General features: G+C 40.7%; 3 protein-coding genes across 6 annotated transcripts in view; 1 reads left to right on the top strand and 2 right to left on the bottom strand.

Annotated features, from left to right (window-relative positions):
* The window catches only part of ALDOB (aldolase, fructose-bisphosphate B), a 13,843-nt gene extending 1,342 nt beyond the window's left edge, over positions 1-12,501 (bottom strand). Inside the window, exons 1-8 of one of the 2 annotated variants that reach the window (XM_061163520.1) lie at positions 12,345-12,501; positions 7,517-7,638; positions 6,465-6,676; positions 5,382-5,436; positions 4,308-4,468; positions 3,330-3,413; positions 2,264-2,438; positions 1,646-1,845 (exon numbers count right to left, since the gene is read on the bottom strand). In XM_061163520.1, coding sequence (XP_061019503.1) covers positions 1,646-1,845; positions 2,264-2,438; positions 3,330-3,413; positions 4,308-4,468; positions 5,382-5,436; positions 6,465-6,676; positions 7,517-7,628 — 999 coding nt within the window. In that variant the 5' untranslated portion in view covers positions 7,629-7,638; positions 12,345-12,501. Of the gene's footprint in view, positions 1-1,645; positions 1,846-2,263; positions 2,439-3,329; positions 3,414-4,307; positions 4,469-5,381; positions 5,437-6,464; positions 6,677-7,516; positions 7,639-8,278; positions 8,299-12,344 lie in introns of those variants that run through there. The other variant, XM_061163519.1, reaches the window with a different exon arrangement.
* Positions 12,502-43,255: 30,754 nt separating this feature from the next.
* PGAP4 (post-GPI attachment to proteins GalNAc transferase 4) lies at positions 43,256-117,265 on the bottom strand. Of its 3 annotated transcripts, XM_061163528.1 has the most exons (6): positions 116,743-117,265; positions 108,918-109,040; positions 108,238-108,373; positions 47,312-51,938; positions 45,500-45,666; positions 43,256-44,601 (listed from the first exon to the last, which is right to left on the bottom strand). In XM_061163528.1, the coding sequence occupies exon 4, from the start codon at positions 51,859-51,861 to the stop codon at positions 50,650-50,652; it is 1,212 nt and encodes a 403-aa protein (XP_061019511.1). In that variant the 5' UTR covers positions 51,862-51,938; positions 108,238-108,373; positions 108,918-109,040; positions 116,743-117,265; the 3' UTR covers positions 43,256-44,601; positions 45,500-45,666; positions 47,312-50,649. The 3 variants fall into 3 exon arrangements, with proteins under 3 accessions (XP_061019511.1, XP_061019512.1, XP_061019510.1); XM_061163529.1 differs by lacking the exons at positions 108,238-108,373; positions 108,918-109,040; positions 116,743-117,265 and adding an exon at positions 68,249-69,627; XM_061163527.1 differs by lacking the exons at positions 108,238-108,373; positions 108,918-109,040; positions 116,743-117,265 and adding an exon at positions 68,640-69,626.
* Positions 117,266-117,385: 120 nt separating this feature from the next.
* Positions 117,386-141,799, top strand: RNF20 (ring finger protein 20). The gene is made up of 20 exons (XM_061163518.1): positions 117,386-117,534; positions 118,609-118,763; positions 124,010-124,177; positions 124,297-124,444; positions 124,597-124,779; positions 127,562-127,680; positions 129,729-129,875; positions 130,028-130,105; positions 130,536-130,655; positions 131,777-131,956; positions 132,825-132,960; positions 133,276-133,397; positions 133,522-133,892; positions 135,085-135,202; positions 135,776-135,925; positions 138,467-138,679; positions 139,231-139,356; positions 139,526-139,666; positions 140,353-140,454; positions 140,703-141,799. Exons 2-20 carry the CDS (start codon positions 118,635-118,637, stop codon positions 140,877-140,879), a joined length of 2,928 nt encoding a protein of 975 aa, XP_061019501.1. The 5' UTR covers positions 117,386-117,534; positions 118,609-118,634; the 3' UTR covers positions 140,880-141,799.
* Positions 141,800-144,179: the final 2,380 nt, after the last annotated feature.

Here is a 144,179-nt window from a genome sequence, read left to right as displayed (position 1 = left end):
AGGTGATTTGGATGCATGCTCAAGCTTGAGAACCACTGTTCTAGATGACAAGCTTAGCATCCCTTCTTTTGTGTGGATAACCCTTACTTGCATAATCCCTTCATCATATTTGTTATATCTTCCCACCTCATCAGCCACACACCAGCAGAGCCACACCCATCATCATCAAAAGGTAAAGCTGCTGCTGCTGCTGCTGCTAAGTCGCTTCTGTCGTGTGTGACTTTGTGTGACCCCATAGACCGCAGCCCACCAGGCTCCCCGCCCCTGGGATTCTCCAGGCAAGAACACTGGAGTGGGTAGAAGGTAAAGCACCACCTCTAAAACCTCACACCTCTCTTCCACCTCTGAGATGATGTTTTTAGCTTCTCTGTAGCCTTCCTTTCCTTAGTGCCTTATCATCAAACTTTTGGCTACGCCTGATTCTTTGCCCAGGCTCCCCTCTCATCATCAGCAGCAAGCTGGATAAGGCTATCACTCAAATTTGTCCCATCTCCCTGTTAAACTCTGATTCTTCAACCCTGTTCTTTCACATTTAGCCTCACCTGAATCATCCTACATGCTTAAGAGAGCTGTCAGGAACATTCGGGATCTAGTTTAATGTACCAAACAAATTCATTTCAACTGCATCTTGCTTGATGCTTGGCCATAACCTCTGGTCAATTTCCTGGCAACCACTTCAACAACTATTCCAAGTTCCCCACTGTGAAGACCGAAATCTCCATTCCCTTATCACTTTCAATAGATGCTGTCACCTGTAATCAGTGATCAATCACTGCATCTCTCTACCTCTACAGACTTGATTCCAAACTCATTCTGTTTCTTTTTTGCTATCTCTTCCCTCCTTTCTAAAACCAGCTCTGCCACCTGTATTTAACATTTTGTCTCATGTAGCACTGTTTCCTCTAAGTCTCTGTCCTTTCCTGATCTTTAATCCCTCCTCTGGATCCTTCTGCTTTACATTTAAACATGCCAAGCTCTTTCCTATTTGGCTAAATTCTAAATCCCCTGAAGGCACTGGCTGTGTCTGCTTTGTTCACCCCAAGCCTTGGTTCATAGATACTCAAAAAGGAATGTTAGTAGTTGAATAAGACCCTTCTTTGTCCTCATTGTTCCTGGTAAACTTTCTGTGTCTTTTCCTGACAAGCATCTTGAATGGGTACCTTTTCTTTATTGAACCCATTTTGTTGAGGGTCACTGATATGCCCTTCGATGCCAGTATCTCCAAAGTCTTTTCCCATCTTTATTTTTAACCTCTTTGTAGGGTGCTGTTACTGACCCTTTGAAACTTCGTTCTGTTTGTTCCTAGAATCCTTAGTTCATCTTAATATATATTATCTGCTTGTCTTGGTGGCTTCTCCTCTTCGTCTTCCCAAAACGAAAAGTATCCCATGTTCATTCCTTGGCCCTCTCATTGTCCCTCTAAAGGGTCTCTGTGGAAATTGTCCTTCAATCTGCTAACATCAATTATACTCCCTGTGTGGAGAGTTCAAAACTCTCTCCAGCCTTGACTTTCCTACTAACCTCTAATGCCACAATTTCAAATGCCTGGTAGACACTCTCTGGAGTCCATCATGGCCTGAAGAAAGCAATGAGAGCCAGGTCCCAAGTATCCACTTGATTAAGTACATAAGAAGAAGTGTCTTACCAGGGCCCGCTTCATAAAGGCCTCCTGCGTTGCCTTCTTGTTTTCAGCCTTGCCACCCCATGCAGCCAGTGCACTGGCCTGCAGGGCCCGTCCGTAAGAGAAACTTAGCTTCCAGGGCTTTGGTAGAGGGCAGAGGTTGATAGCATTGAGGTTGAGAGTAGCATCCTCTTCACTCATGCCACCAGACAAAAAGCAGATGCCTGGAAGGAGAGAAGCCATTCCACTCCACTAATCCTGGCTGTGTACCCTGCTTGAGAAAGCAAGCAAGCAAGGAGCCTAAAAGAAATGTCATGTCTCAATCTTTTCCCCACTTGATTTGCATGGGACTAGGTTGGAGAGATTAGCTTGCCTTTGCTGAGGCTAGCTGGGCTGAGGAGAGAAGGGGTTTAGTAAATAAAAGGGCAGTGAAATGTCGAGGAAATCAATGGATTGTATGTATTTTGATGGACTCGGGATAGGTGGCATCATGGAGTTTGAGGGGGAAGTGTTGGCTACCTGTGAGATAGCAGAGATCTGTTTCACGGCTGGAAGGAGAGTCCAGACACATGCAGATGCTTCTGGCACTCCTTCAAAGAATGAGGACTAAGACCTCAAGTTAGAGAAGAAAGAGAATCTTACCGGGAACAGCTGCAGGAACAGTACGGTGGAGAGCTGTAACCGTGGCCATTGCCACCTGCTCTGGAGTATACTTCTTGGTGCAGGCGTGTCCAGCAGTCACCATGTTGGGCTTCAGCAGGGTGCCCTCCAGGTAAACATGGTGGTCATTCAGGGCCTTGTAGACAGCAGCCAGGACCTGAAGGACAAAAGATCCACACAGGGGAAACCCAGAGTCAGCCACAGAGGCACCTGACCATGGCGCTGCTACCCTGCAGGGAAGGAGGATGATGGAATTCCCACACGTTGCTTGGCTGAAGCTTCCCAACCAGCCCTCAGGGTGATGCCTGCAACCGCAGCCAAGCCAGCCTGTCCCTGCTGCCCCTCCCCTAACTGCTCACTGCATGGGCTACCGGATGGCTCTGCTTCCCAGAAGCCCCTCACTCCTTCCTTCCCATTACTCCCTTTGGTCCATTGAGTCTGCCTTGATTTAATTTGCTGGGGACATCCAAATCAGCCTCCATTCTCTATCCCCATAGAAGCTGAGTGATCATAAAAATATAAATTTTAGAGACAGGAGTGCTTTCAGAGCTCATTTCAGTCCACCTTATTTTGCAAGTGGAGAAACTGAGGACTCTCTTGCTTTCTTAGAGATGTACGAATTTAGAAATTCGTGTGTGTGCCATGCTTTTTGTCTGGTGGCATTCGCAGAATGTGGCGAATTTAGAAAGTCATATGTGAAAACATCACCTTCTAATTACATTTTCTCATGGAAGCCTCATCTTATTTTAAAATTTCTTAAACATAATGGAAATGAGGCCCCCAAAGATAATATGACTTGCCCCAGGTCCCACAACTGGCAACATGGGTGCTTAAACCCTAGTGTTGATAGTGCAGATCTTGTGCTTCTTTACAAGGAGTTTACCATGTGTCCCCGAAGTGGAAGGTTTGATAATACCTCCTTACTTTCTCAAAACTACATAATGATTCTAACTGTAGAATACTTTACCTGTAACAGCTGATACATAACAACTGTCACTTAAAAACAGATTTTGTAACCAGCATTGCAACCTTTATGTTTAAGACTTACCTTCTCAGTAACATACTGGCAGTGTTCCATGTCATGGCTGCCATCAGGAATTACCTCCGGTTCAACAATGGGCACCAGACCATTCTAAAGAGAAAGTGGAGGGGACAGAATGAAGCTCTGTCCACTGGGATCTTTTCCTTAAGATATTTAACATTCCAACTGGTACAGGGTGAAGCCCTTATGGAGAAATATCATATAAATGACTTAAAGTCAATGAAAATAAATTTAATGGGATATGTAGTGAGCATCTGTGGTTTAGCCAAAAAAGAACAGTGAGGGAAAAAAAGTTTTCCTGGAAATGGGGTACAGTAAATGCAAACTCTATTTCTGTATCTCATTCTAGAGACTACTCTACTACCTCAGAACCTATATGTCATCCTTTCAGGGCAGGCAAGCTTAAATCACCAGTAAAGGTGGCTCTTGTATGGGTTAATTAAGGAATTCAAGCAATGTTTTCAATTCTGATTGGGAAGCTCCAAGTGCCCACAATTCTGGTAATCCCAGCATTGTACCCACACAAGCAAATCAGACTTAAGTTGGATCCCAGAGGCATTTCGCAACAGGTTGAAAACTTTAGCATCAAGCTACCATCCTCCAACAAATTATTTGAATTGGAACCAGATCAAGGCTGTCACCCTTGAGCTAGGGATTAAGAGGATCATGTCCTTGGCCACGGTGGGGCATAGACATGCGAATGCCCTGACCTCAAGAGATGACTGCCATCAAGACTCAGCTTACAGTGCTTTGGTAGAAGGCCACACTTGATGATGTTTACCTTTTGGATTCATAGCTGACTTATGGAACCAAATCTTACTCTACCACACCTAGTATAAGTAGTAAAAAAAAAAAAAAAATGCCATCAGGATATAGTGGTGAGAGAAAAGGAAGGATCATGTATGGTTACAGTAAAATTAGACAGTTGGGCTTTGAAGAAAACTCTCGCCTACTATATTTGAGGCCAAGAGTAAGGACGAGCACCTGCTGACAGATGCTGGCATAGCGGGCGAGGGTGTTGGCGTTTTCCTGGATAGCAAGATGGGATGGACACTGGTTGTCAATCTTCAGCACAGCACGCCACTTCCCAAAGTCAGCACCATCTTTCTTATACTGAGCACAGCGTTCAGAAAGGCCATCAAGCCCTGAAAGTCATGAGAGAGAAAGGCTTCTTTGCATCCCTGACTGCTACTGATAAAGTGAAGGAGTTCCCCTTTTTCTTAGCATTCAGTCACAGAGCTTGAGGACCCAAAACATCCAGCAAAGAAATAAACATTCCAGTACCAAGTCAAAAGATCTGTGTTTAATAAATTTAATTTTGATATACATATTATATACTCTATAAGACGAGTAAAGGAAACTAATATTTTAGTACTTACTGTGTTCCAAAGCATGATTCGAACTATTTTGCACATCTTATTTCATTTAATAATCATAACAACTCTAATAGTTGTTATACTGTTACAACCTAATAGCCATATAACTCATAGTTGTATATTCATTTTACAGATTCAAAAACTGAGGCTCTGAGAGGTAAGGTAACTTCAAGTTTGAATAGCTAAAGAGAGACAGAGCTGAGATTTAGTCTGCTTGGCTAACCCAATGCTATGGTTTATACCTATCTCTTGGGCAGTAATAAACCTTGCAAAATTATCTAGTGAGTGATGGAAGCAGCATCCAGACCCAAGTGTGTCTGATCCCATAGCTTGGGATCTTTCCTCTTTACTGATGCTAGATTTTTCTAAAATAATATTCCCAAGTATAAAGTATCTTCTCTGTCCAGGGCACTGTGATAAGCATTTTATGTGCAGTGTCTACTTTAATCCCCACAACTATTCTGCAAAGTAGATATTGCTATCCCACTTTAATGGAGACTCAGAATATTTAAGTGACTAGCCTGAGGGCATACAGTTATTAAGTAGAGTAGCTAGGGCTGAAGAACAGGTGTGTGGCTCTAAAACTTGTGTGACATTCACAGTTTGCTTCCCCCCATCACTTCGCTTGTCTTCATTTCTGGTATATGCTGGCATGATTCATATCAGTGGGCAAAATCCTCACCTTGAACGGTGGTTTCTTTGTTTGTTCCTGCAAGCGGAGCAACTCCTTGGTCTAACTGTGAATATAAATAAGTAACAATTAGCAGGTGTCAGGTGTCCCTGGAAAATACAAGCAGAGCCCCTGGTGCTAAATAGTAGTTCTCATCTTTCACAAACCAAGGAGTTGAATTAGGAAGGTACATTAGTCATTGAGGGGACACCGTTCAGCCCACAGTAGAAGTGAAGTTATCTGGAAAGAACGGTTAAGCGTATCAACCCTAAGAGGGTGGAAAGTATGGGAAGCACAGGCCTGGAGTTTGAGGAGCAAGAAGTAATCTGATAGCACCTGAGATGAAGCGGTGCCTGTATAAGAGCCACTTCCTTTAAATGATTCATTCATTTACTCAAGAGACATTTATCGAGCACTGCACATATCAAGCCCTATGCTATTACAGGAGCTGAGAGGAATAGGGATGCAGCCTCCACTGTCAACATAACAGAGGCTAAGGGCATGAGCCCAAGAAGCAGCAGTCTGGGTTTGAACTGGCTCCAATTTTGCCTTGCTGTGGACAAATTATACTGCTCCCTGTAATTCTGTTTTCTTGCCTCATCTATAAAATAGGGATAATAATTGAGTCTATCTCTAGAGGTTGTGAGGAGGAGTAAATGAGCGCCTGGGGTTGTAAGCACTCAACAAATACGAATGATCACTCTTGAGAAGTTCATGACGTTTTGGAAGACCTAGTTACAGTAGAACAGTAAGTGTTTTAGTGGCAATAACTATCATGAACTAAATAATAATGGTGTGACAGGCACTGTTTTACAAGCTCACTTTTTTATAAGAACTTTGTGAGGAAGGTACTATTATTCCCATTTTAGAAATGAGAAAGTGGAGACACAAAGAGATTAAGTTCTTTGTAGGAAAATGGTTGAAAGAAGAAGGTACTGGAAAGGTCTAGAAGAGGATCTGTTTCTCAGTGGGATGGTGAGGATGGAAAGGAGTGAGAAGAGCAATTAGATGATGAGAGTGCTGCTCATGTTGGTCCTGTCCCAGCCTCTGTGTTATGAGTGTGGCTGTGGTGAGATGGGAGCGAGATGTATTCACCTTGATTCCCACCACGATCCCTTTTTCCTTGAGGATGTCTCTGAACAGCTTTCCCTGGCCGTCCTTCTGGTAGAGGGTCTCATGGAAGAGGATCACACCCCCAATGCTCTGGCTGACGGAGCCATCCACAGTGAAGAGGAGTTCGCGGAACTGCCGGCGGTTCTCTTCCGTGTTCTCCACCTTGATCCTTTGCAGGCGGTTCCCCATGGTGCCTACATGGGCGGGTGAAGGCAGCATAAGGAGCAGGCTGGTGCTTCCCTGCCAAACCCCTCCATACCAACCACTGATCCCCACCAGGATGGGCAGCAATGCTCTTTTTATTCAGATCTTCAGAGCTCCTGACAATCTCATGAACAGAGGAGCCTGGTGGACTGCAGTCCATGGGGTCCCAAAGAGTTGGGCATGACTGAGTGACTCAGAGCTCCTCTTTCTTTTTTTGTCTCCCCAGGAAAAGACTTAGCTACTGTCGTGATGCTGGTGAGGAAGCACATGTGCTGGGCGTGTCACCAAGGTATATGCCACCACTGGGTACAAATGGGGCTGCAAGGCCCTCAGGCCTCTTTAGCTCCCCTGGTCCAGCCCTGATCTGACCAGATGTATAGACAGTGGAAGGAGGGGTTAGGCAGGCTCTTGACTCCTCTGACTCCTGTCATTTTATCGGGGGGCCATCGAGGCCCTCCCTTATGCCATCCTGAGCTGCTCTCAGCCACAAGCTCTGCCCCATTCCTGATGCTGACACTTTGCTGCTCTCACCGCCCATCCTTGGCTGGCTTTACACTGACTTCTCATCTGCGGCAGAGGCCTCATCCTGCTTACTGAGTCCCTGGCCTTGCTACAGCTTGGATGTAGGTCTTGAGCCTGTTGACTTGGTTTTCAGAAATCTGCCTTCTGGAATGAGAAGACACAAAGGTCTGTGCTTACTGAGTCTTCTGTTCCCCCTCCTGTGTACATAAACCTTTATTTCCTCTGAGAGGAGAGAGCATGTGATCAAGGTGCCTTTGCTAAGTGGAGGATCAGGGGTATGTTTGTAGTGTGATGTTTCCTACACTCACCTACGGACTCATCTGCAGCCAGGATCCCCTTCCCATTGGCAACAATGCGCCGGGCAGTTTCTGAGAGTGCCTTCTTCTGTTCTGAAGTGAGGGCTGGAAACTGGTGGGCCATGGTGACAGGTCTGGAAAAGAGTGTAGGAGAGTTAGTTGTGAATAGAACTGTGGGTCTTTCACATGGATTCACGCCCAAGACAGCAGGTGTGCAGAAAAGCCCCATAGGCCCCTCTCTACAACTGGCTAAACAAATAAGGTCTGTTCTGTTTTGAAGCCTAAGTAGTTGCAAGTAGCCATAATGGATGAAGGTGGGATGCCAAATGTCAGGGTGATCCTAAACAGAAAGTCTTTCAGGAAATCACTGGCATGACTGATCTTAAAACTCAACCAACTAATGAGTCATCTGCTCAAATCTAACAAACAGGGGTCATGGCAGTAACTGATTGTCTCTCTATTCTCTGGATTCCTGGTGCCATCAGGGGTCCTGGCTGACTTTGATGCCAGGATAGTGAAGCTTTCTGCCTCTGTGGCCATTCCTCATACTCTGTTTGCCTGTAGTCCCACCAGAGTATTGTCTAGGCAGCAAGCTTGAGAGGAGAAACTGCCATTTGGCCTTGAATTTAACCTCCCTTCAGCTTTGGGACGTAGAGGGTGGAGTGCATCTCCTTTTTCTTATCTTCAACCACCTGTGAGACTATCTGGGGCAGACGGGGAGGATTTTTCCTAACCTCTGGGCTGGACGTTCCCATTAGCTCCAAGGATGCCAACCTCATGTGATGATTCCTGCTGCAGTAATTCTCAGCTTCACTGCTTTGGCAAGGACAGACTCTGGCTCAAAAATCCCCTACTCAAGCAACTTCTCAGTCGTGGTCATCTGAAGGGGATCATTGCTCCTGTTTGCTGCCACTTAGGGCTAGTCTTGAAAATGCAAAGTCACAGGATTCTCATCTTGGATGTTAGAATAGGTTGGATTATCAAAGAAAAAAATGGTAGTGAAGATTACCCTGTGGTCTTCTCCTTTCCCCAGTCTCCTGTCCCCTCATATACTCACACACAGGGTAGATGCCCTGTGCTTTCTGCTTCCTGGAAACTAAGGGACCCCTCAGTTCTCATTCCATCCATTCAACAATGAGATAACAAGGACAAGTATTATCTTCATTAATTAATGAACAAGCTAAGACTCGGAGAAGCTAACTGACTTATCCAAGGCCCCACCTAGGATGAGGCAGAGTCCCTCACCCAGTTGTCCTTCCCATGGCAAATCGATCTTGATATTTTGTGTCTGTTCAAAGCAAGCTGTCAGTATTCTACCCCCTGATAGAGAAGTCAGTGGTTACCGAACTAATTCCTGACAAGGTATAACTGATGCCACTCACTGTGGCTACTCTCACTTCAACACTTAACCCCAAGAATAGAACCACGATGCTGTCACTGGGGTACCAGGACAGGTTAGTGGGCAATAATCACAGAGAAGATAATTTTCCAAAGCCCTGTTTATATATTAGTTCCTAAATTGTAGTCAGGGACTGTTAGCTTTGGACCTGATCTCCAGATCTTCATGTCAGATTTAAGCCAACCTGAGGCTGGTGAACTTCAAGCCAAAGTACAAATTTTATCTCTCAGTTTAGATTTCTCCTCTAAAGTTTTCCCCTGTCATAAAGGAGTTGAAAAATACCAAAAAATAATGTTTCCTTAATAAAACAAAATAAAATGTAGCCCAATAATAGCAAATACTATTTATTGCCATGCACTCTGCTAATTGCTTTACATACACTATAAAGTGCACTCCTCACAATAATCTCAAGAGGAGCCAGGCTTCCCCCTTTTCCCCACCCTCTGCCATATAATAGATAAGGAAAGAATGTAAGATAGTTTAATTATTTGTCCAAGGACAAATAGCTAATGAGGCACATGGTGGGATAAGGAGGAATACTACTTCTTCCACGTAAACAGTGAGACTGAAGAAAGGAACTGGCCTTTGGGTGACTCTAATGTCCTTGGTGATTCCCCCCAGAGTACCGAAAATCCTTGAGCTATGTGTCACTAACCCCACACCACATTACCAATTCATAAATATCTGACACGTTTACGCAGAAGTAGATTGACAGACCTGGGTTCAAGGACCAGCTCTGCCTCCTTCTCACTAGGACCATGGGCAAATCGATAACTTCTCTGCATCTTAGCTTACTATGGGTTAAATGGCTGTAATGTCTGTTCTGGTTGTCTCACTGCCAGATGGATCACATGTGACCTGTAAGCAACCTACTTATTGTAGTTGCTTAGAATGTATTTGTGGAATCCATAATAAACATGAGGATGCTTTTTATAAGGCTTTATGAAAATGTCTGGAATCAGTATGTCTCACTTTTTTAATTAAAGAAAAATTCCCTGGGGGACTTCCATATTTCTGTTTACTACCAAGTGATTTTCTTCCGTCTGAGTGTGCTGACTCAACTTGAAAAAAAAAAAAAAACAGAAAAGGTCAAATCAAACCAATACTGTTTATGAGAAGTTAAACTTCTACAGAGGGATTAAAGTTCTGTACCACATCAGCACAAATATTGCTTCTCTGTTAATCATAAAACAGGGTCACAGGCTAATGTTCACCCCTGGATGAGAGGAGGCCAGCTGGAAGTGGGTAATGATAGAGAATGATTTCTCTGCTTACTGAGGTCTCATGCCAACTTTTTATTTTATTTTATTTTTTTTATGCCAACTTTTTAAAAAGTTTGATAGGAAGTTGTTTACATTATATGATTAAGAAAAAATAAAAGCAAGTTTCAGAAAAGTATGCAATACATACTGTCACTCTTTTTTAAATTAAACAAAAATGGTATGCACACATACTGTTTATGGGTCTATATAAGCAGAGAATAACCACACTGAGCTTACTCCTGGGGAATGAAATAGGGTGGGGTGACTCTCATAGTTCATTTTATGGTTTTTTTTTAATGTTTTATTTCTCAGTGAATAAGTTTATATATTACATTATTTACTAAACATAATATATTAACAGGTATAAGTGAAAGTGTTACTTGCTCAGTCATGTCTGACTTTTAGTGAACCCATGGGCTGAACCTCTGTCTGTGGAATTCTTCAGGCAAGAATACTATAGTGGGTTGCCATTCCCTTCTCTAGGGGATCTTCCTGACCCAGGGATCAAACCCGGGTCTCCTGCATTGCAGGCAGGTTCTTTACCATCTGGGCCGCCAGGGAAGCCCCATATTATCAGGTAACACATATGCAAATCTGGGAGAAGGTTGTGAGCACAAACATACATGAATAGAAGGTAACTACAGAAAACAGAGCTACAAGGGAACTCCGAGGGATCTGTATCAACCTTGCTAACTTTAGAGATGAGGAAATTCAGGCCCAGGAAGAATGTGTCTGATACCCCTTCTAAGTGGTGATGTTTTAGGACTGTAATTCACATTCTACTGGCTTATGACTTAGAATTCTTTTTCCAATCCTTCAGCAGAATAACAGATGAAACCCTGCAGTATAGTTTTTTCTGCTTTCTTTAAAGAGACTCTCTGAAAATATAATAACGTGTAAAATATCAATATTTAACTCCTGGAGAATATAAGGGTGTAGAGAATTCATTTGCTTCTCCATGTACAAGGCAGGTGGATTTTCAAGAAGACATGAGGGGCTTGTTCACTGGAAGCCCATGATTGTCAGGCACTGCATGTAGCACTTTCACATACAGATGCAGGAACAAGCCCACAGCTTTGTTATGTATTTGATTCCCTGGTGACAAGTCCAGTGAGACGCGCTAAAGCAGCCTGATCCCTGGTGCCTTTGAACACATGTAGAGCAGCTCAAAGAGACCCGAGTGTTGCTCTTTCCTCTAAACTGGCACCTAAACCAAAGGAACCCTAGACTTACAGCAACTACACTCTGTTCCCTAACCCAGCACCTCAGATCCAGCCTGGGCCTGGATTGTCTGCAGGTGAACCTGGCTTCAAGTGATGGTGGCAGCAGATCAGGAGCCCCTGCTGGATCCACATCAGCTAATGAAACTCTAGGTACCGATAATCTCCTAGACCCAGGGATGGAACCTGGGTCTCCTGCATTGCATGCAGATTCTTTACCATCTGAGTGACCAGGAAAGCCCCAACTATTTAAAGAGAAGTTTATTTTAAAAGGCAACATATCCTCACAACATGCCTATTCTTCAGATAGTAGAACAAATGTGGCAAAATACATCAGCAGCTTTTGATTTTAAATATCTTAAGCTGTAGGACTTTCATACATTTTCTATAGTAGAAAATGTTATAGAAAGTATCCACTAAGGGAAATGTTTGACAATTCATAATCAAAGGACGACTATGCTCTGTGATGCCTGTTCCGTTTTCTCATTTGAGCCGTGGGTGTAGACGAAGGGAAAAACAAGCCAAGAGTTCATTTCTATGACAAAGAAACTTCAGTGCAAGTACTAAGAGGTGTGGGAAGAGAATGTAGAAAATGACACAGGGAGATAGATATGTAAATAAATCATTAGAATAAGCAGTTGTTATGTAGGGAGCAGAAATGAGCAGGCATTTCAAAAACTAAGTAGAATCTAACCAAATAGGACTATTCACGCTGTTTTCCCTAAGCCAAAGACTCAAAAGAGCCCTCTTAGAGGGACTGCTGGTAACTCGATCGGTCTGGATCTACTAGGATGGGTAGAGAGGAAAACAATCGTTTCAACAGATCACCACGCTTTCAGCCACGATCACACTTTTCCTGAAAACAAAAGCCAACAAACGTTCCTGTCTGTGCTTAATACTGTCACTAACCTCTGACTCCCTGGTATTCTTCAGGTAGACAAAGGAGGCTCTTTACTTACAGTTTGAGAGAGGAGAGTCCTCTTAGATCTATCAGAAGCTGTGGATGAGGCAGCAGCTGCCAAATAGGATGAACCTTCGGCAACACCCAGTTTTTATAGACTTCTCACCCAAGTTGGTTTGCTTTTTTTTTTCTGTCTAACTTTTACCCTCTCCTTCCCACCTTGGCCTGGTAGAGAGGTGTTTAACCAGTAACTCTGATTGGCTCATAAACAGCCAATCCTTCTAATCATGCTCACACAACTTCTGTACTTAACAGTGTTAACCCTATAAGGGCCATCTGGAGACCTCGTAGTTCTCAGTCCAGATTCTCCATGTTACAAATGAGGAAACACGGATAAAAGATGAGGAGCAGTCATGCAGCGGTAGATGACTGGGCTCTGGAGTCCACCAAGGAAAACTGGGAAGCATGTTAGCTCAGCTCCAGCACTTACTACACACATGATCTTGGTCAAGGTTATTTTCACTTCTCTGAGCCCAAATTTCCTCCTCTGTAAAGTGGGATCTGAACTTCACAAGAGCATTAAGTGAGTTTGTAAAGTGCCTGCATACAGGAGACACTCAAAGATCCTTCCCAGCCCCTCAAACCAAGCTGGGCTCCCTGTTGCTTTTAATGTCAGAACACAATGTCTCTTTACTGTAGTCTCATTCTCTCTCAACCTTTATATTTTTGTCTTTAAAGTTGGTAAAAACTAGAATAAAACTCAAAGTGATTGATGTAAGCCATCAGCTCCCCTAGTTATAGCACTGTCTGAGGACTAGTTCATTCTACAGGGGTTTTTTTTTCTCTGAGCATTAAACCCAAATCTAATTCAAGAGAAAGCAAATAAAAACAATGTATGCTTCCTAAGGCAAATAATGAAAGAGGCAAAATTTGTGGGGAAATCTAAAAATAATGCAATGACCATAATCACAGGAAAGTATAATTCTCAGAAACATTCTTCTTTGAAATAACTCATAACATAGGAGGAAAAAACCCTCAAAACCAAAGTGCTCTATGGTATACAGTACAATACTATAGTGAGTGAAATATCAAAGAAGTGAGGGGAAAAGAAGCAAAGCCCTGGGTTTAGAGTTTAGGCTCAGACAGCTTCTAAAAGTGGAAAGTGTTACACATTGAATGTGACTATTGAAGGAAACTGAAATGTTTGAAACACAAATTTGAGGCTCATTTGTCTAGGGAAGTTTGGCCAAGGCCTGTCCTAAGGATAACCGAGGGTTAAACCAGGCAAAGTTCCCATCAGCTCTCCTGACTTCACCTGCCTCCCCAAGGCACACTTTCTGGTGCTCATTCAAACACCTGGTGCTTGACTTCTCAGACTAGGATGATTGATCTGGAGACATATGAAGTTTCATCAAATTTGACTTTTGTCAAAGGAGAAAGAAATAAGAGGTGGATGGTGATGAAAGAATAGAGAATGGGGTTAGTAATAGCTGTTGGGCATCAGAGCTGGGGTGGTCAGAACTGTGACTGGAACAATTTACCCACTGAGAAATTTATGGTAGAAATAATTTTCCACAGGCTACTAGTACTAATTATTTTTGCTGTAATAATGACAACAATAATAATAGCTCTTTTTTGAAGTTTTACGATGCACTTGATTCTTTTGATGTATGATCTCTAATCTAGCACCTCTCTGAGGAAAGGTTTATTAGCCCCACTTTCTGGACAAAGAAACTCTGGCTCAGAGAGGTTAAGTAACTTGCCTTAAGTCACAGGAAAGGTACATGGAGTACCTGTCTCACTCCAAGTCAGACAGAGCTGCTTACGTTTTGGTGACCTCAAACTGCAGAGATTCGCTCTCTCCCTCTCCACCTCCCATCAGTTTGTAACCTTGGACATTAAATCTGCATTAATCAGGGAAGAATTACTTGCGTTTGCAGACCAAGGTGGCCCTGATCTGCTGAGCATCGCTTCACGTGAACAGCAGACTGGCCAGGCATGCGGAGGTGCAAGAATTCATCTGTCCCTGGGTGGTGCCGCCCACTGCTGTTCCATGGCATCAGCATTTGGCCACCTCCATGGTCTGATGTGCAACTGAAGCTCAAAGTTCAGGAGAGCAAGAGTGACGCTTACTGGATCTTAAAGAACTAGCAACTCCTGAGCCACACAGTCTGCTTACAGTTTTTTTAAGTCTCTTAACTCAGTAAAATATTAAAATTGAGATGTCATGATATGTGAACTTGGAGGCTGTGGAACATTGTGGAATCTCCCAACCTTGTTAAGTCCTTTCACCATCTGTAAAATGAGCTGGTAATGCCTCCATCAGAAACTGATTATGAAGATGAATGAGATAGCATACAACTAGGAATTTAGTACTGTTATTTCACTAAATAACTGGATCTGAATGCATAATTCTGATTTAGAGGCCTCTGACTGCAGACTCTTCTCATAGGCAATAATAAGATGGCATCATTCCAGATCATTACTTTCAAGACCTCCAACAACTGCCTAATTTCTTTCACTCTTTGCCCCACTCTGGATACTTCTAGCCTGAATAGGATTTTACATGAGTTAAATGAGTTCGTGCATAGTATGAGGTATGGGTCTACAAACTTGCACATGCAAATAAATCTCATGTTTCTCAGCTTATACTCACTGTAGGATTAGTAATGTTACAGAAAAAGAGCTTTTGTAAAATGGGGCCAAATCTTCATAATGCAAGGAAGAACCAGGGATGGATCAACATGATTTTTTTTTTAATTTGTCTGGCCAGGTGTTAGTTGCAGCATGAGGGAACTTTAGCTGCAGCACTCAAACTCAGGTGCAGCATGTGGGATCCAGTTCCCTGACCGGGGATCAAACCTGGGCCCTTGCATTGGGAGTGCGAAGTCCCAGTCACTGGACCACCAGGGAAGTCCCTCGACATAATTTAAAACATCTTTCCTAATTTGTAGGACAGACATTTCCTTGTGTATTACAACCCGCTTTGGTGGCTGGGATGGTTTCAGGACCCTGAAAGCAGCAGTCACTATTTTGGTCACGGTGACAGGGCTAGTGTTACCTCAGCATAGTTCACAAAATTGTTATGGAGCTTCTGGGTGAAGAGCACTTTGTCTGCTAGAGGGGCTTTTTGTAGAGGATACACTTTTGTAGCAAATGTAAAATGAATAAGACTGGCCTGTTCTCAAGAAACTTATAATCTAAGAGGTGGGAGGAGTGGGTTGAGGTCAAAATCAAATCAAACCAAGTAGCAAGAAAATGTATATGAAAGTATCAAGAGATAGTTGCAGTGGTGGCTGTTACCGCAGTGTTCATGAAAGACTCTATAAAATACACGAATGAAAAGCCTAGACATTCTGGACTTTTACAAGTCATGTTCCATGTCAATTGACTCAGCCCATCAGACTGTAGAACCTATGTGGGTTGGGGCAGTGACACCTTGCCACTGTCTTCCCAGCAATCGGCACCATGCCTAAAGCACAGTAGGCACACACTCAATGTTTGTGTGTAAATGAATTAGTAAATATGAATCCTTTCCTATCAATGTCAGAAAAGTATAGAATAACTCTCTTTTAATTACTATCTCTGAGAACTTTGAAATCATTAAGGGGTAGAACATGACCATTACTTTCTTCGAAAACTATATTAGATTTTGAAAGTTCTTCTATCATTGTTTACTGGAATTTCACAGGCAACCAGGCTGCAGCTCCCCTTAAATGGTACACATGAACCACAGCCCTGTTTCCCCTTTTAAAAAATTGTGGTAAAACACATAATATAAAACATAGCATCTTAACCATTTTTAAGTGTTCAGTAGGAGAAGACCCTGATGCTGGGAGGGATTGGGGGCAGGAGGAGAAGGGGACGACAGAGGATGAGATGGCTGGATGGCATCACCGCCTTGATAGACATGGATTTGAGTAAACTCTGTGAGTCGGTGATGGACAGGGAGGCCTGGCGTGCTGTGATTCATGGGGTTGCAAAGAGTCAGACAGGACTGAGCCACTGAACTGAACTGAACTAAACTGAGTGCTCATTAATGTTCGATACATTCACACTGCTGTGCATCCAACCTATAGAACTCTTCTCATCTTACAAAACGAATACTTTGTATCCTTTAGACAACCATTCTCCACTTTTGCCTCTTCAGCCCCTGGAAACTATCTTTCTACCTCCTGGCTCTGAATTTGACTACTCCAGGTATCTTAGACAAGTGGAATGATTTAGTTTTGTATTTTTTTGACTGGCTTATTCACTTAGCATAATACCCTCAAGTTTCATCCATGTTGTAGCACACGTCAGATTTTCCTTCTTTTTAAAGGCTGCATAGGACTTCCCTGGTGGTTCAGTGGTTGATAGTCTGTCTGCCAATGCAGAGGATATGGGTTTAATCCCTGTTCCAGTAAGATTCCACATACCAAAAGGCAACTAACTCCATGTTCCACAATTACTGAAACCACGCGCCACAACTACTGAAGACCTGATGATCTAGAGTCCATGCTCTGTGACAAGAGAAGCCACTGCAAAGAGAAGCCCAGAAACTGCAATTATAGAGTAGCCCCTGCTCTCTGCAATTAGAGAAAGCCTGCACACAGTAACAAAGACCCAACACAGCCAAAAAAATTGTTTTTTTAATTTTTAAAGGCTGCGTAATATTCCAGTGTGTGTATACATATCATAGAACACATTTATAGATACAGATTATAAATATAGACATAGATAAGTATAGATATCACATTTTGCTATTCTATTCATTGGTCTCTGGACACTTGGGCTGCTTTCACCTTTTGGCTATTTTGAATAATGCTGCTATAAAAATGGGTGTGCACATATCTAAGATTGTGCTTTCAATTCTTTTATGGTAACTTTATTAATGTAACAACTTGATTGAAAGAGAATTCACATGCCATACAATTCACCTGTTTAAAGTGTACAATCCAATGATATTTGGTATATTCACAGAGTATTACAGGTCAGCTTATGAGAGGCATGTGGTAGGTTCTCAAAAAGATCAGAATCTGAGGGTATAAACTTAGAGCACCAGAATGAAGCCCAGGATTAAAAGCCATTGGGTGCAGCAGATGTGGGGATGGAAGAGTCAGGGAGCATCTTTCATTTTCTCATGTGGAATTTTCTCTGTATCATTATCATGCTTGAACTCTGTGTATTTTAGGAAGACTGGAGTACCTGTGTATGTTCATATATCCCAGATGAATAAATTTAAAGCAATCCAAATTCTAGGGTTTAGAATACCATTACCTGGAGATTAGAGAGTAAAACTGAAACTGAAATATGATTTTTTAAAAAAGTTTTCAGTTGTCTTGTCTGAAGAAGAGTGTTTGTGCAGTTAGGATGCTGTAGAGGCAGAGTGAGTTGGAAAGAATGGGCTGGAGAATTTCAGGACTGCTGAATAACCAGTACTTATCTGACAGGAATGTTCCTCTGTGGTCAGCAGTGACCACCAGTGTTACTTTTACCCAGTCCCTCATGGTGGGTTGTTTACTGCTTTGTCAGTGTTTTCTCTTGGTCTTTTGCTCAATCATCTCAAAGTCCATTTTTTCTCTCACTATCTAACCAGAATTATCAGTTACTTATGTCATCTATGACCTCCAACTTAGTATTTCTTTCACTCTTGCTTATCTCTTTAGTAATACCTGGTGGTCTAACTGCTCCCCTGACTAGCCGTGGGGCTGAAGGAAATCACGTTCTCCCAGTCCCCCTTCCCTGATGTGTAAAGTGGGTCTAGTGATACTATCCCTGTCTACCAACTTTACCATTCTGTTGCACTGATTGAACAATATCATCTAAATAAGTGCTTGGAATATCATAAAGCCTAATAGAATTACAAAGGGCAGTAAATCATGTCACTTCATGGAAGCAGACATTACACTGTTCTGCAGCATGTATACACACACACACACAGGAGAATCAGAAAACAAGGTTCTGGCCTTAGCTCTACCCTGAATAGATGAATAACATGGCCCAAGAAAGGGCACAGGCATTTGTTGAGCATTTACTTCTTACAGGACCTTTTCTAGGCACTTCAGGTAGAGCACTTCATTTACTCCCCACTACATCCATCACCAGGGTAGGCAGTGTTTTAGAGGAGGGAGTTGATCCTGTCTCTGGCTAAAGAGTTATTACACCATTAGTAAAGCATCAGGGAAAGGACTGAGATATAGATCTGTGACTCTAAAGTCATCCTGGGACCTTGAGCTCATGATCTGCACGGTGAAGGAGGGGGTTGCTTCTAGCTCTAATATTCTGAGGTCTTGTCCCCTGAAATTGCATGTGTCTTACACATACAGTTGTCCTAAAACAAAGGAAATGGTTTTAAACAGCAATATGAGAAACTTGAATAAGACCATAGAATGTTTTCTTTGGGGAAGTATTGTTGAAATGGGTTGTTTATTGACTAGAGTTTCTCAAAATACTGCTGTGTATGAAAGAAACTGGTTGGTTCTAACCCTTTGTCTCTTATTCCCCTGCTCTTTGGGTTTGTTTTATCCCACCTCAGCAGTCTTTCAGAATGAAAAGTGCCAGGCTGACCAGATCCAGTATCACATTTTGCGTAAAAGCTGAACAAAAGGCCCCGACACTGAGGAGCAGGCAGCCAACCAGCATATGCAGACGGCAGGCCAGTCAGTGGCTTAGTGGCCACCTCAGTGCCACCTACCCTCTCACAAAAAAGAAGAGGGTCACTGAGCCTCCCAGGTAATAAATCTAGTCACTTAGAAGCTCAACATTCTGCCTTTCTGAAGGTCCAGTCATACATTTTCTTGGCGAGTCAATATAATTTAGTCATTATGAATTTGAGCTCTGAAGTCAGCTAGAACTTGCACTGAATTTCACAGCTTCCTGGCTGTGTTACTTTGGGCAAGTTCTCTAACTTTGCTGAGCCTTGGTTTCCTCAGCAGCAAATGGATAATAAAACTTAGCCTACAACATTGTTGGAGGATTGGATTGAATAATGAACAAAAGGAGCTAAGTATAATGCCTAACAAAAATTAAGTACTGGATAAATAGCAGATATTGCTGTCAACATAATCATTCTTTCTCCTCCCCACATTCTCTAAATTCCCTTCTCTCTTTCTGTCACCAAAGAGGAGTTGTTCCAAAATTTTTGCTCCCACAGCACTCAATGTCATCATCTCCTGTGCCTTTCATCCTGAATTCTTCCTTCTCACTCGCACTCTCACAAATTTTCTGCATTTACTATGCAGAAAAATTAAGCTGGATGCTGAGTCCATCTCAAAAGTTGCATACCTACACCCATGAAGAGGTACCCTCTCAGAAAGTGGTAGAGAGCTGCAGATGAGGAATAACTTTTTTCACCCATTATGCAATGGAAAGAAGAATGACTTATCCATTGGAAAAGATGAAGAGAGGTTGAAACAAGGGAGAGGAACCTGAAGAAAATGGCAATATTATGTGTGGAAAGTATAATGGGGAATGAAGGAGACAAGACAAAAAGAGAAGGCTATGCACCCAGGCTTCCAGACTTAGAAGAGACTGGGTGGCAGGAAGGGTCCACCCTGCCAGGCAGGCAGAGAAGCTGACTTCATTAGCACTCCTGTGCTGCACCATTCACCATACATGACTGGCCTGCCTCGCGGCCACTGCATGCCTGTCCTCTGCAGCACAGCTGACTCTTAAACATGCTAGGACTCACTGGGCTGCCAACTGAAGGTGTAAATAATAGACTGGAACATGTTGTCTCCATGGCAGGGAGCCCAGGGAGGTTCTCATCCAATGACTGGAACCCCAGCAGAGGAGGCTGTGTGCGGAATGATCATGACCAGGCAGTGGATGCCCTGGTTTCCTTGTAGGGGGGAATAAGGGGAGTATTCACTCTTTTTAAAATCTGTTTCCTGCCCTGGGCCTACCCTCTTCTGTCTCTCATTTTATTGCCTCTCCTTTGGTCATTTGCCAAGTGAGAACAGAGATCTTTGATCCCAGGGATGACTGTTAAAGCTGTCACTTAAAAAACTAGGAAGAAAAAAGGCAGTCACTTATTACAAATAATTATATTCTAGAATGCCATGGTTAGAGAAAACACAAATTACCTCCTGCTAGTGCTCTTGTTCACATGTGTGGAGGTAAAGTTACCATTTTTCCCATGTCCTTTCCTCTCCCCAACCACTAAGGCACTTGTCTCTAGGGTCTTTTTTCCCTTATAACTTCTCCCATATCCATCTCAGACCTAAGAGGTTAGTTGCCTATAGTGGTTCTGCAAAAGAGAAGGTCCCTTTAGGATCTAGTAGGAAAGAGAAAGCAAGACCACAAATAGATATACATAACTCAGATCTCAGCTCTGTGCACTTTTTTTTTGGTGGTGGTGGTGGTGATGGGGGTGGGGGTGGGGTTTGTACTGCCCAGCATGCAGGACTAGTTCCCCAACCAGGGATTGAACTCTTGCCCCCTAGACTGGAAACACAGAGTTTTAACCATTGGTTGCCAGGGAAGTCCTTCTCCTTGCCTTTTTAGATCCACATATGCTTGGTTCAAACCTCCATTCTATAACCTCCAAAAAGCCCAATGCCTTCCTCCAATTTGAGGAAATTTCCCACGGGATCTCTTGGAAATTATTAAGGTCACTCTGGTTCAGAGCTTCTCCTTTCACTGATAGTTCAGCCAAGCACAGAAGTCATTCTTCCAGCCCCTGGATACCAGTTCTGTTCAAGCCTTGGCAACCCAGAAGGGAAATTCCACTCCTTCATTAGACTCCCATAAAAAAGCAAAAAAAGACACAGCGTTCACTAGCACAAAGTTCTTTGGTAATGTTAAAAGGTAAACTGAGGAATATTAAAAATGCGGGAATTTACTTGAGCAATGCCAACTGACTAGAAGCGCTCCGTAGAAGGAAGCTGGGTAACCACTTTTACAGAGAACAGGTGGAAGCCAAATAAGTTGTCTCACGGCCTCCTTGTTGAATTCATTTAACAGCAGACATCACTGAAGGCTTGTGGAAAGGGGAATTACATGGCGGCCACAGAACAATTTAAAATTGAGCGTTAGACATCCCTCGTTCTAAGAGCCTTCTGAAACACCCACCAGATGTGAGATGCTACAGTGTCCATTCACCCACCTCCCATGCTCCTCCCCACTTCTTTCCTCACAGACTGCCCTTGGAAGTGTGGATTGTTTCTACTCTACCAACTGAAGCAGCGCCCCCTCAGCTCACCTTGAAACATTGTATCTCCAAACAAATCCACTTGCGCTATCGACGCGCCATCTACTCCGCTCGTGAGGCGCGCTCAGGAGCCCCGGGACTTCCTCATATGGTGCACCTTCCTTAAGGAACCTTCCTTAAAACACCTTCCTTCACACAATTTTGAGTTCTCACTTAAGGCTATTCCAAGGGCGTGTGGTGTGGGGCACGAGACCGGCAAGCCCTTGCTGGCGAGTTCCAAGGAATGTTCTCTCTCTGAGAGAAGAACCGAAACAGCGCGTGCAGATCAGAGTTGGGTCTGTGCTGTCTCCAGCTCTGACACCGAACTTCCGGTGCGTGGCGCGGATGTGGGAACAACGTGGGCGCCGGGATGAGATGAGAAGCAATCTTTGCGGGGTCCCGTTCTCCCCTCCTCCGCCGCCGCCCTTTTTCCCTGTGACTGGCAGTGAAACAGAATCAGAAAACACCAGGTAAGAATTAACAAAGGACAAGCGTTCCTTTGGCTCCAGATGATGTAAATTCATTTTTCTTGAGCCAGACGTGACCAGGACAGATGGTGGTTCTGTGAGCTAATCATGCCAGGAAGAAAAGCAAGGGAAGATATGGATGATTCTGAACCTTAGGTTAGTTTTTTTTTTTTTTTTAAATAGACTTTCACCTCCTTTAAACTGGGTGTGAAAATTTGTCCACACATGGTTGACCTTCCTCCACATTTGCCTGTTAAACCCAGGAAGAGCAATATTTTAAGTTAGGTATGTATCAATGGAATTTTTCTCTTGGCCAAGTAGGGAGTCTAGCCAAATTAGAACTACATATCTATTAACATACAGACTGCACTCCAGGCACCTATTTAAGGGGCTTCCCAGGTGGTGCTAGTGGTAAAGAATCTGCCTGTCAATGCAAAAGAGGTAAGAGTTCTATCCCTGGGTAAGGAAGATCCCCTGGAGGAGGGTATAATAACCCACTCTGGGGGGCTACAGTGCGTGGGGTTGCAAAGAGTTCAACAGGATAAAGCGAGTTAGCATCCATTTAAAATGAACAAAACCATTTTTGTATATGCTTCCATACCTGTGGTTCTAGGCTGAGTAAAGATTGGGCTATTTAGGCCCACAGATTCCTCAGCTTTCACCAGGACCAGTGCCAGAGGCCAGCAGGGGCTGTGCTTCACATTCAAGAAGGACCTCAAATTTCCTTTACATGTTATCTCCACATGAGTTACATAACAGTTATTTCTTTGTATATGTGTCCAAAACATTAATTTGCTGAATGTATGTGTTCAAATTACACCACAGATTTGGTAACTCTAGCTTTGTCATTTCTACATTTTCAGTTTATGTACTGGAACCTTAAAATTATGGAAATAGCCTGGGCCACTGAGAGACAATATCCTACACCTACCTTGATTGTTTATATACACAATAAAGGAGTATAAACTTGGACTCAATTCCCCTAATTGTTTATCAAAAGATCACCTGAAAGAAATATTAGGAAGAGATTCTTTGACAAATATGTAGTCTATCTAGTTTGATGATATCAGAGGTACATTTCACACCCAGTCCTATACCTTTGCTTCTGGAGTTGTTCTGGGTAAACAGCATTAGTCTGCTTTCCATGTAATGCCATGTGACTTGCCTGAGGGCCATCATCAAAAATAGTTCTGTGTAACTCACTCTCTGGTTTTCGTCCAATAAAATCTCATCACAAACTGTGTTCATTATGAAGTTCAGACAGAAATTCTTGCCTGATCTGAGACCCTAAGAATATTTAGTTCTTCTCCTGAGTAATGAGTTTAATTTTATCTTATAATGTTCTGAAGTTGTTTAACTAGCCAGGTTTCCATTTCTCATTGTCTGGTAGTTCATTCACAGACACATTTTTGATCTACCCATACAAAGTGGTAGACCATTGTGGTTAGTTAAATCTAATTTGTTTACTACTTCTTTTCATTTTTATCTCTGGGCTTTTGTTTTTGGTATTAGTTTTTTTTTTTTTAATTTTGGTTTTTAATATTTTAGTTCTTAATCCAGGTGTATTTTATTTTTGTGAATGGCATGAGGCAGGTAAATTTACTATTTACCCCAAATAGTAAATTGTGAGCTGTGCATGTTCTTAAGTTGCAAATAACAGATTCTATTTGTCTTAACTTGAGTTGCAATAACAATAGCAATAGGTTGAATAGCTTAAATAGCAACAAACATTTTTCTCACAGTTCTGGAGGCTGAGAAGTCCAAGATAAAGGTAGAGCCAGGCAGATCCAAGGTCTGCAGAGGACCCACTTCCCGGCTTGCAGATGAGTATCTTCTCATTGCATTCTGACATGGCAGACAGCAGAGAGGTGAAACAAGCTCTCTCCTGTCTTTTTATAAAGGCATTGATCCTATTCACTGAAGGCTCTACCCTTGAGACCTAATCACCTCCCAGGGTCCCCACCTCCTAAGACTGTTACATTGAAGGTTAGGATTTCAACGTTTGGATTTTGGGTAATTCACAGACCTCTGAGAGAGCCAGAGAACTAGACTTTGTAGGCCACACAGTCTAGAACAAGACAAGCCTGGTCAATACATCAAGAAGAAATACGTGACCTCACCACAGGATAGTTCCGGCAAAAAACAAAACCAAACCAAAAAACAAGCAAATGAAAACCTTAAAAAAAAAAAAAAAAAGATTCAGTGGGACACTTGCAACTCTGACATGCTGCTCTGAAAAAGCAAACATTTTTGTCACCACACTTGCCAGATGGGTCTCCCTGAACATGCCCCTTCTACATCATAGTTCCTTTCTACCTCAGATGTCAGTGCTGGGAGGAGTAATAGAATTGAAGTCATATGCCTGATTTATGGATTCTCTCGGAAAAGCAGGACTTGCTTACGTTGTGAGACATGATTAGAATGTCAGAAGGGTATTCAAAAGATATCGGGCAGCCATAATGCAGAGTTCCACTACATTAATCAGTTATCTGAATACTGTCTCTAAAACAATTCAGCATTCTTTTGAAATACTGCCCATAAAACATTGATTAATATATAAATTGTAGATGCATCCGCAGCATTAACATACACACAAATGTATTATGCTTTCTATGTTTCCATTGATGCATTTTTATCTTGTACTACTCAACACTGTTTTAATTATTATAGCTTATGATACGTTTAAATATCTAAATGAATATGTCCCTACAATCTTCAAAGACTTCTTGCCTCTTCTTACCTTTTAATTTTCCAAACAAACTTTAGACTGGTTTCATGAAATCCTCAATTTGGCATCCTGATTGCAATTATACTAACATTATAAACAAATAGGGAAGTAATTGGTGGTTGTTAAAGTTTACCATAAAGAAAAGCAATATGCCAGTCCATTTACACCTTAATTTTTGTAATTCACTTAAATTTGAAGTTCTTTTGATAATTGGACCTTTGCGTTTCCTGTTCAGTTTATCCTAGGAGTTTTTGTTGTTTCTATCAGTGGAACATTTTCCATTATATTTTAACTTATTAATGGTGTTAGAAAATCTATATATTATAGAAAAGTTTTCTTTAGTAACTCACCTCCTTTTTGACATCCATAACTAGTTCTAATTGTTTTTCAGTTGATTGTCTTTCCTTGAAAAAAATCTAAAATAAGAGAAATTATATTGTACAGAAATAATTAACAGTTGTTATATTCATTTTCAGCTTTTTACTTTTACATTGGTTACAACTTACAGAAAAAGGCTAAAATTTTGTGGTAATAGTCTTATTATTTTTCATGGTAAAGTTATCAGTGTTTCATTAAGTGTAATGTTGCTTTTTTAGTTTGAGATATGAGATATTCATTCTTTAGAAAATTATATACTTAATATGCATTAAAATGATAAAGAGAGAAAAACAAATATTGTAAATTAACAGACATATATGGAATCTAGAAAAATGGTATGGATGAACCTATTTGCAGGGCGGGGATGGAGACGCAGAGATAGAGAATGGACTTAGGGACATAATGGGAGGAGAGGATGGGGCGAATTCAGAGACTAGCACTGACATACTGTACACTACTATGTATAAAAGAGATGGATAGTGGGAAGCTGGTGTACAACAGGGACCCCAACCTGGCTGCTCTGTGAGGACCGAAAGGGGTGGAGTGGGATGGAGGGAAGACTCAAGAGGGAGATAAATACATATAGTTGTGACTGATTCACCTTGTTGTAGGGCAGAAACTAACACAACATGGTAAAGCAAGTATCCTCCAAATTTAAAAAATGATAAAGAACACTGAAGCAGATGCTTTCAGCAGCCTCTGGCCACAGGGCATCTGCAGGAGGTGCTGCCTGGGATGGATTAGTGACAAAGTTGTCACAGGCAACTTTGCCTGAGTGGGCACGGAGTGCAGGTCCGGGTCTTGAGTTTGTGGTGGTAGAGGCTGTCGGTGAGCCTGGCGGAATCGGGGCGAAGGGGCAATAAAGAGGGGCAAAGCGTGCAGAGATCCGTCATTCCACAAGGAGCACGCTGACCCTGAGCGCGTCCTGGAGCCCGCGCAAAGCTGGCCGAGCGGCCACTAGGCGGCGCATGAGGATGCGGGGGGCCAGGCGCCGGCCCAGGATGGGGTGTTGGATTTCAGAGGCGGCAAGCGCCACCTCTTGCAGGACATCAGCAAATGGAGCCACTTGACTATTTGGCCTTGGAATCGAACGCATGTGGCCTTCTCAAGGGCAGAAAATATTTTCTTAATCAAATCTCAGATGGATGTGCAAGAAAAGAGGATGAGTAACCATATAATCCACGTGTCTCCAGGCAGCTTCCTAAAAAGTATAGTTCATGAAAGTGAGTGTTAGTCGCTCAGTCGTGTCCCACTGGGGTAACCATAATTCTAGGCACCAGCACAGTCAGCTGAATTAACCTTAGAAGTGCAATAAAATGTGTGACCATAGCAGAATATTACAGGTAAAGACAAATGCTGGGAGAGATCCTTGGATATAGATATAAAATATACATAGATTAAAATATAGATATGTACCATCTCATACTTCCAAAATAAACTGAAGATATGCAGGCACTTTTGAGTAACAGAAGAGTAGGGAGGTGTGGATATAGTCAATTATCTAACAAGACATTAACAAAATAAATGGAAAACCCCTTTGTACAAGTAAGATATTGAAGTGCCTCTGCACCACCCCCACCCCCATCTGATAGAAGGAAATTAAAAATCCTTTCCTGAAATAAGATAACTTCATTTTAGGCTCCAAGTTTTTTCCACACGTAGTGTTTCAAATACAATATCTAACACACCTTAAAAGATAAGCAGACAAGTGAACTGAAAATATTTTAACTAAATAATGGAAATAATTTATATTAAAGATTTTCAGAGGCAACTGAAGTAGCACATTTTTTTTACCTGAGGTACTTATACTAGAATAGCAGAAAGACTGAGCTAAAGTTAAAAAAAAAAAGAAGGAACCAGAATAAATCTCAAGAAAGGCTATGAGTAGAAACAAATAAAACAAATGACTTTCCTGATAGCTCAGACAGTAAAGAATCTACCTGCAATGCAGGAGACCCAGGTTCAATCCCTGGGTCAGGAAGATCCCCTGGAGAGGGGAATGGCAACCCACTCCAGTATTCTTGCCTCGAGAAGTCCATGGACTGAGGAGCCTGGTGGGCTACAGTCCATGGCATCCCAAAGAGTTGGACACAACTGAGTGACTAACACAGAAACAAATGAAACAAGATAAGCTTATTCTTTGAAAAGACAAATGACAGACCTTCTGCCGAGATGATTTATTTTGCCTTCTCCTTGTCTTCATCAAGGTTAAGAATTTTCAAAAGGGTAGGAAAAAGACAACAAGGATACCAAGAAACTTCTGGCCCACATATTTGAAAACCTAACTAAAGTGGACAATTACTGGAATGATAACAAAATTGACTCAAGAAGAAATAGACCAACACAATTCTGTAAAGCAATTATTCTTCAATTAAAAACAAATAAATTTGAAATTAAAAAAAGAAGAAATAGAAAGACCATTAAAGAAGTAGAAACTGAAGTTGCTCTTAGCACATGGAAAAAAATTCAAGGGCCACAGTTTTATTGATTTGTTTTAACCATGGAACAAACGCTTCTGGTTTTACTCAATACTATTCCAAACTGCAGAAAAAGTGGACACTTCCAACTTATTTATGAGACTCACAAGAGCCTGAAAGTAAAACCTAAAAAGATAGTATGAAAGAAAAATTACAGTTAGTGGGCATATGGTGGTGTGGTGTGGGTGCATGCTCAGTTGTGTTCAACTTTTTGCAACCCCATGGACTGTCGTCCACTAGGCTCCTCTTTCCATAGAATTTCCCAAGCAAGAATACTGGAGTGGGTTACCATTTCCTACCCCAGGGAATCTTCCCCACCCGGGGATTAAACCAATGTCTCTTAAGTCTCCTGCCTTGGCAGGCATGTTCTTTACCACTAGGACCACCTGGGAAGCCCTTAGTGAAAACATAGATGGAAAAATTCTACAGAATATCTTAGTCAGTTGAATACAGTAACTTATAATAGTGACTATGACATGGATTTATCACAGGGGTGCAAATGCACTTTATCATAAGAAGATACAATGATATAAGTAATTACATTATCAGATTATAGGGGGAAGTAATCATCTCATAGTGAAAAGGTGTTAGAAAAAACTGTGATTTTTAATCAAGAAAAGGAACTGTCTTTAACCTGATAAAAGTATCCATGGAAAACCTGTATCCTAGTTAATGGTGAAATATTAGAAGCATTTTGCTTAGAATAAGGAATAAGTCAAGGGTATCCAATATTACCATGTCTGTTCAACATTGCCCTAGCCAATGAAATAAATGGTTCAAGACAAGGAAGAGAATAAAAAGTATAAAGTTTAGAAATGAAGAAACAAAATTTTCATTATTTGTAGGTGATAAGATTATCTACCTGATGGAATAATTATTAGAATTAATCATAGTTTAGAAAAGTTGTGTGTGTGTCCTCAGTCACACAGTAGTGCCGGAATCTTCATGGCCCCATGGACTGTAACACGCCAGGCTCTTCTGCCCATGGAATTCTCCAGCAAGAATACTGGGGTGGGTTGCTATGCCCTCCTCCAGGGGATCTTCCTAACCCAGGGATCATACCTGTGTCTCTTGCATCTCCTGGATTGGCAAACAGATTCTTTACCACTAGTGCCACCTGGGAAGCCCTTAGGTACAAAATCAGTTTACAAAGATCGACTATCTTTTCAAATACATCACAAACAGAAAATATATCTTAATTTTGAAAAGCATCAAACAATATAAAATAGAAATAAACCTAACAAATAGGTAAGATCTCTATGGGAAAGTTAGAAAACTTTATAAATTAAAATGTTAAAACTTAAATATAATTCAAAATTTTATTTCCTAGCTACTCTAATCTCATTTTAAGTGCTTAGCAGCCACATGTGACTAGCTACAATATTGGGCCTTACAGTTATAAAAAACTAAGCAAGTTTAGCAAGTTTTAGTAGTTTGTTGCAGAGAGAAGTATGAAGTAGTGCTCAATATGACTTTCAAGCCTAAAAAATATATTATATATAATTATATTTAGTTAGAATTCTGTGAGGAAAAAGGACAATAAACATGTTCTGAACAATTACATGTATTTTTCTTTGAAGAATGATGTGTGCGTGCATGAGTGTTTGTCATGTCCAACTCTTTGCAACCCCTAAGGACTGTATCTTGCCAGGCACCTCTGTTCACAGAATTATCTAGGCAAGAATTATCTGGAGGGTTTTGCCATTTCCTCCTCCAGGGGATCTTCCACATTCACAGATCGAACCCCTGTCTCTTGTGTCACCTGCGTTGGCAGGCAGATTCTTTACCGCTGAGCCACCTGGAAAGCTTTAAAGAATGATGGTGAATATTTAATCATTATAGTATTTTAGATCCCTTTCTATGTATTTAAAACAGTGACCAATGCTAAAGCATTGGATATTATATCCTTTGGAACTCTTTAAATTGTATGTTAATGTAAAGTGCAAGAGTGTACATAGTTCCTGAAAATTATTTGTGGAAACACACAGGCACAATTTGAAGACAACTATCTTAAGAGTAACTATGAATTTTTCTTCAATGGATATATATATACATACACACACACACACACACACATATATATATAGACTTATCTTTCACAACATAAAAGCAAATATTGAATTATTACCCAAGTCTGATGCTTTTATAAAAATGATTTATTACTGTTGGTATAGTGTAGATTTTAAAATCATTAATTACTTTTGTATCTGGTGTATCCCTGGATTGCTCCAGGGTCCTATCAAGGTCCCAAAACCAAAAGCTATTAAAAATAATTCAGATTTATTCATGTTTCTCAAGGGACATTAATGAAGATCAGGCTTATAACTACAGCAACACTTCTTTAAATGTCCTTTCGTTTTTACCTTATACCCATGAGCTTTCAAGTCACAGTCACAAACTCTCCATCTTCACTCTCCTCCAAAGCTCTCCCACACACCTCTCGAGACAGAAACTTCTCTGACCCCCTTACCTTGGCTGTGTGTGCTCAGCTTGCAACTCCATGGACTGTAACTTGCCAAGCTCTTCTGTCCATGGAATATTCCTTGTGCCCCTCCACATTTCTTCCCCAAAGGAAACGGAAGTCAAAACTTCTGTTCTTGATCATCAGCTACAGGACTCTAGAAAATGGCTGGAGAACATAGGGGCTTTTTGCCTGTTTCTCAGTAATTCTTTACAGAATAGAGTGCTCTGAAAAATGTGGTTGTTTTCACAGTCTGGCTGGTTTTCTCGAAAAATCCTCATGGAGAGTTCTTTAAGAATAAATGTTCAACTTTATTACTGGACTGAAATTTTCTTGGTTATGCTGTAGAATCATTAAATATAATGATGTAATATATTGCCCTTAGGAAGGACACTCACACTTAGTATGAGACTGGGGGAGGGCGTTACATATATATGTCATGTTATTATTATATGTCCTCATAAGCGAATAAACTTGCCTTCTTGATGTACGTATTTATCTTATGATTCTAGTTAAAATGTCTCATTCTGAGAGACAAATCTGTCCTGAGTCTGTAAACAAAATCCAGTTTCTGATCCTGAGGGGTTGTGGTTCAAACATACGCTGGGAGAAATTTACTCTGTGAGGTCTGTGGTCTTGTTCCCTTAAACCCTGTGATAAACCCAGACATACCCATCTAGCTGAAAAAGTGCTTCTAAATAGTGTTGTCTGTAGAGTTGTGCATTTTGCTTTTCTCATGTACCATTGCATCTTGAGCATTTTCCTATAACATTGAATATTCTTTGAGAACACAATTTTAATGGGTGTTTAATTTTCCAGAATATAGATATGTCTTTATTTATTTAACCAATTTTTCTGCTTTGGAAATCTGGGTTGTTTCTAATTTATTTGCCATAATTATAAAAAGAGATGCAGTGAATATCCCTTTACTTAAAAGTTTTTTTTATACATTTCTGTTATTTCCTTAAGATGAATTCCTAGGACTGGAAATATTAGAATCAAACTGAATGAATACTGTGGTCAACTTCACATTGTTTCCAATACCCATTTTCCCCCTTCTTCTAAAATAATAGAGTATTAGTTGAGTAAAAGACTGCTGGGCTAAAGATATTTCCCAGTCAGCCTCATAGCTAGATGGGGCTGTATGACTAAGTTCTGGCTGATGGGATTTGAGTTTAGTGATGAAGGCCCATAAAAGAATTGTGCTTCCAGGACTTTCCTGGTGGTCCAGAGGCTAAGATTCCACATGCCCAATGCAGAGGGCTCGTCTGATACCTGGTTAGGGAACTAGATCCCACATACTGCAATTAAGATTTCCCATGCTGCAACTAAAGATCCTGCATGCCTCAATTAAGATCTAGTCCAGCCAAATAAATGGATAAATGTTAAGAAAGAAAGAAAGATTTGTGCTTCACTTTCCTGGTCTTTCTCCAGCTCTTCACGTGCTAGAAGATGAAAGACACTGAAGCAGCCAAATTGAACCCACAAGTGGAAGTCATGTGTTGAAGACAGCAGCAGGGCTGCCTACAATTTGTGGGGCCCAATGCAAAATGAAACTTCAAGCCTTCTTGTTCAAACAAAAAGGCGGGGGGATTGCCATTAAATGTAGTAAAATTTATAGTTTTTCCATGCTCGTCTTTCCATGCTCTCTCTTCCGGCATTTTTTTTTTTTTTTGCTATTTAGTTTTCTGCTAAGTAAACTTAAAACTTAGATCATTAACATGAATTTTACCATTCATTATATGTGCAATGTCCATTTATAAATGCAAATATAAGAACGTTTAACTCATGTGCAGAATCACCAAAGTTACATGATTTGCATTTTGTAATTCATGCAAGCATATATATCTCATTCTTATCAGAAGAGTATAAATGCTGCACAAAACTAATTTAAATGTTTTTGTTTCACTTCTTCATACATATTCTATCAACACTCTAACTTCAGGTTATTGATGAGTAAGGAAAGACTGAAAGGAAAAAAACTTTCCATTTCTTTCTAAGCTATCATTTTCAAGGTAAGTGACTTGTTAATACAGGGAAGTAATGCAACTAAGGAAAGATGTGATGAGGTTCCTTGTTTGTGTTTCTTAGAGTATCATTGTCTTCTTTCTGGATTAGTAGTAAGTTCTAGCTTACATGGAAAGCATGTCCTCCCAGGACTCCCAGGGCTGTCAGTCCCCTTTCTCACCTCCTTTCTTAGTCATCAGCATCACATACTTGTACTCACTTTGAGTTTCTCTGAACTCCCATGCACTGTGGGCCCACTGGAATTCTGGGTTCATGGAGCACTGCCAACAGGACATGCAAATAGAGTGCGGGAGTGGCAGACACGGACTGTGCATTCCTCTGCTCACTTGCATGTCCCACTGTTCCCCTGGACTTTACTTTTAAAACACAAGTTCAAAGATGAAATTAGGAAGACTTTCAAGATGGTAACAGCAGCCCATGAAACCAAGCTCTGGGCCCTTCTGAGCATGGGGCTCTGTGGAACTGCACAGATCAAAGAGTCATTAAGCCAGACCTGACTGCCCACCTGCTGGATGTTGAGACTGAAGTGCACTTCTACCCAGTTTAAGCTGTTGCATTTTGGGATCTCTTTGTTACACTTTGTACCCTGACTCCTGCAAACACTTTTAGTTCTCAAAAATATCCCCTCCTACAATCTGGGGACTATGTGCTATAATCAGTACTCTAAGTCATGCTTTTAATATTTTTGAAACTGGAATGAATCTTATAATAAGTATACTTTTAATATATTTATTTTACTTTTCCCCCATAAAAACATCATTAAAAGCTAGAGATTAAGTGTTTTATAATTGAGGACATCTTCAAATCAAAGAGAGAATATATGCATGTAACTCATTAATAGAACTTTAGATTCATAAAATATTTTAGCATTAAAGATCAGATGATCCAGAAGATTCTAAAGACAGTTTTTTCCCTTAAACTGGTCATTTTTTGAAAGAAGTCTTTAGAGAGACTATATATAGTTGTTGTTTAGTCGCTAAGTTGTGTCTGACCCTTTGCAACCCCATGGATTGCATCACACCAGGCTCCCCTGTCCTTCATTCTCTCCTGGAGTTTGTTCAAATCCATGTCCATTGAAACTATATATAGACAGATAAAAGTGCAGTGGGATGATAGGCAACCCAGAACATCCACCCCTCCTCTCTGCTGACCTACAGTAAAAGGAACCTTTAGAGAGCAGTCTGAAACATAATGAAAAGACACCAAGCCAATTCTTTCATCTTTTGCTGGTACAAAGCACTAAGCAAATCTTCTAAAAATAACGACTTTATTGAGATATAATTGACTTATAATAAACTTCACATTTGTAAAGTATAACAGCTGATGTCTTGACATATGATTACACCCATATGTTTTCACACATATGAAAACATCACTGCAATCAAGATATTGAATGTATATTTACATTACCCCTGAAAGTTAATTTTTTTAATTTTATAAGCCCCACCCCATCTCCAGGCAAAACTTACTTGCTTCCTGTCACTATTGAGATTAATTTGCATTTTCTAAAGTTTTACATAAATGGCATCATTCAATATGTACCAATTTTTTTTTTTGGTCTAGCTTCTTTCATTCAGCATAATTATTTTGAAGTTCATCCATATTCATCCTTTTCATTGCTGAATAGTATTCCATGTGCTGCGGATGGACATCTGAGTGGCTTCCGATTTTTAACTACTGCAAAATAAAGCTCTATAAATATTCATGTATAGGTCTTAAAGTAAATGTATGTTTTTCATTTTCCTTGGAATAAATACCTAGGAGTGGAATGGCTAGATCTGATCAAATAGTATGTATATATAACTTTTCAAGAAACTTCCCACTTGTTTTTTGAAATGACTGTAGCATTTTATATTCCCAACATAAGTGTATGAGAGGCTAGTTGTTCTGTGTCCTCACCAACACTTGGTGTAGTTATTTAAAAAAATTTTTAGCTATTCTATTGGGTGTATGACAGTATCTCATTGTAGTTTTAATTTGTATTTATCCAATGACTAATAATGTTGAGCATCTTTGTTGTGTTTGCCATCTTCTGTGGTGGGAGTACCTGTACCACCACTTATAAGTCTTTCAACTGTCTCAGTTTTTTTTTTTTTTTTCTTGTAAACTTACACTCTTTATAAAGTTTCTGCCATAATGAGAATGCTTTGAGGCAGTTTACACTCTGTCTATTCTAAAATTTTGTTGATAAAACTATTAAACAGCACTATTAGTTAGAAACAAAGAAGATCTGTGTTAACAGAGAACTATCCAAATGGGCTGATATTTATGGCATCCACAGAGATGATTCACACTTATTCAAGCTGGCAGAAGTGAAAGTGAGTGGGGGAAATGATGGCATAGAACTGGGAGAGAGTGGGAAAGGCTGAGAGGAATAGGCTAGGCAGGGCAAGACTGATTTTGCTCTATCCAAAGTCTCTACTCCCAAATGTGCCCCAAACTATTTATATCATGGTCAACTTTTTGCAGTCCTTCCCCCCGCCTCCCAATTGTTTTTTGGTTTTTTCTTTTTCATTATTATGGATGAACCTTTGTTCCTTTACAGCAAATATGTTAAGGAGATGGGAACCCTAGTTCAGCAGAGGTAACTAGCTACAGGCTATCCTTTGTGGTAAGGCTGCCAAGAATTTTCAACAGTGGGCCACTTGATCAGAAACCCATGTGTAAGCAAAAGAAAGTTTATCCATATGCCAGTGTTAACATATAGCAAGTTTTGTATTTAAAAAAAATGATTTCATACAAAAGCACAGTGATAAGCCTAGAGTTTGAACTTGTCTCTCTAGCAAGCAGGTAGGGTGAGGACACTGACCTAGACTATAGTTCTGAAGATAGTTTGTAATGGAGTGTAACGGGTGTGACTAGGGGTAAAGGACTGAAGGAGCCAGGCAGAGGTGGAAGTGAAGATAACAATCACGGTGAACAGGAGAGAAGGGCTAGTCATGTAAGACAGGAAGAGGAGATAGACAACTTTCAGCCAACTCTCCTGTTTCCACCTTGGCCTATAGGAGAGAGGGCACTTCTGCTGCTCCCATACCCTCTGTCTATCCTTCTGACTAGCTTCTTTCTGAGGGAGGAAGAATTCCACAAATGCGCAAAGCACAGGGCAATTACCAACCCATATTTAATGAGAGGATGGAGTCTCTAAGCTGGTGTTCCCTCGTCTGCAATTACAGTCCCCTATTTCAGTGTCTATTTCAGGGTCTGTCCATTCTCTCTTCTACACATGGGCTCTGCATCAATTGCCTCTGGTCTGTTCCAAACCTTTCCACCACCCCTGAGTGATGGAAATGATGGAAGCTTCTTTAGGATTCTAGGCCTAAACAGCATAATCTGATTGGGATCTCTGTACTGGGAGACAACTGGGTGCCTATCAGGTCATAAAGGTTATTTAGGGACTTTCCTGGTGGACCAGTGTTAAGGACCACTGTGGTTAAGGACTCCACTGCAGCGGAGTGCAGGCTCAATCCCTGGTCAGGGAACTAAGTTCCCACATGCCATGCAGCATGGCCAAAAAAGTGTTATTTTATTTTCCATTTGGTTATTGTTCTCATGGGCATATTCCTCAATTAGGAATTCCTGAAGAGGTTTGAGTGGTAGGATTTCAGCCCCTAAACTGTAACTGATATTTCCATAATTAATCCTCAAGAAAGTCCCCACCCAAGTGGGGCCCCAAAAAAGCAAAATAGTACCTGAGACAAAAGGACCACAACGAGGGTCAAGGTGACAGGGTAAATAAAGTGGAAAGAGACATGTTTATATATAACCGAATTATTTTGCTGTGTACCTGAAACTAACAGAACATTGTTAATCAACTATACTCCAACACAAAATAAAATAAAAAGTAATTTAACAGTAGAGGGGGGAAAAAAAAAGAAAATGGAAACAGGCTCCTTTGAGCTTCATCTGTGGGTAGAGAAGAGATTATCACTCAGCCATCCACCTACCTACCCACCCATCCATCCACTCATCAACACATTTCTGAGTTCTAGGCACCAAGCTGGGACATTACGATATATCAGCAAACAAGTTGAACACTGTCTGAGGGAGAATTAGGGGAAAAGGTGAGAGAATGTATGTGAATTTGTCATAAAAGAAAAAAAAAGTCAGAATGAGAGATCTCACAGCATTGCCCCCACAATCTTGGACTTGCTGAAGCTCCTGTAGAAAGAGAAATTATAACTAAACAGTGGAGCTTAAACTCATGAGCTCATTTTGGAGACTCTGGGAGTAGGAAGTACTGATTTGAGGATCAGGTGACAGAACAACATAGAACAGGAGAAGGGTCATTGTTTCCATGTTTTCCAAGAATCCAGCACTGACCTGTAAAGCAGATATTCCTAGCATTCACCAAAATCTCTTCTCTTCCCTTTTCTATATTGATATAGAAGACCTCTCTGCACTTTCTGGGCCTCTTGCAGTTGAGTGGCTCAGGCCATATGCAGTCTACAGCAGAGAAGACCTGTGAGTAGCCAGTCAACCCTTTATCTGGGGAGTATCCCTGTAAGCCTGCTTGGTTGATCAGAGAGGTTTCCTGCTCCTAATGGAGCAACTACAGGACTGTGAAGCCCTCAGTCTAAATCGCTAGGTTTCTATAAGTGAAATAGCTCCTCTAAAGCGTGCCCAGATCTTTATTAGATTTTGTGGTATTGAGAAATAAAACCCTTGTCATTGCAAGCCACTGACGGAGACATTGGCTTTTGTCCTTGCTATGCCAGTTTAGCCTCGCCTGGAAAACTGAGAGTTTGCTGAACACTAAGAAATAGTAACCTTAGCACAGGTATTGATGTTCTCAAAATGGTTATCATGAGCAGGGACAAGAGAGATGCCCTTCAGAGTTACTTGGTGGAGTCAGAATAAGAGAGAAAATACCAGACAGATGCTGTGATGATTGTGGTTAGCAAACTGCTTTGAGAACACATAGTTGTAAGCTTTCTCCTTGGAGATTCTCAGAAATATTTGAGTGAGATTTTTGAGGGGTGGAGAAGAGTGTGTCAACAAAGGAAACTATGCATTATTTGATATTAAATGACTATATTAGTGTCACCAGGTGAGACCTGGTGTCTCTAGGTATTAATTGACTGAGTTGTGGGATATCTTGTGTTGGAGAGGGTTTGCAATTCCAGTTCTAGCTGGCAGAGCTGACTGTGTTCTTTGTCCTCACTTCTTTCTTGCAGAGTAAACTCCCAAACTTTGTTCACATCACTAGAAATTCTGGGATCTCCCTGGGATTCATATTGGACTTAACTCCTAACTTCCAAGGATAATGAGTTTTCTTGGTAAACATAATTTGATTTCAATTTCATTGTTTTCTCTTGAAACTGAGTACAAACAGGAAAATATTTCTAATGCAGATGTATTAAGGTTTGCATGCCAAAGAAAGTTTTGGAAATTTATAACACAGTCCATATTGTGCATTAAAATGCATGTGACCACTTTACAAAATTGTGAATCTTGAAAAAAATTCAAAGCTCTTCATGTGCCCGAAATCAATAATTTCAGGACAGTTCAACAACAGATTGAAAGCATAGTTTTCAGTAGTCAATGGCTAATCCCCTTATCCAATTTGAGTTTAAATAATCTGTACTTCTTTGAAAGTAGCAACAACAATCTTCTTGTTCCCATGATGTTTCATATACAGTTGCTCAGGAAGAAAATGCAATCTTATGGGCCTCTAGGAAACGGAGAAGTTTCTCCAAGCCCTATAATGCCTTTAACTAATTAATCCTATAATTAATCCTGCAGCACTATATTTTTGAAAGGTTCCTATGACCTAACCATATGATTATATAGTTAAATAAATCTAATCTAAATAAATCTACATGTTGCTTTGATTTCTAAATACCATATAAAGTGGCACGATCAGGAAGAACACTAAACACTTTGATCACTTCCCCCCAGGGTCACTGTTCACATTTTGCCTATGAGCTATCCATAGAGATCTACTTCCTTGCTGTCAAAGATCTTTTCTTGTTTGGATGGTGAGTAGAGCCCTTCAGGTCAAGAAAGACAGGGCCTCACACAAGCCACAAGGGAATACATTGTGGTTGGGCTTTTCCCATTTATTTCCCTTTGCCTCTGATTGGTCTAGGAAAGGGCCTACGGCCCATATCTGGCAGATGAAACAAAAGGAGAGGTCAGTTGGGAGACTTCCTGTAATTGTTCTTCCTGGGAAAAACCCCCCACAGAAATTCACATGAAGAAAGCAATTTACCTCAGCCTTTCCTTTTTGCTTTGAATGTGGATTTGATATTAGCAGCTGCAATAACCATGAAGTGGCAAAAGGTGGCAGAACAAGACAGAGGAGAGTCTGGGTCCTTAATGACATCATTGCACTGCTGACTGACTTCTTAGGTGAGAAAATTTAACATCACTATTGCTTAAGGAAGGCCCTGGGAGACTCGATTCTGTTATTTGCTGCTAAATGCATCTTAATGCTACAACCATCGCAAGCTGAAACCAACCTGCAAAATTCACAACACAATTTCCAGATGTAAGTTAAAGAAAGTGAAAGTGAAGTGGCTCAACCTTGTCTGACTTTGTGACCCCCATGGACTGTAGCCTGCCAGACTCCTCTGCCCATGGGATTTTCCAGACAAGAATACTGGAGTGGGTTGCCATTCCCTTCTCCATGGGATCTTCCTGACCCAGGGATAGAACCTGGGTCTCCCAAAAATCACCCCAAACATCTAGAGAAGTAGAGTGATAATAGCATTTTTCCAGTTCATTTGAGCTGTCTGATCTTTGGCAAATAAAATCAGAATTTTCATTTGCAAACCAAACTTATTGTCAAGTGACTAGAAATTACTAGTGAATGCTTTCTAACTAGGAATTACATGTGCTGAAAACTCAGGTCTTTCTCTTATTGTTTTGTTATCCTGCTTTATTTATTCATATGGGGGAATCCTTGGAGGTAACGATTAGAGTTGTTGAAGAGTTATGAACCATGACTGTGAGTTAACAAATATTTTATTGTTTGTGAAAGAGCACTTTGATCAGCTAGACTTAGAGCCAGATTGACAACTTTGGCCAATATTGTTTCAATGTGAATCAACAGAAATTAATTTTAAAAGGAATGAGTGTTTCAGGCTTCAGATCCACATGAAACTGATGAGGACAAGCAGAAGAAATTTTTGGCCCTCAGTTAAATATTCTTCATAATTTAAAGAAGGGTGCTTACTCTCTTGTGGTGGGTGAGGAAGTCACCCACCTATGAGGGCAGAAAGCTCTAGGAGACTGGATCCAACATGCAGTTAGCTGTGGAGAAAACACGCATTGGAAAGAACAGACTTTGCAAAAGAGGCCCAAAGGCTACAAGCTTTGGCAAGGCAATGGCCTGTTGGTTTTCACCTTGAGAGACTGAGGACAATTGTGACCCTCATAGTCCTCTTATGTGAGGATCAACAAGCTTTTGCCACCAAGATGGGATAGTAAAACATTTGGGGTTAGGGTGTGAGGTTTTCTTTCTCTTTTTTTGGCTGCATGACATGTGAATCTTAGTTCCTGACCAGTGATGGAACTCATGCCCACTGCAGTGAAAGTGCAGAGTCTTAGCCACTGTACAGCTGGGGAGGTCCCTGGAGTGAGAGGTTTCCTTGATTCTTTTTTGAGTTGAGGGCAAGTTGCTGCCAACAAGGTGTGCCACCTCTGGGCAAGCAAAGTTCTTTCTTTGGAAGTCAATTTTATTCAGTTTCAGAAAAAAGACCTCACATGAATTTGGATTAAAAAATAGGATATCAAGAGACTTGTTTTCCTGGAAATGCAAGAAAAAGAAATAATCCTTCAAGGATAATTTTCTGAATCTTCCTCTTACATTAAAAGATATATATCTTTTCCCCACAGCACCTTCTCCAAGAGTCAACTCACCCTCCTTAAACTCCTCTTAGCTGGGACAAGCCAATTCCCTTCACCCACACCTCTCATTTTTTTCTGTAAATAAATGTTTATGTAAAACATTTCCTTTGTTAGTTGGAGACTTCTTTGGTGGACACGTTGTGCTCAGCAAAAGTGGTTGCAGAAGAGCCAAGGAAGTTGGAGTAACTTAGACCCCTGGCATTTTGGGGTGATTTATAGACAGTATCCTATAACCCCACCATCCTAGACTCACCTTACTATACTAGCTGCTCCCGTGGATGCCAAGGTCCTGAAAAGAAGAAAGCTCTCTTACTCACTCATCGTTGTGTCTCTAGCACTAGGCATAGTCCCTGTCACCCTGTAGGCACTCAATAAGTGCAAATTAATATGTGAAACATGACACTTGGTGTCTTTTTAAAAACAAAAATTACTTGTCTTAAAGGGCTCCTGAGATGCCATTCAGAATTTAATGTGTCTACCTTAGTGTGAGGACTAATGTTTAAGTGTGACAATAAGGGGCTAATTTGGCTGAAACAGTTCCTTTCTTCTATCGGCTGGTGTTAACTGGTATCTGGAATCAAGATTGCCTGGAGAAATATCAATAACCTCAGACATGCAGATGACACCACCCTTATGGAAGAAAGTGAAGAAGACCTAAAGAGCCTCTGGATGAAAGTGAAAAAGAAGAGTGAAAAAGTTGGCTTAAAACTCGACATTCACAAAAGTAAGATCATGGAATCTGGTTCCATCACTTCATGACAAATAGATGGGGAAACAATGGAAATGGTGAGAGACTATTTTTTTTGGGTTCCAAAATCCCTGCAGCCATGAAATTAAAAGATGTTTGTTCTTTGGAAAAAAAGCTATGACCAACCTAGACAGCATATTAAAAAGCAGAGACATAGGTTTTGGGTTGTTGTGTTTTCATTTTAATTCATTTCTAGTGCTAAGGGGAAGGTTCATAGCATTACAGGCTTACCTCAAGAAACAAGAAAAAAGTCAAAGAAATAACCTAACTCTACACCTAAAGCAACTAGAGAAGGAAGAAATGAAGAACCCCAGGGCTAGTAGAAGGAAAGAAATCTTAAAAATCAGGGCAGAAATAAATGCAAAAGAAACTAAAGAGACCATAACAAAAATCAACAAAGCTAAAAGCTGGTTTTTTGAAAAAATAAACGAAATTGACAAACTGTTAGCAAGACTCATTAAGAAACAAAGGGAGAAGAACCAAATTAACAAAATTAGAAATAAGAATGGAGAGATCACAACAGACAACACTGAAATACAAAGGATCATAAGAGACTACTACCAGTAGCTATATGCCAATAAAATGGACAACTTGGATGAAATGGACAAATTCTTAGAAAAGTATAAGTTTCCAAAACTGAACCAGAAAGAGAGAGAAGATCTTAACAGACCCATCACAAGCAAGGAAATCGAAACTGTAATCAGAAATCTTCCAGGAAACAAAAGCCCAGGACCAGATGGCTTCACAGCTGAATTCTACCAAAAATTTAGAGAAGAGCTAACACCTACCTTACTCAAACTCTTCCAGAAAATTGCAGAAGAAGGTAAACTTCCAAACTCATTCTATGAGGCCACCATCACCCTAATTCCAAAACCAGACAAAGATGCCACACACAAAAAAAGAAAACTACAGGCCAATATCTCTGATGAACATAGATGCAAAAATCCTTAACAAAATTCTAGCAAACAGAATCCAACAACATATTAAAAAAATCATACATCATGACCAAGTGGGCTTTACCCCAGGAATGCAAGGATTCTTTAATATTCACAAATCAATCAATGCAATACACCACATTAACAAATTGAAAGATAAAAACCATATGATTATCTCAATAGATGCAGAAAAAGCCTTTGACAAAATTCAACACTCATTTATGATTAAAACTCTCCAGAAAGCAGGAATAGAAGGAACATATCTCAACATAATAAAAGCTATATATGACAAACTCACAGCAAACATTACCCTCAATGGTGAAAAATTGAAAGCATTTCCCCTAAAATCAGGAACAAGACAAGGGTGCCCACTCTCACCACTACTATTCAACATAGTTTTGGAAGTTTTGGCCACAGCAATCAGAGCAGAAAAAGAAGTAAAAGGAATCCAGATAGGAAAAGAAGAAGTGAAACTCTCGCTGTTTGCAGATGACATGATCCTCTACATAGAAAACCCTAAAGACTCTACCAGAAAATCACTAGAGCTAATCAACAAATATAGTAAAGTTGCAGGATATAAAATTAACACACAGAAATCCCTTGTATTCCTATACACTAACAATGAGAAAACAGAAAGAGAAATTAAGGAAATAATACCATTCACCATTGCAACAAAAAGAATAAAATACTTAAGAGTATATCTACCTAAAGAAACAAAAGACCTATACATAGAAAACTATAAAACACTGATGAAAGAAATCAAAGAGGACACAAATAGATGGAGAAATATACCATGTTCATGGATTGGAAGAATCAATATTGTCAAAATGGCTATTCTACCCAAAGCAATCTATAGATTCAATGCACTCCCCATCAAGCTACCAATGGTATTTTTTACAGAACTAGAACAAATAATTTCACAATTTGTATGGAAATATAAAAAACCTTGAATAGCCAAAGAAATCTTGAGAAAGAAGAATGGAGCTGGAGGAATCAACCTGCCTGACTTCAGACTACACTACAAAGCCACAGTCATCAAGACAGTATGGTATTGGCACAAAGACAGAAATATAGATCAATGGAACAGAATAGAAAGCCCAGAGATAAATCCATGAACCTATGGACACCTTATCTTTGACAAAGGAGGCAAGGATATACAATGGAAAAAAGACAACCTCTTTAACAAGTGGTGCTGGGAAAACTGGTCAACCACTTGTAAAAGAATGAAACTAGAACACTTTCTAACACCATACACAAAAATAAACTCAAAATGGATTAAAGATCTAAATGTAAGACCAGAAACTATAAAACTCCTAGAGGAGAACATAGGCAAAACACTCTCCGACAGAAATCACAGCAGGATCCTCTATGACCCACCTCCCAGAATATTGGAAATAAAAGCAAAAATAAACAAACGGGACCTAATGAAACTTAAAAGCTTTTGCACTACAAAAGAAACTATAAGCAAGGTGAAAAGACAGCCCTCAGATTGGGAGAAAATAATAGCAAAAGAAGCAACAGACAAAGGATTAATCTCAAAAATATACAAGCAACTTCTGTAGCTCAATTTCAGAAAAATAAATGACCCAATCAAAAAAATGGGCCAAAGAACTAAACAGACATTTCTCCAAAGAAGACATACAGATGGCTAAGAAACACATGAAAAGATGCTCAACATCACTCATTATCAGAGAAATGCAAATCAAAACCACAATGAGGTACCATTACACGCCAGTCAGGATGGCTGCTATCCAAAAGTCTACAAGCAATAAATGCTGGAGAGGGTGTGGAGAAAAGGGAACCCTCTTACACTGTTGGTGGGAATGCAAACTAGTACAGCCACTATGGAAAACAGTGTGGAGATTTCTTAAGAAACTGGAAATAGAACTGCCATATGACCCAGCAATCCCACTTCTGGGCATACACACTGAGGAAACCAGCTCTGAAAGAGACATGTGCACCCCAATGTTCATTGCAGCACTATTTATAATAGCCAGGACATGGAAGCAACCTAGATGCCCATCAGCAGACAAATGGATAAGGAAGCTGTGGTACATATACACCATGGAATATTACTCAGTCATTAAAAAGAATTAATCTGAATCAGTTCTAATGAGATGGATGAAACTGGAGCCCATTATACAGAGTGAAATTAGCCAGAAAGATAAAGACCAATACAGTATACTAACACATATATATGGAATTTAGAAAGATGGTAACGATAACCCTCTATGCAAAACAGAAAAAGAGACGCAGATGTACAGAACAGACTTTTGGACTCTGTGGGAGAAGGCGAGGGGTGGGATGTTTCGAGAGAACAGCATTGAAACATGTATATTATCTTATCTAGGGTGAAACAGATCACCAGCCCAGGTTGGATGCATGAGATAAGTGCTCGGGCCTGGTGTACTGGGAAGACCCAGAGGGATCGGGTGGAGAGGGAGGTGGGAGGGGGGATCGGGATGGGGAATACATGTAAATCCATGGCTGATTCATGTCAATGTATGACAAAAACCACTACAATATTGTAAAGTAATTAGCCTCCAACTAATAAAAAAATAAATCGGAAAAAAAAAAAAGCAGAGACATTAATTTACCAACAAAGGTCTGTCTAGTTAAAGCTATGGTTTTTCCAGTAGTCAAGTGTGGATGTGAGAGTTGGACTGTAAAGAAAGCTGAATGCTGAAGAATTGATGCTTTTGAACAGTGGTGTTGGAGAAGAAGCTTGAGAGTCGCTTGGACTGCAAGGAGATCCAACCAGTCCATTTTAAAGGAAATCAGTCTTGAATATTCATTGGAAGGACTGATGCTGAAGCTGAAACTCCAATACTTTGACCATTTGATGCAAAGAACCAACTCACTGGAAAAGACACTGATGCTGGGAATGATTGAAGGAGAGAGAAGGGGACGACAGTGGATGAGATGGTTGGATTGCACCACCAACTTGATGGACATGAGTTTGAGTAGGCTCCGGGAGTTGGTGATGGACAGGGAAGCCTGGTGTGCTGCAGTCCATGGGATTGCAAAGAGTTGGACACAATTGAGTGACTGAATTGAACTGAACAGGCATCTGAAAAAAAAAAAACATGATTCTAACCTCTTCAAAGCTTTTTCTCTTTCAGATTCACGACTGTGTTTCTGCAGATTGGGGCATTTATGCTAATAGTTCAGCTAGACTGAAAAAGAAAAAAAGCTTGAGTCAACTGAATACTGCTAATATGATTTAAGCATTTATTAAGTTGGGGATAAACAGCTAAATTTAGATTAACTTATGATTAATATGTTTGGCGTAGCTCCTTATATAATAATACATGAAATACAATTTTGAATGTGAAGATACATACCATTGTTTAGTATCTTTTAAAATATGGTTGCTATTTCCTTTTCTTGTTCAAAAGAGGGAAAGCATTCCATGTGTATGTTACAGGAAGAAGATGTAATCCTACCGCTCCTTTATCACAAACCTCTCTGGAGGGGGAGCTAGACAGAAGCCAAGCTGGTTTTGTTGGTTATGTCTTCTGGTTGTGTATGTATTGCGGCTGGACAGGGGTTTGGTAAAGGACAAGAGTAACTGTCCAAACATGTTGCTAGAGAGAAATCTACACACACTTGTTGACTTCTGTTTCAGGTCTCCCAGTCACAACAATGCCAGGGTTTACATTTTTTTGTGGATAAAAGCAAATAGGAGTTAGACAAAATTCTTTGTCTAACATGTTGCCAGTGCACGAATTTTGCAGAGGACTCAACTTGTTCACATTTAAACAAAGCTACACCAACAGAACATAAAAAACACCCACGTTGTGTACCAGAAAAAAATGATCCTTAAAGTTTCCTGCTCCTCCTATCCAGCCTCTAGGGAAAGTTTATCTCTCTATTCTTGGTTTGTGTTAAGTCATATAATGCTTTGCCAAAGCCCACCCGTATCATGCAGAACTACGTGGTAAGACTTAAACCATCTCGCCACTTACTGAAAGAACTTGAGAAGAGTTCATTGGCACCAGGTGGTGATCTTTCCTTCATTCTCTTTCCAGCCTCTTGCCTATAAGTCCTAGAATATGTTGGAGAGTCACCATGGGTGGTGTGCATGTCTAGATGATTCCCATCGGTAATACCAGGAAGATGCAGCAGTTGACACCTGAAAGAGAAAACCCATCCCCCCCCTAAGAATAACACGTAGGGAGGACCCCCCCACAAACACACACAACCCCCAACACACACACTGAAGCCAAAACTCTAATAACAACAAAGGGAAAAGTAGCTATGTGGTGGTATAGAAAGTTCCTTCTTGCATTCGCCATTCTCTTTGCCTGGAATGCAAGTAGAAAATTTTTTCAGGAGTCAAAACTGTACATCACAACAATCCTCACTACCTGGATCCTCTTTGCTCCTCCCTAATTTTCTTCCCTAGTCCCATTTCTCTTCCTTTCAGTATTCTTCTTTTCTGTATGCATCTCCACTGTGGATCCTTTTCATCTTTTCTTCCCTTCCTTCCTTTCTTCCTTCCCCCACTACCCCAATTTCTCTCTCTCATTCACTTCCGACTATGTGTCAGGTATTGTTCTAGGTTCAAGGGATAGAGCAATGAATGAAACCTAGAAGACTCCTGATATTGTGGCACTTATATTCTGTAGCGGGGTGGGGAGAATGGAGTGGGGGAAAAGGCAAAATAATAAATTTCAGGAAACAACAAGAGCTTTGAAGGGAATCAAACTGCATAAAGCGATAGATGACCTGGGAATTGGGAAGGGATAAGAATGCTTTAGATGGGATGAAAAGTCTGTTGGGGGAGGAGGGTTTAAATTTTAATTGAGATCTGTATACAGGAAAGATTCGGCTAAGAGAAAAGCATTCCAGATAGACAGAATGGCAGTGCAAATTCCCTTTGTGGTAAGAACCAATGTAACAAGTCCAAGGAAGTGAAAGAGAGCAGGTGTGACTATAGCTTGGAGAAAGAGGATGGAAGTTTTGCAGGGACAGGTCACATCTGACCTGGAAGGTAATGTAGGGGTTTGTATTTTATTCTAAGTGTGATAGGAAGCCGGGTCCTAGCAAAGGGATGAATTATTTATCCAGAACACTATCCATTGTTTTGTCCCTTTGTATTCTCCATAGGCTAGCCCTATAAACATTTCATGACAGTGGGGCAGACATAGAGGACTTATTACATAAAGGAGTCTGGAACACACAGCAGGTGACAGATGTGAGAGCCTCTGCTTCACTCGACCTCCTGTCTACTTCACCCATCTCTCTGAGCTACCCTGTTCCTACATAAGTATGCCATCTGTCCTTCTTTTTGATAAATTAATCATATGCCTTTGGATTTTCATCTGGTTTTACCCCCTATTTGTTAACATAATACTTAAAAAAAATCACTCATCTATGTTTCTGCATAGATCATTAGGGAAAAGATCATGAAAATTTGTTAATTTTTTTTATGGTTGCCATGGGGGGAAGGATAGGGGGAAGGAATAATTAGGGAGTTTGGGATGATCATGTACACACTGCTATATTTAGAATGGATAACCAACAAGGACCTACTGTATAGCACAGGGAATTCTGCTCAATGTTATGGGCTAGCCTGGATGGGAGGGGAGTTTGGGAGAGAATGGATACATGCATATGTATGCCTGAATACCTTCCCTATTCATCTGAAACTATCACAACATTTTTAATCAGCTACACCCTAATACAGAATCAACAGGTTTTTTAGGGGAAAAAAAAAAGAAAATCTGTTAAATTTTAAAGCAGAATTCCACATTCATTGCAGATCGATGACTCACAACAATGCTGTAATCCAACTACTGGAAGCCATAGCACATCTCCATTGCAGTTATATTAAGTACTTTAAAATTACATCTCCAATCATCTTTCACATAGTCCCAAAGGTATTTCAAACAAAATCCAACCTAAAAAAGACAGTGTCAGTTAATGAACATTTCTCAGCAAATTCATGTGGTCGGGATAAAAATATCCAAATGGTTCGTGTGACTTTAAAATTACCCAATTTTGTATCATGTCACCGTAATTCAAAATGCATCATCGTATATATAAAAATCCCACAATAATCAAATCCAGTTAGAATGTCTCTTTACACAAATTAAGTTACCAGTTAAATAAATTCCCTCAAATGAGGACTGTATCCAAGGTAAATTAAATTAATCCTATCATTATATTCATCCTACTTGTATTCTCTAGTTGCACTGTAATATTCTCACTTTTTAAAAATTATGACAGTAGAAAAACACACACACACAATTCAAATGTTTCCATTTAAGAAATATAAGAAAATCAGTTATGAATTGTTAGGCAAACAGCCCATACTTTTTTTTTCTCCAGCCCATACTTTTGAATGGCTACCTTAGGACACCACAACAGTGTGAGTGTGTGGGTGGTTTTGATACTATTCACCATATCAGAAAAATCCAGCTATAGAAATGAGAGAAAACCAAGGCTTCTTAGGATGCCTCAGTGAAATGGTTCATTTATTTGAACTGATAAGTCTATGCAAATACGCTCAGTCACAATAGGGAGCTTCTTAGATCTGACAATAATTTAAATTCTGAAAAGTATGCAGGACTATTAGATACCTTCACCCTTCTGGTTAATTATGTCCATTGATACTGGAAGGGGACTTTAGTTTCTCCCTAGCCCCCTGCTTAGGATTAAATGAGAGACCTCAGCTTTGGTGTAAAGCTGTCAGCAGTCCTAATCCAAGACAATGTACACAATTTGGACTCTAGGAATGAGAGACAAAAGGAAGGGTGATCTAGAAAGCAGGTAGGGATAAAAGTGGGTAGGATTGTTACTTCTGCAGAAAATGTCCAAGGATGGCAGATTCTAGTTAAGATCAATGTAGGAAGATGTCTTAGTGTGTAGGTAGGAAAATAAGACAAGACAAAGATGACCTCAGCCATCAAGAAGGAAGGAGTCACAGGAAGGGATGTCTGTGTGCAGTAGACAATGGAATTAGAAAGAATAGAAATGAAAACCAGCAAAGATTCTGATCTAGGGATTAGCTAGCTTAAATATTCTATCATTTGACACAAACTTTCCACAAGGAGATCTAATCATTAATGCAATAAACTCAAATTAGTTCTAGGTTGGGGGTGGTTCTGTTCTCAGACATGAGGCTGAACCTGTTACTGGGGTGGGGTTGGAGGGATGAAAGGGTGGAATCTGAGCATCTCAGTAAGTCACCTAGCAGCTCTGGTCACTTTGGACATTCCCGGAGGATACATAACAGCTCACTATAACAACACAACACACACAGACACCTGTTTGTTCCCCAAGACCAACACCACAGTGAGTTTTTACCATCTTAGCTTACAGAGACATTATTTCATCCAGGTTACAGATTTCACAAAAGAGAATTTGACTACATAGATATTTATAAAATGAATGTGGTTGAGAAAAAAGTACAGGGGCTTGAAGTCAGAAAAGCTACTACATTCCAGTCCTCTCTGCTGCTGTTCAGCTGTGTGAAACTGAAGTCCTTTAACATCTCTGGGCCTCTTTGTTCATCTGTAAAGTGTGGTGATGAAGCCCTGTTACTCCCTTGATGTTCTCAAGCAGATTCCAAGACAGTAGCTCATTGTGAAAACTTAAAGCAAACAGAAGACGTGGCACTAAAACACAGCAGAGAGCTGCTTGAACTCTAATGTAATCACCCACCACCATAAGGACTCTGGCCACTGGCTTGCTAAGTATTGTCAAACGACATTTATTTGTAACTTTTGAGAAAAGTAATTTTCAGATGCTAGTCTTGGAATAGGCTCAACTGGAGTCTTAGATCATTTTCAGTTTGAATGAACAATTCTTATTTTGGGCTTGGGTTAGATGAAACTGAGCTGTATATCCTTCTAAAGTCACAAGGAAAAGTCAACCTTTATTCTAGTAGTGTTTGGTCAGGAACAGCTGCTCCATAGGTGTCAGCCCTATACCCCATCTCACACTTTAAATATCACTAATACCTTTATCCAAAATACACTTGAGTTTTATATGCTTATTATAGGAGAGAAAAGAGCTAATAGTCACCAAATGCCCTTTATGAGATAAGCACTTGCGAGTGTTTTACACATATTCTGTCATTTAATCCCCAAGGCAACTTAAAAGGGTAGATATCACTGTCCCCATTTTACAGGTGAGAAACCTGAGGCTCAGAGTGTTTATAACTTGCCTAAGTTCACACCACTAGGACATGACAGAGATTTGATACAAAAATTCAGGTCTTCTGACTTCAGTCCCTACTTTTTCCGCTGTAACATCATGCTATAGAAGAAAAAGAATGAGGGTGAATGATTAGCCAGCAAAGTTGGGAAAAAGGATATGCTATTAGTAAAGAGCTCACCCATTCTACATCATTCTGCAATGTCCAACTTTCAAAGAATCAGAATACGATAGAAATCTTCAACATTAAATTGAAAACTAAACATAAGCAATCTGACTTGATGATCCAGAAGGTGCTTTCAGATCTTGCTGTGCCTTAAAGTTCTCACAATCAAAATTGATTATCAGTGCGATACAGATGTGTGGAAAAGAAAATGCCAGGTAACAGTAGCCAGCTCATCTGCCTCCAAGATGCCAGGCACTATGCAGCTTTTATTATGTCATAGCAAGGAAACAAATAGAATCTATCAACATGGTCCTGCCTCTTGGGATATATATCCTAACTATATATCCATTCTTATGCCCAGTGAGAAAGAAGTCACTATAAGAGAATCTCACCTTTCATCATTCATATTCTACCTTTAAAATCCTAAACCAGTTGAACCACTGTGCACAATAATTTTGGCAGTCACAAACTCTGTCACGAAGCAGAATGAAAAACAGGAGAATATAAGTGGTATTTAAATGTCCATCATTGAGTGGGTCAGACTGCATGAGGCAACGTGGCTGTGTGGAGGGCGAGAGGTCTGGGCCCACAGTGAACAGCTTGCCTCTGCCTGAGGGTTACCCAAGCCGACGTTCTTGACTTGTATTTAATCTCGGCCATCCCAGTGCCTATATCCCTGGCAACCTGAAAACAATGAAATATCTGCAAGCAACCAGGTCCAAATAAAGAGCTCAACAGTTGAATCTCCAAGAAGTGGCCAGTTACAGAAAGGCATTTCTTGGCAGGCTAGAGCAGACTGGGGTGAAAGTTGTACCGAAGGCTGGAGAAGAGTCCGATGTGTTTCACGAGATTGGGCTCCACCACGTAGGCCCGTTCCCCCTTGGCCCTCAGCAGTGAGTACAGTGCCATGTCCTTGCCGAAGCCCTTGTGGCAGTAAACCTGGGACAGGTAGGTGAGGGTCCGGCGGGCCGCGGGGGCAGGGAAGAGCATCGCGGGCGTGCAGCACTGCGAGGCGGGGACCACGCTGTACAGTGAAGGGCTCAGCCGCCGCAGCTCCAGGAAGTAGTGCCGGCCCACCAGCTCCACCAGCCCCATGCTGTACACGGAGAAGAACAGCATGACGGGCCAGCTGAAGCCCGGGCGGCTGGCAAACCGCGTGTACATCCAGGTCAGTAACGGCCCCAGCAGCATGCCGACACCGACCCACTCCAGGATCCGCATGGGCTCCGGGTTGATGTAGTGCTGGAGCCTCTCGGGGTGATAGAGCTTCAGATAGAGGGCATCTCGGAGGTGCGGCTCGGAGAAGCGAGCCCGCAGAAGGTGCTCCAGGACTGGGAAGATCTGCTCCTCTGGGACGGCATCATCTTCCACCATCAGGACGTAGTCTGGGTTGTAGGTCTGCAGGGAGGATTCCAGACAATAGACGTAGTCCTGCTTCTCTTTCTCAAACGAGTTGGTGGAAGGGTCGTCGCCATAGTCGTCCTCGGTGCCCTCATAGCGGTTGGCCACGGGGACGTACTTGGACAGCAGCTTGGCATCGTAGTGGCTCACGCTCCGCTCCACGTTGCACAGGAAGAGCTGGTGCCCCTCGCATTGGGGGCCACACTGCTGAAGGAGCCGGTGGAACTGGGATACCACCTGCAGGACGTAGTGGAAGCCAGGCTGCCTGTCCACAGTGATGATGGTGATGACCAGCCAGGGCCGCGGCGTGGCCTGCCAGACGATGGGCACCGAGCCGTTGGCAGAGGGCAGCTCCTCAAAGTAGTGCAGGGCGGCTTCACCTTCTTTCAAGCTTTGCTGTAGGAACTCTTGGCTCATTTGGTTCAGATGCCAGTGGCGTAGGTAGAAGTAAGAGTGCAGAAGCCGGTGACAGGCCAGCGGGGCCAGCAGACCGAAGGTCACCACTGTTAAGATGAAGAGCTGGACAGCAGTGCTGCCCCAAGAGAGCCGCCTCAGCCTCCGGAGGAGCATGGCCGCTGGAGAGGTTGACGTGCTCATGAGGTCGACTTCTGGTCAGGTCTGGTCCCAAGAACAAACCATCCTGGACCGCAGGCCAAAATCACTGCAAGTCAAACCTAAAGAGGGAAGAAGCAAAGAAGGGTACAGGGCTTGAAAAAAAATCCAGGGATGGAACTCAGCACATATCAAACCAGAAATTCTTATTCTAGTCTGTTGCTGCTAGAGACCCAAGGGTTTTCTCCCATACTCTCTTCTGAGGTTGTATCTGTTAGTGATCTCTGGGGTTCTTTGATCATTTCTATGAGTAATGAAACCTTGGTGCATTCAACCAAGTCCCCACACCTACAGACACTTAGTTAAGTGTCAGAAAAATAGTGTGCCAGAAAAATCACCAGAGAGGCTAGTAAAATCGTTATTTCAATTCAACAGCTACACAGACACAGGTTCTTCCAACCGACACAAAAATAGCAAGGCTTGACCCAAAGGAAAAACACATTTAGAGTAAGTTCCAAGGTAAATACACTGCAAGTACTTGTTGACTGACTGTACATAGTAATTTCTAAAAACTCTGTCTTCTTTTGTATGTCCCAAACAAGAAAGGGACTATTTAGGATTCCCTGAAATGTCTTTATCGACGTTTTCCATTCCTTTTTTCTCTAACTTTATGTAACTAAACTCAAAATTTCATATTAACTTAATCCTGATTGGTCTTCCATTTTATATTTTATAAAACTACCATGGGAACCAGTCAGAGACAGGATCTCCCTACATATGCAAGTGAACTCTAGAGCCCCAGACTTTGAAACGGGAGGAAATATCTGAAGGAAGATGTATGGGCAGCTTTTTGTGAGGTAGGGAAAGGGGAGGCAGAGAGGAAGATGAAAAAGTTGGTCCAGCCTGGTCCAGAAAGGAATGTAGCAGGAAGTCTTCTCTCAGAGTTCAGGCCTGAGGTCAGGCATGCGCTGGAGTGAAAAGAGCTCAGTCACTTTGCTTGGTAAAAGGTCACTTCAACTCTCCACATCTCTCCACCTCTAAAGTGGAGGTAATAATAATACCCATCTCATAGGGTTACTGTGAAGATTAAGTGTGTTACAGAGCAAAATAATACAGAGTAAAAATGCCATTAAAATATATCCATATGGGGATTTCTCTGGTGGTCCAGAGGTTAAGACTCTGTGCTTCCACTGCAAGGGGAACAGGTTCAGTCTATGGTTGAACTAAGATCCTACATGCTGTCCAGCACAGCCTGTGTACATGTATGTATATACACATGTGTGTGCTCAGTCACTTCAGTTGTATCTGACTCTTTGTGACCCCATGGACTGCAGTTTGTCAGGTTCCTCTGTCCATGGGGTTCACCAAGCAAGAATTCTGGAGTCAGCTGCTGTGCCCTCCTCCAGGGGATCTTCCCAACTCAGGAATGGAACCTGCAACTCCTACATTGCAGATGGCTTCATCACTGCTGAGCCACTCAGAAAGCCTATATATATATATATGTATGTGTGTGTGTGTGTGTGTGTGTGTGTATATACCCACACACACACACACACATGCACAGACTGTACATACAAACTTAGTAATAGGAGTAAGAAGGTCTAAAATCCAAGGGAAAATAGACTTGCACCCAAAAACAGAACTAAAAGGACAAAGCCAGTATGACACCAGTAAGGTCAGTGTAAAATTAAATGGTGTCTAATAGAATAAAGGCAAATCTCTTACCTGAGAAGTATAATAAAGTTTGCACATATTGGGAAGAAAATGGCCTAGCTTGTGAGTTATCTTAAAGAAGAACTGCCCAGGTACCATATGAGGTTGCTGTGGTGCAGTCTCTAGGACTCTCATACATTTCCCCCTCCTTGGGCACACAGAGAGATCACATTTCCTAGCCCACCATCTTCAGGTGGAGTCATGTGACTCAGGCTTGCCAGTAAAATGTGAGCAACGTGACAGGTATGACTTCCAGGCCACGGTAACTGAGAGCAATTGTGCCGTCTTGACTTTCTCTTTCTCCACCTGCTAGCTGGACAGCCTTGTGGATCTAGAGGAAGGAGGAGCCACTAGCTGGCCTGAGCCTGGGTCCTTGAATGACTGCATAGAACTGAGGTCTCTCCTACTGCTCACCTCCCAGCACCCATCCAACCTTGAGTGAGATGTGTTGTCAGTCATACACAAACTGTTGTATCTAGCCACTAATGATTTTTTGACTTACTACAGTGGTTAGCCTACCCTGCCCATTGTGTGTATGTGTGTGTGTGTGTGCACACACGCATGCACACACACACACTCATTCACGCAGTCATGACCGACTCTGCGAGCCTATGGACTGTAGCCCACCAGGCTCCTCTGTTCATGGAATTCTCCAGGCAAGAATATTGGAATGGGTTGCCATTTCCCGTCCAGGGGATCTTCCCAACGCAGGGATCACGAACCTGCATCTCCTGCATTGGCAGGTGGATTCTTTACCTCTGAACCACCTGGGAAGCCCACCCTGCCCATTAGAGTTGTGTAAAATACCAAACCTCTCTCTATGGTATGATGACATAGTAATTCAAGGAAGTAGAGAGACAAGTCTCATTTCAGCAACAGACGCAGATTATATTGTGGGGCCTCAGAGGTGAGACAGACTATCCCAGTACTAGTAAGAGACCTGGACAGGGATCTCCAGATCCCTATTAAAGAGGGAAATATGCAGGGAGAGGTGTGAGTAGTGTGCAGTCCTTGCTGGGATGTGGACTTCCAAAGTACTGCAGATTGGTAGCATCTCCCTGTGATCTGTTCAGTCACATGGTTGCACATCCCCATGGCCTCAACCAGTTCCAAATCATTACCAGCAGAAACCAAGGACCAAAGCCTTAGTTGGTCTTGGGAATGGAGTCATTGAGGTAGTTTCCTGTTCATACTGTTCTACCTTGCTAAGGGAGCTGTAACCACTTAAAGAAGGAACAAAATGCAGTCAACAAGATAAGACATGCATGTCAGAAAATGCCAGGCACATATTAAGTGCTAAGATGACAGTGCAATTATGATGACAATGCAGAGCTCAGGGTTTGGTGTAAAACTGCCATCCAACCTCCTTCAACACCCTCTTCCAGTAAGTTTTTGGTAAAATAAGAAAGTGACACTCTTTAGTCCAAATAAGTACCAGGGTAGAATATACAAGGAGTACATGTGCACACACACAGAGACAATTATCATTTAAGAATATGAATCTGATCATGTCATGCTCCTGCTTAAAACCATTCTTATATCTCTACTGCTCTTTTAAAAAGATCTAAACATCTTATTGTGATTCAAAAGGCCCTTTATGATCTGGACCCTGCCCTCCCTTGATATCTTGTTCTACTGCCCTCTTTGTATGTTCTAGACTAATAAAGGCTAGAGAGTAAGTATTTTAGACTTTGTGGATCACACACGGTCGTGTATTCCCCTTACATTATTTCTTTTTTTTGAAAAAAATTTAAAAACTATTTTTAGCACTCCAATCACATCAAAACAGGCTGTAGACCAAATCTGGCCTGCAACTCACAGTTTACCAATCCTATGCTCTAGGCTATGACTGTCCAGTGGAAATATACTGTAAGCCATATATGTAGTTAAAATTTTTCTAGCAGCCACAATTAAAAAGCAAAAATAAACAGATGAAATTCATTTTAATAATGTATTTTAACACATCAAAATTATGATTTCAACATGAGACCAATATAAAAAATTACAAATGAGGTATTCTATATTCTTTTTTCCATACTAAGTCTTTGAAATTCAGTGTGTATTTTATATTCACAGCATATCTCAATTCAACATGAGCCACATTTAAGTGCTTAATAGCCACATACAGCCAGTGAACAAGGCAGCTCTAGATATGCTGATCTTTCAGAACATCAACTGTGCTAAGCTCTTACCCATCTCCTGGCCTTTGCTCACTCAACTCCCTTACCCTAGTACATTCTAATCCCCACACCTTTCCCTGCCTCTTCATATAGATAGCATTTTCTCATTCTGTAACACAGTCTCCTAGATGAGCTGTTTAGAGGAGTAGGTCCTATATTTATAGGACCTACTATATAGGTACTCATGTGGTTTGCGTTAGCAAAATGGGAGTTGTAAATTGGCACAACCTCTGTAGAATTAATTTAGAACTATCTAATAAGACACACTGGGGCCTCCTAGGTGGCACTAGTGCTAAAGAACCTGCTTGCCAATGCAGGAGACATAAGGGATATGGTTCGATCCCTGGGTCGGGAAGATGCCCTGGAGGAGGGCATGGCAACCCACTCCAGTATTCTTGCCTGGAGAATCCCATGGACAGAGAAACCTGGCAGACTATGGTCCATAGGCTGCAAAGAGTCAGACATGACTAAAGCAACTTTGCATGCACACACGCAACAAGACACCCTAAAGCTCAGCAATTCAATTTCTAGCATTCTTTCCTCGATATATATTCTCAAGTGTGAGGAATGACTTGTAGCACCATTTAGAAGAGTAGAATATTGCCAAGCACCCATCAATTGAGTGAGTCAAACTATGGTACCTCCAAAGAATGGGATACAGCTACCCATTAAAAGAAGCAAACTCAGGGAGAGACAAAGATGACAACATTTAATGCTCCTGATCTTTCCTCTTCCCATGGACATATTGAGTGTACAGCTGCACAAGGAGAAATTCCTTCTAAGAGAAATCCAGAACCTGGCTGAGTGACTTCTACACATCAGGCAAATAAGAAAATACCCACGTCAAAACAAGCTCTTACCATAAATCCCAACCTGGCACAGTGCCAGTCAGTTGGGACTAACACACCCACAACCACCAGCTGGTCCCTGAGTGAAAGATTTGGACCACATACACAGAGCTCCAACTTTCAAGGCTCCCCACCTGATGGATAGGCCCCAAAACAACTAGCTCAGAAGACCAATGGGGCACACATCCATTAGACCAACAGGAACAGCAAAGAAAGAAGCAGTTCTTAATGGGTATGTGAGTACTCTCCATCGCTGAACCACCAGGTCTCAGTGCTGAGAGAAAAGGCAAAAAAAATGCTCAACTCCCAGTCTTTCCTGGGTAAGGGTTTGACTGAACACTTTACAAGCTACTCCCTGAGTGTGTGGCGTGTTGCAGAGCCAGGACATCAGAAAAAAGACTGTTACAAATTTAAGTTTCCTTCATGGATCACAGCCTTGTCAGGGCGAAGGGGCTTGCATAACTCAATGAAGCTATAAGCCATGCCGTGTAGGGCCGCCCAAGACAGACAGGTCATAGTGAAGAGTTCTGACAAAACACGGTCCACAGGAGGAGGAAATAACAGCCCACTTCAGTATTCTTGGGGCTTCTCTGATGGCTGAGATGGTAAAGAATCTGCCTGCAATGCTGGAGACCTGGGTTTGATCCCTGAATCAGGAAGATCCCCTGGAGAGGAAATGACAGCCCACTCCAATATTCTTGCCTGGAGAATTCTTGCCTGGAGAGGAAGTGCCTAGTGGGCTACAGTCCACGGGGTTGCAAAGAGTTCGACACAACTGAGTGACTTTCACTTTCCAGTATTCTTACCTGGAGAACCCCACGGACTGTATGAAAAGGTAAACAGATATGACACTAGAAGATAATCCCCCCAGGTGGGAAGGAGTCCCATATGCTACTGGGGAAGAGTGGAGGGCAGTTACTAAAAGCTCCAGTAAGAATGAAGTGACTGGGCCAAAGTGGAAACGATGCTCAGTTGTGGATGTGTCTGGTGGAGAAAGTAAAGTCTGATGCTGTAAAGAATAATATTGCATAGGAACCTGGAATGTTAGGTCCATGAATCAAGGTAAACTGGAAGTGGACAAACAGGAGATGGCAAGAATGAACATCGACATCTTAGGAATCAGGGAACAAAAATGGATGGGAATGGGCAAAATTAATTCAGATGACCATTGTATCTACTCCTGTGGGCAAGAATCCTTAAAAGAATTAGAGTAGCCTTCATAGCCATCGAGAGAGTCCAAAATGCAGTATTTGGGTGCAATCTCAAAAACAACAGAATAATCTTGATTCGTTTCCAAGGCAAAACCATTCAATATCACAGTAATCCAAGTCTATGCCCCAACCACTGATGCTGAAGCAGCTGAAGTTGAAAAGTTCTATGAAGGCCTCTAAGACCTAGCTGCTGTTGCTAAGTTGCTTCAGTTGTGTCCGACTCTGTGTGACCCCATAGATGGCAGCCCACCAGGCTCCTCCGTCCCTGGGATTCTCCAGGCAAGAATACTGGAGTGGGTTGCCATTTCCTTCTCCAGTGCATACATGCATGCTAAGTCGCTTCAGTCGTGTCTAACTCTATGCAACCCTATGGACAGCAGCCCACCAGGCTCCTCGGTCCACAGGATTCTCTAGGCAAGAATACTGGAGTGGGTTGCCATTTCCTTCTCCACACAAGACCTAGACCTAATACGAAAAAAAGATGTCCTTTCAATCACAGGAGATTGGAATGCAAAAGTAGGAAGTCAAGAGATACCTGGAGTAACAGGCAAGTTTGACTTCGTAGTACAAAATGAAGCAGGGCAAAAGCTAACAGTTCTGTCAAGAGAACATGCTGGTCATAGTAAACACTTTTCCAACAACACAAGAGATGACTCTACACATGAACATCACCAGATGGTCAATACCAAAAGAAATCAGATTACTGATGCTTTTTGCAGCCAAATATGGAGAAACTCTATGCAGTAAAAACAAAACCTGGAGCTGACTGTGGCTCAGATCATGAGTTCCTTATTGCAGAGTTCACACTTAAACTGAAGAAAGTAGGGAAAACCACTAAGCCATTCAGGTATGACCTAAACAAAATTTCTTATGATTATGCAGTAGACATTTCAAATAGATTCAAGGGATTAGATCTGACAGAGTGCCTGAAGAACTATTGACAGAGGCTCACAACATTGCACAGGAGGCAGTGACCAAAACCATCCTAAAGAAAAAGAAATGCAAGAAGGCAAAGTGGTTGTCTGAGAAAGCTTTATAAATAGCTGAGGAAAGAGGAGAACAGGAAGGCAAGGGAGAAACGGAAAGATATAGCCAACTGAATGCAGAGTTCCAGAGAACAGTAAGGAGAGATAAGATGGTCTTCTGAAAGGAACAATGCAAAGAAATAGAGGAAAACAATAGAATAGGAAAGACTAGAGATCTCTTCAAGAAAACTGGAGATATCAAGGGAACATTTCATGCAAGGATAGGCACAATAAAGGACAGAGATGGTAAGGATTTAACAGAAGCAGAAGAGATTAAGAAGAGGTGGCAAGAATACAAAGAACTATACAAGAAAGGTCTTCATGACCTGGATAACCAAGATGGTGTGGTCACTCACCTAGGGCTGGACATCCTGAAGTGTGAAGTCAAGTGGGCCTTTGGGAGCATTACTACAAAAAAAAAAAAAAAAACACAACAAAAAAACCACAAAACAAAACCCAGTGTAAGTGATGGAATTCCAGCTAAGCTATTTCAAGTCCTAAAAGATGATTCTGTTAAAGTGTTACACTCAATATGTCAGCAAATTTGGAAAACTCAGCAGTGGCCACAGGACTGGAAAAGGTCAGTTTTTGTTCCAATCTCAAAGAAGGGCAATGCCAAAAAAGGGCAATGTCAAAGATGTTGAAACTACCATACAACTGTACTCATTTCACATGCTAGCAAGGTTATATTCAAAATCCTTCAAGCTAGGATTCAGCAGTAAATGAACCAAGAACTTCTAGATGTACAAGCTGGTTTGCGAAGAGACAGAGGAACCAGAGATCAAACTGTCAATATGCACTGGATCATGGAGAAGGCAAAAGAGTTCCAGAACAATGCCTACTTCTGCTTCATTGACTACAGTAAAGCCTTTGACTGTGTAGCTCACAAACAAACAATGGAAAATTCTTAAAGAGATGGGAGTGCCAGGCCACCTTACCTATCTCCTGACAAACCTGTATGTGGGTCAAGAAGCAACAGTTAGAACCGGACATGGAACTACTGACTGGTTCAAAATGGGGAAAGGAGTACATCAAGGCTGTATATTGTCATCCTACTTATTTAACTTCTATGTAGAGTACAATCATGCAAAATGCCAGGCTGGATGAATCACAAGCTGGAATCAAGATTGCCAGGAGAAATATCAACAACCTCAGATATGCAGATGATACCATTCTAATGCCAGAAAGTGAAGAGGAACTAAAGAGCCTCTTGATGAGAGTTGAGAGAGGAGAATGAAGAAGTTGGCTTGAAATTCAACATTCAAAAAACTAAGATCATGGCATTTGGTCCCATCACTTCATAGTAAATAGATGGGGAAAAAGTGGAAGCAGTGACAGATTTTCCTTGGACTCCAAAATCACTGGGGAGCCATGAAATTAGAAGACACTTACTCCTTGGAAGGGAAGCTATGACCAACCTAGACAGTGGATTAAAAAGCAGAGATTTCACTTTGCAGACAAAGGTCCATATAGTCAAAGCTATGGTTTTTCCAGTAGTCATGTACAGATGTGAAGAGCATCAAAGAATTGATGCTTTCAAACTGTGGTGCTGGAGAAGACTCTTGAGAGTCCCTTGGATTGCAAGGAGATTAAACGAGTCAATCCTAAAGGAAATCAACCCTGAATACACATTGGAAGGACTATTGCTGAAGCTGAAGCTCCAATACTTTGGACACCTGACGCAAAGAGCTGACTAACTGGAAAAGACCCTGGTTCTGGGAAAGACTGAAGGCAAAAGGAGAAGGGGGCAGCAGAGGATGAGATGGTTAGATAGCATCACTGACTCAATCAGTGGACATGAATTTGAGCAAATTCCAGGAGACTATAGTCCATCAGGTAGCAAAGAGTCGGACACAACTTAGTGACTGAATCACAATAACAACAGATTTTTAAGCACTCTCGGCACCTTCCACCAGTTTACCAGTCTTTCTAGGGTCCTCTGAATTCTCAGTAATGGGGTTCTGAGAGACTAAAGGTTTTCCCCAGTTCTCCCTTTTAAATGATTTGAAGAAACATTTCTCCAGTTGGGGGTGAATCTCTTCCAATTCTAATGGACACTGGGGCCACACTCTTAGTGCTCAATATGAAGTGCTAATATATATATATATAATATACTTATTATGTATTTATTGTAAATATATATGTATATAAAGGGCTAATATTAGCCCACTAATATAAAGCAGTGCCTGCCTTGGAGTACTGAAACTTCAAATAGTGGAATCTCTAACAAACAACAAGAACTTTTCATCTCTGAACCTATTCCCTTTGGTTTAGGCCCTTTGAGAGGTACACATTCTGTTCTCCTTTGTCCCTCTGCCCTTATCCATTTATTAGATTGAGACTTCTTAGAGAAGTATCATACCAGAATTTCTTTATCCCAAAAAGGGAAAATAATTCTAGAATTTGACAGTAGTCATCAAAGTAACCAATCATCTAAATTAAATGACCTTTGACGTCTTTTAATTGTCTCAGCTCTGACAATCCTAAAACATATTCTGAAAACAGGGATCATTTGTCCTGTTGAATCAGCTACCATCCTCCTATGGACAAAATCTCCAGCTGACACTGGCAAAATTTATAGCACACCTCCCATCACAATTCAGATAGATCCCTCAAAAACCTCTTCCTAGCATTAATCAATACTTAAGTAAAGAAGCCCATAATAGAAGATTACGAGTCTCAAGTCCTCATTATCCCTTGTACTAGTTCTTCTAATGTTTCTATCTGACCTGTTAGAAGCAATTAGGTCTAGGATGGAGGTTTATCCAGGACCTCTAAGTAATAAACAGCACTGTTATCCCTCTGGTTCAGACCAAAGAATAAACCAATCCTACCAGAGTCACTAAAATTTCTAATCCTCATTACTGTACATGCATTAAACCATAGGTCTACTGACAAAATGGTAACATTCACGGATCAGTTATTGGTGCGGAAACATTAACTAAGCTACAAAAAGTGCCTACTCCTCACTGTTCCACTTGCTGAAGTACAACCTGGGGAAGTTTGTTCGTAATGTTCCAGGACACTTTAAACTGCTTAATGGATGACCGAAGGTCTGTCCAATGATTTCATACAACTTGCTCTATTTCATGTATATAAATATGTTTCAGATATGGTTGTATATTTTTTGAACTGAACGGAAGCCTTCCCTTGAAGACAGGCGGCTGCCTCTTCTGTGACTAACATCCTTTTGGAAAAGATTATTCCTCCCTAGGGAACTCGTCCTGAACCTCAGTGACTGAGAAACCTATTTCACTGGTCAGGTAGTTTGACAAGTCTGCAACGTTTGGCCAGTTTCACACTTTAACTGTGCTTACCACATTCAATCCTCTGGTTTACTCAAACTAATATCTGTATGGCTCAATTAGAAAATCTGGTGAGGCCCTCCAACAAATGGCCAAAAGCATTGTTGTCAGTCTTTCTAAGTCTCAGATCCACTTCTCTAAGAACTCAAAAGCTCTTACACTGAGACAGTCACAGAGCACCCAATGAACTCGGCTCTCGCTTCTTTCAACCCACAACTGATAAAAGGAGAGATACTCCAAAATTGCAGAGGCCTAATTGCTTCTATTAAAAATATCTATGTGTGGTAGAGCAACGTTTTCACGGCACACTCTTGGGAGATGAAAACCTTAAGCATCACATCTTACAATCTGGAGGTTTCATCTAGTGAAAAAGTCACCTCCAGAAATACTCCTCAGTCTCACTGAAAATGTCCCTATCAGGTCCTTGTGCTGCCAGACTCCAAGGAATAGACTCTTGGATACATGTGACACACCTAAAGAGAGCATAAAACCCTAACCGTATCTGTACATCATCTATTGACCTGAAAGTAAAGATTTCTCAGAATTGAAGCAGATGACATCTGATGAGACACCTTTCTTAAGATATCTGGACCAGTCCTGTTGGATGTTTGTCACCAAATCATTGATAATGACACAACACTTCAAATGATCTCTAATGTCAATGATCCTTTTTAAAAATATATATATTGTTAGTTTCATTTATTTATTTTTGGCTGCATCCAGCCTCAGTTGTTGGCTTGAGGGATTTTTTTGTTGCAGTGGGAGGGCTTCTCTCTAGTTGTGATGTGTGGGCTTAGTTGCCCCATGGCATGTGGGATCTTAGTTCCCTGACCAGGGATCACACCCACACCTCCTGCATTGGAAGGTGGTTCTTAACTGCTGGACCACCAGGGGAATCCCTAATGTCTATGATATTGATAACACATGAACTTTAAATGAAAAGTGCCTGAGCGTTCTCCCTCCTACCCCTCGTTGTTACTCACATGTGACCTTAATAATTAGACTCCTAATCTATTTCCTCCAACATGAGACATAATACCTGGAAAAGGTCTTTCCTTACATTGAAGAACAAAATGCCTCTGAAAGTAGAAAATCTGACACTTGATCAGCAATGCTTTTGGAAACAGATCTTCATCAAAAGGGGGCGATGTTAAAAAAAAAAAACTTAATAAATAGAAAACTCAATTAAATAGAGCTTGAGGACCAGAAAGGGGAGCTCTCAGGTCCTAGAATGACAGCAGAGAGTCACCAGGAAGAAGAAAAACTTCTCTTCTTTCCTGGCAAGGACTCAGCCAACAAAAAGTCATGGGCTCTTAGTTTACTATTGCCTTCCAACATTCTTTTCCCCCTCCATAAAAACACTTGCTTTTTCTTGATGTGCAGAAACTTGCACATGACTCACCATGATTGTAGATCCTGAATTGCAGTTCTCTGCTGATCATAAATAAACCCATCTTTGCTGGAGAAATAAATGGCAATCTATTTGTTTCAGGTCACGCCCAAACAGAAATAATTTCTTTTTTTCTTCAAGTTCTAGGGTTCTTTACATGAACTTTCATTCCAGAATATTCATTTGTCACTTTCTACCTTAAACTGCATCTATTTACAGCTGCCACTTATTAAGCTCCTGGGCTCCCCTGGTGGCTTAGCGATAAGGAATCCACCTCCTAAGGCAGGAGACGAGGGTTCAATTCCTGGGTTGGGAAGATCCCCTGGTAAAGGAAATGGCAACCCACAAAAGACCTGGGAAATCTCATAGACAGAGGAGCCTGGTGGGCTACAGTCCACGGGGTCACAAAGAGTCGGACACGACTCAGTGACTAAACAACAACAGTTAAGCTCCTACTATGTATCCAAGTTCTGGACTAGACTTATGTATATTTCTTCTGACCAAACAGCAACTCTCAAACATTAATGGAACTAATCTCATTTAAATGGAAAAAACATGCTACCACGGTGAAAGCAGGGAATTCAAACACAGGAAAAATTTCAAAGCTTATGTTTTTTATATGATGCATGCTGTCTTGCATGGCTTGATTCATGGCCTGTGATTTACAACCTAGTGGGACTTATAAACCCCTATTAGTAGACTCAGTATGATTTATCTTTGATATCCTTCACAGACCCAGAACAGGATTCTTTGCACAGAAAAGGTTTATTGTTTGTTAAGCAAATAAGTGACTTCTATAGGCCTTAATTCCTAATATATAAAATTGGGAGTAGCAAAGAGTCTGGTCATATAATGTGTAGAGATCAACTTACTTGGAAATGCTTGCTAAGCACTTCTTATGGGCACTGTTTTAAGCATCTCTATCCTCATAAGAAGCCTATGAGAAGTACTATTATTAAATCCATTTTATATCTGAAAGAAATTAAGGCACAATTAACTTGTACCCAAGGTTAGCAAAGCTTTAAATAGGTGGCAAAACTTGAAAAGCAAGCAGACTGTTTCCAGAACTCATGTTCTCAAACATTATGTAATATTGTCTCTGCATAGATTGGAAAACCAAGAAAATCAACTGGGAGATGATTAGAAATGGTACAGACTTTCAGAATGTGTTTGGTAGCAGAATTAGTATGCAAAAATAATATATGCTATGATCTGTGTGTGTGCTCACTCAGTCATGTCTGACTCTGTGACCCCACGGACTGTAGCCCACCAGGCTTTTCTGTCCATGGAATTTTCCAGGCAAGAATACTAGAGTGAGTTGCCATTTCTTGCTTCAGGGGATCTTCCCAACTCAGGGATCGAACCCAGGTCTCCAGCATTGTAGGCAGAGTCTTTACCATCTAAGCCACCAGGGAAGCATACATATATATGATATATGATATATATATATATGATTGCTTTCATATAATCAGGCAATTACTAATCAATAGGATAAAACATCTTTCAAAATGGAAAAAAAAGAAACCAAAAATATCTAGAATAAACTTTAAAAATATGTAGAATATACACTTCTATAAAATCCCACTGAAGGATACTTTAAAAGTCTAATAAATGGATAAAAATAACATCTTCCCTGCTGAGAACCCTCACTAATAAAAGAGGAGATGGCGGTCTCTTGCTCCAAATCAATCTCTACATTTAAGATAACATCAATTCAATTTTCTTCAAGAGAGTGAGCCATTACAGTAAACGGGCACTTTTATATAAATTGGTGCGACCTTTCGAGAGAAAGTTTGGATGGTATCTACAAAAGTTTTATATTTGCATGTCTTTTGACATAGAAATTCTACTTCTAGCAATCTACTCTGCAGAAATGCCAACACATGCTACCAAACATAGACAAGGAATGTTCACAGCAATTTTGCTTGAAAGTAAGAGAGGGAGAAAGGGGGGAGAGGAATAGATGGAGGGCAGGGCATCAAGATGGCTAGACAAACTATAGGGATGGCTAGACAAACTACAGGGAAAGGAAATGGCCAACAACAGGGAACAATGGTTAGACAATTACGCATGGGGATGATACGGACACATTAAAAAGAAAAAGAAGGGTTTAAATCTACTGACATTTAAAAAGCCTTACCTAAATCTCTGCTGTGGACTGAATGTTTGTGTCCCCCATCCCCAAATTCATAATCAAAATCTGAATACCCGATGTGATGATGTTTGGAGATGGGGTCTTTAGGAGATGTTAAGGTCATGCCCATGGGACATTTTGGCTGGGACTAGTGCCCTTATTAGAAGAGACAGAAGACAGCTTGCTCTCTCTCTCTCCTCTGCCAGTGAGTACAAATCAGGAAGGCAGCCATCCATAAACCAGGAAGAGGGCCACTTATCAGAACCCAGCTATGCTGGCACCCTAACTCAGACTTCAGACTCCAGAACTGTGGGACATGAATGTTCTTCTGCTTAAGCCACCCAGTTTATGGTAATTCATTGTATAGAACCAAGCAGTTTGAAAGTATCTAATTGAAAAATGTAAACTATATCAGTGCAAATTGTAGAAAAGGGTACATGGTATGATCATTTTACTTTTAATGTGGAGTATAATTTAGTGAAGACGAGATGAAGGTATGAGGGATGGAGGATTCCTCTCTTGCTTTCTACCCTTCTGAAAGCACATGCATTACTTTTATGATCATAGTTTAAAGTTTAATTCAACCAATACTGAGTCTTGTACCAGGCACTGGGGTAGTGAATGTGCCACTCAGGGGACCTACCCTCTGGACCCCAATTATCAAAGATCCAATAGGAATCCAAAGATTATTTGTTTCTTTTGGTGGAGCAGGGACAGGATGGATAATTTGACCAAAGTGTGGGGCTTCCCTTGTGGCTCGGTGGTAAAGAATTCTGACAATGCAGGAGATGCAGGAGACTTGAATTTGACGCCTGGGTTGGGAAGATGCCCTGGAGGAGGAAATGGCAACCCACTCCAGTATTCTTGCTTGGGAAATTCCATGAACAAAGGAGACTGGTGGGCTACAGTCCATAGAGTTGAAAAGAGCTGGACACAACTGAGCAATGGAGCATGCATACAAACTATATCTTAATAAAACTGATTTTTTAAAAAGCCAGGTGGATGATACTGGATAATAAAAAAGATATTAAATTTGTTATAAAACTTCAGTAATTAAAATAACAAGGCCCTGGCACTGAAATATACTGATAGACACATGCAAAAATCTGCAGACATAAATATATAATAATTTAATATACCATAATTGTAGCAGTCTAAATCAGGCATAAAAAATGAACTTAGCTTTGCAGCAACTGGCTACATTTACAAAAAGTAATTGGCTCTCCACTTTACATCTTAAATTAGAATAAATGACACATTAAATTTTTTCAACAAAAGCTTAAAAGTACCTGAAGAAAATATAGGTGAATATTTATACAAACTCGAGTTAGGAAAGGCCTTTCTCAGCAAGACTCTCAAGCAGAAACCATAAAGAAAAGAATAGAACTGAACGGCCAAAGATGAAAAGCTGACCAAAAAAAAAAAAAAAAAAGAACAAAAAATATGTTGATGTACAGCAGAAGCCAACACAATATTGTAATTATCTTTTAATTAAAAATAAATCTTAAAAAATTAGGCAAAAGACTGCAACACAGATGACAGAATTACTATCAGCACTTAAATGTGTAATATATAACAAGCACTTAAAAAATCATGAGCAGAAAGATACTCTGACTGAAAGAGGTAATAAAATAGCCAATTCACTCACACAAATGCAAAACGCCAATACAGAGAGGAAAAAGCTGATTACCTCTGGGTAATCAGACAAACAAATTGAAATAAGTTTTTTTTGCCCACGTTACTGGTTTAAATGTGTGCATGCAGAGAAATATTTAAGATACCTTGGAAAACAACAATCTAGGAGATGAAGTTTTTATTTTCTTCTTTACATTTTTCTATTTCTTGAATGTTTTGTAATAAGCTTATCCTTTTAAAAAATTCTAATTTTAATAACGTTAAACAAACATGGTTTTATCTTCTCACCTAAAATAGCTGGTGCTGGGGACTCTAGAAATGCATTCCTAAAAGCCAATTTCCCGTTAGAAGGTTTAGTTCTCTAGGGGAAATGCGCGCACGCGTGCGCGCGCACACACACACCTGCAGGTTTTTGCTAATGGTCCGCATAGTGAGATCATCACTGGATCCGCCCTTGTGTCCCTTCACCTCCAGGGAGAACGGCAGACGAGCAGGGGCTGGCGGGGTCACACCCACGCTCCAGTTCTCGCCCCGGATACTGCCGGCGCAGTGCGGCAACTGGCAACGCCCGCACACAGAGACGAGGAAAAGGGCGAGGCGAGCCGTGGTGGTCCTAACGACCCCTCAAGGAAAGAGAATGGCAGCGGAGGACCAGAGTCTCGGATTTAGCGTCTGCCACCGACCTTGGGCAGTCCCCGCGGCGCTCCGGTCTGTTTCCCTACCCGTAGGAGGAAACTAAGTCGCGGCGTTGCCTCCCGGGCGTCCTGTCTTTCCCGGAGCTGGGAAGGACGCCTTCCTCTGCCCCGTTGACCTTCCTCGGTCTCGCGGCTGCGAGGTCGCCTGCAGAAACCCACCGCCGCAGCAGAGCGTGTGTCCGTGCTCTGGGCTGGCCCGAGGCGCCGGGCAGATATAGCCGCGAGCGGGCGGCCATTAGGCGATCCACCCTTAGGGTGCTGGGCCCAGCCAGGCTAGGCAAGCAGCGGAGTCTTACCTGGACTCGTCCATGCCCGGCTCGCGCCTTTCCGTCGGCCTAGCGGCGCCGAGGAAACAGGCGAGGGATAGGGAGGCGTTCTTGCTGCGACACTTAGTCATCCGTGCGCGGATGCCGGCCCAGGCCGTGCAGGGGACGCCCTTCTGGGGTCTCCACATTCCTCCCGCAGGAAGCAGCCGACCCCACGAGCGGGGCCGCAGTGAAGCCAGCCCGCCAAAGCGCACCGCCGGGGGCACAGGCCCTCCCAGGCTCGCCAGCCCCTGCAACTGCTTTCCGCGCGCCGGCTGCAGCAACCCTAATCCATTTTCCCTCGCTCTAGAGACATCTCCCGGGTGGCCGCTCTGGTCATGATGCCAAAGGGCAGAGCAGATCGTTCGCAGCGGGAACCTACCGGGTGAGAGCGGTTTGCTCGGTTCTCTGAGCACGTTGATGGCCACTGCCGAAGTCTCCTAGGCTGTCTGGCTCATGACCACGGAGGAGCCATCGCCGAACCTTGAGGCCTCGGAGGAGCGGGCGCCGCAGGACTTGGACCCGCGCGGAAGCCTCACCTCCCACGGTGCAGCTCTGGCGCGGTCCCCTCGCTCTGGCAGGCCATGTGACCTGCGAGCAGGGGAGCGACCGCAGCCCCCAAAAGCCAGCTTGGGGAAAAAAGGACGGCAAAAGGCGCCAACTGATGGGCAGAAAGGGAAAAGCAGGCTCCGCGCAAAGGAGGTTGAAATGCTGGAAGGATTAAGTATCTGCACGGTTCACAGTCCCAGCTGGCCATTAAACGTGTTCTCTGCGGGAGATTTGTTTTCGCCAATAATAAAAATAATAGTGGACACCGCTTCCACCCCTAATCCCCACCGTACCCCCGTTATGCCAAAGACGCTGTATGAAAACTCTTTCACTTTACTCCTGTACTTTAAGAGACCATTAATTTGCAAATGAGGAAAGAAAATTTGAGAAGGTATTTACGAAATGCAATACTCCAAAAGCCAGAATATTTTTTCATTAACAACAACAAAAACCGAGAAAGGTTTGCTCTAATCAAGTTACCTATCCATGAAAGCCTCAAGGCTTTCTTTCATGCATTGAGGTCATTGCTGAGCTTCACCTCTTGAAAATCATTTACTCCATAGGCTACAAAAGTTTAATAAAAGATCGAATACATAACTAGGTGATAGCTGAATACAACTTAGTGTTTACTGTGAGTGTTCATAGGGTATATCATAAATGCTAATTTAAATGGTACTGAAGATGTGATCTGTCATCATTTGTAACTTTTGTTTCATTCATGTATCAAGAATGAAATGATCATAAATCTAGGCACTTCTTAAAAAGAGCAATGAGGTCTCAAACCCACTCAATCTCCAAAACAGTACTGCAGGATGTCCTTCCCTTTGCCCCACTCAGATTGCCTTCACTACCCTAACCCTTCTGGGTTGCCCCCAAGTAACGCAAACGGAAGCATGTGGCTTTTGTGAAAGGAATAGAATCCAGCATTATATTTCATTTGGGAGGCACACAGAGATTTATGTGTATTAATGAAATGCTGTCTCTCAATGAACCAATGAACTAAAGCCCTTCATTAGAAAGCAATTACTTTGGGGCTTGAATGTTTTTCAGTCTCCTAGAAACATTTTTAAACACAAATGGTCCTGCAAGAGAGAACTCTGAAGACACATGAAAAAATGTGCGTGCTGGTTGAAAGCCATCCCAGAAGAAGTGGAGCACAGCAAAGAAATGTGAAATGACTCTGGAAAGGAAAAATATGGAGTTAAAAAAGTGAAAGCCAGCTATATTCCACACTGACCTTCTTCTTAGGGCTTCTACCACAATGTTTTACTGACTTTTTCAGCTCCTAATTTTTATCTTTTGCCTTGCTAGGCCAGGGATTAGCAAACTACCACTCACTGCCTGTTTTTTGTGCTGCCCACAAGGTAAGAATGGTTTTTACAATATTAAATGGTTACAAATTAAAAGGAGACCATTTCAAGACATGTGAAAATCACATGAAATTCAAATGCCAGTGCTATTGACACATGATCATTCATTTAGATAGTTTCTATGGTTATTATCATATAACAACAGAAGAGGTAAATAGAGACAGAGATCTTGTGACCCACCTAGTGTAAAAAAAATCTGTTATCTGGTTTGCCAACAACTTTCTACAAGATCTGTCCATCTGGTTACAAGGAAAGCAGTAAAGCCAATGTGTGGTCACATGATTTCTGTAGAGCTTAACAATAAAACAGTCTTAGGCTAGGGAGGGCATTTCAAGAGAAGACCATCTCACCTTCCCCCAAAGGAAAATTACCAGCAGTTACAAGCAGCTGAAGTTCCAGGAATCCCTAAGCACCCTTGGGTAGAATATTAATCCAAGGGTGACCAGAGGGGACCATGAAAGAAGCCCAGTTTCTCTCCCCAGGTGCAGACCCCCTCTTGGTCTTGCCTACAGCTCCCTTGCAGTGTACTCAATATATCTTGCTTTCTACCCTCACTTCTGGCTCAGTAAATTCTCTTATCACCCATGTTGTTGGCACTGTCGGGCCCACCGCCACATTCCAAGGTAAGTTTTTTCTTCTGTTTGTTAGGATAGTTGAAACTAGATATTGAGTTCCATATATGGAGTTCCATCCATCCACCTGAGCATCCATACATCCTCTGTTCTTAAAACCCATATTTATTGAAGAATTGTTCTGACATGGTGCCAACTGTATAGATGAGAAGAAGATGAGAATTAGATGTGCATCCTGCTCTCAAAGAGTCTGTCATTAGGAATGTCAGGATGTCTATATAAGAACGCATAGGCTGAGAGCTGAATCTGGCACAAGAAGACAACTTGGGAAGTTATTCTTGTCTCCTGAACCAAGTCCAGACCTCCACCTTCCAGACCTCTTTCATATGAAAAAGGTTAAACAAAAATTTTAAAGTTGCTGCTATTTTTGAGTTTTAAAATTATGTATCATTAAACTTAATCCAATATAGGTAATAAAGCAGCAGCAGCACCTAAGTCACTTCAGTCGTGTCTGACTCTATGTGACCTCATAGACGGCGCCCCACCAGGTTCCTCTGTCCCTGGGACTCTCCAGGCAAGAATACTGGAGTGGGTAATAAAGAGGATTACACAATTATCTGAAGTTGTTTCATACTCATTTTGTTAAAATCCTATAGTAAGTTTCTAATTTTATGTTTGGCAGTCTTCAGTTCATCCCTGAAGTACCTAGATAACAGTATCTGATGCACACTTCCTGAGTTGTTTTACAGATGCTAAAACTTCCACCAAACAGAAGTTAGCTACTAGATGACCATGAGCACATAGCCCCCAGACCTACTGAAGCCTGAGGACTGATAATGTTAACCCCTGAGACACTGACCTGCTATTTCACCATCAACCAATCAGAGAACTGTACATCAGCTGATCAAATACCCGGTGACTCCCCTCCATCACCTTGCCTTTAAAAATGCTTCCTGAAACCCATTGGAGAGTTCAGATTTATTTGAGTTATTAGCTGCCCTGGACTCCTTGTATGGTATCTACAATAAATGCTGCATTTTCCTTCACCACAACCCGGTGTCACTAGATTGGCTTTACTGCGTGTGGTGAGCAGACCCAAGTTTGGTTTGGTAACACAGGGACGGTGGGGGCCTGTGGATGAGAGGAGGCCACTGCAGTCTTGCCAGTGGTGCTCTCCCCTTGACCCCTGTGCTAGGCAGTGTTGGCTGCACCAGGGCTTTCTGCCCTCCTCGCTGACCTCCTGGGGTCAACAGTAGCATTCTCTATAGTCACTTTTGGTTTAGTAAAGGGAAGTGGCCAGGCCCAAGAGCCAAGAGACGAGACCAGGAAAAGGCCAAGAATGACAACCACCTGACAAAACAGAAAGAGGATGCTCAATCCAAATTTAGGAAAGGACACTCAGGGATGCCTGAATGGGAAAGGGTCCTAAGGTAGGTATGCTTGACCAGTGACTTAACCTCTCCCGGTCAGTGGTTTTTCTGAGGTAGCCTGGGGTGTCCTATAAGCTGCTTATAAACCCAGAAGCCCCACTATTGGAACACCCTTTCAATTGCTGGCAAGATCAGGAAACACCCACTGCCCAAGCTCTCCTCCTACAATAGCTTGGGAGGTGAACCTTCAGTGATTCCTTATTGCCCAAGCTTTCAGGGCTCTTCTCCTGGCATCAGTGCCGAATGCCAGCTGCCCCAGAGATCTGGTACATCCCCTGTGGGACTCCCTTCTGCTTTTAGCACTCACTCAGAAGTCCAAAAACTCCTTTTCAGCTGAAAGGAGGAAAAAGACCGCCCCCGCCCCGCCAGACAGCTATGTCACTCCCTAACAGGTCAACGTGGTCAGGAACTAAGGTGGCTAAGCTGCCCTGGCCTGGAGACATTCTTACCCCCTGTGGGGTATTCTGACTGAGGAAGGACTTACTATCTCAAACATGGGTCATTATAAATTCAAGTAGGACTCTCAGTTATATCAGAGTCCATGACATTTGGACACCTCCTATTTTGGTCTTGTGAGGGATCCATTAACAGTTTGGTCCTGGCTCCAAGTTTCCTGAACTATAAATCTTGGGTCAAATATTCTGGCATTTGCCTGCCAATAAGTCTCTCAAACTACTCCCTCAGTAGTTGGAAACAAATCCAAAATGGAATATCTAAGGAACAAAACACCCACCATGCCAAAGGATAGCCCGTTAGGGTGCATCCTGCAGATCTGGAAGTTTTATTGGGTATCACCCCATGACCCCAAATATTTAACCTTCCTGTGTTATACAGCCTGGCCCCAATACTGACTGGGAGATGAGGAAAGTTGGCCTGTCAATGGGTTGCTAAATTACAATGCCGTTTTACAGTTGTACTTGTTATGACAGAGACAAAAGAAGTAGGATAAAATTCCTTATGTACAATTTTTTAATACCCTTATATCAGAACAAAGTCCTTCAAAGGGGACGTGGGCTCTCCTCTACTGAGGTAATACCAGTTCCTGACCCTCCTCCTTAGGACCTTCTTGGTCTCTTCCCTACCTTCCTCCACTATGTAGAAAACATTCTCAATGCCATCCCTACTAAGGGGGCCTCTGAGAAAAATACTGTAACCACTCCCAACCACCTAGCCAATAATGGATGTAAGGTGCCCCCCCCCCCCCCACAAAAGGCTCAAATAATACAAACTAAGGTGACCTACCTAGGCTTCATTCTCACAGAAGGTCAGAAAAGCCTATCCCAGGGAAAGAAAGAAGCCATTTGCAGCCTGACTCCTCCTAAAACCAGAAGACAGCTTAAGGGTTTTTCCCTGGGATGGCCTGGTTTTGCTGCATCTGGATCCCTAACTGAAAGGTTGTTGCCGAGCTGTGGAAGACACCAGGATTCTTGGCCTCTGGAAGAGAGGAATTCAATCCAGGGCCAGTGATGAGTCTTGATCGCTCAGAGCTTTTGTATAAAAAAGTTTTATTAAAGTATAAAAGAGATATAGAAAGCTTCTGACATAGACATCAGAAGAGGGAAGAAAGAATGCCCCTTTGCTAGTCTTTAGGAGTAAGTTATATACCTATCAGCAAGCTGTTAATTAGAGGAAGGAAATGTCTCAAAACTCAGAGACTGGCGTCAGGCCCCTCACCCACAACATGCATTCTGAGATAACACTGGCATAAGGTGAGTCATCCCAGGCCATAAAACATGAAGAAACACTGACATGAATCTTGAAGAAAGGCAGGTTTCCAAGTAAATATATAGTTTCATTAACATAGATTAGGAGAATAATGTATGAGTAAAACATACTGGTTTGTTAAGTCTTTATCATTCTGAGTCTTAAGCGGAACTAACTTGAAGAAAGAGTCTAGGGTAAATACATAGTTCATTAACATAGCTTAAGAAAAATATTTCCATAAGAAAAACAAATTGGTTAGCTCAAGGCTTGAGAAAAGTTAAGTTCAGGTGGAACCAGGTGTCATCATGGCAACATAGAATTTTAAGAGACACTTCCTTTTAATTTTGTATACAGAAGGGAAAAAACCTGGCACTTGTAGTTTGTTTCCTCCTGCCACTTAAGAGATAAAAAATGTCTAACATTTGCAGCCTATTCCCTCCATTTGGAGACCCCTAGCCTTCCTTCCTATTACCCTCTCATAACTATAGTCTTAATAGCTAGGTCTCTATATGAAAACAGGCTTCCCTCGTGGCTCAGACATTAAAGAGTCTGTCTACAATGCAGGAGACCCAGGTTCAATCCCAAGGTCGGGAAGATCCTCTGGAGAAGGGAATGGCAACCTACTCCAGGATTCTTGCCTGGGAAATTGCATCAACAGAGAAGCCTGGTGGGCGACAGTCCATGAGATTGCAAAGAGTCAAACACCACTGACTGAGTGAATAACACTATATGAAAAGCTGAAAAGAATGAATGATGATCTTTTTGAATGGAATTCAGAATGCGAAGGAGTCTCTCAAGAACTGAAAAAGCTATTACTTTAGGCCCTTTCCTGGTCCTTTCAGATTTAGCTAAACCCTTTGACCTCTACATTAATAAGAGAAGGGAATTAGCTTTAGGAATATTAGCTCAAAGGCTGGGAAACTTTACTTGGGTGGTCACTTGTTTCTGTAAACAATTACATCAAAATGCTAAAGGATGGCCTCCTTACCTAAAGGCAGGAGCAGCTACTATAATCCCAAGAGACAGAGGTATGATCCCTGGGTTGGGAAGATCCCCTGGAGTAGGAAATGGCAATCCACTCCAGTATTCCTGCCTGGAGAATTCTACGGAAGAGCCTGGTGGGCTACGATCCATGGGATCTCAAAGAGTATGACATGACTGAGTAACTGAGCACACACCTACATACGCTTGGAAACAGAATTGCTCTCTCCCAGAAGCTCAATTCAAGTTCAAGCTATGCTTTTAGACAACCCAGTGGCTAACATAAAAATCTGTCACATGCTAAATCCTGCCTCCATGCCATCCTGGAGCAAGACTGTGTAGAAAACATAGACACGACCTATTCCAGTCACTCCAGTAGCTCAGCTGGTAAAGAATCTGCCTGCAATGCAGGAGACCCCAGTTAGATTTCTGGGTCGGGAAGATCGACTAGAGAAGGGATAGGCTACCCACTCCAGTATCCTTGGGCTTCCCTGGTGGCTCAGCTGGTAAAGAATCTGCCTGCAACGCAGGAGACCTGGGTTCAAGCCATGGGTTGGGAAGATCCCCTGAAGAAGGGAAAGGCTACCGACTCCAGTATTCTGGCCTGGAGAATTCTGTGGACTGTATAGTCCATGGGGTTGCAAAGAGTCAGATACGACTGAGTGACTTTCACTTTCCAACTTAGGAAGTGAGCCTCTCCCAAAGAACAAAGAGTAATGTTTCACAGACAGGAGCAGTTTTATAAGGAAGGAAAAAGGGCTGGCAGGATATGCAGGGACCTCTCACACCTAAGTCACAGAAGGAAGAAGCCTACCCATGGGGACTTTTGTCCAAAAGACAGAGCTCATAGCCCTCACCCAAGCCTCAGAGCTCAGGACAGAGACTTGAAATGTTTACACAGACTCTTGGTATGCATATACCACCCTACACACACACGGGTCTATTTGGAAGGAAAGAATTATGCTTATGTGGAGAATAAGCAGGTGAAACATGGCATAAACATCTAGAGACTCCTGGAAGCAGTGCAGCTTCCAAAAAAAAGTGTCAGTGATTCACTGCCAAAAGGGGATACAGAGGTAATAAAAGGAAACAACAGGCAGATATAACTGCCAAAAGGTGACCCTAGAACTACTAACTTGGCAATTACTCCTCATATCTAAGAGCCCAGATCCATCCAATTACTCCCCAGTCTATTCAAAGGAAGAAGTAGACAAAGCTCCAAAATGGGGCTTCAATAGAAATTTAGGAGGCTATGGGTGGCTAGTTATGAACATGGGCAGTACTCCTTTCCCCTAACGCAGCTTGTCAAGCCATCAGAGAGACCCATCAAGAAATGCACTATGGGAGGGAAGACCTATATGATTAGTTGGGGTCATGGTAACTCCTGGCATGAAAAATACAATTAGACTGTTGAGATACACACCACCTGCACAATGAACATCCTCAAAACCAGACACCCTAGAGACCCCTAGAAAAGGTGCATTCAGACAAGAGGGAAATATCCTGGAGAACATTGGCAGATCTAGTTCACTGTCACACGAAGAGTACTGGGCAATTTCAGATATCTTTTGGTGCTAGTAGATACATTTTCTAAGCAGAAAGAGGCATTCCCTGCTAGAACTGAAACCACAGCTCAGGTGGCTAAGGCATTACTAAAAGAAATAATCCCCAGGTTTAGGCTCCCAGGATCCTCACAGAGTGATAATGTTTCAGTCTTTGGGTCTCAAGTGACAAAGGGGATAACAAGTGCCCTGAGCATAAAATGCAGTCAGTCTGGAGACCCCAATCCAATCATCAGGGAAAGTAGAGAGATCCAATCAGATCTTGAAATAGGCTTTAGTGAAGCTCTATTAGGAAACTCAAGAAAATTGGATTAAGTTGCTTCTGATTGCCCTGCCCTTGCATTTATCCCCAAGGGATAAGTTAAAGTTAAGTTCATTAAAACTGGTGTATTCCAGACCCAAGACTGAGCGAAGGGACACCTTAAACCTCTTGAAATGCAACAACTCAAGCATGCCCTCCAGGTAGAAGAAATTGTGAAAACTCTCATGAAATATGGTAACCAGGTGCTGCCCACACCCTGAAGGGCCACCAACCTGGCCCTTCACCCCCTGCAGCCAGGAGACAGGGTACATAAAAAAACCTGGGAAACCAGCAGCCCCAAAGATCAGCTCATTCCTAAGGGGAATGAGACCTCACTTGGTGACCCCATTCTGCCCTGAAGTAGCAAGGGATGACTCCATGGGGACATGACACTCAAGTGAAGAGGGTCCCTGAGCCTCAAACTCCAGAGAAACAGCCTGGGGCGACAGACTCCTTTGACTGTGAATCTCTCTCTCTGACCTCAAGCTTCTCTTTCAAAAAACAAAAGTGTGACTAGAGAGACTTGGGCAGTGAGCCTGCAGCACATCAGGGCACAGTTTTGCCAATAGGCAAAAGAGCTAGATAGTCTTGTCTTTAGGAACATTTGACATGTGACCTTTATTCTTTTGCTAATATTTGGGCCATGTATCTTAAATTGTCTGCTTTTCTTTGTCTCTAAAAGTTTAGACGAAAGGGGGTTGCTGTTCCACACCTAGCAGCTAGCAGTTACAGATGAAGGACTTTGTCCCCTCAGGGCCCCTCAAGAGTTGAGATGGAGGGAGGATATGTCACCAGCAAAACTATTAACAATTCCCAAGAAGGAAAAATAGAGTCTGGGTAATTAAATAAAGTCTAATTTTTTTTTTTTTTCCTTTTCCTTTGTGCTTAGTTTAGTTTCACGGACCGCATGTAGAGGTCTCATACTCAGCACTTAAAACTAGAGTTCCTAGTGAGGGATGGCACCTCAGCTCTGGCTGTGAGCAGACACCTTGCGCACAACCCTCAATTCAAGATGGCGGTGGCAGGCCATGTGCAGAGACGCTGAGCCCGGCTCTGAGTTCTGGAGCTGAGTCGAGTGGTTTCACTGGACAGTCGAGGAGTCTGCTCCCTTCTCTCTGTTGGGAACCCCATAAAGCAGCCCCACCCACAACCTGGGGGGTTAGGGGAAGAGTAAGCAGTATAGAGCACAGCTCAGACCCCTCCACTCTTTGATCAAAGATTTAAGTTTAAAGGAAAAAAAAAAAGTTTTCCTTTGCTTCTGAACGGATCTCAGTCTCTTTTGAACACTGACCAGAGGACACTTGTTGGGGCCTGACCTGAAAAGGGTCAGTAACAAAATTTCCTGAGACCTGAGTCTACTAGTAGAAAGATGTTTGGCATGTGATTGCTTAAAAGTATGTCTGAGTTCTGTTCAGTCACTTAGTCATGTCTGACTCATTGCGACCCCATGAACTGCAGCATGCCAGGCCTCTCTGTCCATCACCAACTCCTGGACTTCAATCAAACTCATATCCATTGAGTCGGTAATGCCATCCAACCATCTCATCCTCTTTCGTCCCCTTCTCCTCCTGGCCTCAATCTTTCCCAGCATCAGGGTTTTTTTCCAATGAGTCAGCTCTTCGCATCAGGTGGCGAAGTACTGGAGTTTCAGGTTCAACATCAGTCCTTCCTATGAACATTTAAGACTGATCTTCTTTAGGATGGACTGGTTGGATCTCCTTGCAGTCCAAAGGACTCTCAAGAGTCTTCTCCAACACCACAGTTCAAAAGCATCAATTCTTTGGCACTCAGCTTTCTTTAGAGTCCAACTCTCACATCCATACATGACTACTGGAAAAACCATAGCCTTGACTAGAAGGACGTTTGTTGACAAAGTAATATCTCTGCTTTTTCATGTGCTGTCTACACTGGTCATAACTTTCCTTCCAAGGAGTAAGCATCTTTTAATTTCATGGCTGCAATCACCATCTGCAGTGATTTTGGAGCCCCCAACAATAAAGTCAGCCACTGTTACCACTGTTTCCCCATCTATTTGCCATGAAGTGATGGGACTGGATGCCATGATCTTTGTTTTCTCAGTGTTGAGCTTTAAGCCAATTTCTTCACTCTCCTCCTTCACTTTCCTCAAGAGGCTCTTTAGTTCTTCTTCACTTTCTGCCATAAGGGTGGTGTCATCTGCATATCTGAGGTGATTGATATTTCTCCCAGCAATCTTGATTCCAGCTTGTGCTTCATCCAGTCCAGCATTTCTCACGATGCACTCTGCATATAAGTTAAATAAGCAGAGTGACAATATACAGCCTTGACATGCTCCTTTCCTGATTTGGAACCAGTCTCTTCTTCCATGTCCAGTTCTAACTGTTGCTCCTTGACCTGCATACAGATTTCTCAAGAGGCAGGTCAGGTGGTCTGGTATTTCTATCTCTTTCAGAATTTTCCACAGTTCATTGTGATCCACACAATCAAAGGCATTGGCATAGTTAATAAAGTGGAAATAAGATGTTTTTTCTGGAATTCTCTTGCTTTTTTGATGATCCAGCAGAGGTTGGCAATTTGATCTCTGGTTCCTCTGCCTTTTCTAAATCCAGCTTGAACATCTGGAAGTTTATGGTTCACATACTGTTGAAGCCTGGCTTGGAGAATTTTGAGCATTACTTTACTAGCGTGTGAGATGAGTGCAATTGGGTAGTAGTTTGAGCATTCTTTGGCATTGCCTTTCTTTGGGATTGGAATGAAAACTGACCTTTTCCAGTCCTGTGGCCACTGCTGAGTTTTCCAAATTTGCTGGCATATTGAGTGTAGCACTTTCACAGCATCATCTTTCAGGATTTGAAAGAGCTCAACTGGAATTCCATCACCTCCACTAGTTTTGTTCGTAGTGATGCTTCCTAAGACCCACTTGACTTCACATTCCAGGATGTCTGGCTCTAGGTGCGTGATCACACCATCATGGTTATCTGGGTCATGAAGATCTTCTTTGTATAGTTCTCTGTATTCTTGCCAGCTCGTCTTAATATCTTCTGCTTCTGTTAGGTCCATACTATTTCTGTCCTTTATTGAGCCCATCTGTGCATGAAATGTTGCCTTGATATCTCTAATTTTCTTGAAGAGATCTCTAGTGATTCCAATTCTATTGTTTTCCTCTATTTCTTTGCACTGATCACTGAGGAAGGCTTTCTTACTTCTCCTTGCTATTCTTTTGAACTCTGCATTCAAATGGGTATATCTTCTCTTTTCTGCTTTGCTTTTCATTTCTCTTCTTTTCATAGCTATTTGATAGGAGGACACTGAAAGATGAACTCCCCAGGTCAATAGGTGCCCAATATGCTACTAGAGGTCAGTGGAGAAATAACTCCAGAAAGAATGAAGAGATGGAGCCAAAGCAAAAACAACACCCAGTTGTGGATGTGACTGGTGATGGAAGCAAGGTCTGATGCTGTAAAGAGCAATATTGCATAGGAACCTGGAGTGTTAGGTCCATGAATCAAGGCAAATTGGAAGTGATGAAACAGGAGATGGCAAGAGTGAACAATGACATTTTAGGAACCAGCGAACTAAAATGGACTGCAATGGGTGAATTTAACTCAGATGACCATTATATCTACTACTGTGGGCAAGAATCCCTCAGAAGAAATGAAGTAGCCATCACAGTCAACAAAAGAGGCCAAAATGCAGTACAGAGAAGCCTAGAGAGCTACATTTCATGGGGTCTCAAAAGAGTCAGATGTGACTGAGCAACTAAATAACAATTCTAAATTCTAGATGTTGTGTAGATGAAGTATCAAAAACCTTCAGTATCTCAAGATTAACCTGGCCTTTAGGGAAAAAGGAGATATTGGCCTTGGATTTTTCTAAAAGATCTCTCCCTATTAAATATACTGGGACAGAAGGTACAAGGAGAAATTGAAGCAACCCTTACAAAAGGGCGGGTTTCTCAGGTGGCTTAGTAGTAAAGAATCTGCCTACCAGTGCAGAAGACAACTGGATACTTGGGTTTGATCCCTGGGTTGGGAAAATGCTGTGGAGGAGGAAATGCCTCGAAAAATCCCATGGACACAGGAGCCTGGTAGGCTACAGTCCATGGGGTGGCAAAGAGTCAGACATGACTGAGCACGCATGCACTGGGCATTGACAAGAGGACTATGTCAAAGGATAGACTTGCATACTTCCACAACATGGTTAGAAACCCCTACCATTTAAATTTTTTTAGTACTCTGAGGAAGTAGTATTGGCAGTCTCATTGTACAAGGAAGTCCTGTTGTGACATTTGTCATAAGACATGGAAACATTTTATTTTCGTAAGTATAGGAAATTTTAACCTGTAAGCTATTAAGACTGTTGCTCTGGCAAAACACTATAAACATTTCATCAAAGACACAACTCAGGCTGTGTCCCAAGAAGTACCTACAACTTACCTGAACACACTTGGTTTCCTTCTTTGCCCACATCCAGAAGCATCCCAGTTGCCCACCACCCTCATCATGGAAATGGTGTCGTGGTAAACCCTATCACTTAATCTTGATATTCTTCCCATTTCACAAAAGAGAAAAATCTCAAAAAGCAGGGACTTTCCTGGCTTAAGTCCAAAAGTAGACATTCTAATCTATTTATGTTAAAGTAAAACGGGTCATAGCAAACACCCTCTTCCAACAACACAAGAGAAGACTCTACACATGGACATCACAGATGGTCAATACCAAAATCAGATTGATTATACTCTTTGCAGCCAAAGATGGAGAAGCTCTATACAGTCAGCAAAAACAAGATTGGAAGCTGACTGTGGCTCAGATCATGAACTCCTTATTGCTAAATTCAGACTTAAATTGAAGAAAGTAGGGAAAACCACGAGACCATTCAGGTATGACCTAAAAAAATCCCTTATGATTTTACAGTGGAAGTGACAAATAGATTCAAAGGATTAGATCTGATAGACAGAGTGCCTGAAGATGAAGGTTCATGAAATTGTACAGGAGGCAGTGCTGAAGACTGTCCCCAAGAAAAAGAAAGGCAAAGAGCCAAAATGATTGTCTGAGGAGGCCTTACAAACAGCTATGAAAAGAAGAGAAGTGAAAGGCAAAGGAGAAAAGGAAAGATATGCTCATTTGAATGCAGAGCTCCAAAAATAGCAAGGAGAGATAAGAAAGCCTTCCTCAGTGACCAGTGCAAAGAAATAGAGGAAAAGAACAGAAGGGAAACACTAGAGATCTTTTCTGGAGAAGGAAATGGCAACCCACTCCAGTATTTTTGCCTAGAGAATCCCATAGACAGAGGAGCCTAGCAGCCTACAGTCCGTGGGTTTGCAAGAGTTGGACACGACTTATTGACAAATCTCTTCAAGAAAATTAGAGATACCAAGGGAACATTTCATGCAAAGTTGGGATCAATAAAGGACAGAAATGATATGGACCTAACAGAAGCAGAAGATATTAAGAAGAGCTGGCAAGAATACACAGAAGAACTATACAAAGAAGATCTTCATGACCCAGATAACCATGACTCACCTAGAGCCAGACATCATAGAATGCGAAGTCAAGTGGGTCTTAGGAAGCATCACTACGAACAAAACTAGTGGAGGTGATGGAATTCCAGTTGAGCTCTTTCAAATCCTGAAAGATGATGCTGTGAAAGTGCTACACTCAATATGCCAGCAAATTTGGAAAACTCAGCAGTGGCCACAGGACTGGAAAAGGTCAGTTTTCATTCCAATCCCAAAGAAAGGCAATGCCAAAGAATGCTCAAACTACTACCCAATTGCACTCATCTCACACGCTAGTAAAGTAATGCTCAAAATTCTCCAAGCCAGGCTTCAACAGTATGTGAACCATAAACTTCCAGATGTTCAAGCTGGATTTAGAAAAGGCAGAGGAACCAGAGATCAAATTGCCAACCTCTGCTGGATCATCAAAAAAGCAAGAGAATTCCAGAAAAAACATCTTATTTCCACTTTATTAACTATGCCAATGCCTTTGATTGTGTGGATCACAATGAACTGTGGAAAATTCTGAAAGAGATAGAAATACCAGACCACCTGACCTGCCTCTTGAGAAATCTGTATGCAGGTCAAGGAGCAACAGTTAGAACTGGACATGGAAGAAGAGACTGGTTCCAAATCAGGAAAGGAGCATGTCAAGGCTGTATATTGTCACTCTGCTTATTTAACTTATATGCAGAGTGCATCGTGAGAAATGCTGGACTGGATGAAGCACAAGCTGGAATCAAGATTGCTGGGAGAAATATCAATCACCTCAGATATGCAGATGACACCACCCTTATGGCAGAAAGTGAAGAAGAACTAAAGAGCCTCTTGAGGAAAGTGAAGGAGGAGAGTGAAGAAATTGGCTTAAAGCTCAACACTGAGAAAACAAAGATCATGGCATCCAGTCCCATCACTTCATGGCAAATAGATGGGGAAACAGTGGAAACAGTGGCAGAATTTATGTTTTTTGGTGAGGGGGGGCCTCCAAAATCACTGCAGATGGTGATTGCAGCCATGAAATTAAAAGATGCTTGCTCCTTGGAACAAAAGTTATGACCAACCTAGACAGCTTATTAAAAAGCAGACACATTACTTTGCCAACCTATTGGTACTTATTGTCTAGTGGGGAATACGTGTAAATCTATGGCTGATTCATATCAATGTATGACAAAACCCACTGAAATGTTGTGAAGTAATTATCCTCCAACTAATTAAAAAAAAAAAAAAGCTATGGTTTTTCCAGTAGTCATGTATGGATGTGAGAGTTGGACTATAAAGAAAGCTGAGAACTGAAGAACTGATGTTTTTGAACTGTGGTGTTGGAGAAGACTCTTGAGAGCCCCTGGACTTCAAGGAGATACAACCAGTCCATCCTAAAGGAAATCAGTCCTGAATAGTCATTGGAAGGACTGATGCTGCAGCTGAAACTCTAATACTTTGGCCACCTGATGCGAAGAACTGACTCATCTGAAAAGACTCTGATGCTGGCAAAGATTGAAGGCACAAGGAGAAGGGGATGACAGAGGATGAGATGGTTGGATGGCATCACTGACTCAATGGATATGAGTTTGAGTAAACTCCAGGAGTTGGTGATGGACAGGGAGGCCTGGCAAGTTGCAGTCCATGTCGTCGCAGAGTCAGACATGACTGAGCAACTGAACTGAACTGAACTGAACTTTATTAGCCAGAACTAACACTGTGAATCTATGAATAGTCAGACCACTTAATATGCTCACCTGACTTTTGGACAGCAGAGCATAGCTAGTTACTCATAGATGTAACTAATTTAGTAATAGTTTCCTATTCAGTCTTAGTCTCCTTAGTCTTAGACCTCTAAACAAACCTCCAAAGAGCTGTCCCAGTGAGTTTTCTAAAAAATATAAACCAAATTAGGGATTTCTCTAGCTTAAAACACTCCACCAGGCCAAAATGTCATTTGCATGACATTTAAGTCACTCATAACCTGGCCTCTGCCAATAATTCCTGCACAGGTAGGATTATTTCTCTGGAAAATGAGTTCCTTGTGAGCATGGAGTGCTCTCTCTCACACCAGTTACTTATAATGGATGTTTCTGAAATGAGTGAATGAATAAGCAAATGAAAGAATCCTTTATAAGTAAGTAGGTCTGGACACTACCTTTGTATATTGCCCTTTCAGGTAGACTTGATCAGGTGGGGACTATAGTTGATTTTTTATATCTGTAAGCAATAGTTGCTTAAAGAAATACAACATGGTATTTTTGCTGCAAGTCTGATTTTAAATTGTGCTTATTTTTACTGTCTGATGTTCTTGTAGGTTCACTCTAACGGTTCAGATGGTAAGTAATTTTCCTGCAATGCTGGAGACCCAAGTTAGATTGTTGGGTCAGGAAGATCCCCTGGAGTACAGAATGGCAACCCACTCCAGTATTCTTACCTGGAGAATTCCATGTACAGAGGACCCTGGTGGGTTACAGTCCATGGGTTGCAAAGAGTCAGACACGATTGAGTGACTAACACTTTCAGAGTTCACAAGTGGTAATTTTTTCAAATTTTTAGGGGAATGTCAAATTAAGGCTTTGATTGGCATATATATATATTTCTTACATTGTGTTTAAGCCTGACATACATGTCATCACCTTTTTAAAACCTGAGATTGTTATCCTCTGCTGTTGATGTAAGTAGTTATTGATAATGAGTCATTTACTTTTTAATTTTGGAGGGGATGGCTTTTCTACTTAGAAATAATTACCTACAGTTACAGGCATTGAAAATTAATACATGAAATCAATATATGATGATTTTTATTTGTTGTTTTTTTAAAGGAAGAATTTTTTTCTTGAAGTATACTTAATTTACAATGCAGTGCTAGTTTTATTAATGTTGAAAACTTTCAAACCTATTTTTAACCTATAATTTATCAGTGTTTTTCAATTTATAAATCTAAGTTATATATGCAAATAAGCAGGTTTTAAAAATTAATTACTTTCAAATTACACTTGTACATTTCAATATATTTGACTTTTTTACACTTTTTGAATTCCTGACAGTAAACTTGACACTTTCATAAGCAAAACCTTACTGAGCATTTAAACAACTTTTGAACATCGAATACTTTCCCGTATAGAATACCTTTCAAAATCTTGTAACACTTGATGCAGTTTCTACATTGAGTCAAATTCTTCTATATCTTTCAATTTAAAATTGTAAGACTAACTGCCAGAATTTTCTTACTATAAACATACTTGGATTTTCCTGAATTAAAGTATTAACACTATCTGCTTATTTTCTCTGTACTTAATTATCAATCTTCCCAGAGCTGAAAAATTGCTTATCTAAATAAGGAGAGCTGTTCTGCCCTCTCAGGGAAGCTGAAGGTGCTGGGTCAAAAATTTAGAAAAATTTAGGAATGAGCAGCATATCACAGTCTGAGGACTCAGACACGTTTCAGTCACAATGCCACTCATTTTATTGGGGACTCTTATGTCCATGCCTCTTAACAACAATTATGGTTGCCTGATTTATCTTCGTAACTAACTTCCATCACCCTGACTGTATTAAGCTGCTGCTGCAGTGACTGGAATTTATAATCCTCTCATATTTTTGTCTTTTCCTCTCACATTTTTGTTGAGCTCTTGCCAACAACTAAAAATGTTATATTTGATTGCTATATTTTCTATCTTAAAGTTTATTTTACAAAGAACTCTTGCTCATTGTGAAAAATTACAAATATAACCAAGTAAAAAAAAAATTTCCTAAAAGTGAAAGTAAAAATCTAAGTCACACTAAACAACTAGTATTTTTATGTGTTCCCTTCTGCCTCTCTCATTCTGTGTTTGTGTGCATGCGTGTATGGATGTAAAACAGGACACTTTTGGCTCTTTGAAACTGGCAATCACATCACTGCAATTTCCCACCAATGTGTGCTTGCATCCATTGAAATGCTGGGGCTTTTACTTTGCAACTAAAGGAGACTAGAGCTCAGTTTGGTCTGGGGGCAGGATGGAACGAGAGGAAGGAGAACTAAAGGGAATAGGATGATGTGTGTCTCATTCTACCCACTGAGCTGGTTTTAGGACACTCTGATTAATCAGTCAGAAATGGAACAAACTATAGTTAGGTCAGATCTGCACCATCTCCCTCATCAACACTTTGCAATAATGTGGGCATATATAACATCTCTTGTTGGGAACTTACTTCCCAAAATAAACAGGGGACATCTCAACTGCACCTAAGGTTCTGTTTTAGGGAGCGCTGGCTCAGGGGTATAATATACAGTTAGACACACACACGTATATAAATGTCACACTACTATAAATTTATTCCATTCTCCAACCAAGGCTTTGAGTGCTGTACCAATTTCCTATTGCTATTGTAACACATTACCATTTACTTAAAGCAAACATATCATCTTAAAATTATGAAGCCCAGAAGTTTGAACTAAGTCTTATGAACTAAAATCAACGTATCAGTGGAGCTGCCTCCTGGAGGTTTTAGGGAAGAATCCATTTACATTTTCCAGACAGACTCTAGAGGCTGCCCACTTTCTTGGCCCAAAGTCCCACATCAACTTTTCTTCCCTTATCTCCATCATCCTATCATCTTTTTCATCTATAAACTTTTCTTCCTGCCCTTTATTAAGGACCTTGTGATTACGTTTAGGGTTTACCTGGATAATCCAGGAAAATCATTGTGTTTTAGTCCATTTGGGCTGCTATAACAAAATGTCATAGACTGGATGGTTTATATACATTGTGAAAGTGAAGTCGCTCAGTCGTGTCCGACTCTTTGCGACCCTATGTACTATAGCCTACCAGATTCCTCTGTCCATGGGATTTTCCAGGCAAGCATACTGGAGTGGGTTGCCATGTCCTTCTCCAGGAGATCTTCCCAACCCAGGGATTGAACCCAGGTCTCCTGCATTGTAGACAGAATGTTCTACCGTCTGAGCCACCAGAAAAGTCTAAAAGAGATATTAATAAAATGAAACAAGAACAGGAAAATGCAAAACAAGAATTAAGGAGAAATATTGGGTATGAATAGTAGGTGAAACAGCAAAATAAAGCTGAGGGGAAAAAAAATAGTAATGAAAAGGACCAGATTGAGAAATTTTCCCAGAAAGAAGTGGGAAAGGACAATATAAAAGAATATCTGTGAGACACAGCAGATACAAGCAGGTGTCCCAGAAAGAGGGGAAAAAACAGTAGAGGAGAAAATATTTTTTAAAAAAAGATAAAATTTTGATATTATAAAAAGATGAAAAGCATGTTATATAGCAGAGGTTGAAAACCCACAATTAAGACACATTTTAGTAATATTTAAAATATGAAAGGTGAAGAAAAGTGTTAAAAGCTTACAGAGAGGAACAGATCAGATACAAAGGAACAAATATCAGATTATCGATAGATTTTCAACAGTAATCATGGATGCAGTAAGACAACGAAATAGAGCTTTATTAAAGGAAGAAAATTGAGAACACAGAATTTTATATCCAGTCAACTGTTATTCAATGTGGGGGCAAGACAAAAATGTTCTCAAGTACAGGTAGTCCTCACTTTGAATAGTAGTGGACTAAAAATGACTATGCAAACTGAAACCATACAAAGCCTTTTACATAATTTGAAAACTTATGATTATTTTGTGGCATTAAAATTTTTGGCCAACACTTTAAAAACTCTCTTACTATTGGTTATAAATATATGAGGAAATGAAAAATAGTCAAGCTAATATTTATTTAGTACATTATAATTTAAATCTTAGAAACATTGAGAATTAAGTATATTTCTTTTTTAAAAAGCACTGAGAGTATTCCGAATAGTGCTTGCCTTCTTTTTCCATATAAATTTTGATGTATAGATTGCCTCAGTAAAAGAGTTAATCTGTGTTTAACTCTTTTTTGGCCATTTTGAGAGTCTTCTCTATGCACAAATTCTTGGTGATGTTGAATTTGTAAAAGGCTTGTTTCATCATCATATAGTATTTGGTGATCATAGCAGTCTGTGTGTCCTGATTTCCCCAAAATACTCTGATTTTAAACTAAACTGAAGATTCTTCATGGCCTCACAGCATGACCTTATAGCTTTCCAGCAAATCAGTTACAGATATGTAAACTTATGCAATGAAAAAGAATACTGTAGAGGGGAGGAGCCAAGATGGCGGAGGAATAGGATGGGGAGACCACTTTCTCCCCTACAAATTCATTGGAAGAACAAGTGAATGCAGAGCAAACTTCACAAAACAACTTCTGATTGCTAGCTGAGGTCATCAGGCGCCCAGAAAAGCAGCCCAAAAAAAACAACAAACAACAACAACAACAACAAAAAACAAACAAACAAAAGAAAAGCAGCCCATTCTCTTCGAAAGGAGGTAGGACAAAATATAAAAGATATAAAGAGAGACAAAAGAGCTAGGGACGGAGATCCATCCCGGGAAGGGAGTCTTAATAGAGGAAGTTTCCAAACACCAGGAAACCCTCGCACTGGCGGGTCCAGGGGAAGTTTTTGAATCTCAGAGGGCAACTTAAATGGGAGGGGAAAAATAAATAAAACCCACAGATTACGTGCCTAAAAGCAACTCCCAGCAGAAAAGTACCCCAGGTGCCCGCATCTGCCACCAGAAAGTGGGGACGGAACGGAGAGGAGCGGGCGGCATTGCTTAAGGTAAGGACCGGGCCTGAGTGCCCTGAGGACAATCGGTGGGAGCTTTTGTGAGTTGCCAACTTGAACTGTGGGAGAGCAAAAGAGAGAGAGAAAATTAACCAGCCCAACCACACTGCCGGCCATTCGCAGAACAAAGGGACCGAGCAAATCCAGAGGAGCTAGCTGGCTGCGGGCCGGCCCAGCCCCACCAGAAGTAGGAGGCAGGGGGGAGGGGAAAGGGGCAGGCTAGGCCCCAAAGACGGCATCCCCTACCATACTGCAAGCAGGCCTCCAGTTTCTATCCAAAGACTTCCTGAGATTCTGGATGGTGGACATCCACTGGGAGGGTCGCGGCTCGACACAGGGCGCACACACCCGCACCCGACTGGCGCGGGCGGGGACTGAGGCTGGGGCCATGGAGGGGAGAAGGCGCACCGCACCCAGGGAGAGTGTGCCCGTCAAGCTCCTGGCTGCCTGAGCTGTTCGGGCGGGGAAGGCACAAAACGCAGGCGCAGCCCACTCCGCACTTTTGTGGAGTACCTGAAAACTGGAACCGCACGCAACGCAGGGCCCGCTCCATATAGAGCAGCCGGGAGCCTGAGCAGCGTAGACGGGGAAAGCAGCGCCAGTCCTTCCCCGCAGTGCGACGGAACTAGCAAACTGAACAAGAGACCACCTCCGCCCGCCTGTGTCAGGGCGGAAATTAGACACTAAAGAGACCGGCAAACAGAAGCCAAATAAACAAACGGAAACGCTTCAGAAGGGACAGGTGCAACAGATTAAAATCCCTGTAGATAACACCGACTACATGGGAAGGGGCCTGTAGATATCGAGAAGTGTAAGCTGGAATGAGGAGCTATCTGAAACTGAACCGAACCCACACTGACCGCAACAGTCCAAAGAAATTCATAGATATATTTTTACTTTTTTTTTTAATTAAAAAAATTTTTTTTCTTTTTTCTCTTTTCTTTTAAAATTCCCTACTACTCCCCCATTACGCCTTAACTTTCATTTTCATAGATTTTTACGATTTTTTTAATTAGGAAAAAAATTTTTTTTTCCTTTTTCTTATTTCCTTTTAAAGTCCTCTATTACTCCTCTACTACTCCTTAAATTTTCATTTTCATTTCACTATAACCTTGCAAAAAAAAAAAAAAGAGAAGCCCTATTTTTAAACCGAACTTCATATATATTCCTAAAATTTTTTGTGTTTTTGTTTTTAATATTGTATTCTTAAGAGTCTAACCTCTACTCTAGATTTTTAATCTTTGTTTTTCAGTATGTGATATAAATTTTGGACATTTAAGAATCCAATATTCAGTTCCCATTTTTATTCAGGAGTGTGTTGATTATTCTCTCCCAATCTGGACTCTCTGTTTTCTACCTCAGAACACCTCTATTACCTCCTTTCTCCTTCTCTTCCCAATCCAATTCTGTGAATCTTGGTGGGTGTCTGGGCTATGGAGAACACTCTGGGAACAGACAACTGCGTAGATCTGTCTCTCTCCTCTTGAGTCCCCCCTTCTCTCCTCCTGCTCATCTCTATCTCCCTCCTCCCTCTCTTCTTTTTCATGTAACTCTGTGAACCTCTCTGGGTGTCCCTAACGGGGGAGAATCTTTTGACCATTAACCTAGAAGTTTTATTATCAGTGCTGTATAGTTGGAGAAGTCTTGAGACTTCTGGAAGAATAAAACTGAAATCCAGAGGCAGGAGACTTAAGCCCAAAACCTGAGAACACCAGAAAACTCCTGACTACATGGAACATTAAGTAATAAGAGACTGTCCAAAAGCCTCCATACCTACACTGAAACCAACCACCACCCAAGAGCCAGTAAGTTTCAGAGCAAGACATACCACGCAAATTCTCCAGCAACGCAGGAACATAGCCCTGAACGTCAACATACAGGCTGCCCAAAGTCACACCCAACACATAGCCCCATCTCAAAACTCATTACTGGGCACTCCATTGCACTCCAGAGAGAAGAAATCCAGTTCCACGCACCAGAACACTGACGCAAGCTTCCCTAACCAGGAAACCTTGACAAGCCAATCGTCCAACCCCACCCACTGGGTAAAACCTCCACAATAAAAAGGAACCACAGACCTCCAGAATACAGAAAGCCCACTCCAGACACAGCAATCTAAACAAGATGAAAAGGCAGAGAAATACCCAACAGGTAAAGGAACATGAAAAATGCCCACCAAGTCAAACAAAAGAGGAGGAGATAGGGAATCTACCTGAAAAACAATTTAGAATAATGATAATAAAAATGATCCAAAATCTTGAAAACAAAATGGAGTTACAGATAAATAGCCTGGAGACAAAGATTGAGGAGATGCAAGAAATGTTTAATAAAGACCTAGAAGAAATAAAAAACAGTCAATTAAAAATGAATAATGCAATAAATGAGATCAAAAACACTTTGGAGGGAACCAAGAGTAGAATAACGGAGGCAGAAGATAGGATAAGTGAGGTAGAAGATAAAATGGTGGAAATAAATGAAGCAGAGAGGAAAAAAGAAAAAAGAATCAAAAGAAATGAGGACAACCTCAGGGACCTCTGGGACAATGTGAAACACCCCAACATTCGAATCATAGGAGTCCCAAAAGAAGAAGACAAAAAGAAAGGCCATGAGAAAATACTCGAGGAGATAATAGCTGAAAACTTCCCTAAAATGGGGAAGGAAATAGCCACCCAAGTCCAAGAAACCCAGAGAGTCCCAAACAGGATAAACCCAAGGCGAAACACCCCAAGACACATATTAATCAAATTAACAAAGATCAAACACAAAGAATAAATATTAAAAGCAGCAAGGGAGAAACAACAAATAACACACAAAGGGATTCCCATAAGGATAACAGCTGATCTATCAATAGAAACCCTCGAGGCCAGAAGGGCATGGCAGGACATACTTAAAGTAATGAAAGAGAATAACCTACAACCTAGATTACTGTATCCAGCAAGGATCTCTTTCAGGTATGAAGGAGAATTAAAAATCTTTACAGACAAGCAAAAGCTGAGAGAATTCAGCATCACCAAACCAGCTCTTCAACAAATGCTAAAGGATCTTCTCTAGACAGGAAACACAGAAAGGTTGTATAAACGTGAACTCAAAACAACAAAGTAAATGGCAACGGGACCACACCTATCAATAATTACCTTAAATGTAAATGGATTGAATGCCCCAACCAAAAGACAAAGACTGGCTGAATGGATACAAAAACAAGACCCCTATATATGCTGTCTACAAGAGACCCACCTCAAAACAAGAGACACATACAGACTAAAAGTGAAGGGCGGAAAAAAATATTTCACGCAAACGGAGACCAAAAGAAAGCAGGAGTCGCAATACTCATATCAGATAAAATAGACTTTCAAATAAAGGATGTGAAAAGAGACAAAGAAGGACACTACATAATGATCAAACGATCAATCCAAGAAGAATATATGAACATTATAAATATATATGCACCCAACATAGGAGCACCACTATATGTAAGGCAAATGCTAACGAGTATGAAAGAGGAAATTAATAGTAACACAATAATAGTGGGAGACTTTAATACCCTACTCACAACTATGGATAGATCAACTAAACAAGGAAACACAAACTTTAAATGACACAATGGACTAGCTAGACCTAATTGATATCTATAGGACATTTTACCCCAAAACAATCAACTTCACCTTTTCCTCAAGTGCACAAGGAACCTTCTCCAGAATAGATCACATCCTGGGCCATAAATCTAGTCTTGGAAAATTCAAAAAAATTAAAATCATTCCAGTCATCTTTTCTGACCACAGTGCAGTAAGATTAGATCTCAATTACAGGAAAAAAATTGTTAAAACTTCAAACATATGGAGGCTAAATAATACGCTTCTGAATAACCAACAAACCATAGAAGAAATCAAAAAAGAAATCAAAATATGCATAGAAATGAATGAAAACGAAAACACAACAACCCAAAACCTATGGGACACTGTAAAAGCAGTGCTAAGGGAAAGGTTCATAGCATTACAGACTTACCTCAAGAAACAAGAAAAAAGTCAAAGAAATAACCTAACTACACCTAAAGCAACTAGAGAAGGAAGAAATGAAGAACCCCAGGGTGAGTAGAAGGAAAGAAATCTTAAAAATCAGGGCAGAAATAAATGCAATAGAAACTAAAGAGACCATAGCAAAAATCAACAAAGCTAAAAGCTGGTTTTTTGAAAAAATAAATGAAATTGACAAACCATTAGCAAGACTCATTAAGAAACAAAGAGAGAAGAACCAAATTAACAAAATTAGAAATGAGAATGGAGAGATCACAACAGACAACACTGAAATACAAAGGATCATAAGAGACTACTACCAGCAGCTCTATGCCAATAAAATGGACAACTTGGAAGAAATGGACAAGTTCTTAGAAAAGTATAACTTTCCAAAACTGAACCAGGAAGAAATAGAAGATCTTAACAGACCCATCACAAGCAAGGAAATCGAAACTATAATCAGAAATCTTCCAGCAAACAAAAGCCCAGAATCAGATGGCTTCACAGCTGAATTCTACCAAAAATTTAGAGAAGAGCTAACACCTATCTTACTCAAACTCTTCCAGAAAATTGCAGAAGAAGGTAAACTTCCAAACTCATTCTATGAGGCCACCATCACCCTAATTCCAAAACCAGACAAAGATGCCACAAAAAAAGAAAACTACAGGCCAATATCACTGATGACCATAGATGCAAAAATCCTTAACAAAATTCTAGCAAACAGAATCCAACAACACATTAAAAAGATCATACATCATGACCAAGTGGGCTTTATCCCAGGAATGGAAGGATTCTTTAATATCTGCAAATCAATCAATGTAATACACCACATTAACAAATTGAAAGATAAAAACCATATGATTATCTCAATAGATGCAGAGAAAGCCTTTGACAAAATTCAACACGCATTTATGATTAAAACTCTCCAAAAAGCAGGAATAGAAGGAACATATCTCAACATAATAAAAGCTATATATGACAAACTCACAGCAAGCATTACCCTCAATGGTGAAAAATTGAAAGCATTTCCCCTAAAATCAGGAACAAGACAAGGGTGCCCACTCTCACCACTACTATTCAACATAGTGTTGGAAGTTTTGGCCACAGCAATCAGAGCAGAAAAAGAAGTAAAAGGAATTCAGATAGGAAAAGAAGAAGTGAAACGCTCACTGTTTGCAGATGACATGATCCTCTACATAGAAAACCCGAAAGACTCTACCAGAAAATTACTAGAGCTAATCAACAAATATAGGAAAGTTGCAGGATATAAAATTAACACACAGAAATCCCTTGCATTCCTATACACTAACAATGAAAAAACAGAAAGAGAAATTAAGGAAACAATGCCATTCACCATTGCAACAAAAAGAATAAAATACTTAGGAGTATATCTACCTAAAGAAACAAAAGACCTATACATAGAAAACTATAAAACACTGATAAAAGAAATCAAAGAGGACACAAACAGATGGAGAAACATACCGTGTTCATGGACTGGAAGAATCAATATTGTCAAAATGGCTATTCTACCCAAAGCAATCTATAGATTCAATGCAATCCCTATTAAGCTACCAATGGTATTTTTCACAGAACTAGAACAAATAATTTCACAATTTGTATGGAAATACAAAAAACCTCGAATAGCCAAAGTAATCTTGAGAAAGAAGAATGGAGCTGGAGGAATCAACCTGCCTGACTTCAGACTCTACTACAAAGCCACAGTCATCAAGACAGTATGGTACTGGCACAAAGACAGAAATATAGATCAATGGAACAGAATAGAAAGCCCAGAGGTAAAGCCACGAACCTATGGACACCTTATCTTCGACAAATGAGGCAAGGATGTACAATGGAAAAAAGACAACCTCTTTAACAAGTGGTGCTGGGAAAACTGGACAACCACTTGTAAAAGAATGAAACTAGAACACTTTCTAACACCATACACAAAAATAAACTCAAAATGGATTAAAGATCTAAATGTAAGACCAGAAACTATAAAACTCCTAGAGGAGAACATAGGCAAAACACTCTCTGACATGAATCACAGCAGGATCCTCTATGACCCACCTCCCAGAATATTGGAAATAAAAGCAAAAATAAACAAATGGGACCTAATGAAACTTAAAAGCTTTTGCACAACAAAGGAAACTATAAACAAGGTGAAAAGACAACCCTCAGGTTGGGAGAAAATAATAGCAAAAGAAGCAACAGACAAAGGATTAATCTCAAAAATATACAAGCAACTCCTGCAGCTCAATTCCAGAAAAATAAATGACCCAATCAAAAAAATGGGCCAAAGAACTAAACAGACATTTCTCCAAAGAAGACATACAGATGGCTAACAAACACATGAAAAGATGCTCAACATCACTCATTATCAGAGAAATGCAAATCAAAACCACAATGAGGTACCATTACACGCCAGTCAGGATGGCTGCTATCCAAAAGTCTACAAGCAATAAATGCTGGAGAGGGTGTGGAGAAAAGGGAACCCTCTTACACTGTTGGTGGGAATGCAAACTAGTACAGCCACTATGGAGAACAGTGTGGAGATTTCTTAAAAAACTGGAAATAGAACTGCCATATGACCCAGCAATCCCACTTCTGGGCATACACACTGAGGAAACCAGATCTGAAAGAGACACGTGCACCCCAATGTTCATCGCAGCACTGTTTATAATAGCCAGGACATGGAAGCAACCTAGATGCCCATCAGCAAACGAATGGATAAGGAAGCTGTGGTACACATACACCATGGAATATTACTCAGCCGTTAAAAAGAATTCATTTGAATCAGTTCTAATGAGATGGATGAAACTGGAGCCCATTATACAGAGTGAAGTAAGCCAGAAACATAAAGAACATTACAGCATACTAACACATATATATGGAATTTAGAAAATGGTAGTGATAACCCTGTTTTGTTCTGCAAAACAGAAAAAGAGACACAGATGTACAGAACAGACTTTTGGACTCTGTGGGAGAAGGCGAGGGTGGGATGTTTCAAGAGAACAGCATGTATATTATCTATAGTGAAACAGATCACCAGCCCAGGTGGGATGCATGAGACAAGTGCTCAGGCCTGGTGTATTGGGAAGACCCAGAGGAATTGGGTGGAGAGGAAGGTGGGAGGGGGGATCAGGATGGGGAATACATGTAACTCCATGACTGATTCATGTCAATGTATGACAAAACCCACTACAATACTGTAAAGTAATTAGCCTCCAATTAATAAAAATAAATGAAAAAAATTAATTAAAAAAAAAGAAAAAGAATACTGTAATTTTCCAATAACCAACACAATAGAAAACAATATACTTTTTCATGCTTTATAAGCTGAACTACAGCTATTGAGAGCTGAGCTTCTTTTTACCTTCAGTTTGGAAGTCTCCTTGTTCTGGAACAGGCTTCCCAGGTGGCACTAGTAGGAAACAAGCCACCTGCTAATGCAGGAGACACAGGAGATGCAGGTTCGATCCCTGGATTGGGAGGATACCCTGAAGGAGGAAATGGCAACCCACTCCAGTATTCTTGCTTGGAGAATCCCATGGACAGAGGAGCCCAGCGGGCTGTAGTATATGGTGTTTCAAACGGCTGGACACAACTGAGCACACATGCCTTGGTCTGGAACAGTTTGTTTCTTGCTCAATACAATATTCATACAAAATTAAATAGTCTGAATTTTCTTTTGACAGAAGCAATTAGTATAATGGGGGACATTATATGGTTAGTGTAAGTTATTGTTGAGGTCCTAGCTTTGTTTGGGCAAGTCTGGTATCCAGCCCAGTGACTGCCATGTGAACAGTGTTTCTCAGGACTCACCTTAGAGTTCTGAAGCTTTTAAATGAAATATCAGGGAGGGCATTAGACTGAGGCAGCTCTTATGCCATGGTGCCTACCTTGGCAAATCAAAATCTAAGCCTGTAAATGCCTCAAGGTTACAAAATCAAAACACTAAGGACAACCAATCACAGTCAACTAGGTTTTAAGCTATAGCCTAACCAATAATTTCCATAAAAAAACAAAAAAATAATTTTCTTACTTTGCCTCCATCTTTTGTCTACAAAAGTTTCTTCAAGTGCCCCTTTCTGCATAGTGCTCCTAATGTTTTTGTTAGGCACTGACCAATTTCAGTGGATATTTGCTCAAATAAATTCAAACTTTTTAATAATAGGCCTCAATTTCTTTTTTTTTTAGCATAAACCAGACTCTTATTCAGTTTCTCTTTTAAGGGGAGGGAATGCCTTTTAACAATAGCAATAATGCCCCCTCTTAAAATAGCTAGATTTGTGCTTGCTACTCAGTCTATATGTTAAATCTTTTTCATATTTACTTATATGTATATAATGTATAAAACTGATATGTTTATATATGTATATATAAAATATTTGATTTAGAAAGTGAAGTGCATGGCAGATGAAGTAGAGACTGAAAGTGGAGACAACTAACATTAAATCCTACTTATAAAAATGAATGCCATACATATTCCTATAAACTGCTTACCCCATTCAACAATACAATGAAGTAAGTTTACTTCATGTTAAGAAATACAATTTCATATCACAATTTTAATGCCTATACTGAATTCTATACTATGGATATACCATATTTATAAATAACCCTATGATAAATACTTTTGTACAATCAGATTTAAACAATTATTTGATTTTTTTTCTTTAGAATACAGATCTTCCTCAGCTGACAGTGGGGTTAAATCTTCACAAATTCATCGGAAGTTGAAAAATATCATAAGTTGAAAATGTATTACAACATGTAACCTATTATCAAGGCTTAGCCTAGCCTACCTTAAACATTCTCAGAACACTTATATTAGCCTACAGCTGGGAAAAATGAACACAAAGCCTATTTTAAAACAAAGTGTTGAGTATTTCATGTAATTTATTGAATATTGTACTAAAAGTGAGAAACAGAATGTTTGTATGGGTACATAATGGTTATAAATATATTGGCTGTTTACCCTTGTGATCATGTGGCTAACTGGAAACCGCAGAATAACGCACAACATAAGAGTTGTGAATTTCAGTTTTATTCAGGGAACTTACTGAGGACTATAGACTGGGAAGCAGACTCTCAGCTCTGAGGAACTGCTCTACAGAGGCAGGGGAGGAGCTTGTATATGTAGGTGAATTTTTGGCTAGGAAATACATGTAGTCAAGCATACATCTTGGTAAAAGGTTACTGCTAATCACACAGAATAGATATCTCAAGTTAATTATCTCAAGTTAATGGTTTTTAGTACTCTTCTGTGTATGGGAAGATGCCAGAATCTGGGATCATCAAAATTTTTCCTGAGATATGCACTTTAACTATCTAGGGGTCCCTTTATTCAAAGCACAGAATGCCTCATTCTGTTTTTCCATCCAGCACTCTCTGCAGGGTGCAATGTTGCTAGGAAATTCCAGTGGCTTGCAATTTAACCCTTTCTATAGCTGGCTGATGAGAGACACCCATCATTCCTTTTAGTACATAGCGTCCCCACTCTGGTAATACATCTGACCGAGGTTCATGCTCACTTTGTCCATGGTGTTAGGAACGCTCAAGGTAAGGCAAGGATTTCACTGATAGGCTGTTTGTGTGCTGTATTAGACCCTATGTATTAGACCCTATTGAAAACCTAACTGCCGTTAGGTTTTAGCTAAGTCAACAGATCCCATCTAGTAATATCAATATAGTGGACCAAACAGAACTACAATTTCACTCTCCTGAAATAAATTTTCTAACAGCCATTCCATTAGAACCTTGAAGAGGAAAAACCCACCAAGGTAAACCAGAAGTACTGGACATAGACAGTTGATCACAAACCCAACAACTGGATTGGTTTTTAAGTCTGCATAGGATCATGCTCGACAGAAAAATGATTTATACAAAAGTTCAACAAATCAAGAAAACACTCAACTCTATAGGTCAGGTTCCTCATCTTGGGATAGCCATCTACTTCTGATGTCAACTTCTCATCCTGGGGTGGGCATCATTTCTGTTTGAGCATTGTTTTACAGTGACTTTCAGACCAGCATTCCTCTCTGTAGGTCAGGCCAGTGCTAGGGGCACTTCTTAAGTAAGAAATATGAATCCAAGAGTCAATTCCCTTCAGTTTTGTTGTGAGTAAGCTAGTTAAAAGTTCCTGATAAGGGCTTTCCCACCTATCAGGATAGAGTCCTTTAAATGATGTTTTTTCCAGGGTATATATAATCTCCTGCTTGTAGGCTATTGGGTATCTAATCTTTGTCCAGAGATGTTTCTATCTTTGAATAGCAGAAAAAACTTACCATTTTAATAATTGAGCTTTTAATAATTCAATTGAACTTTTGCTATAATACAGCAATAAGGAGCTATCTAGGTTGTTGTTGTTCAGTTGCTAAGTGTCCAACTCTTTGAGACTCATGGACTGCAGCATGTCAGGCTTCCCTGTTCTTCATCATCTCCTGGCATTTGCTCAAACTCACGTCCATTGAGTTGGTGATGCCAGCCAACCATCTCATCCTCTGTCGTCCCCTTCTCCTGTCTTCAATCTTTTCCAGCATCAGGGTCTTTTCAAATGAGTTGGCTCTGTGCATCAGGTGGCCAAAGTATTGGAGCTTCAGCATCAGTCCTTCCAATAAATATTCAGGGTTGATCTCCTTTAAGATATCTTCATCCAAAGATATATTTCTATCATTGAATAGCATAAATAAACTTACAATGTCCTTTTAATGAATGAACTTTTTCATTCATTTTAATGAATGAACAATGAACTTTTTCTGTAACATAACAGAGCTATAAGGAGCCATCTAGGAAGTGAATTTAGATAGTAATTACCTAACTTGAAATAAAATTAGCAGCACTAGAACTTGATATCCACTAAAACAATTTCTTCTCTAATGTTACTCAAATTTCTACCAAATATAGCCAAATTAAGACTAATTTATTTGCAATGTAAGTCTAGTTTCAATAAATTGGACCTGATTGTTTACATTAGTTTAACAAGACTGGCGGTTGATCATTTACACTCTGGTCAATGTGCTTTGACAATGCTTCTATAAGGAATCTCAGATTGACTGTTGAAAGCCTACTGAGGCCAGGAATATCATTCCAAAGACTTGCCATGAGATCTAACTGTAACAATCATAGAGTTGGGTGAATTTCTCTCTTCTGAATTTCCCCAAAATATCTTGAGGTTCTTACACCTGCCAGGAAGTGACCTTTCTTAGTCACCTGGTGAGGTTGCTGGGAACTCTGTGAGCAACGTATTAGTCTGTTTTTCTAAGGAAATGGCTCCATAAAGTCCATTTTAGTTCTCCAAAGTTGTCTGGTTATATCTGATTTTATGTAATTCTCAAACCTGACATTTCAGTCAAAGCCTTGGTGATATAACCAGTGCTTCCACTTGTGTCCTGTTATAAGGAAAACAGATTTTTCTTGAACTTATGCAAATAACTATACTGCCATAAAAATAAGAATACTAAGAATTTCAAATTCTGGAGGGATAAGGTAGAAAGAAAAAGATAAGTGTTTCAATTCTGCTTACAAAGGTATAATTTACCAACCTGCTTAAGGGGGAAATTTTCTTTATATATGGAAAAGGAAGATTAAAAGACAGTAACATTTCAGACAGAAAGTCATAAAAATGATTGTTCAGCCCTGTGTAACTAATTCTTGTTGATCATAATTTCTGTTAACAGTTTATGAAGTCATAAAGTTTTTCCTTCAGAGTTTTGGAATATCTTACCTGGTTCAGTGGTATTATCTGAAAGTTATCAGAAATCTGCACTTGTCAAAAGGTCTTCCATTAACCTTCTTGAAGAGCTTCATTTTTGTAAAGGCATCAGAGTAAAAGAACAACTGTCTATAAATGACAAAAGACTAAGTGGCATGGTTAAAGATATGACTACAATGCAATTGAAGGGGAAAATTTTATTTTTCTGTGACATACAAAATTTTAAGATAATAACCAGAATTATGACTGACAACATACCAGGACCTATCTGAATTTTAGGAATTTCATTTAGCTTCTAGAATGTTTATATTATTTGTCCATACAGTATAACCTAGGAAAGCTTATCATTACTTATTTGACAATGTGTTCCACATTATTTAACATATCAAATAAGCCTCATTAACTTTTTTTTTTTCTTTTTTTTAAATTTTTTTATTAGTTGGAGGCTAATTACTTCACAACATTTCAGTGGGTCTTGTCATACATTGATATGAATCAGCCATGGATTTACACGTCTTCCCCATCCCAATCCCCACTCCCACCTCCCTCTCCACCCGATTCCTCTCGAAACATCCCACCCTCGCCTTCTCCCAGAGAGTTCAAAAGTCTGTTCTGTATCTCTTTTTCTGTTTTGCATATAGGGTTATCGTTACCATCTTTCTAAATTCCATATATATGTGTTAGTATGCTGTAATGTTCTTTATCTTTCTGGCTTACTTCACTCTGTATAAGGGGCTCCAGCTTCATCCATCTCATTAGGACTGGTTCAAATGAATTCTTTTTAATGGCTGAGTAATATTCCATGGTGTATATGTACCACAGCTTCCTTATCCATTCATCTGCTGATGGGCATCTAGGTTGCTTCCATGTCCTGGCTATTATAAACAGTGCTGCGATGAACATTGGGGTGCACGTGTCTCTTTCAGATCTGGTTTCCTCAGTGTGTATGCCCAGAAGTGGGATTGCTGGGTCATATGGCAGTTCTATTTCCAGTTTTTTAAGAAATCTCCACACTGTTTTCCATAGCGGCTGTACTAGTTTGCATTCCCACCAACAGTGTAAGAGGGTTCCCTTTTCTCCACACCCTCTCCAGCATTTATTGCTTGTAGACTTTTGGATAGCAGCCATCCTGACTGGCGTGTAATGGTACCTCATTGTGGTTTTGATTTGCATTTCTCTAATAATGAGTGATGTTGAGCATCTTTTCATGTGTTTGTTAGCCATCTGTATGTCTTCTTTGGAGAAATGTCTGTTTAGTTCTTTGGCCCATTTTTTGATTGGGTCATTTATTTTTCTGGAATTGAGCTTCAGGAGTTGCTTGTATATTTTTGAGATTAATCCTTTGTCTGTTTCTTCATTTGCTATTATTTTCTCCCAATCTGAGGGCTGTCTTTTCACCTTACTTATAGTTTCCTTTGTAGTGCAAAAGCTTTTAAGTTTCATTAGGTCCCATTTGTTTATTTTTGCTTTTATTTCCAATATTCTGGGAGGTGGGTCATAGAGGATCTTGCTGTGATTTATGTCGGAGAGTGTTTTGCCTATGTTCTCCTCTAGGAGTTTTATAGTTTCTGGTCTTACATTTAGATCTTTAATCCATTTTGAGTTTATTTTTGTGTATGGTGTTAGAAAGTGTTCTAGTTTCATTCTTTTACAAGTGGTTGTCCAGTTTTCCCAGCACCACTTGTTAAAGAGGTTGTCTTTTTTCCATTGTATATCCTTGCCTCCTTTGTCGAAGATAAGGTGTCCATAGGTTCGTGGATTTATCTCTGGGCTTTCTATTCTGTTCCATTGATCTATATTTCTGTCTTTGTGCCAGTACCATACTGTCTTGATGACTGTGGCTTTGTAGTAGAGTCTGAAGTCAGGCAGGTTGATTCCTCCAGTTCCATTCTTCTTTCTCAAGATTTCTTTGGCTATTCGAGGTTTTTTGTATTTCCATACAAATTGTGAAATTATTTGGTCTAGTTCTGTGAAAAATACCATTGGTAGCTTGATAGGGATTGCATTGAATCTATAGACTGCTTTGGGTAGAATAGCCATTTTGACAATATTGATTCTTCCAATCCATGAACACGGTATGTTTCTCCATCTGTTTGTGTCCTCTTTGATTTCTTTCATCAGTGTTTTATAGTTTTCTATGTATAGGTCTTTTGTTTCTTTAGGTAGATATACTCCTAAGTATTTTATTCTTTTTGTTGCAATGGTGAATGGTATTGTTTCCTTAATTTCTCTTTCTGTTTTTTCATTGTTAGTATATAGGAATGCAAGGGATTTCTGTGTGTTAATTTTATATCCTGCAACTTTACTATATTCATTGATTAGCTCTAGTAATTTTCTGTTAGAGTCTTTAGGGTTTTCTATGTAGAGGATCATGTCATCTGCAAACAGTGAGAGTTTCACTTCTTCTTTTCCTATCTGGATTCCTTTTACTTCTTTTTCTGCTCTGATTGCTGTGGCCAAAACTTCCAACACTATGTTGAATAGTAGTGGTGAGAGTGGGCATCCTTGTCTTGTTCCTGATTTCAGGGGAAATGCTTTCAATTTTTCACCATTGAGGGTGATGCTTGCTGTGGGTTTGTCATATATAGCTTTTATTATGTTGAGGTATGTTCCTTCTATTCCTGCTTTTTGGAGAGTTTTAATCATAAATGCGTGTTGAATTTTGTCAAAGGCTTTCTCTGCATCTATTGAGATAATCATATGGTTTTTATCTTTCAATTTGTTAATGTGGTGTATTACATTGATTGATTTGCGGATATTGAAGAATCCTTGCATTCCTGGGATAAAGCCCACTTGGTCGTGGTATATGATTTTTTTAATATGTTGTTGGATTCTGTTTGCTAGAATTTTGTTAAGGATTTTTGCATCTATGTTCATCAGTGATATTGGCCTGTAGTTTTCTTTTTTTGTGGCATCTTTGTCTGGTTTTGGAATTAGGGTGATGGTGGCCTCATAGAACGAGTTTGGAAGTTTACCTTCTTCTGCAATTTTCTGGAAGAGTTTGAGTAAGGTAGGTGTTAGCTCTTCTCTAAATTTTTGGTAGAATTCAGCTGTGAAGCCATCTGGTCCTGAAGCCTCATTAACTTAATATCTCTCTTTGAGATGTTTCAGGGGCCCTCTGAAACACCCCAAAGTTAGCTAGAGATCAAAAGGATTTCACTTAGAATTTGATTTGGGGAGGTTTGTCAAAGATAACATAAGGTTTTAAAACACTTGGTCAAACAGGATCACAGCCACTGTGAAATGATAGTTAATCAATTCAACCAAAATGATAATAAAAGATTTCAAAAGTAAACTACAGAAAATTATAACAGGGCACTTAAAAGGTAGAGAAACTTTACAATCTATTTTCAAAACCAGATTAGTTTTCCAAGAAAACTTTGTTCACTTAACAGAGAGAAAACCAAATTCTAGATTTGTACCAGCTTACTTTTAATATTAAAACATTCACTCGATTAAATTTATTACAATGTTCTCCAGGTCTAATCACATACAAAACTCTTCTTATAGATTCTTTTCAACAAATCTATAACTTCCTGTTTCTACCTTCAGATTTTTGCTCCAATTTCCCATTTTCTCTATTTTTTTTTAAACCTCTTTAGGACAAAACTACTTTCTTTTCCCTTAACAAAATACATTACAATCCTTTTACTTTTTTTTCCCCTTGCATATGACGATGCTTTCCTTATCAATATTAGTAGTTCCAGTTATATGTATTAATCAGAATTCTCAACCTTACAACCTCTAACCTCTAGAGAAAACCAAGAAGCAAGCAATTGTGAACTGTCATGCTAGCATCTACAGATTTGCAAACTTATGAACATATTCTACAACCTCCAGAAACACAGATTTTCTCATAGCATTATTTCTCTCCTATATGTGGTATACATGTTCAATAAACCCAAACATCTTTGTTTTTTTTAATCTTAAAAGAGGATGAAAGCAGATAAATTTAGACATGTTCAACAATTAATGTTTCATTACTTTATCTTATTTGGAAATGATCGAGATATTCAATAAACTTCCATCATTTAGCTTACTTTAGAAAAACTCTAGTTTTAAATTACTAAAAAGATTTGGAGAAACTATTTATATAGACATAATGTAAAATAAATTTTTTTAAAAGACCTCAGAAAGATTTTTAAAACTTGAAGAAACACTGGTTTATAACATTGTAGAAGTTTTATGTGTACGATATTATGTTTTATCTTTTGTATATACTACAGTGGTATCTACCACAAAAAGTTTTCATTTATCATCATACAGTTGTTTGGTCCCTTTTACCCATTTCACCCTTTCCCAATACCCCTCCCCTCTGGTGATCAGTACTTTGGTCTCATTAGCTATGTGTTTGCTTTGGTTTCATTTTACTTTTATATTCCACATATGAGTGAAATCATACAGTATGTGTCTTTCTCTGGCTTATTTCACTTAGCATAATCTCCTCAAAGTCCATCCATGTTGTAGTAAATAGCAGGATCTCATCTTTTTTTTTATAGCTGAGAAGCATTCCATTGTATATATACATACCACATCTTTTTTTCCCTCATGAATGCTGAGTTTTTGAGATAGAATTAATGTCATAAAATCCAGTCTTTTAAAGGGTACATTTCAGTGCGTGTGTGCATAGTCATGTTTGACTCTCTGCAACAAAACGGCCTGTACCCACCAGGTTCCTCTGTCCATGGGATTTTCCAGGCAAGAATACTGGAGTGGGTTGCCATTTCCTTCTTCAGGGGATCTTACCACCCTAGGAACTGAGCCCACATCTCTTGCGTCTCCTGTATTGGCAGACGGATTCTTTACCACCAGTGCCACCTGGGAAGCCCCAGTGCATTTCAGCGGTTTGGAGTATTTTAACAAAGTTGTTACCATCACCACCGCTAGTTCTATCAACCAAAGGAGAAGCTGTGTGTCCGCTAGCAGTCACTGCCCGTTTCTCACGTGGTCCCTGGCAACTGCTGGTGAACTCTCTATGGATGTGCCTAGTCTAGATATTTCATAGAAACGGAGTCATTACTCTACATCAGGCTTCCTCTGAAACTGTGGGTAAAATACATTTCACCGGCCTTCTCTCATCAAGGTTTTAAGACTTCCACGTCCTCTAAGCAGCATGTAACCTAAACAAGAAGCTCAAGGGACTTGACTGGTGGTCTGGTGTTTAAGCCTTCATGCTCCCAATGCTGGGGGCCTGGGTTCTATCCCTAGTTAGGGAACTAAATCTCACATGCTGCAACTAAAAGATCCCGCATACCTCAACAAAGATCAGAGATAGAAATAAATAAATAATATTTAAAAAAAAAAAGATATTTGCCTGAGTTGCTTTCCAGGAACTTGGAGTCAGTGGCATCTAGGTTAAGCTGAGCCAAGAGTCAGGTGTGTCTAGTTTGTGCTACACTGGTTAGGACTAGATAGGACTATCACCCTTGAACTGGGCACACATGGGCATCTGCACTTGTGACCTTTTGAACTTGCAGAGGCCTGTGGCTTAGTTACACCTGAGTAGATCGATGTTTATCACATCTTTTCCAATTACCTTTCCCCACTCTCCAAGCCTCAGACAGCCCTGATTCTTTTTTCTTTATCCCATAAACACCTGAGCTCCTTGCCTTCTTGGAGCAGATTTTGAGATCTGTTCTCCCATCTCCTTGCTTTGCTGCAAACTTGACATCTCACTGATACACCACATCTTCTTTATTCATTCATTTAATGGACATGTAAGTTGTTTCCATATCTAGGCTATTGTATATAATACTGTGATGAACATGGGATGTGTATATTTTTTTCAATTAGTGTTTTTTATTCTCTAGATAAACACTCAAAAGTGGAAGAGTTGGATCATATCATAGTTCTATTCTCTTTTTAAATTGAAGTAGAGCTGATTCAGTCTCATGTTAGTTTTAGGTATATGGCAAAGTGATTCAATTTATCTGTATATATGTATATCATTATTTTCCATTATAGGTTACATATTATAAATATATAATTATTTTCCATTTAGGTTATTACAAGATATTTAATATAATTCTCTATGCTATGCAAATTCTTGCTGCTTATCTATTTTGTGTGTAGTATCCATTAATCCTGTACTCCTATTAATAATTATTCCACCCCTCCTTCCTCTTTGGTAATGGAATTTGCTGCCTATGAGACTGTTTCTATTTTATATATATTCATTTGTATTATTTTTTAGATTCTACATATAAGTGATATCATATATTTGCCTTTGTCTTACTTCACTAAATTTAATATTCTCTAGGCCCATCCACGTTGCTGTAAATGGGAATATTTCATTTTTTTATGGTTAAGTAAAATTCCATTGTACATATATACCACATCTTCTTAAGCCAATCATCTGTTGATGGGCATAATTTCTTAAAGCATGCACTCATACAAGAATACTGGAGTGGGTTGCCATTTCCTTCTCCAGGGGATCTTCCTGACTCAGGGATCCAACCTGTGTCTACTGCTTGGCAGGCAAAATCTATACTGCTGAGCCACAAGGAAAGCCCCCCCAAAACTCTTACCTGACTTGCATTTAATTTACTTATGAAAATATCATTATACCAAGTTACTTTTGTTGCTGAAAACTTTTGTAACAGAGAAAACATAAATCTGACTTTTAGTAAACGTAGGTACAATAGGAGTTTTACATTTAAGGCTGTCAACTCTAAAGAGAGACTTATTTCATTTCAAAAAAATTCTTTACTTCTTCCTTTTTTTTTTTAATCTTTTGCTGCACTGTGCAGCATGCAGGATCTTAGTTCTCCAACCAGGCATCGAACCCACACCCCTTGCACTGGGAGCTCAAGAGTCTTAACCACTGGACTGCCAAGGAAGTCCCAGGCCTATTTCATTAAATCAACAAACTCATTTTTATTCACTAAAGATTAATCCTAGAGCACATGTTCTTAAAAAAATTTGCCTTAGTTTCTATCGCATTCAGAAATATTTAATTTAAAAGCACTTATTTTTAAGCCAATTAAAAAAAGCTCTTTATGAATTAGATTTTGTGGGAGGGAGGGAGCCTTTCCAGTTGGTTTGGTAGGACAAAACTACTATTGAAAACCGTGTGGTTGGACAGCTTTAAGCTTCTCTAGGTATGAGCCTAGGGTCATTTCAGCTCTTGTACTTCTCAGTTTTTCCCTCTGGCAGTCTAAAACTGCTGCGGGCACTTCGAGCTCTTGATGGCCAATCCTTATATGCATGTGTGTGTGTCCCTGGATAAGTGAGTTTTTAATTAGTGAGTAGGCTTCCCTATGCACTGCTGCATAGTATGAAGACTATACCATTCCTACAAGTTTCTCAGTTCCCTCAGAAAGCTGCAACCAATTTGGAGGAGCTTTTTATGACTTCTTTTCAGAACTTGAAGCTCTTATGTGGTATCTTCACTTTCAATTCTACAAACTCTGTTAAAGTAGCCAATTTAAGGGAAAATGCTATGCCATCCCCTTAGCTGATCACCCAGTCCAAACCTTCCCAGGGTCTTTCAATTGGTCAATTTACTCTGTGTCTTTCAATGGACAATTCAAGTCTTCCCAGTATCTTTCAACTAAGAAGTCAAGGTACCTCTTTCCTGAACTGCCTAAAGTTCAAGGAAACGCCACTCCTTACAGCAAATAATTTATTAACTAAGATGAGATGTCTGAGACCCAGGAGAGACATACCCGGTTGTCTGAACTCCTGGTGGAGGTGGATGGGCACAAGAGGTCCTTGCTGGTACCAAGGCTTTGGATCCTCATAGAACTCAGCAGAAAGAGAGAAATCAGCTCTGAGTCCCTTCATGGTCACCAAAACTGTCCACTGAAAGAAAAATATACAACATAAAAGTTGTGAATTTCCATTTTACTCAGGGAACTTACTGAGGACCATAGCCTGGGAAGCAGCCTCAGACAGCGCTGAGGAACTGCTCCAAGGAGATAGGGGAGGAGCCAGTAAATATATGAATTTTGGGGCTAGGAAATACATGACGTCAAGCACATATCTTCATAACAGATTACTGTTAATCACAAAGAACAGATATCTGAAGTTAATGAATTTAGTGCTTTTTTTATGTATGGGAAGATGCAAGAACCTGAGATCTTTGAGATTTTTTCTGAGATATGCATCTTAACTATCTAGGGACCCATTCCAAAATAAGAGAATGCTCCATCCTGTCTTTGCATCTTGATTCCTCTCAGTGTGCACTGTTGTTGGGCAATGACAGTGGACTGTGACTTAACCCTTGGTATAACTGGATCATGAGTGACACCCTTGGTCCTTTTTTTCGTTGTTGTTCACAGAGGTTTTAGTTCAGTAAGTAAGGCATAACAACTTAATCCATTACTGAAAGGTAAGTGTTACCTACCAGAATTATGCTTGGGAGGAAGAACAGGGAAGGGATGTCATCTGAACTCTCTTCACCTTCTCCAAGTAAGATCATGTGCCTCTTGCTTTGTGAACATCTTCAACAGGAAATAATACCATTATCCTGCAGTAAAAATCAAGCAAACTGCAAATGTGAATGAGTTGCTTGTAAGAGGTAACACATCAGCTTAAGTTCACAATAGCCCATATGTGCATGTGTAAGGTCAGAGTGTTTCCTGAGGTTCTGAGGAGGAGGAGAGAGAAGAGAGTTGGCTGAGTGCACAAATATTACGGAGGTAACAGGAGCAGGAATCCAGCTTTAGAGACTCTGTAAGAGCTGGGACGCTGGAGGCAGTCTCAGCTGACTTCACAAGTGTGTAGTAACTGTAACTGAGTGGTCAGTATTGTCAGCCTTATTCTTCCTGAGGTGGAGAAGAGGCAAGGTTCCAAACATTCACAAGTTCCTGGCCATACACTACTACAATGACAACTTCTTTTAACTAAGTTTGGCCACAATCTTTAAGCTCTAGAAATTCGTAACTGAACGTATCCAAATGAATGTAACTAATGTAATTAATATATGTAGCTTGTTAGTCAATGAATATTTAAATTGATATCCTATGCCAGTTATATTGATATCAATTCTCCTTTATTGATCTCAGAATTTAAAAGACAGAGAATAAAAAAGACTAGAAATAAGTAATAATCATGAACAAGACAATACATATACAATTAAATAAAAATAAAATTTTTCAAACTGAAGTAATGTACAGACACTTGTCTAAAGGAAAATAAACTTCTCATGGACCACCTAGTCCTTATACAAATCACTTTTATTGTAATGTTTGATAAAAATATATCAACATAGCCTTGGTATAAATGCCTTATGCTTATACAGCTATAAAACCAAAACATATTTACAAACTCAATATAAATTCAAATAAGCTTCACCTGAACAATATCTGATGTGACATTTGATGCTGTTTTGCTGAAATGAAGACCCTACCTGCAATGTAAATATTGCATGATATAGATTCTTTGGACTTCAATGATCTCTTAACTCTTGACTGCTCAATGGAGAAGATGCCTGACTTCCGTCCAAATGGATTCTCCTGAGACTCCTATAAATTCCAAAGGTGGAGGTGCGGGGGGTGCTTGGAAACCTAACTGTCCCAAATATATGCTCTGAGGGGTTGAACTGAATAAACAAGCACAATACCCTGGGCTGGGATAATGATTATTGCATTATTAAAAAAAAAAAAATGTGGGAGGGGGAGAACATTTAAGCTCTACTCTTTTAGCACATTTCAGTTATAAATATGGCTCAATTTTTTTTCATGAAAATGAGAGTATACTAGTCATACTCTCATGGTGCTTCATGTTAGCACTATAAATTTAGATACATTTTCCACTGTGAAGCTGTACCATTATTTAGCCAGCCATTCTTGATTAAGTACCATGAAATAATACACCCAATCCTGCTTTTTTTCATTCCAGGTTCACAAAGTAGCTTTCTGGTTGTCTATGAATGCACACACCAGCTACAAGAAGAGAAATTAATAAGCAGAGAATGAAAATTATCATCTTATTGAAATAATTAACAAAAGATCATTCTGGCTAGACTATTACACAGAAGTCTGGAAATGAGTACTTTCTTTAGTCCTGATCACCTGTAGGGATCCTAAAACTCTAATCAGCTTTGTGTTTACCCCAGAATAGGAAGTAAGGTGACTTCACCTGCACACCACCTGGGGAGAGAGCTTTATGTTAAGCAACTAGTGTTCTTAGCAGCTGTCTCCTTGCATTCCATTTCAAGTTTTAACACTACCTTCATTGTCAGAGTTGGTGGGTTTCAGCAGCAAGAGCCTGGGACAAGAAATGGAAAGTCTTAATCTAAGGAACAGAGATTTGAATTGGGCCTTAATAGACAGATACAATTTAGACAGGTGACCCAGATGGTGATTAATAAGTGAGGGCCATATAACACAAGCAAGTTCAGCTGTCACCTTCTGAAAGACAGTATATAACATTGATGGCATGGACTGAAAATACACATAGTGGGATAATACCTGTGGTGGGAAAAAAATACATGAGAGAGGGAATCTTCAGTGCCATCACTCTCTTCAAAACATAATGAGATAAGAAAAGGGATAAAAGGGGTACACATACTGAAAAGGAAAAAAGACAACTAGTGTTATTTTTTGGCTGTGTGGCATGTGGGATCTCAGTTCCCTGACCAGGGATCGAACCCAGGCCACAGTAATGAAAGCCTGGAATCCTAACCACTAGGCCACTAAGGTACGCCCCAAGACAGCTCTTATTTGCAGATTATATGATTTTTCTCCACCCAAAAAAAGGAATCCAAGAGAACAAGAGAGTTTTATAATACTAAATCAAAGGCGATATATATTTATATACATACAGCTTGTCCTACATAGCACTTATAAACAGTTGGAAAATATAATTTAAAGTCTTATTCTTAATACCAACAAAACCTATGGACTATCTAGATATAAACTTAGTAACAAGAAAGAAAAGTAACAAGAAGAAAAACATGAAATTTTACTGAAACATAAAATTAGGCTTGAGAAAAGCGAAGAGATATGTACCTGGTTGAGAAGACTAAATACTAGAAAGTAGTCATTTCTTTCTAAATTAGTCTATAAATATAATGTACTATATCGAACTCTCAATTGGATTTTGTCTGTTAAATTTACAGATGGCTCTGATTCTCTGCTCCTGCTATAGATCCCATTTCCAAATACTGTCACACTGGGGGACACATGTGAGTTTGAGAGGGGGAGCAGAATTCAGTCCGTAACACAGGGTTATTAAAGTGTTGGGAAATGGGCTCTTCCATTTTTCTCTCTGCAGGAATAAAAAGAGCCATAATTTCAGCGTAAAATAATTTCCTTACAAACCTTCATCAAAGGGGTTAAGGAAGTGTCTACCTGCTAGGAGCAGGACCACTTTTCGGCAAGACTCCTCCCTTTCTTTTGCAGAAGTCAAGTGGGAGCCCCAGACCTGTGTCTCTTGCTAAGCTGCTTCAGTTGTGTCTGACTCTTTGCGACCCTATGGACTATAGCCCACGAGGTTCCTCTGTCCATGGGATTCTCCAGGCAAGACTTCTGGAGTGGTTGCTATGTCCTTAGTGAGACTCTAAAATGACATTTTTTCAACTCTCACAGCTCTGGGTCCTCCAGCACTGATTACCCTTACCCCTGGCTCAATCAGTGGATACTGCGGTGTGCCACCAACGTTTCCCCCTTCCCCTATTAGAACCAAAGAACTCATTTTCCCCAGCTGCTGGCAGTGCTGGACCTCGACAGCAGTGAGTTGAGTTCCCCTCCAGAGACTGCACTTAGCTGAAGGAAGCCAAACCTGGTTCAAGCTCCTGCCCTCTTCCCCAGTATCCATATCCAATGACTGATGCAGGGGCAGAAAAGCCTGGCCTCCTTGACTCAATTCAGGGCAACTCTGAAAGGCTTTCCCAGTTCTAGAGCTACCCATCATATTAGTGGAGGACTCTGGAGTGACAGCAACATGGTCCAACTTCTTCGTCTCCCTCATCCTGCTTCCTTCACTTCCCTTAGGTACTAAACCTCTTGCACACAAGTCTCCATCTCAGATTCTTTTTCCTGAGGACTTCAATAAGGAGCACTCTCATTCCCGGTTGGCTTTGCCTGTGCCCTTTGTATATCCTTCCTTTACCTCTCTGCATTCTTTGAAACTCTAAGTATCTTCTGGAATTCCAGATCAATCAGCAAAAAAATCTTTATACAAAGGCAGAGACAGACAATTTACTTTCAGTCCCTTGGATGTTAGAAGAATTGTATCTAGTTTACTTTTATGGGGAGGGGTCTCTAATAGGCACCCAACCTTAATAGTTCCCGGGCTTTGTCTCCTATCCCCCTTGCTCTTCAAGGCCATGAAAATCTGCATTCATATTCACCAGTTTGACTAACACCGTGCCACTGGAAATGAAAATTCCAAATCTTACCTTTGTAATTATGTTCCACACCCTCACCCCGATGCCTAATGCAAGCATTTCAGTCTTGCTGTTCTTCCTCCCTGAAGGTCAGGTGGATTGCTAGGTACCTAGTAGTAGGAAATAGTGGACCTACCTAGTGAGAAGTGAAGCACTACCTACTTTCCAAATTCTCAGCCTCTAATGAGGGAGTCAGAGCAAGGACCAATGTATAATGAAATCAAAATGATAAAACTATTCATAATCTAACCACACAATGCCACATGGTATAAAAAGACAATTTTTCTGACTGTAACGTAGAACATAACTTTTTAGAAGAAGTGGAGCTTTTCTGACAACCTGTGATCACATATCAGCTCTTATGCTTCCATAGACCCTGCTAGGTAGGACTCCCTATCCTCACTCTCTGAGGATGAGAGGCCTGACTCTGCCTCCCTGGACTGAGCCACGATCATGGTCCCCAGAATTCACAAAGAGGGCTAGGCCTGGTGTGGCACAGTGGGCCAGGTGATCTGGAGAGGAGGAGGCAGGGTGTGGAGAAGGAGATGGCTGTGGCTATGGTGAATGACGATTAAGGTAAGGGAGGGAGAGGACAAGAGAGGGCTGGCTTCTGAAGAACTCTCTCAGGCAGAACTGGATATTATCACTTGAAGCAGTGGTCCTCAAACATGCTCAGAGGTGGGGCACAATCTAAAAAGTAAGAACTTGCATTTTTAGAGAGCTTTTCCCCAAAGATTCTAAGATTTCACCAAGTATAAAGCAGATGTCAAGGAATCTGTGCTTCTGTTTAACAAGTGATGTCATGCTGGATAGAATACAACTGGTCTAAAAATAGGATAAATAAGGGACTTCTAGAATCGTGTTTAGCACACAAATAACCCAATCCAGAGTACACGGAATACTGGAATGCATGGAGATACCACAAAAATCTTACAGCAGAACATCTGCAGCAAGCACAGACAAGGTGGTAAACAAAAATCTAAAATGTCTTAATTTTATCCTCTATGAAAGCATTAAGCCTCTGCTATTTAGTTGTTCAGATTTTTAAGAGTTAAGACATGGCCAAAGAGTTAATGTACTCTTCAAGCAAAGCTTTTGAAGAACTGGAGGTGAAAAGCACGTTGCCTGCTGCCACCTGGTGGCAGGACCATATATTTAACCAAGACTGGCAACAAGTCTGAAGACGGGTCCTTGGAGAAATAGCCATTAAGCAACTTGGAAAAAATCACTTGAAATCTTTATGACTCTGCTCCTTTTTAAAAAGGATTATTACATAAATTATCATGTTAATACAAGCAATCAAATACAAGAACTTTCAAAGGTATAAAATAGTAAATGTCCTTGTGCACGCTAAGTTGGCTTTAGTCGTGTCTGATTCTTTGCGACCCTATGGACTGTAGCCTGCCAGGCTCCTCTGTCCATGGGATTCTCCAGGCAAGAATAATGGAGTGGGTAGCCATTCTCTTCTCCAAGGGACCTTCCCGACCCAGGGATCGAACCCTAGTCTCCTGCATTGCAGGCAGATTCTTTACCACGTGAGCCACCAAGGAAGCTTCCCCCCAAAAAAATATTCTTATAGCTCAGCAAACGTTCTGCCATTTAGTAGTGAGGACCAAACTTATTTTTCCAGGGTTATTCTTTTCTTCTCTTGATTACGATTGTGGGCTGGTAGCTTGTGAATATGTGGCAGCTAATCAGAAACTGGAAACGTGGTCAATGAAAAAGGTCTTGGCCACCCTCCCTTTCATCTATTCCATTTTCTCTAGGGTGAAGCTACCTGTTTGAATCAGGACAGGCTATTGGGAAGGTGTCAGATGACTGGAACTCTTGGGAAAGATAGATCTCACCAGTAGCTGGAGAATCTGGTTATCTACATGGTGAGAATTAAAAGTTTCTATAAGGTCTGCTGTCTTCTCAATACCCTCTCCAGCACTCTGAAGTGTGGGTGGAATAGGGGTGTCCTGAGTTGCCCTGGCACCATTTCCCTGTTAAAAGAATGAGAGGCCCAAAGTGGAGTCACTTGTGCTAAAAGGAAGACTTAATACCTGACCTTACGGCAGTCACAATCCTTTCCAAGAAGGTAATCCTAACTGGTCAGTGTGAAATTTTCTGGTCAGCACCAATGAGGTAAACCTTTCCATCCCTGAAAGGAAGATAAAGTAATCGGGCACAGAGATCCCCTCACCCACTATGGATAGGCTACCTAAGTTTGAAATAATCTTTGTTTTTGACTTCATGATCTTACCTTTAAAAACCTCTCCCTTTCTATAGCCTTTTGGAGCTCCCCTCTACTTGCTAAACAGGATGCTGCCCAGTTCATGAATTATTCAATAAAGCAATTAGGTCTTTTAACATTTACTCAGTTGGAGCAACATCCCTGAGATTCTTTTAGTTTTCCCATTTCTGTGTTGACTTCATTATCAAGCCGGGTAACAAGAAGGCTCCAACAGTTTCAGGCCTCACAAGAAATTCAGAAGATAAGTAAACTGCTTCAGTCCTATTATTCCAAGCAATTCAGCCCAATAAACTATCCACTGTTAAGAGCAGAACTTTGGGTTTGGGACTGGGACTTACTATTTGAATTAAGACAATCCTTGAAGAGGGAAGTGAAGTCAGCTTCCTTCAAGACATGTGGAATGAAGGGGTCTCAGTGAATGTAAATAATCATATGAATAAAATCCTGGTTGTTTTCTACTAAGGTGAGAGAGGGGAAGTGGATGCTGAGTAGGCAACCAACGACATTCTCTTAGACCAGGGATTGATTTAGCACAATACAATACACATAGATAACACTCAAATGAAATTCAACTACTGTCAGGGAATCAATAACCAATAGTGGGGATTTTAGCAAACAGAAATAAAATAACCACTCAGCTCTAGGCAATGAGGCCATGCAAAAATATAAACCTAGTGTTACCAGACCTTCAACATTTTCAAGAGAAGTTGGTAATCTATCTATATATTTTTTGGCCGTGCCATGTGACATATGAGATCTTAGTCCCCTGATTAGGGACTGAACCCCATATAGCCTGCATTGGAAGCATGGAGTCTTAACCACTGGACTGCCAGGGAAGTCCTAAAATATCTTAAAAGGCAGTCAATAGTGTCCGAAATAAACAAAGCATACTTGTCGGCCAAATACAGCCTGTGAACTTCAAGTTTACAAACTTTGGGCTAGAATTATTGCATGCCATTCAGTGGTTCTGTGCATGCAAGCTTTGCCAAGAGCAAAGCAGTCAAAGGAGGGAGGTCAGAGAGAGTCATTTCATACAATGCTTTCCCTGACAGGTCCCCAAACATGGTTCTCAGGCTTCTGCTTCACCCAATGAGTTCATATGGAGCTAGTTGCCTCTTGACCTCTAGTATCAGGAAACATGAACGCTTGTTTCCCACTGTTTACATTCTGACTTTACTGGGTAGTTTTTCATAACTCTGTGAGGCATACAGCTTTTCACCAATAAATTAGTTTGATTACCTTCCTATCATTAAAACACATTCAGTTTAATTGAGTGGAAAATAGCAGTTTGTTATTAACTAAAATCAATGCTTAATTAGCTTAAAATAGACGAGTGTTCAGATCAGAAACAACCTATTGATTTATGTTTATCTATTCCCTGGTCAATTTCTTGTTGAAAAGATACACAAAGGTAGTAACTGTCAATCCCATTTGCACATTAGAATCTAGTGGGGGTTGGAGGAGGGCTGGAGAAATGCTTTTTTTTACAAAATGTGGATGTTCAGGCCCTACACAAGAGGGACCAAAACTCCCCAAGTGATTTAATGTGTAGACAGAGCTGTCATACATTTCCCTGTAATAGTTACAACCTTCTAAACTTACCGAATCTCTTGGGTTTTCTCCAGAATCTTACATTTCAACAAGAAGGGGCTCACAGTAATATTTTTCCGAGGTGTCTGAAAGTTAGTCCTTTCCCCTGGGGATTGACGGGGCCATCAGCCAATCGCCAGTCTGAGGAGCACCAATAATAGGTAACAGAACCATAGGCACTGTAAATAAAAGGTACTCAGTAAAAAAATAAAATAAAATAAAAGGTTTAAGGGCTTCCCTGGGACTCAGCTGGTAAAGAATCCGCCTGCAATGAGGGAGACTTGGGTTCGGTCCCTGGGTTGGGACGATCCCCTGGAGAAGGGAACGGCTACCCACTCCAGTATTTTGGCCTGGAGAATTCCATAGATTGTATAGTTCATGGGGTCGCAAAGGGTCTGACACGGCTGAGCGATTTTCACTTTTCACAGTAAAAAAAAAAAACCAGGTCGCAGGAGCAATGGTTAACAAACGGGAAAAAAATCTGGGACATTTCCTCTCACGTCAGGGAGGCCTGGACTCCGCGGCCTCCGGGTGCCCAAGAGCTGATAAACGGGGCTTACTTCCGGAAGTGGGGCGCCCTCGATGCGCATCACTTCCGCCCGGTTTGAGTCTTGGCCTTCACGCTGCCAGATTGAAGCGACTTCCTCTTTTCTTTCCCTTCTTCCTCCCCTTGGCCCCGCCTCCCGGAAGTTTCGCTGGGTCTTCTCTTGTGGGTTAGGGGTGAGAGGTGGGAGGGCTACGCGGACCTTGGTGAATAACTGCCCCGAGTTCCACTACCGGGCGGCGCAAGTTGGAAGAACTCAGGTCAGATCTCGGCCAAGGGCGGGACGGGACTCAGCGGGCAACGAGAATCTCCACCCTCTTCCGCTCCAAGGCCTCCTTCTCCCGGGCCTGTAATTGGCCTCTCTGAAGGCTGGGGCCCTTGGCCCCTCTGGAGTCGGACTGAGGCCATTGTCCTCCTCCTCTCTCTCCAGGCGAGGTCCCAGTCTGGTTGCTGCCCCCCATACCCTTCTCCTGGAGCTTCAGTTGGAAGCAGAGTTGTGTGTCGTCTCGGTGATGACAGGGCTGATACCTTCAGTAGCAAAGTGCTTTAGCATCCATTCCGCTTCTTTTGAGCTCCGAAACGTTGGGAGGCGAGTAGAGCAGAGAGAGTATTTGGTCATTTGCATTGTACATATGAAGAATTCCCTTCCGAGGCAGCGTGGCTCTCTACGAGTTAGTACTGGAATTCACACCCAGATCTAGCTTCTCTAGGGTGACACAAATTCGTGAGGAGAGCGTTTAGAAATAAAGAAACTTAAAATATAAAAAGGAGAGTTAGCATTTCTGAGAGCATGCTTTGTGTTCGGCCTTATGCTAGTCTTTCTGTACTTATTCATTCATTATGAGGAGCATAGGAAGCATATACTGTTGTTATTTCTGCTTTAGGAAATTGAGGCTCAGAGATGATATATGGCTTGTTCAGTGTTAATAATTAAGTAGACATCTCCCAGGTCTCTTCCAGCTCTCTGATTCTCCCAACAACTATAGAATTGACTGATTTTCTATATTTCTAAATCAAACTATATTTTCAGATGTTGGCATTTCAGGAAATGAGATGCCTGAAAATTTTCTAAGTCTCTTCATCCTTTGCCCATTGTCTTGTATTTTAATAGCATCCTATTTAGAACTTTGTAGTTCTGTAAATTCAGTTGTGACTCTTACTTCACAATTTACTTTTCTCTTTCCAAGAGAAACTTGAGGATCGTGTGGCTGAGTGTGGAATTAATGGACCCGGGTTAAAGGATTGACAGGAAAAGTTGCTAGCTTTTACATCATAGATGGACTCTAGTTGCTCTCCTTGCCTATCTTACCTAAGACTTTTTTTTTTCTCTCCAGGAAAACAGCTATCATCTTGTGCCAATATGTCAGGAATTGGAAATAAAAGAGCGGCTGGAGAGCCTGGCACATCTGTGCCTCCAGAGAAGAAGACAGCTGTTGAAGATTCAGGGACCACAGTGGAAACAATTAAACTTGGGGGTGTCTCTTCAACGGTACGTGGAAATAATGCTGTAAGAGTGTGCTTTTCTTCTGTCAGTTGCAACCTAGAAGTAATGATTATGGAAGCCTTTTGGAGTAAGGGAAGTCGATTTGAAAAGAAGAGGGAGATAAAACAGCCAAAAGTAGATGAAATGATGTGTTGCTCATTTCTGAAAAAGAAATATGACATTTGATCTTTATTTTTAAAGGTGTATTCATATTGTTTGAAGAGTCTGGTGCCAGATTCAGCATTGATTGTAGTTATTTAGCCGTGGGAAGCTATAAACTGATTTTTCATTCATTGGAAACTAAGGGGCCAGGTACTAAGAGGCAGTGTAGCAAAAATCAGTCATTGAGAGAGTGCCTTCTTATTTCCTTGTCTGTAAAATGTAATCATAGTATCTACTTCATTGGGGTTTTGAGAGGAAGAAATGAAAGGGTTCCTGTTAAGGAACATTACTTTTTAACATGCTAAGTACTCAGTATATGTGATCTATTAATAGTTTTTATTGGGCTAGATATTGTGTCTATAATGGTGAGTAAAATAGATATCATCCTTATTGTTATGGAGTTGTCAATTTTTTTAGACAATTATACACCAAAAACTCATAGTAATGTTATATGTCCTTTAGACCCCATAAACTCACTGTAATAGGTAGGGAGTCTGTATTTTGGAACTTAACCATAGGGATATGGTGTAAGAATGCTTTACATTTGTATAGCCTACAAAACCATATCTACTTTTTGAAATTGAGGATCAGAGAGTAATAGGAGCATTCAGAGTAAATTGTTGATGAAGTATTATTTCTGGGTTTGCTGTCTGGGATTCATCAGCCTCTTGTTGCCAGCAGGTGATTTTGTCTTGGCACTGTCTCACATCATGCCTCCCAGGGACATTTTTTCATTCAATAAACATAAATATTTGTTGAGCATCTGTTATTTGCCAGACACTGTGCTTTACACTGAGGACAGCTCCTGGACTTGAGTTTGTAGGTTGGCACTGAGAAAAGAACAGACTGTATGATAGAGTGGGAAATGTGCTCTTTCCGGAGATAACTGCATAATGCTAAGGGATGCACAAAACAGGCATGCCAGTTTAGACTTTATCCAGAAGGCAGTAAGGAGCCACTGGAAGGTTTTAAGCAGGGAAGTAACATGCTCTGACTTAGGTTTTGAGAAAAGACCATAAAGGAGCTAAGTTTATAAGCAGGAGTTCAGTTAACAGAATTGTTGCCTCATTCCTTGCCCCTCTTCTCCCTCCTATTCTTCCTCTCTAAGGGTGGGGAGCTGGGGCACGTATCCACTGAATCCTGACCCAGCTGGTTGACAGTTGCCCTTGAAGGCAATAACTTTTCTTCTGCACTTCAGGGTTTCTGTTGTAAACCAGCTGAGATTGTGGAACAAAAACTTTGAGACTGCATGGTATACTTCAAGTGGGAACACTGCTGGTGTGACTGGAGCTGTCCACCAGAGCTGTGCTGAAGTCTGGCATAGGATGAAAAAGCGTCTGCTATATGTAGAAGACTGTTGCAATAATCTTGATGAAGGATCATGGTGGCTCAGGCTATTGTGAGGATAGTGTCAACAAGATTTGTTTGTGGATTGGATGAAGGGTATGAAAGAAAGGAGGCAAGATGAGCCCAGGATTTTAGAAGTATGGAGTTTTCACATGAGCTAGGGACGTATATGAAAGGAGCAGATTTTTGGGAGCTATGGGGGAGGAATCATAAGTCTGATATTGGACTATAAGTCTGAGGTATTTATTAGACTTATGAGTGGACAGATAATTGGATGAGGTGATCTGCAGTCTGTGGAGAGGTCTGGGCTAACGTTGAACATTTCTGAAGCATTGTAGATGGAATTTAAATCCATGAGACTATAGGCTCTTCTGTAAGGAACGAGCATAGAAAAAGAAGTCTGAGAACAGGGCCCTGGAGCAGCAACACTTCATGTCAAGGAGGTGAGAAGAGGCCAACCAAAGAGGGGCCACTGAGGCAGGAGAATGAGAGAGGGTGGGGTCCCAGAGGCCAAAGGAAGAGAGGGTTTCAAGAAGGAGTTGATCAGGGGCTCTTGATGGGTTGAGAAAGGGGAGGACTGAGATTAGATTTAGTAATAGAAATTGCACTGGAGACTTGACAAGAACTGCCTTGGTGGAGTGGTGGCCATGGCAGCGTGATTACAGTGAGCTTAAGAGAGAGTGTGAGGAGCATTAGGGGAAAGAGGTAGAGATGTTGCTTTGGAGGAGTGTTGATGTAAAGTAGAACCAAGAAAATGGGGCCTCAGCCCGAGGGAAATCGGAGGTTGAGGGAAGTTTTTGTTTTTTGTGTTTTTAAAGTAGGAGATACGGCTTTTTTATTGATTGATGAAATGATTTGATAGGTTAAATTTGATCCTGGAGGAGCATGGCTGCCCACTCCAGTATTCCTGCCTGGAGAATCCCCATGGACAGAGGAGCCTGGCGGGCTCAAAGAGTCGGACACAACTGAGCGACTAAGCATAAACTTGATGATGTAGGGGAAAGAGAGAGCAGTTACTGGTTCTGTTCTGTCTCTTGAACAGAAGAGAGAATGTGATATAATGCATAAGCGGGGGATAGGGCCTTAACTAGGAGAGGAACACAAGGGATGCGGGCTCAGATATGAGTAGGTCAGTAGTTGGGGTGTGGGTGATAGATGTGGACATGCTTTTCTGATTGCTTCTGTTTTTTTTCAGTGAAATCAGAAGCAAGACTCATCTGAGTGAGGATGGGGGAGAAAGTTTTGGAGGTGTGAAGAGACAGGAGAAGGTACGAAATAGTCATCTTGAAGAGAGAATGGACTAGAGAGATGGGATAGCGTTGCTGGGCAGCACCAAGAACCCACTTGAGTCTATGACTTGAGTTTAAACTGAGGCCAGTCAGCATGGTGCTTTATGTTTTTATTATTTTAGTCACATTCAGCTTCATGGATATAGGAGGAGAATTGGATGTTACCAAGGTTGGGGTTTTTAGCAGGCACATATAGAATAAGGGAGGAGAAGGTTATAAAACAGTGTGACCAGTCACGGCATTTAAGTTTGATTAAGAAGGAAGCAAGGAAGTAAGAGGAGTGAAGGATGTAGGTTTAGGATGAAGGCATAGGATCATTGGAGTATAGATCCTGGAGTGGCTGAAGAATGGATGGAATTGGAAACCTAGAGAGGGTGAGCTGCAAAATTGTGGAGAATGAGGTGTTGGAAATTGAGTTTATAGAGAACATCCAAGTATAGCTAAGTCTAAGACTAAGACTAACTGGGAGTTTGGTGGCTGAGGGAGCTAAAGGACAAGATCCTTGGAGGAGAGGAGGTCAAGGTACAGGATCTGAGATGCAAGAAAGATCATCTATATGGGAATTGAAATTGGTAATAAGAAGTACAACATGAGTAGTATTGGAGAGAGTGATGACATGCCAGGTGCTAAATCTTCAGGAAATGTGGAGAAGTGACGTGGGCATTTGTAGATGAGTGCGGCACGGCAGAGTGGTGGGTGATCCAGACCAGTGGCATGATCTGCAAAGCTAGGAGGTTTTAGGGAGCAAATAGATAGTGGCTTAGAAGTGGCTGTGGAGAATAAGGAGGACACCTGCCTGTCTCCAGGCCCAGGGCTTCAAAGGGTGTGGGAGAGAAACAGCCCCCACTGGAGAAGCCTGTAGGGAAACAGTGTTCTCATCCAGGTTTCAGGTGGAGTAAGACGGGGAAGGTAATGCTCAGAAAAGAAAAGTTAAAGATGTCATTTATTAATAGTATGCATAAGCTGGTACAGTTGGGAAACTGTTGACTATTTTGGTGTATCAAGAATGTTTAATCAGATAGAAGAGAGAAAATTAAAGGGAAACAAGAAATTGGTGCTCTAATAAATGATTCTTACTTTAAAATAGTCATTCATTTCTAGATAAAGTTAAAGCGTAATCCTTTCAACATGCTATTTCTTTGCTTAGGTTCTCCCTCCCTACTCGCTACCCCCAACCCCCCCACCAGCTTCTCCTCAGAGAGAGGTTAGAGGTACTGAGAGGGGTACACTGTTATTGATGGAGTGACATTTTTGCAGAGACAAAAGAGAACATGATCCTGAGCACAAGTTGAGGTTTTAGAGTGTGGGCATAGGTTGGTAAACTGTGTGAATGGATCTAGGAGATGGGGAATTGAAGAACTTTCCATCTGATGGCTTCTATTTTCTCTTTAAAATAGGAAGCAAAGTCACCTGCTTAGTGTGATTTGAGAGCAGATAGGGTTTCGTAGTTTGACTCTGCTTTGATGTAGAATAGGAGCTAGCTCACATGTTAAAGAAAGAAACATTTTTGGACAAATGATGAAATCTGTTCAGGTTAGAACTCACTTTGTAAAGGTGCCAGTCTCCCTAGTTTAATGACCTTATCTAGAAGTCTCATCATACTGGGTGTAGGAATGGAGGAGTCCAATATGTGGATTGATTCAGACTGGGGTTTGTGTGCAGAAATAGAATAAAAAGACTAAAGGTCGAGTACTTGAGGAGCCCAGTAAGCTGAAGTATGAAGGAATATACAATAGGGTATAATCAAGGTATGGAAGATAGTAGAGACAGAGGAGAAAGGAGAAAACTCAATATTTTGGAGATCCAGATAAAGACTAATATATTAGGATAACGGCATGAGATATCTGGAAAGATATCAGGGAATGGAAGATTCAGGGAATGGGAAGTTGGAATTTAAGATTTCAAATGTGGCACAGTTCCAGATATGACAGAAATCTAGGCTATGGCTTTTGAAATGTCTGGCACAGTGACGGAGGTAATCATTGAAGTTAAGGAATTCAAAATGCTAACGGTATAGATGCTAGAGGATTAGATGGCTCATGCACTTGCGTACATGTCCAAATGTGTATTGAAGTCACTAGATGTGTTGACAGGGACTGGGATACAGAAGAACTTGGTTGACAGTCTTGAACGAATGAAGGGCAGTCCTTAGGAGATAGATGACTGACTGGGGTAGAGGGTGATCTGGCTGGATGGTGGAGCCTCCCAGTAGCAGTATTTTGTTTGTGTACATGTGACTAGAACAGTGAACTGAGGTCAAGATTCTAGTGTATTTGCGTATGTCATTTTTTCCTCCAATCATAACAGACATGTATTTAGTTCTTCTGCTGTTACTTCTTTTTTTTTTTTTTTTCCTGCTGTTACTTCTTATCCACTTATTAGCCCTTGTTGAGTTTAACAGCTGATATGTTTAATTTCTTTATGGAGATTAATAAGATTGGTTTCCTGGGGCAGGAGGAGTTAGACATTCGAACACTGCAAACCAAAAATCGCAAACTGGCAGAAATGCTGGATCAACGGCAGGCCATCGAAGATGAACTCCGTGAACATATTGAAAAACTGGAACGAAGACAGGCCACTGATGATGCCTCACTATTGATTGTCAATCGGTACTGGAGTCAGGTAGTAGCTTGTTAATTTACTCAGGTTTTGGTTTGAGCATTGTAGTTCTCCTTAGCCTTCTCTTTATTTCCAAAGTTGCTTCCTTTTGTATCTTCATAACTGTACCTCCTCTGCTCTAGTTTGATGAAAACATCCGTATCATCCTTAAGCGGTATGACCTGGAGCAAGGTTTGGGAGACCTACTCACAGAGAGAAAAGCCCTTGTTGTGCCCGAGCCAGAACCAGACTCTGATAGCAATCAAGAACGGAAAGATGACCGAGAGAGAGGTGAGTGTTCGTGACAAGTTTACCGCGGCATGCTTTCTGGGTGCTTGAAGTAGGGCTTCGCTTTGAGGCTCTCCATCTGAGGGGAAAAAGTAGATTTTGATATTTGCAGTTTTATAATTTTAGGGGCTTCTTTTTTCCCCCTGTGTCCTCAGGGGAAGGGCAAGAGCCAGCTTTCTCTTTCCTTGCTACTTTGGCCAGCAGTTCCAGTGAAGAGATGGAATCTCAGCTGCAGGAACGCGTGGAGTCCTCCCGCCGAGCGGTGTCCCAGATTGTGACCGTCTATGATAAACTGCAAGAAAAGGTGGAGCTTTTATCACGGAAGCTGAACAGTGGAGGTGAGGCAAAAACCTGGGAGACGGGGAGCAGAGGGAGAGGAATAGTCACTCACCTTTGTGTGTGAGTTTGTAGTTTTCAAACTTACACATTATTATTATTTTCAAACTTATATCTTTATTTTTAATTAAATATCTTGAAGTCAGTTTTAATCTGTTCTTGTTTTTTGTTTTTCTGTTATCTCTTGTTATTTTCAAACAGAGTTGGCTCAGGTTTTAGAATTGTTAGATCTCAATGTTTAAAAAGGTAAAACAAAATATATGAATGGAAAAGTGTCTGTTTGAAATAAAGCTTCTATTTTATGTTACTATTCAGAGTTAATGCAGAAACTTATATTTGTATAGTGTAGTTAAGTACTTGTGTAGCTAGGTCGCATCTTATTAAATGTCCTGACTTCATTCTTTAAATCCATGGGGTTGCTAAGAGTCAGGCACGACTGAGTGACTTCACTTTCACTTTTCACTTTCACGCATTGGAGAAGGAAATGGCAACCCACTCCTGGAGAATCCCAGGGACGGGGGAGCCTGATGGGCTGCCGTCTATGGGGTCGCACAGAGTTGGACACGACTGAAGCGACTTAGCAGCAGCAGCAGCATGCTTTAAATAATAATCATGGTCTAGTTGTAATATTTTAATTTCTCTGATTGTCTTTAAGATGTTTAACCTTTCATTTCTGAGAGATATTTCAAATATAATGTAGGTTGAATCACTGGCTGGGAAAAATAAGAATTTTCTTACTCTGTACTTTTGTTTTTAAAGATATTTAGGCCAAGTTAATAAAATTAGAAGGAGAGGCATATTAAGGACTTGGTAAAATTCTGTGGTCAAAAGTTTCTTTTGTTTTTCTAATAGTGTGTTTGTATGTTTCTATATTTTATTATTTATAATTGATACTTGTTTTAAGATATACAAATCAGAAATCACAAAAGCCCTCCCATCTTACTTTCCCAGAGATAGCCATTGTAAATAGTATTATTTGTGTCCTCCCAGACTTTTGTGTTCATATATTATATCTACTTTGTGTGTTCCCAGCTATGTCTCCTGGTGCACTGTCTTGCCTTACTCTTTGTTTCTCCATTTTCTTGCCCTGTTTCTGGTGTCCGGTTGGAGCTTGTATAATGGTGAATGAATGGCTATAAATCTTCCCTGTCATCTAATGTAAGCTGAGCTGTCTGTTGCTTCTTTCTCCCTTAGCTCTACTTGAATAGTTAGAAGGTATTATTAAACAATATGCACATGGCTATACCATGTGTATTCTATGTATTATAGTATATCCATGTGCATATTATATCAGACAGAATGCCATATGCAGAGACTGTGTCATTGATAAACTTGATTTTATAAATGAATATCAAGAAAGGAATTACTGTGTTTAAAAAAAAGGAACTAAAAAGAGTAGTGCATTAAATGGTACTTTAAAATTATTCCTTTTGATGGCATGCATTTTAAGGTAGAGGTCAAGTTAAAAAGTAAAAACATTCATTACAAGTTACAAACTGCTAAGCTGCTATTATTTATAACATAAAAGATGGTTGCCATCGATTAGCTGAATGTTCTAAGAGATAAAGATGTGTGAAGTGTGAATTGTAGCATCAACTCTAACTTTTGGCGGTTCATTTTCCCCTCATATTTATTTGGCCCTTGATTCAAAAGAATTGCATTTATCAGCTTGTTTATTAATTCACTGAATATTTATTGAGCTCTTATTATATTCTGGGCCCTGTTCTCAATATCTTAGGATATTAAGAGGACTAAAATTCAGCCCCAAGTTCTTACCTTAGGTTTTGAATCAGAATCACTCTTGAGAGTTTTTGGAGCATACCGTTTTTTGGCCCTGCCCATGTGTATTCTTATTTAGTAGGTATAGGATGAGTCCTAGGTAAGTATCTAATTTTAAAGGTTCTCCAGGTGATGCTGATGGGTAATCTTGGTTGAAAACCATGAAAACCACTACATTACTGACCTGTGTTACATTTCTAAGAGGGATGCCAGTTTCACTTCCTGATAACTGTCTCTAGGGTCAGCATATCACCTGAGAGTATCAGGTCAGTGTCACCTGAGAGGATTCCAGCTATAGTATCTATGACTCTAATTTTAAACATACTAATTTGGTATGTTAAGTTCTATAGGTGTACTACCTTCTTTGTAAATAACAGTATACATTTCAATTCTTGAGCCTCCGGAGTACATCTAGCATAGTATTCCAGAATATGATAAGTAATCCTATGCTCTTGTCTTTGTTCTTCATGATTTTATAGATGCCCATTTGAATAGTGAAATTGCTGCTCTCTGCTCTGCCTTTCCCTTCTCTGCCAATAGAGGGGCTTCATGTCGCTGTTAGTGAATACTAGGAATTTGTGATAGAAAACAGAATTTTATTACTATTAAGTCTGAGACTGATTAGAGATGCTCTGTCTTGTCTACAAGTCTAAAATGCAGTTTTTGGGGGTGACCGTTCCTTATCTGAATAGAGTTACAGGACCCCCCTCCATTTTTTTTCGCAGGGCATTTTGGTTTCATAGAAAGGGACGGGCGTTAGGTGACCTTGCCTCTGTCTCCCTCTGCAGAAGCACAAGGTTGACTGATTTTCTTAAGCGAGGGCTTTCATAAGGACTAAGCCCTCTAAGCAAGCCTTCTCTGTCATGGGAAGATTTTAAAAGCCAACTACTTCTTGAAGTTTTCAGGAAAGTGAAGTGAGCTCGCACATGAATGCTTTGGCGGGATAGACCGTTGCAAAATGTGACACCATAGCTGCTAAACTAAAGTACAGTTCTTCTCCCTCAGACAATCTGATGGTGGAGGAAGCAGTGCAGGAGCTGAATTCCTTCCTTGCACAAGAGAACACGAGGCTCCAAGAACTGACCGACCTCCTTCAGGAGAAGCATTGCACCATGTCTCAGGAGGTACCTGACCAGAAAGGAGGCAGTTTCCAGTGGGCTCTGCCAGGCGTTGACTCAGAGCACTGAGTGCTTTAAAGGTCGTCTTCCTCTGGAAAGCCTGCTTTGATGTTTTGAAGGGCAGGTTAAAGCAACCAGCTCTGAGAAATCAAAACCCGAGGAAAGGCTTAAGAGAAGGAAGGAATCGAATGTTTCTCCTTGACTTTGTTTAAATAGACATCATAGGATTTTAGTTTTTAGGAAGAATTGCCATCATGAAGTTTTCAAAACAACACACCAAACCCCTAAATATTAAATTAGTCCAAGCGACCATGTACAATGTTACTGAGGAATGGGTTGGTTGAAATTTATCTGAGGAAGGAACAGTAGGAAATACTGCATTTATGACGACCTACGAACGTGAGGAATGTGGATTTTTAGTCCGAACTTGGACACACATAGTGCCGTAAGCAAACTGTGTCAAGATTTGGGTGTTTATTTATATAAAATGACTGAGACGAAGTGGTGATAAGCAGTGTGCTGAAATTTGACCTGCCTTAGTTGGGCCACCTAGCTCTTGTGCTTATAAGTTAATAGTTACCATGTAGGTAGTGCCTGGCATTTAAGTACTTTATGAGTGTTATCTCCATGGTCAAATAACTCATCTTACTGCTAAGGAAACACTTTCAGAGAAACTGGGGACTGGTCTGAGGGCATACAGCCAGAAAGTGGTTGAAATGTGTGATTCAGGTGTCGGTCTGTTTAACTTTAAAGCCCATGTTCTTCATTATACCCTGTTTCGGAAACTCCAGTGCCAAGGCGCACGCTGGGCTGGTTGCATGGGAATCATCTGGGAAGTTTAATAATACTTCTTATCAGCCTTCAAAGGGGTTATAGTATAGTGGTCCTTATAAAGAAATTGGACTGTAGTAAAAAAAATAGTATAACTTTTATGTTTTAAGGTATAAACTAGGTGCTGCCAAGATGAGAAGGTCTTCCTTTACCAGCCCTTTCCCAAATCTTAGCATTTCTAAGCTGGAGAGGTATAGTGCTTACCTCAGCTGACCTGATGTCCATGATGGCTATCATGGCTGGCTGTTGATTCTGCCTGTCAGCTAAGAACTCTCCTCAGCTAAGACTCCAGTTGTCCACTGGAGTGTCGCCTCCCCATCATGGCTGTTTCAGGGTAGTTGGACTTCTTATGTGGCAACTGGCTTCTCCTGAGAGGAAGAGAATTAGTGTTTCAAGAGTACCAGGCCGAATCTGCATGGCCTTTCAGACATCTTGAAGTTATGTAGCATCATTTCCACTGGGTCACCAAAGTTGACCCAGATTCAACAGGTGGGGACATTGACCTCACCTGCTGTTGGGAGGACTGTCAAAGAATTTTGGGGCCATATTTTAAAACTAACACAAAGGATATGTATAAATTGATGTGCACATGTGTGAGTTTGTGATGAGAGTATTAAACAGCATTAGCTATATATAGCTCCTAAATAACCAGAGAACAACATAGATTTTTGTATCTTTATAGCATCTAATTCTAGATTGCCCTGGGGTCAGCTTGAAAAAGAGAATGGAAGTTTTCCTTTCATTCTCTTTGGATTATCATTTGTGGGAATGTGGGAGAAAAGGTTGAGGGTAAAGATAACTGTCTTTTCTAAAAAAATCTTTGAATTTTTATCTCCTAAAATATTTGTCTGGTAAAATCAAGGATGTTATCTTTTATCTCTTAAAAAACACATATTTTCTGATGGGTTTGTGGTCTGTATAGGGAAATGGTGCTTCTCAGAGGTAGAAAAATCACTAAATCTTAGGTAGTCTTTTCCTTGTGAGAGTTCTTAGAGACTTCTACAGTTTTCCTGATTGTGACTGATCCAGAACTGTTGAAAGAACCTGTGATTTCAGTTTTATGCTCATATGTTGGAAAGAAAGTGAAGTATCTCTTACTTAAATCTTTTCTATAATGATACAGTATACGGTTAATTCTGTGGGATTTGGAATATAAGGCATTCCTTTTCTAACTTGGTCTTATTTTTGGTATATTTTACTGAACACCTGTCTTTGGGATGTAGTTTTCCAAGTTGCAGAGTAAAGTGGAGACAGCTGAGTCACGAGTGTCCGTCCTGGAGTCCATGATCGATGACTTGCAGTGGGATATTGACAAAATTCGAAAGCGGGAACAGCGACTTAACCGACACTTAGCAGAAGTTTTAGAACGGGCAAGTGCTGTTTTATTTATAGTTTGAAGACTGGAGTCATTTTAAGGAATCTACTCAGAAGGGATGGGACAAACAGGCTCCTTTGAAAGTACTTTGGTTATCAGACTAAAATTCTAGTGTCTCTCACTAAAGAATCTTTGTCTTCTCCATAGGTAAATTCAAAAGGTTATAAAGTGTATGGTGCAGGCAGCAGTCTCTATGGTGGCACAATCACCATCAACGCCCGGAAGGTAAAATCAGCGATGCCCTCAGAATGGTTTTTTGACCTGGTGTGAGGTATTGCCTTAGCCTTTCCTGCTGTCTCAGTGGTGAAAAGAATCTGCCTGCCAATGCAGGAGATGTGGGTTTGATCCCCGGGTAGGGAAGCTTCCCTGGAGAAGGAAGTGGCAACCCACTCCAGTATTCTTGCTTGGGAAATCCCTTGGACAGAGGAACCTAGCAAGCTATAGTCCAAGAGGTGGAAAAAGAGTCAGACACTACTTAGCATCTCAACAGCAGCAGCAGCAGGTGTTGTGTTGGTTAGGTGCTTAGGATTGTGTTCACAGGTAACTGTGGGTTTTTGCTAGAAGAGTGGATCAGTGGAGATGGAAGCTTAGGAATGGGAATGATTTAGCAATTCCTTTCTTTAGTCTCATTTTGCTATTTCCTCCTTTTCTCCAGTTTGAGGAAATGAATGCAGAGCTTGAGGAGAACAAAGAGTTGGCTCAGAACCGTCACTGTGAGCTGGAGAAACTTCGGCAAGACTTTGAGGAGGTCACTTCACAAAATGAAAAACTAAAGGTAGGAGACACAGTTCTGAGGGGCAGTAAGATAAAACTTCTTGCTGATCAACTCACATGTATGAAGTGTAACATAAAGCATCATAATTTATGAGGGAAGAGGAAAATATAAGTTTCGTTGCTGTATCTATCTATTCAGTTATATGTTTACTTAATATTTATACCCTGCCTTGTTCTGAAGAGGATTTAAAGCAGCCTTCAAAGGTACATTGACTAAATCAAAGTGCTCTAATGTAGGGCCTGTTGAGAAAAATGAGGAGTAGGGTAAACTAGGGTGACGATCCAAAATGAATTTTTAAAATGGGGCTTGTATACAAAACATATGCAAGAAGCTTGTATGTACAGTAGGTAGGCCACTCCCATGTCAGTGTCTGCCAGTTTGTACCACAGGATTCAGCCCTGCAGTTTCTAACTGCCAAAACAGAGAGGGAATTCTGGTCAGTGATCCTGACCACAGGATCAGATGGTCAGTTGATTTTCACACCTGCCCATTAGAATTTTCTCCCATGGTTCTTGGGTGGAAGAAAACGGATTCCTAAAGTCTTCCCACCACTTTCAGTCGCAATCACTTGTCTTTTATAGTTTGATATGTTTCTAAGTAGATATATGCATAAAGATGTTGGAACTGAAAAAATAAAAAACAGAACACAAACAGTCCAATTTGAATCTGTTGAAGTGTTAGAAGAATTTAACAGTTGCTTAGAAGAAGCATTTTTGATACAATATCAAAAGTATTTTTCTCTGTGACTATCTACAAAGAGAACAAATTAGTGACCAATGTCCTCAACTATCTTCTTAAATATCCTGATAAATTTCATAGCGCTCTTCTCTGTCCCTAGATCTGACTGATTTCACAGATCTCTTCTCGTGTCCTTGGGCACATAGTGTACACCATGTAGCAATTAAAACAGTTCTCAGGTGGAAGAATGCAGGCACCAGGTACCACCTCTTGGAGGATCTAAATTAATTTGTGGTAGATTTTATGTAACCAGAGGAATAGGTAGATATATTTCGCAAAATTTGCCTCAGATGCACAGGGCATCAGAGAGTTTAAGATTTTTATTTCCTGGCTAGCATCCTAGATTCTGCTTCTGACTTTTCTTTTCTTTGGGCACTCCTAAGGTGGAATTACGGAGTGCAGTGGAGGAAGTGGTCAAGGAGACTCCAGAATATCGCTGTATGCAGTCACAGTTCTCCGTGCTATACAATGAGAGTCTACAGTTGAAAGCACACCTGGATGAGGCTCGGACCCTGCTTCATGGCACCAGGGGAACCCACCAGCGTCAAGTGGAGCTCATCGAGGTAACAGCCTAGCTTTTCCTTCTGTGTATAAGTTTTCTCCCTCATACATTTTATAATTTTACTCTCTCTTGCTCAGTTAATTTTTTATTCATTCAGCAAACATTTATAGAGTGACTATAGGTCTTTACTCTGGTAGATGGTGGGTATCCTGCCATCAAGGATTATACAGTCAAGTGGGGAGAGTAGTGTCCAGTAGAACGCAGTGTGGTGCAATAGAGCATGTCCAAAACATGCAGTGATAAAGGAGACAGCATCTGATTTGACTGTGGACCTGCCCTGATTCCACTTGCCAAAGCGGAGTGTGAATCTTAAGGGTAAATACAAGTTTACTGGTAGATAGAAAAAGGAAAAAGTTAAAAAAAAAATGGTTTAGTGTGGCTGAAGTCTTATGTGCATGGGGGAGAACAGTGTATAGAAGCTGCATGGCTATGTACGTATTTTTTTTTAAGGCAGAAACTTTCATTTATGTGTTCACTTCTGCATTTCCCTTAGCCTTTAAGTTTATGTTTCTGGTAGTTGGTCATTTACTATGTGTCTGCCAAGTGAATTTAATATATCTTATTTGACTACTGATATACTGTTTAATTCTTTAGTTCTCCAACTAAATTGTAATACTCTCAGAGTTAGGAGCCATTTCCTATATTTCTTGAGTCTCCTGCCAGTTCTCAAATCAGTATTATGCAGTTCTCTGGTACTCAGTAAGTGTTGATTGAATGTATTGATTGAATTGGAACTAATCCTTCTTTTCTTGATATTTTCTTTTTTTCTTCTTAGACCCTTACAGGGCAAATTTAGGAAACATAGTCCTAGAACATGGTGACATTACCTCATTTTGATAAGAATGTTTGGTTCCTTTTTCTGTGTGTAGCGAGATGAGGTTAGTCTTCATAAGAAGCTGAGGACGGAAGTGATCCAGCTGGAAGATACACTGGCCCAGGTCCGCAAGGAGTATGAGATGCTGAGGATAGAATTCGAGCAGACCCTTGCTGCCAATGAACAAGCAGGTACTGTTACTCTGGCTCCACCCTGTGGCTTTGCTGCACATGCCTTCCTTGAAAGACAGCACGGTCACCAGGATTTTTAGCACTAACTGGAGCTCAGGAGTCCTAAAGAACTTGAATTCTGTCCTGCATTTTGGTGTTCGGACTGGGTGCTTGTGTTTTTAACTCAAGTTGGTCAGTTTCGTTTCCGTCTTCCGAGAAGGAATCTACCTTTTGACAGTTCTTCCTGTTTCTTGGAAGTCCCTCATGTGTTCTGCATTTCCTCGTGCCTTTGCCCTTGTCACAGTTCTTCCTAACTTTGCTGTCGCTGTATTTAAGGCCCCATAAACCGGGAGATGCGCCATCTCATCAGTAGCCTCCAGAATCACAACCACCAGCTAAAAGGGGAGGTCCTAAGGTATAAGCGGAAACTGAGGGAAGCCCAGTCGGACCTGAACAAGGTAATAATCAGGAGGAGCAGGATAAGCATTGTTTACAGCTAAGTCTGCAGAGCTGTCCTGGGGTGAGGAGAACGGCGTGGTCACCATGAGCGTGTGTGCCGCTTTCCTTTCTCTGCCCTCCCAGACTCGGCTGCGCAGTGGCAGCGCCCTCCTGCAGTCTCAGTCCAGCACCGAGGACCCCAAGGACGAGCCTGCAGAGCTAAAACAGGATCCTGAGGAAGTGGCCGCCCAGTCTGCTGCATCGAAGGCGTCTCAGGAGGAGGTCAACGAAATTAAGTCCAAACGCGACGAGGAAGAGCGAGAACGAGAAAGGAGGGAGAAAGAGAGGGAGCGAGAAAGAGAGCGGGAGAAGGAGAAGGAGCGAGAACGAGAGAAGCAGAAACTGAAAGAGTCAGAAAAAGAGAGAGAGTCTGCTAAGGAGAAAGAGAAGGGGAAACATGATGATGGAAGGAAAAAGGAAGCGGAAATTATCAAACAGTTGAAGATTGAACTCAAGTAAGAGCAATGTCTTTAGAGTAACTGTTTCTGACTCTAAAGTGAAGGTTAGGACCTTGTACTTGAATGATGGCATGGCTTATTCAATAACTGTAATATTCTCATTGTAACCAAGTGTACAGTTAATGTGGTCTCAGTTCTTGATCAAGTGTACAACTTCAGTGGCCTTGCATGACTGCTGTATAGTCTGGTTCAGTGATCAGGTCTCAGTAAACCCTGTTGTTGCACCCTTATTCCTCATGAATCCAAATTAAGGGAAAGGATATCATGATGGAGGTAACACTCATGAGAACTGTTGGAAATTAACTACTGCTGTTTACTGAATTTGGGCAAATTGTTGGCATTCATTATAATTTATAATAGGTGGAATATGTATGGCTGTAACTTGAACAATATTGATCTCTTTGCCTGATGGTTAAGTAATTTGTGTATATATCAGGTCATTTTAAGAGATTTCTAGGAAGTTTACTCCTGTAGGCACTGCAATAGTAAGACAGACCTTTGAGTCAAGAAACACTGCCATAACCTGACATATCGCCCCCTCTTCCTCCTGCGCAACCAGGAACTTTGCTGGTAGAACTGGTTCCTTCTTGCTCTGCATTGGTCATAGTTGAGTCTTTATTGATGTTTGGATTAGAGGGGCTACTGTCCTCAAAACGTTTGAAAAGGATTGTTAAGAGGTTTGAAAGTTTAGTAAGATAAAGTTTTAGTCTTTAAGTGATGATTAATCACTCAACTGTCAAATCTAGGATTAGTGGTATATTGTAAACTGAATTTTCTCCTTTTTTTCCTCTCTTCCTCTTGCTGTCTTTGAGGCAGAGTTGTTGTTTTTGTTGTTTTTCTCAAGTGTGGTATCAGAATCATCCATCCCAGACCTGCAGAATCTCAGTTTCTAAGAGTGGGGCCCCAGAACTTTGCCTGTTTAAGAAGTGCCACAAGTGCTTATCTTATAACTTTATGGTGGTGAATTCGGTCTGAAGGGAGAAATGACTCCTTTATACAGCTTACTTGTCTATACTTTGAGTGTGTCCAGAAGTCTCTTAATAGTCTTTGCAAAAGTTATGTCTTTTAGATGTGTTGTATAAAGTGTAAAATAGAACTGTTTAAGATATTTCGCTCAATTCAAAATTCCCTTGATCTGATGCCCTTTGTTTTCTCATTATACCCTTCCCCTCCACCACCCTCATCCTAGGAAAGCACAGGAGAGCCAGAAGGAGATGAAACTGTTGCTGGATATGTACCGCTCTGCCCCAAAGGAGCAGAGAGACAAGGTTCAGCTGATGGCAGCAGAGAAGAAGTCTAAGGCAGAGGTAACCTGGTCTGCCGTTAACTGTCATTCTGATCGAAATCATTTGTGGGATTTTCGTTTACACTTCTGAAGGTTGTGGTTTCTTTACCTTTAAAGTTAGTGTTTAAAACTTTGCAGCATTTTCTTCCCTTTTGAAGACCATCTAAAATAGAGATTTCCAGATTTTCCATCAGAAAATTATGGGGAATAGTTTTTAAACTTTTTGCTCCCCTATTTGCCGTATAAATCATGGTAATACTGACTTTCTTCTTCTGATTACTTTTTGAAAGAATGCCTTATGCTTTTAAAATTTGGGAGCCTAGAAAAAAAAAAGGGTGAAATTACTATTTTAAAGGAAAGTACATCTGTGGTTCTCCAGAATGCTGCTTATAGAAGCATGTGATTTTGGAATAGAGTGGTATTAAAGCAGGGCTGTGATGTAGCACACTAGTGTATCATTTGTCTCCTTTCACCCTTCTGTAAAGGTTCTTTTGGTGTTTATGGGTCCTCTATCTGTGCACAGATTTAATTGATTTTTGAAATTGTGTGACTGCTTTTTTGTTTCTCTTTTTGTGTGATTCCTTTCCTCCTATAGTTGGAAGATTTAAGACAAAGACTCAAGGATCTGGAGGATAAGGAGAAAAAAGAGAATAAGAAGATGGCTGATGAAGATGCCTTAAGGAAGATCCGGGCAGTAGAGGAGCAGATAGAATACCTCCAGAAGAAGCTGGCCATGGCCAAGCAGGTGGGCGTACTTTCTTTATTTAAGGAGATTTTTAAAGGAAGTTTTGCTTTTTAAGTAAGTAATTGACAGTGAAATTTGCCCTGTCATTCCAGTTTTTTGTGGGTTTTTTTTTGGTTATTTTTTTTTTTCTCTTATGTATTTGTTTGTTTGTTTTTGCATTGAAGTCTCTCATCATTCAGTTACTTTGTTTGGTGTATTTGAGAGAAAGGAAATTTACTCTTATTTTCAGATAGATAGCCAGTTGTTCAGAAACAGTTTATTGAGGAATCTGTCTTTTTTCTGCTGATCTGGAATCAGGGGATGTAATGAATATATAAAATTTTATGTGAAATTTTATGTGAAATTTTATGTGAAACTAAGAAATATATGTTCCCCAAATAGTTTACAGATAAATAACTCATGTGTTATTAACTGTGGTAGTTCCTGAGTCACAGCACTGTAGAGACTTGTCCCCTTCTCAAAGGAACATATATTTCTTTATTTTTAAGTCCCAATGAATTTACTAACATACCAAAAATGGTTAGAACAATCATAAGAGCTGAAGTCGCTCAGTTGTGTCCGACTCTTTGCGACCCCATGGGCTGTAGCCCCCCAGGCTCCTCGGTCCAAGGGATTTTCCGGGCCTGAATACTGAAGTGGGTTGCCATTTCCTTCTCCAGGGGATCTTCCCGACCCAGGGATCGAACCCGGGTCTCCCGCATTGTAGGCAGACGCTTTACCGTCTGAGCTACCAGGGAAGCCCTAGATATATCTGCATAAATAGACTGAAGTACACATGGGTATTTAATATGTGTGAAAAAAAGAGTTTTAATTCAACAGAATAAAGGAAGATAATTAAACGTGGTAGGGCAAAAACATAATAATATTGGAAAGAAGGTGGACATATATTTGAACACTCTACATATTCTAGGATAACTCCCAAATGGAACATATATGTATGTTATATAAATGTAAATATATAAACATATATATATGTTATATATAGTGCTAAAGAAATCCATAAAAGAGCCAGAAGAAAACAGATAAGTTTTTTTTTTCATTTGAAGTGGAGAAGACCTTTTTAACTAGTAATAATAGCTTAAAAAAATGAAAGGGTGATAATTTTGACTTATGGAAAAAAATCACAGAAAACTTCTGCGTGGCAGCAAAGCCAAAGGATAAATGACAAACAGGAAAAATATGTTTCTAACTCTTCATAAAAAGGCTTATCTTTTTAATATACAAAAAATTTCCCCAAAAATGATAGGGAAGAAAACTCAAAAACCCAATAGAATAGGCACAGGATATGAACGGGGCTTCTCTGGTGGCTCAGCAGTAAAGAACCTGCCTGGTAATGCAGGAGATGTGGGGTTGATCCCTGGGTTGGGAAGATTCCCTGGAGAAGGAAATGGCCACCTACTCCAGTATTCTTGCCTGGGAAATCTTGTGGACAGAGGAGCCTGATGGGCTATAGTCGGACACAACTTAGCAACTAAACAACAACAACAACAAAGATATGAATAATTCACAGAAAAACAAATGGCTCATAAACGTATAAAAAGATGCTCGTAATTTATAATTAGATAAATGTAGACTAAAACTATTTTTATATAGTGTTCTGCACCTATCAGGTTGTTATGAAACTTAGATGTTTTCAGTATGTTGGAAAGTCTATAGAGTACAGTTAGTATTATAATTGTGGAAAAGTATGAGAAAATATGAGATTGCATGGTGGGAATTTTCTTACCCAACTCCTACTTGATCAGTTTGCTAGATAACGATTTGTATAATTTTTGTCTGCCTCAGCTCACTTCAAATACAGATCAACTAGTGAGTATCAGGCTAATAATCAGTGCCAGTGGTTTCAGACAACAAGGCTTCTTCTGTATTCCTCAGTTCAGTTCAGTTGCTCAGTTGTGTCCAACTCTTTGCGACCCCATGAACCGCAGCATGCCAGGCCTCCCTGTCCATCACCAACTCCCGGAGTCTTCCCAAACTCATGTCCTTTGAGTCGGTGATGCCATTCAACCATCTCATCCTCTGTCGTCTCCTTCTCCTCCTGCCCTCAATCTTTCCCAGCATCAGGGTCTTTTCAAATGAGTCAGCTTTTCGCATCAGGTGGCCAAAGTATTGGAGTTTCAGCTTTAGCATCAGTCCTTCCAATGCACACCCAGAACTGATCTCCTTTAGGATGGACTGGTTGGATCTCCTTGCAGTCCAAGGGACTCTCAAGAGTCTTCTCCAACACCACAGTTCAAAAGCATCAATTCTTTCGCGCTCAGCTTTCTTTATAGTCCAGCTCTCACCATCCATACATGACTACTGGAAAAACCATAGCCTTGACTAGACGGACCTTTGTTGACAAAGTAATGTCTCTGCTTTTTAACATGCTGTCTAGGTTGGTCTGTATTCCTAGTGACTAAGAACTAAACTTCTTAAAAACTGTCTCTCCCTGTCACTTGGTTATTTCCAGATTAATAGTCGATATGTTTAATTTCCTGTGTGCACTTCTTTGGAGTTAGAAGATTTTATTAAAATGAAGGTTCTTCTTTCTTATTTTAGGAAGAAGAAGCTCTCCTCTCTGAGATGGATGTCACAGGTCAGGCCTTTGAAGATATGCAGGAGCAAAATATCCGTTTGATGCAGCAACTGAGGGAGAAGGATGATGCAAACTTCAAGCTCATGTCAGAGCGTATCAAGTCCAATCAGATCCATAAGCTGCTGAAAGAAGAGAAGGAGGAACTGGCAGACCAAGTTTTGACTCTGAAGACTCAGGTAACTAGAATGAATAAAGCTTTCCAGAATCCTGTTGAAATAGGGCATTTTCTACGTGAAAATACATATAAAAGGATAATTATTGTGGCACTTTTTATATAGTAGGGAAAAAACCCTAAAAACTAATGTACATGATTAGTGTATTGGTAAATAAATTATACATCCATACAGAGGAGTACAATAAGCTGTTTAAACAAATGTGAATCTGCCAATATAGAAAATTGTCTAAAATATATCACTAAGGGATTCATTTGTTTATGTATCTTGTGTTAAAAATGTGTATGTCTTTTGTGTATGTTCCGTGTATCTTAAAAACTTCTGGACGGCTGCATGAAAATAGTAAGAGTGGCTATGTGATTACCTCTGAATGTCAGGATGAGAAATTGCCGTAGTCTTGCATGTAATTCAAAAGGTTTATGGATAGAATTAGTATTAGCTCGAGATTTCTAAAGAGTTTCTATTATGGACCTGTGGATTAACAGAGCTTAGTCAGTTTTTTTTTTTCCCCTCTCTTTGCTGTTTGTGTTAAAATGTGACTTTCTTTTTCTGAGGTTGATGCCCAGTTACAGGTAGTGAGGAAACTGGAGGAGAAGGAGCACCTACTACAGAGCAACATCGGCACAGGGGAGAAGGAGCTGGGTCTTAGGACCCAGGCCTTAGAGATGAATAAACGCAAGGTATGGTGGACGTTACTCCGTGGTCTAACGTGATGGTTAGTCTTCAGACAAACAAATAAGTGTGACACTGGTGAAATTGCAGGTTTGCTTTATTCCTTGGGCTTGGGTTCATATTTTTTTCTCACTGCAAACAAGTGGTGATGAGGTGTTACTTATACATCCCTCGTAGGCAATGGAGGCAGCCCAGCTTGCAGATGACCTCAAAGCACAGTTGGAGATGGCTCAGAAGAAGCTCCATGATTTTCAGGATGAGATTGTAGAGAACAGTGTCACCAAAGAAAAAGATATGTTCAATTTCAAACGGGCCCAGGTCAGTTGTTTTTTCTTCCCTTTTCGCCTTTTAGGGGTTTTCTGGGCTCTGAAGTGACATGTTTTAAGAGTCAGTGATCTGTTGTATGCAACTTCCTACTTAACTCCTTGAGTGACAAGAGTTTATTTTCGTCACTGAAAATTATCCCTAAAGCCTATCATGGTGCCTACCATGTAATGGCTGTGGAATCAGTACTTATTTATTTAAATGAATGAGTTAGTGAAATCATAAAGAATTATCAGTAAAAAAAATTTAGAGAATTTTAAAGTTCTACAATCTTTGTTTTTTGCATCACCTACTGTTTCTTAGGATGCCTTTCTATCGTTTACAGTTGTAAATCTGAAAATTTTAATCCAGTCTATCTTCAGCTTAAAATAATTGCCTTCAAATAAAGTGGCCTATCAAGTTTTCATCATCTTCCTTTTTTAAAAAATTTAATCCCTCTAAACTCTTCGACTGGATTTTCACAGAACTGAATTGACTGCACTTAGATACAACTGAAGTTTGGTGATGTGATTATGGTTGCTTGCTTGTCATTTGTAATTCTCTACATTCTTAGGCGATAATTAGACATGAAAGGACAGAAAGTCCTTTCTTTCTACAGCAGAAAGTTCAAGTTGGAGCCGGTAATTTTTCTCACAAATGGCAGGTCTGGGGGGAGTAACAGTTACGCTCTCCCATCACAGGAGGACATCTCTAGACTTCGAAGGAAGCTGGAGACCACGAAGAAACCAGACAATGTACCCAAATGTGATGAGATTCTGATGGAAGAGATCAAGGACTACAAGGTTAGTGATTTGTCTGTGTCTGTGTGTGTGTATGTGTTTGTTAAGGCCTACTAACAGATTAGAGGAATAAATACTGAACTTCTTTATGTGAAAGTAACCAGAGAATGGTTTATTCTGGTAGTGGGGTGGGGGGTGGTGCTGTTATTATCTTAGTGCTCAGTGGATTTTCTTATTGTTTGCTTCTACATGAGCCATTTGGGTCATAAACCTTTATGGTTGCTCTGACTCTGATTCCTTTTTTTTCCTAGGCACGCCTGACCTGTCCGTGTTGCAACATGCGTAAAAAGGATGCTGTACTTACCAAGTGCTTTCATGTTTTCTGCTTCGAGTGTGTGAAGACCCGCTATGACACCCGCCAGCGCAAATGTCCCAAGTGTAACGCTGCCTTTGGTGCCAACGATTTCCATCGCATCTACATAGGTTGATCCAAGCCAGGAGAAGAGGGGCAGGCTCCGTAGGCACTTAGTCATTAACCGCCGAACTGCTGCCTCCCCTCTCCTTGACTGTCATCCACAGGGCAGTGTTTCTGTCAACTCCCTTTCCTTCCCAGACTGTGTCCAGGTTCTCCTTGCTAATACTTTGATGACTTCGGCTGGGGGAAAGGATTGATAATGCCAGTCTTGGGTTTTAGAATGAATTAGAAACAAACAACTTTTGGCTTCCCCACCCACTTTATCTCCTATTTTTAGACTTTGCAACCTCTTCTTCAGGCTCCCTGGGTAACCTTGGATTGTCCATTCCTCCTGAAGAAGTCAAATTGGTATTTTTGACACTGAGAAGGAGACAAGGAAGAATGGAGACATGTGGCTTCTTGCAGTGGGCAGTGATCTTTTAGAAATAAGCTATCTGCAGGTCTGAGTGGTACTCGATCTGGACAGTAAACTTCTTGTAAACTTGGATTATAAAATGATATCTTCATGCTCCTTATTCCTGTTTGAAGCCTTAATGAAATTTATGTCCAGGATGAGTCAGCCCACCTCCTGTTCACTAGCTGAGTAATTTGTTAAGGTCAACTGACTTCCTTGTTACAGTTATTTAAGTTTTGGATGTTCTGCTCATCAATGTCTTTAAATTTCTTGAGGCCAGAATGATTTCAAATACTATAGCCCCCTTTCATCTTATAATGAAATCAAGATGGGAAAGGCTGGGGCACAGGACTGAGACGGTGAAGAGATCCACTGGGTATTCTGGGAACTTGATGCAGAGAGGCCTTGGTGAGCTATGAATTCCTCTCATCTGCCTCTCCACAGGGGTGGTTATGACTCCTGTTTTCAGAAAATTCTATGTAATGTTTCCATAGGACTCTATACTCCACAAGCTTCAATTAAAGCAGGATTCAGTTTGCTTTTGTGTTCATGTTTTCCTTTGAAATTTTTATATTTGTCATTATTAGTTGATTTTCTACCTGCTGTTTTAGAATTAAATTCTCTTGAACAGAAATAATCAACTGAGATTAAAAGGCTAGCTGTGTTTAAACTATTTTGTTCTGTGATTAATTGAAGCACTTTTCTCCTGGTTGTTTTATTGAGATTGTTCTGGGGAGGGGTTATGCCTAAAAGATGGTTCATTTGACTATTTAGTTCTCTTCCATAGTTTATTATGGGAGTAAGACATTGTGATTTGTTTTCCAGAAGGTATCAGGCTACCTGACACTTTAGTTTGTGAGTTCTTGAATGATAAATTTTATGGTAACCAGCAAACCAGAGGTTTTTTTATGTCTCTGGTAAGGGGTTGTGTAAAATCCTTCTCGATCACCACATGTCCTAGAAGATGGGTAAGGGCAAATTCCATGTCCTTTTGTGGTCACTATCTAATCAGCAGGACTTGCGATTAGTTCCAGACTCATGTGGAATGGGTTAAGAAACTGAGTCTGAGGAATTTTACAGTGTCATCAAAGAGGTCATGGGCCCCTCAATCTCCCCACCCCCCTCCCCAACACACACACACAGCCAGAAGGAGGTCCGGCCCTGCTCCCGGATATGTGGTGCATTTGCATTCATTAATAGGGCACTTTCCCCTTGCTGTTCTCTTAATAGAGCAAGTGGGAGCATAAGTTTGTTGGAAGGAGAGCAAGACAGCTTACTTGGGCAGGTAGCAGTTTGGGTTTGGATATTAACTGTTTATAACGCTTAACTAGGAAAGCCAGCTGCCCAGCATCAGGGGACCACGGAGCCTGTGGAATGTTGTGAAAGAAACTGCTAGTCTCATGGGAAGCTGGATTTAGGGGAAGTTCCTCTAGCTGGAAAGAGCAGGGAGCTCCTAGTCCCAACTAGCTTGATGTCCAGGCAACACAGGAGGAGCTCTTAATGTCATTTTCAGATAATGATCCAAAACTGGTGATTTGGGGCATTCTAGCTTCTCATTGGGAAAGAGGTCATTGAGTGGGCTTCAGGAACACCCACAAATTTTATACCAAATTCTGTTTGTGTTGTGTCTGCATTTTTCACAGCTTTTTTCAGATCCTTAAAGGATCTTAATTTCTTAAGGGAATTTTGAAACTTAAATCCCCAGAAGGCTAAGAATCACTGTTCTACATCCATAGAGCTTTTTATGTCATGACTATAAATGTCAATATCAAAGATTGTAGCATATGTTTTAGAGACCCTCTTTTTAAAAAAAAAAAACAAACCAACCCACCTTTCAAGTCTTCTGGAGATGGTCTTTTGTTCTTTTTTCTTTTAGGTTTTCAACCTTGGAAATTGCCTTGGCAATTTGGACCAAAATCAGGGTTGTTGTGCTCTAAGGCATATGACTGCAAGTCTTGGGAGGGTCCTACCTTCTTACCTCCTCTAAGGGTCTTTTTCAAAGGTGTTTGGCTGTTTCTGCTAGTGATTGCATTCTTACATGAATTTCCACTGAGATTCCTTGGTTTGTTTGTATTTTCTGGCCAGGTCCACAGGCATCTTTGGATGCCACTCGAGTGGTGAGTCTGATTTGTTAACCACAGGGATTCATGGGAAGAATCCAGACAGTCCACAAGTGACCACTGTCTTCTTTTAGACCTACTGGGATGGTGATGATGGAAGGAAGCTATCTGCTGCTCTTGTCTATTTCTATAGTCATTGGTGGTGTGGAATGTCTAAACCTTTACCCTTAAGATTTTCCCTGAGGACTGTTAATTGATAACCCAAGTATGGATGGCTCTGTCGAAAAGTTTTGACTAGTTCTTATCACAAAGGCAATCTGACTGACATAAGAGAGCTACACTGAGAGTATGTAGAAAACTGGTAGGTTGCGTATATGTTGGACTGGGTTTACATGGTAGGAAACCCCTGGTATGGAAATCACTTCAATTTTCCTAGATCTCTATCTAGTTGTTCCACCACAAGAAAGCATTAAGCTTTACTTCCTGGGGATTTCTGCCCAAGTTTGGTCTCCTTGTAACATTAGGTGTTAATGTCTTAAGTATAACATATTTCACAGTTAAGTTAGGATACGGAAAGGACAGTGTTTCAATAATCCTTCCCAATATCCAGCAGAGGACCTGGCACATAACACTCAGCAGAGATTTGCATGATTAAGTTAATTCAGCTCCATGTTTCTGATAACAAATCTCCAGAAGTCTGTTCTATTGGCCTAATGAGTGAATTCAAACATTCCTTTTTTTCCATCTGCTTAATGGAAACAACCTTTCCTCATATATTTAAGCAATACTTCAAATCTGAATTACCCTAAAACACATGACTGCATTTTAAATTTCATTTGTGGTAATAACAAAAGGAATT

Source organism: Dama dama, chromosome 16, assembly GCF_033118175.1.
Source record: "Dama dama isolate Ldn47 chromosome 16, ASM3311817v1, whole genome shotgun sequence".
In the NCBI taxonomy this organism is placed as follows: Eukaryota; Metazoa; Chordata; class Mammalia; order Artiodactyla; family Cervidae; genus Dama; species Dama dama.
This window is presented reverse-complemented; position numbering and strand designations above follow the sequence as displayed.

What these genes read in the sequence shown, in the direction of transcription:
- PGAP4 (XM_061163528.1), bottom strand. Translation starts at nt 51,861, where the DNA reads ATGAGCACGTCAACCTCTCCAGCGGCCATGCTCCTCCGGAGGCTGAGG.
- RNF20 (XM_061163518.1), top strand. Translation starts at nt 118,635, where the DNA reads ATGTCAGGAATTGGAAATAAAAGAGCGGCTGGAGAGCCTGGCACATCT. An exon ending in ATTGCACCATGTCTCAGGAG is followed by an intron (nt 127,681 to 129,728) that starts GTACCTGACCAG and finishes TTTGGGATGTAG; the next exon opens with TTTTCCAAGTTGCAGAGTAA. An exon ending in CACAAAATGAAAAACTAAAG is followed by an intron (nt 130,656 to 131,776) that starts GTAGGAGACACA and finishes GGCACTCCTAAG; the next exon opens with GTGGAATTACGGAGTGCAGT.